This window comes from Pyrgilauda ruficollis, unplaced genomic scaffold (genome assembly GCF_017590135.1).
Source record: "Pyrgilauda ruficollis isolate IOZ18807 unplaced genomic scaffold, ASM1759013v1 scaffold3, whole genome shotgun sequence".
NCBI classification, from domain to species: domain Eukaryota; kingdom Metazoa; phylum Chordata; class Aves; order Passeriformes; family Passeridae; genus Pyrgilauda; species Pyrgilauda ruficollis.
Window position 1 is genome coordinate 16232087 of NW_024524377.1, and position 118509 is coordinate 16350595.

General features: G+C 38.4%; 2 protein-coding genes across 2 annotated transcripts; one reads left to right on the forward strand and one right to left on the reverse strand.

Moving 5' to 3' along the window:
• The first annotated feature begins 3555 nt into the window (after positions 1-3555).
• On the forward strand, positions 3556-93786 carry CSRNP3 (cysteine and serine rich nuclear protein 3). The gene is made up of 6 exons (XM_041473325.1): positions 3556-3676; positions 33505-33676; positions 75154-75324; positions 85655-85914; positions 90970-91266; positions 92743-93786. Exons 2-6 carry the CDS (start codon positions 33529-33531, stop codon positions 93784-93786), a joined length of 1920 nt encoding a protein of 639 aa, XP_041329259.1. The 5' UTR covers positions 3556-3676; positions 33505-33528.
• Positions 93787-105866: 12080 nt separating this feature from the next.
• On the reverse strand, positions 105867-116571 carry GALNT3 (polypeptide N-acetylgalactosaminyltransferase 3). Its single transcript, XM_041473326.1, has 10 exons — positions 116063-116571; positions 114576-114748; positions 113239-113388; positions 112753-112987; positions 111910-112027; positions 111328-111528; positions 110083-110214; positions 109362-109463; positions 106631-106783; positions 105867-106183 (listed from the first exon to the last, which is right to left on the reverse strand). Exons 1-10 carry the CDS (start codon positions 116569-116571, stop codon positions 106061-106063), a joined length of 1896 nt encoding a protein of 631 aa, XP_041329260.1. The 3' UTR covers positions 105867-106060.
• Between the last annotated feature and the right edge of the window lie 1938 nt (positions 116572-118509).

The following is a 118509-nucleotide window of genomic DNA, read 5'->3' on the forward strand; positions in this document are numbered from 1 at the left end:
GCTGACACTGCTGAAGAGATGATAAAATGGCCAACCAGACTGTAGGGACCAGTTAAAAAAAAAAAGGTGCAAACCTATGAATCTCTGTGTTTAACATGAAACACACAGTACAAAAATTGTATCCACTGTTAGCATTTCAACAGTCACATTTGCCATATTTTTACAAAAATCAGTGTTGGTGAACTTATCATTTTTTAATTCACAGGTTGTTTACTATTATATGTGACTATTTTTGTAAATGGGTTTTATGTTGGGGAAGGGGGTATGAGGACCAGGTGTTCTGCTCTCGGATTCTCTATAATGTACAAACAGAAGTGATTTGCATGAAGGCATGCTGCACTTGTAGTTCATGCATGGGAAAACATGATGTCGCACAAAGCAGCAGTCTGACTACTTCCATGTTTCAGGGTGGCTCTGTATGTTGAGGTGCTTAATAACAGTATCCATCTAGTATCTCATCCAGACAAATCTTAATGTGCCTGTAAAGTCCCATAGAGTCTACAATAATAGAACAGATGTTTTATTTTTTCATGAGTCATTTAACAGTAGTTGAACAATCTCTGTATAAAAATTTTACTGAGGGACATAGAGTCTACTTCTAAGTATTCTTCTGCAGAAAACAGTTTACCTGACCTTGGGAAATTGAATTTACCAAAAACCTGCAAAACACAAGGATTATGAAGTTGTTCTGCTTCACCCTGCAGTATCATTTAGCCATCTTCTGCTCTCAGCAAGGTTGACATTGTATGTGTTGATTAAAAAAGTACCCTCTATGTAAATAGTTATTTTATCCCGTGGTGCATGTTTGAGCAAACAAATAATGACATGTGCACAATATTTATTGCATCAAATATGTACCACAGTAAGTGTAATTTGCAATCTCTCAACAGCTAATATGAAGTATTCTGTACCATTATAGACAGTTTGGAAGCTATCACTGATGCATGTTTATCTTGCCTTTGCTGCTGTAATTTTACTCCTTCCACTGTTAAGAGTCTAATATGGGAAGCCATAGCTCAGTGGTTAAGTGAAATAAATTGTTCAATTGGTCATCATTCTTTCACGACATCAAGCAATAGTTTGCAGTTATTTAAGAGCTTCTTGCTTTGCATTCTAAAATTTTAAGTGACTACTGTACGGTGCATAGTCAGACTGTACAGGCTATGTTGCAAACTGCTTAATCTGTTGAAAACTACATGGATAGAATTTTCTAAGAAAATATAAATACTGTAAAAAATACCATTTTATTTTATTTTTCAGCATTTTGTACATAAAATAAGAAATGAGAATTATCTTCAGGTTGATGTTACTGTCACTTTTATTACTTTCTATCCATAGCACTTTTTAATTCAAGAACTTCACAATATAAGAAACAAAGGAAAGAATGGGGTAGCTTTAGGTTTCTGCTTTTTTATTAGTACTGTATTTTTGCACACATTTTAATGTGAAATAAGTTTCAAACTGAGTCCAAAATGCACTTGCTTCCAAATAGATATAACTTGTAATTGAAATGTGGTGGGGAGGATTTGTTTAAGATTCTAGCACTGCCTGCATCAGAAGTTTCAAGGTAGTATTTTTATTCATGAAATCTTTACCAGTGTTTGTTTACATAGACTATTCTTATTCTTGTTGATTCATGCTGCACTAGAACTGTTCTAAATATAATATGGGATCCACAATGTTTTTTTTCCACAGGAATTAAATAGCAAACTTGTATAATTGATCACATCAGGACATTTTGTGTTTCTTACACAAGCAAAAATTCGATGTTGACTCCTCCTTTTACAAAAATATTGACTTGTGTGTCGGTGAACTGCATGCAGGAAAATGCTATTACCATAAAGAACAGTAAACCACATTACAGTTGAGCCAAAAGAATAAAGACTTCATTTTTTATTGTATTTAATGGTTTTGTCTGCATTTTTTATTTTCCCGTTAAAAACTAATGGATATCAAGAGGTGCTATGAAAGTAAAATATGAATATATATAAAATGTTAGAAATCGATTTGTGAAAAGTAAAGAAAAATTGAAGCTGTATGCTTTCTGAAGGACCTTAAACATCATTTGAACTTACACTCTTGAGGTTATTAATCCTATTCAGGATCCCAGGATAACATCTAAGAGCTCATGATGCTTCAATCCCTTTTTCATATCAGTGTTCTGAGACAACTAAAAATCAGATATTAAAGAAAGTCTCCAGCTACCAAGGCTGCAATGTATGTATCATTTCAATTATATTTTATATGTGAAGTGAAGAATTATCTTTGTGTTATAAAGAAAAAGATATTTACATCTTTATTTTCTAAGTATAATTTATTATTTTATGATAAGACATGAGAGCCAAATTTTTAGGTAGCAATCATATTTGAGTGCTATTTCTAAGAAGAACATTTCTCTGTCCTAAATTTAAAGTAATGCCATGAAGGTTACAACAAGTGAACAAATTAAAAGCACAAACACTAATAATCATCATAGATGTGCAGATATGCACTCTACATGAGATCCTCTGAAGAGTATTGGGAAAACCAGATGTACCCAGGAATCTGTGTGATGTGGAACTCTGAGCTTTGGGTGTGCACCCCAGGAGAAACACAAACGGAGCAGTAGGATGGTGCATGCCTTTTCTCCCTTGTCTCCACAATTTTCAACTACTGATGGTCTGTTGAGGTTGTTCACTCTAAAAATGAGTATTGCTACTCTCGTGTAGTGAGCACTTAGGCTGCAGTGTTTCAGTTAACATTTTTCACCTCAGCTGTAAAAAAACAATTGTCAGGGCAGGGTGTAAGATAGGGAGAGATGAGAGAACCCAAAATCCAAAACATCCAAAATCCAAAATGTGTAATTAAAGGACAAATTTCATGTTGGTGGTTGTTTTTGGGGAGGGAATGGTCTTGAAAAAATTGCAGGTACATAAATAATCTATTCGTCTGACTTAGACTGAAAATAATCAGTATGTGTCTGAGAGGGGTTTGTGCTTATCAGAAGACCAGCACAAAGAAATTATTAAATGCCTCAAACAACAAGCAGCTGTGGGTACTTTTTCTTTTTTTTTTATTTTTTTTTTTTTTTTTTTACTTGGGTGCCCCTCTCTTTGTAGTTTGTTTTGTAAACAGATCTGTAGCTGTACTGGAAACACCTGCGACAGACACACGGGACACGGGTGATGCCCACGCGCGTCCCCGCAGCGTCCCTGCGGGCTGTGCGCGGCTCGGAGCTGCCCCGGCCCCGCCCGGCCCGGCCCGGCCCGGCTCGGCAGCGCGGGGGAGCTGCGGGGGGTCAGCCCGCCCGGAGCCGCGGAGCGCCGCTGGCCGCGCTCTCTGCCGGCGATGGAGGGCGGGGGCCCGGCGTGCCTGGCGGGGGCCGCTGCCGGCGCGGGCCCGGCTGGCGAACCGGGGAGGCGCCAGGCAGCGCTGGAATACCGTGGCTCAGGTGAGGAGCCGCAAGCGCAGTGCGTGCCTGCAAGCGCAGAGGCGGCGGGGAGCGCGGCGCGCCCGCTGCCAGCCCAGGAGCTGGGAGAGCTGGGTGAGGAGAACGAACCGCGCTGGCATCTGTGTGCGTGTGGGAGTCACCCAGAGAGAGCGGCTGTCCCCACAGCGGAGACCCTCTGGATCCTCGCCTGTAAGACCGCCTGTCTCTCCTGGCGTTTGGGGCACCTGAGGCGTAAAGGGATGCGAGGTGAGGTGAGGTGGCCTGCGGCACCCCTTTAGGGCTCCTTGGGTTTTGGCCGTCCCTCGGTGCTGCCGCTGGCCCAGCACTTCCATTCCCAGCTGCGCCCGTCGGCTCGGAGCCCCGCGGTGTGTGTGGGCTGCCCCGCTGGGCCTCGCTGCGCCGGGGGCCTGGCCTGGCCTGGCCTGGCTGCGCGGAGCGCTCGGACCGAGCTGCGCCCGCCCCGGCAGAGCGGAACAAATGGGAGACGGCTCCGGGGATTTCTGTGCAGTCTGTGGTTCTGGATAGATCCTGTGGTGCTGCAAGAATGTGCTAGTCCTGTGTGAGGAACTATGTTCTCTATCCGCTCAGCACAGCAAACTCAGGAGCAGTGATATACCTCCAGTTCGTTCTTTGTCTAAAACATCTTCTGGTCTCGGTAGACAAGAAGACAAACAGTTGTGAGAGGCAGTGGCTGACCCAGGCTAGTAGAGCTAAATAATGAACAGATTGCTTCAGGCTGCAAAACATGCTCAGTTTCCCATGTTCTTTCGCACTTAATGGGTAATTATACCGACCATATATTGCAGTGTTCTGGATGAGGGTATGTTTTACTGAGGAAAGATTGCTAACAAAAGTCTGCCACAAAAGATTCCACGTCCACATTAGTCACCCTTACTTTATCAGTGGGCAAATTGGAGAATGGATTTTTGCATAGTGTCTGTAGAAAAAAAACAAAGCTCTAAGGGTTTTGTAAATTTCAGTATATTTACCCTGAAAAGTGGCAACGTAAATAAACACCCAAGGGCAAAGGTGCTGGAGTGACCTTAGGGTGATTCCAGAACAACTTATATGCTTTTTAATCTTGTCAGAGCAAAGCAGGCTAAAGTAATCTGTAAAATACAGGTTTTAAAAATCGAGTACAAGGAAAGGTCTGCCCTTTTTGTGTGCCTGTTCTTATCTGTGGCTGTTGTTTCAAGATGTTATTTTCATGTTTATTGTTTGAACAGTAGTTCAGGTTAGCTCAGCAACATCCCTCACTAGTCACTAAAAATCTCATCATAATTTATTTTAGAAAATGCAGTTAAGTGCAGCAAAATGAGAAAATGTGGATAGTTTGTGGCCAAGCATGCTGTATTTTAAAGTCTTCTTACACATCATAAAGTTTTTTAGGTCTATTTAACTTTTACTATGAAATAAATAGAGCTTTCTGCAATGTGTGATGGAATTTTGGTTGAACCTTGGGAAATCTGTTTGTATTTTGAGTTAAGTAGTATATATGGAATATAAAGTACTTGAATGTAGACTGCTTTCTTCACTCTGTGGGGACCCTTACTTGTGTAATAGTCCAAAAAGTGTTTGCAGCATGCACTGTTACCTTGCTGTGAATTTATCATTGTGATAGGTCTTGTGTCTAGTGTTGAGATTTTTGTTTCTGTGAGGTGGTTCTAATGACAATTTGAAATTATTTCCTGCCTCCGTGATTGCGTCGTAACGACTGTGGAGGGAATAAGCAATAAGCAACTGCAGGAGGTTGTAATGTGTGTTACAACACACATTCACTATTGTAAATTGTTGTATTTTGGAAACAAATGGCCTTGTAGAGATGCTACAGATCAGCAGACAGCCTTGTTTGGCACTTGTCACACTGGTAGCACAGCTTGCTTTAACCACAGACAGATGTTGCTGCACGGATGTACTACATCAGTCTATTTATTCAAAGTGAAGGAGGGTGAATGGGGCTGAGCTGGGGTTTGGTTGACTTTCTATAGGGCAATCTTCTGCAGGTGTTTGCTGGTGACTGATGGTTTTGGTTTAACCCCAGCTGGCAGCTGAATGCTGCACAGCTGTTTGCTCACTCCAGCAGCGGGATGGGGAGACAATCAGAAGGGTAAAAGCGGGGAAACCTGTGGGTTGAGGTAAAGGCAGTTCAGTAGATAAAGGGAAAGCTGTGCACACAAGCAAAGCAAAGCCAAACAAGGCATCCATCCAGCAGTTCCCATGTTCAGCCATCCACAGGACAGCCAGGGCTGTCACACGTAACGGTGACTTGGGAAGACAAACACTGTCACTCCAAACATTTCCCCTTCCCCCTTCTTCCCCCAGGTTTGTATGCTGAGCATGGCACCACATGGGGTGGGATATCCCTGTGGTCAGCTGGGGACAGCTGTCCTGGCTGTGTCCCCTCCCAGCTCCTTGTGCATCCCCATTCTCCTCACTGGTGGGGCCGTGTGAGGTGCTGGAAAGGCTTTGACTGTATGTGAGCACTGCTCAGCAATGACAAAAAACATCCTGGAATCACCACCACTGTGTCCAACATTTTAGGTTTTGTGTCGTAGTATGGTCGTGCTATGAAGAAATCTAACTCTCTCCAAGCCAAACCCAGCACACTAATTTAGAGAAATGTTGAGCCAGAGAATAAGAAGGTTTGAATGCTGTAAAGGCCCCAAGCAACTTGCGTGGTGAGCCATTGGAAAGGGTTTACAGCTGTTCATGTACTCTAAGTTAGACCCACAGGAGAAATACTGACAAGGTATTCTCAAGAGAGAATATGCCACAGTATTCTGAAAGTAAAATTTTATCTTTTAAAAGTTTTCTCACTGAACTGGTTCACTTTGTTGTAGATTGCTTGACTTCTTGAGTCCGGTTTAAATACTTTTTCAGACAGACCTTAATAAAGATTCAGGTATCACTGCTTTCCCTCTCCTGCATCCTGTTTGCTCTATGGCTTTGACAGGTAAAAAAGAAAAGCCTGTTGCTTTTCCCATTTCCCAGGCAACTACCCTCTCCATTGGGAATGCCTTCCATTACTCTCAGTAGCCTCAGTTTCTTGATGATTAGTCCAAGCATTTGGCAAGACCTGTACAGTTCTGTGCCAGAGTGTGCAGGCTAGGTCAAAAAGGAGAGTGGGCATGGCCAAAATGGAGATAGCTGCTCTTACCTGCCCTCCAGGGAGGGGGGTGAAATGAAGGCAATCCAAACTAATTGGTTTCAGTGATAATATGTTCTGTATAATATGCTGTCCGATAAGCAAGTGTTAGAACAGATAAAAAAGAATGTATTTCCTAATTAATAGTTGTGCAAAGCGATCTGGAGCCATGAGTCAGTCTGCAGATAAGACGTGTACCTAGTTCCCTAGGATTCTTTTTAAATTAGTCATAATGTGATACTTAAATAGTTATAATGTTAAAAGGTATTCTAAACATATATGAGACTGCTTTGACATATAAAAGCAGTTTTGCAGGTAACTGTTTTGAAAAACTGTTTTCTTCAGGGCTCTCCCCAGCTTCCTTGTTGTCACAAATCAGCATATGTGACCTAAAGGTCACATAATTTCAGTGCAGTACTTATCATGTGGTGTACTCAAGACATTTTGTATTATACACATATTTGACAGGAAAATAAGTCTAGTGTCTCGATAAGATTATAATGGGGTACTGAAAGGGTTATGTTTGAAAGTAGGAATTCCATGTTATTACATGGATCCTTTGATCAGCCTGTTGGGTATTTTTTATTCACACGTCTGCAAACTGTTTGTGTTCAAGTGGGAACTGCATGACTCTGGGTTTGACACTGCTTTTTCACTTTGCTTTGATGTGCCAACAGCCTTCTCAAAAGACACGATGTTCTATTTTAGTAATCAAGCACTGATTTTTGTTACCTGGTGAGAACAGATACAAAGGGCAAATTGCATGTATACCCTCGAAATATTGTTTTATATAATTGCATTAGAAGTCTTCCTTTCTATAGTTTCTTATGCAGTATTTTTTGTGTGTGTGCTTTAGTCTTTTGTCTGTTCTGGTTTTTTGAGATCTGTTTGTCTCTCTACATCAAGTACAGTAATGTAAATCACTAATGTATACTTTGTACCAAATATATCTGCAAAAGACACATATGGAAGTAGGTATTTTTGTGCTGGATGTAGTAGATATGAAATAGTATTTTACCTTGTTTTGTATAAACAGTGTCTGTATTTTAGTGAAAATTTGCAAGATATTTGTGGAAGAAGGATTTGGAAGAAAGATTTGAGGCAGCATTTTGTTTTCAGCTTAAAAATACTCAAGCATTTTTTATACAAAACCCTGGACTGTTGGTCATTTCACAGTAGATTTGCTTCTGTTATAGGCTTGCTATGTCACAACTGGCTTCTTTGGGAGTTCCCATGGCAACAAGGATTTTTGAACTGCAAAGCAGGATACTGCTTTGAGGGAGTATAAATATTCTTTATTACGGAAGAAATTTTGATCATTGAAAGCTGATCAGGCACTCTGCTGTTCCCCCTCAGGTTCCTCCCCTTAATCATCTGTGCTTTTGCCCATATGTTTACACCTAATGTGAATTCTTATTTGACAAGAATACAGTTACCTGTTCTAATTTTTAACGTGATATGAGAAATTATGAAAAAAAATTGTCAAGCCTCACAGTTCTGATAGCATATAAAAACATGTTGTCTTCCAGAATACAGTCTCAACAAGCAGGAGAGCATTCTATATACCTAGAAATTTGTATTTTTATATCTTTTTGAACATTGTATATGCTTATAAAAAACTAATGAGAATTGAGTTGCTCAGGATTTGCCCTGCTTCTCCTAATGTTTACTTTGTCTTTAACTTGTTTCCAAGATGCATTCATAAAATATTTACTTCTTTAACAGACTTATACTATATTTTTTAAATTAAGGATCTCAAAATACTGCACCCGATTCACAAACTAAAATTCATTAACAGTGGCAGTAATTTTATGTGTTTTTCATCTCAGATGAGCAAAAGTGGCATGGGAAGTTTGGGGTGTATCCTGAACCAAAAAGCTATAGGATAAACCTTGATAGAGTAACTCTGCTTGGGTCATTTTTTCAAAGTTAGATAGGTTTTCTGTGTTGTTTTCCTTCTGAGCACTCATTCCAAAATAAGAAGCCAGTTATTCAGATTTGTCAAGTTCCCGCCATAGCCCCACAGTTTAGTATGGGTTGTTTTGTTTTGTAAACAAAACTGGTAAACAAACTGGTAAAAAAGAAAATGGGGATTATGAAGTTGCTGAAACAATCCGGTCAAGTAAAGCAGATAATTTAATGTTGTAAAAGTCTCTGAATAGTACATCTAAGAAGTTTATCCTCATAACGTGGTAATTTGGAGATGTATTAAAAACATATTTGGAAAGTAAAGGCAGCTGCCAGTGGCCTGCTGGTCTTCATGGTTTGGGCAGGGAGACCTCTGTTTGCCCCTGCCACTGTCACCACACACAAAGGTGGATTATTACGGAATCATGGAAAAACACCACTGTGACTTCTACAGCTGGAGCTGCAAATTGAAAGACAAGCAGTTCTGCTGGAGAAGGATCAGGAAAGAGCAATCTAGTATATAGTAACTACTTCATCCAAATATCTATTTGTTAAAGACTTTTCACTACTGCTATCACCTGTGTAGGCTATAGCTGTAACAACATAACTTGCATATACATGAGAGAAATTGAGCCTAGTACCTAGAGCCAAGTATGAATACCCTGAATACACATGGGTTTTTTTTCAAGTGAAGCTGGAAGTTCTGGAATGACTTAATTATAACTTTTTCTTCCGACTAACTTTCACCACAGTCAGTTCAGAGCCAATATTGGAAAAATGCTTACAGGCTGCAGAGGTATATAATTTATAATGCTGTATGTGATTCTGGAACATTCTGTTTGGAAATACAAGAAACTGAAGCTGTGGAAACTGGAATTTGGAACATGGGTCTGAAAAGGTTTACGGTGATGGGTGGCATCTGGCCGTGTACTGCATTGCCCCTCCTCCCCTGCCTTCCAACACAACCTCAACTCACTTGTAAGAGCTTGAAGGCTTATTTTGGAATTTGTTTTCTGACTTTGCTTGTAATACTAGGCAGTGCAGTTTTTCACTGAATAATTTGTCCAGTGCTATCTAAGGCTTCAAGAGAACAGATAATTGCTACCTTGGGTTTTAGGCTGAAGAAATGCAAAAAGTTTGGGAAAAGGGATCCCTTAAATGCAATTAAAGAAAAAGAGGAGTGGAGTAAGAATGTCAGGAAGTCTCTGTTGTTTCTGGTGAGGATGTGAGGCTGGTGATTCTGCATGAAGCTCGATGAATGGGTTGAACAGCTAGCTTCTGCATCTCTGTTGAGACACATTAGGAGTGACAATGTGATGACATAATCGCTGACCCCAGATTGTTCTCAGCTATAAATCCTCTGGTTGCAGTCTCCACTGTTTCTCTGCATGTGCCGTTCACGTTTAAGGGCTTTTCAGATCATCTCCAGCACCATCTGCTGCATAATGGAAAGAAAACAATTGTGCTGTGTGTGGAGCCAGCTGACTCCCTGAGTGGATTTGGGGGGGTTGCAAAATCCATCTCGTCTCGAGGAACTTGTCTGTCTGGTTGTTCTCACTGCCATACTGAGCACTAGTCACTAGGCTGCCATTATACATGAAAAATAAAATAAATTAGGGACTCATTTGCAGGGACGTACACGTTTTTGAGCTGGTCAGATGCTTTATGTGTCTTTTCCTGCTCTCGTGCAAGGAATACCTCAGGTCCTGGTGTCCCCCTAATTGGAATGAGGGAAGCATTGTATTTGAAGCACCTTGTCAGAATGAGTGTGCTGGTAACACTCGTGGTGCAGGGGCGGTGAGGAGATAAGCCCAGGATTTCTGAACTGCAAGCGTTCACTAGGTGTCAGTGCGTGACTGCAGCGAGCTGATGCTCTCGCTGAGTGCTCTGATTGTGGTACCTCCCTTATGAAGAGGGATTTTGAAGAAAATTCCCACTTTTGTTTCCAGAATGCAATGCGGGTTACATTAAGGAATAACTGATAAATAAAAGTAATACTTCAGGGTTTTTTTTAAGGAACAGGCTAATAAAAATGCTGATATTAAAATAAAATTACTACCATATTTTGTGCCTAATGAAGATAATTTAAAGACTTAGAATAGGTCCTGAACTGATCACTATCAGGCTTTCTTGTCAGCATCTGATATATTACTGATGAAACACTCTACTCATACTGCTGCTGATTCTGGGTATGACTAAAATTCTATTAAGATGTGGAAAAATTGTAGTTTTTATAGTGATATATTATCTGTAAAATGAATACATTCAATTATTATCAAAATTATTGTTTTCCTTAAGAGATGTTAAAGATCAAGTCTGTAAATGTCAGTCAGAGAGGAGGAAAGCCCCATGGATATATCTAAAATTGTATCCCTAGAATGAAATATAGTGTTTATTAGAATATCTTGAATTGCTTGCATCTCACTATTAGATTTTTTTTAAAAGATGGTCTAAAAAAATTTATTTCAAATTCATTTTTAAAACAGATTTAAATTCATATTTAGTTTAGTTTTAGTAATAAATTATTAGGGAACTCGTCTTTTCAATGTCTGTGGAGTGATCAGCATTCATCTAGAAGTTTAAATTGTTCCAAACTGGATATTTTTTTGTTGCTTTTGAAACTGTTTGGTGAGAACTGTACATTAGTAGGTCAAAATAGCAAAAAAAGTCATTCATATGATATATGACTTTTCCTGTTATATTTTAATCCATAACATTGAGTGGATGATACCCTTTACCCTTTTATACTGAATCTATTTACAAGTGAGGGCTTTTGTAAAACTGTTCCAGGTTTTCCTCGCGGAAGTGCCAATGGTCGTGCTAATAGGTAAGAGAAGTTAGCTTGGTTACAAAGACAAGTTTTTGACTTGTGCTGAATTTCTACATATTCAATATGTAGCAGAGATACTGAAGGGATTGTCTGATGGCCAGCCTTCAGTGTTTTCACAGTTTGACATAGCTGTAAAAGGGTGCTGTCTTTGATGCCATCTTTGTTTCATCATACCACCTGCCTGTGAGATAAGAACCATCTGATCATCAAGGGCAGATTTCTTCTGCCCCAGAGTCCCTCCAGTTACATTTAAGCACTGCATCTCTCATCATGGGACACAGCTACCTGACTGGACAGACTTTTCAGACAATTTTTGATTGAGTTTATAAAAGATCCGTAAGGGATACAGTAGGAAGACTGTGGAGACCATTGTCTGCCCCTCTCCCTTGCAGACACACTGAATATAAACACTTGTTCTAAGTAAAGGAGAGCTTGAGTGACTTCTCATTGCACATGACTTTATGATTCTGTGTCTGAGTGCTGAAGGAAGCCTGTTCTCCAGCTTCTGTCGCTCATTAACTTCACCAAAAATTATCTGTTCACAATGATGCAAGATAAAGATGCAGACTCTGTCACTGCTTTGAAAATCCTTCCTAGCCTAAGGCTTAACAGTTTGTGTTAGATGTGAGGCTTTTTGGTTTTGATGACAACTTTGGGATTCTTCCAGAACCACTCTTCAGAAGCTGATCTGTCTGAAAAGAGCTCTCTCTGCCCAGTGACAATGTTTTTTGTCTTTCCTTGTTTGACATGTCTTGAGAAAGCTGTTTAAATTAGTTTCTGGTTGTTGCTTTTGACTTCCCTGTTTTTTTACTGCCAACCCTGATGTTCTGTTGGTATGGATCCTTCAAAGTTTGTGATTCTGCTAAGCATTTTCTTGCTGGCGTGCTGCTGCACTGAAGGTGATTAAAAAGGCATTTTCAAGTCAGGAAATCCATTTGATGTCTCTCTGCAGTACAGCCTTTAAAGTAATGCTTACTGTGTTTTTAACATGGCCAGCAGAACCATCCTGCATTCAGTCATCCTGCATGTCACTGGAGCTTCCACCTTGCTGAAATGGGGATAACCAGCACTGTAGGATATCTGAATTTATGAGCTTTAGAGTACAGTCAGCTCTGTGCAGTGGAAATCCAAAGCACTGATCTCTTTTCTATGGATGAACTCTTAATGTAATTGGATTTTCTCTTCTACCAGTGATAGCCATGTACTTGTTTATTGTAGTTGAGAGCAATTCTTAAGAAAATGAGAGACTTGGATACTGTTTTTTCTTGGCCTGAAAGTGTTGAAATTGACACTTGAATCTTTCAGAGATACAACATCATGAACGAGCTATGAAATAATTTTGGGAGAATAGTGCTGAGCAAGGGCCTGCCATTTCTCTTGGCTGCTATTGGATGAAATGGGGCATAACACTCTAATGCTAGGCCACTCACTTGTGTGTAGGGATCGTTGGGCTTTCTTGTTCATAAGAGTGATTTGGAAATAGGAACTAGACTCTTTTTCCCTGCCAAGTGAGTGTTCTCTTCTAGAATGCTTTTGCAGATCTGTATGTGAAGACACAGGTCAGTCTTTGCAGAACAATGCTTTCTTTGGTGCAGCTGAAGTTCCTGTTACTTGGAGAGTGAGGACATTTTAAATTATCAACAAAATATGTACATTTTGCATTTCACCTAAGCTATGGTGGAGCAAAAAGTTAAATAATGACCTTTCATTTTACAAGGAGACAAATTAGGCACACTCTGAATTTCTGAAAAAGCAACTGATCTTTCATATAATTTCCACCTCCTTTTTTTAACAGCTCTGCCACTTACAGGCTTTACATTTGCTTGCTATTCGTTCAATCACTTAATGCCCTTATCATCTTTTGTGATTTAAGATATCTAATATTTCTGTGATGCATAACTGCTTATGTTTGTTTCCTGGTGATTTTTCTTTATGTTATTAAAAACACACTAGGACAAAGCCATGCATGGAACAGGCATGAGAATGGCCCCAAGGGAGTGGTTGTATTCAAAGGCTGGTAGTACTGGTTAGTCACATGTCCTTATGAACTGGACATTATTTCCTTGCATGCTCTTTCCTTGTCTGTTTTGGTGAGCTGTGCATCAGCAGCACTGGGGGAAAACACTGAGTACTATCAGTAGCAACAGTGCATGGCCTTGCCTAAAAGTATGCATGGGGTAAAGGAGGAGCTCCTTCAGTGACTTCTGGAATTAAATTTTGTGTAACTGTATTTAAAAATGTAGTACTTTTGTTGGTAGAAATGTAAAACTGTTAATTTTTTACACCAGAAAATAAAAAACCCCTAGTTTGTCTGTATAAAGTACTTGAGGTCCTGATTCACCATTTAATACTTCTTTTGATCACTGGCTTGCACAAGGATACATGCAGCATATGGCACAAAATCCAATATCTAACACAGGAGAAGGGTGATTTTAGGTATCAGTGTAGCCTTGTGACCTCTCTGGTCATCTGTGTGAACTGACTGTGGGCAGCCCCACAATCCCCAATAAAAGTAAAAGGCTAAGGGCTACTTTCAGTGACCAGTATGAATGAATATGAATATGACCAGTAGGTGAGGCTGAAGATAGGGTAGTTGTAGACTCATGAATGAAGCTGGGCAGGGGAGAGAGAGCAGAAACTTGCCAGGAAAAACCAAATTAGGAGGATTAGGATGCTGTGCATGTGGTTGAAACCAGGTTGATACTACTCAGGGCAAAATTTATCTAAATCTAGTTGATTTTTGATTTTACTCTTGAAAAAAAAAAAAAGAGAGAGATGTCCACAGCTGGGGTAAGCAGCAAATGTTTTGAGGAAATGTATTTAGATTATAAATTTTTTCAAGTTTGTTTAATTTTGCCTTTCAGTCATGAAGCATAGGTTATGGTTCAAGAGAAGCTTGATGTTTCAGGCTTTTGTATTGTTATTTAGTTATGAGAAGTCAATTCTGGGTTTTGGGGAGCACTTGCCTTAGTTGTTATGCAAATAAGCAAAATTTGAAATAATTTACATGATAGAAAGCTGCTTTATAAGATAATCACAGATGAGTTAGTGGAAATCCAGGTATACTCTGGTGCAAAAGTTCCTTGCTTACCTTTTGTCTATTTTTGTGTCGTTTGTTATATGACTTTTGCTTTGACTGAAGGCAGATGACTATACTTTTGAGCTGATTGAAGGAATATAGACTGAATGTTGGTAAGTGGGTGGGAGTCTGAGAAACTTGAAATTTATGTAACTTGCATTTCTAAGAGGTTAAAATTAGTCTGCCTTGAATATGTTTTTCAGTTTTTCCTGAGATTTGTTCTCACCTGGCACTATTTTCATGGAGGTTTCTGTAGTATAGGTTTTTTTAGGTTATTTTTTGTTTGTTTGGTTTTGTTTTTAATTTTACTTAATTTCACAGAAGCTCTCTACATGTATTTTAGGGAGAAAGGAACATTTGGTTTGATTTTCCTTGGTTTTGTTTATCAAGGAGTAAAGAAAAACTTACTTCTGATGGGTGCTGCAGTACTGTTTGTCTTAAAGCTGTGGCAGGTGGTTTTGGCCTTTAGCAGTGCAATAAGCAGTGTAGCTCTTCCCACTCGCCCCGTTGATGAAACTTCCCAGTGTGCCCATTCCCGCGGCTCTGGCAGTTGCACTCCCAAGGCCACACTTGGGACCAGAGCCCCTTATGGCAGGTGGCCCCAGTGACCCAGCAGGCCCTGCTGGATGCCCAGCGCAGCCTCCTCCCAGCCAGACCGAGTTTCCTCATGGTTCCACCCTGGGTTGCCCACAGCAGAGCTTCACGTGCCCATAAAGCTGTTTATTCCTGGCACAGTAACACAGAAACAGCTGGAGCTGGTGCCTCTGAGCAGGGACTCCCAGCAAAGCTTTGTGCCTTCACAGTCCCAGTGTGGCAAAGTCTCGCTTCTCCTCCAGGAGTCTTCAGCTCTTGCTGCCCTCTCCGTGTCCACCCACCTTGCTGGTGTCACCCAGCTTCATCTCCTTTCTTATTAATAAGTTCCTGCTGTGTTCTGCTGTGGCCATTCACCTGGCCAGCATCACCAATCTTTGTGCCTTTTGTCATCCCAAAGTTGGCAGTTCACAGCCTCTTGTCTTTCTCTGGCCTCCCACCCAGAGCTCAATCTGCATCCTCATCTGCAAGCCCAGCATCTCAGTGTAGTTTTTACAGCTCCTTGATAGTTAATTCCTCCTACTGTAACAGGAGGAATATATTCAAGTGCCAGATCCACTGACCAGTATGATGTGCCTTATGAGAAAGGGCTTGGTTTGTTTCTGTTCTGAGCTGGAACAAACACAGTTCAGCTGCTTCAGACGCAGTAGAGTCTTCTAGGTTCTGTTGAAGAGTAAAAATTTATGAATTATGTCATTAATTAATCCTGTTCTTTCCTGAAGCAGTTTTGATTTTCAGGATATAGGGTGATGTGTTTTTGTTGTGCATTGCCCATAATTATCCACCACCTCTTCCAACCTGAACTGTCTTCAGGCTTCAGTGAATGCAGTCAGTAGGATGTTGAAGCCAATATAGCTTGTTATATGGATTCTGCATTTTTACTTTGTTCTTTGACTGTGGAGTTGTTTGTTTTTTTTTTCCCCAAAGACTTATGGAAACTGTATCACACATATCCTGTTTGATAGGTTCAAACTACTTAAACTTCAGAATACTTTAATTCTGCAGGCATTTCTTAAGACTAGATAATGGCATTTTCTACCATCTGTGAGAAGGAAACATCAATTTTCCATTTGCTTTCAGTCATAAGTCATACATCCTGTCAATGCCAGCAACTTCAAATTAGGGAAACCTTGCCCCGGGTTTCACAATCAAACTTTAGTGTGTTTGAAAAAAAACCCAGTTTTCTTGACTATGCAGGATTTTTCTAGGTAGCTGAGTGCACACCAGTAAGTCATACATAGTTCATTCATCACTTTCTTTTTTTTCCCTCTGTTGGTGTTTATTCTGCTTGGGGACCATGGTGGCACATTTTGTAACAACACCAGATATCCTGAGTTGCCACATGGAATTGGCATTGGCTGTGAAATTCACACAGTCTTGGTGCTACCTTACAAGCCAGGTTCCTCCTGCTTCCACTGTATCTTTGCACAGACATGTAGAATGCTGAGAAACAAGGTCTGTCTGCATTCAGGAGATCTAGTAGATCTAACATGTGGAACATGACATGCCGTCCTGGGATCCTGCTAGCAGAATCGTGAATAAGGGTCTTATTTCTACACCCGTGTGAGAAATTTGTTTCAACATCCAAGGAACAATCATTCAGAAGAGGATTTTGCTGTGGAAGACCTGACCTCTTATGACAATTCAGGTGGTAGCTCTTCTGCTCCTGAGCTGGCCGGTAACCACTGCTTGTCTTGAGCAAATGCCTGAGCCTGCAGTCAGTAGCCTGGTGAGCAGACTGGTGACTGTCTCAAAAGTCTGCTTGGAGCATTCTCTAAACATCAAGCTCCACCCGTGCCTTCATGAAGGATGTTAGAGCTGCTCTCACCCTTGACAGGAGAGATCTACAGTAATTGGTTTTAATTGGAAGATTAAAATTGGAGAGATCTACAGTAATTGGAAGGACTGTGTGATAAGCTATCAGAAAGTTATGTAACCAGAGTGTAGCTGCTGGGATCCAGGGGCTGTGAGTGCCTGTTTCGTGTGTGAAGTGGAGATCAAGAGATATTAGTTACCAGTAATCAGAGTTCTTTGAGATTTGTACATCTATAAGACCATTTTGCCCTCAGCCATGGCTTGCCTTCTCTCCTACTTGGAAAGATTTGCATTTCAGGAAAAACTAAGATGGTGAAGGTGGTGCTATCCAGTACCACAGTCTGAAGGTTTATTTAGGAGGCAGGTGATCCTGTCGGCCTACTTCATGCAGGGATTTTCAAAAGAAACTTCATTCTTTGTAGAGTCAGAGAAAACAGAAGTAAATATTTTGGTAGCAATACACATAATCAGGGAAAGAAAAAGTGAAGGAAGTTGTTGCAGGAATCTGCTTTCTGGTGGAGCTTTCCTTTTTTTCCAATGTAATAGCTCTGGAGAAAAAAAAAGATAAATGTGTTTTGTATGAAGTATCAAGTATAGGTAAGTTTTAAAAAAGGAGAAATAGCCAAACAAATACAAGTACAAAAAGTAATTCCTTGAGTCGCAGCAGGGACTGGGTACAAACCTGGATTGTTTCCATTTCAGCATCTCTGTGTATATGTGGTTAATTAGTCCAATAATGGCACTTTGGAGCTGGAAAGCATTGCTAAGATTTAGCAGGTGCTGGCTCTGGAAAGGGCCAGTCGGTCCAGGTGCTCTGCCGGGGAGCAGCCAGTGCAGCAGGTGGCTTGGAAAGAGCAGGTGAGACAGGAGCCGAGGGCAGCTCGGGCTGGGGCTGGCTGCCTTGGGAGCCTGGTGGCGAGGAGGTCTGGCATCCCCCGAGGCAGGCGGCCGGCTCAGCCTCCGGGTCCGGCTCGGGAGGTGCCTGGCCGGGTCCCAGCAGGGCTGCAGCAGCGGAGCTCAGCTCCAGCAGGGGCCAAGGGCAAGAGACTCAACTTGGAGGAAGGGTCCTGGCAAAGGGTGGGCAGGGGCTGCTGCTGCCTCCTCTATCAGGGCCACCAGCTGTGCTGTCTGTAGGTTGGGATTTTGCCCAGGCAGCCAAACGCCACCACCTGCACAGGAGAATATCCTTAGCAATCTGCAGGAGTGAATTTCATATATTTAAAATGCATTTATTATGTAAACGACTTTACTCAATTCTTGATGTGCAAATTGGGGCAAGTTTCACAAGGACTGTCTGATGTTACACAGAAATCCGAGGCAACTGGCAAGGTTACGTTCTGGAGATTGCACAGACCCCACTGCTGGGGAGGCTTGTGTGTGCAGTCCTTGTGGAGTGTGGGGGAAGCAGCAGCCTACTTAATGCTAATCAGTTTTTGTAGCAATGCTGTTTGTATTCTACTTAGAAACACTGTCTGTCTGTATTGAGTTGCTTCATTCTGTGACTGTTGTAGAGCTATTGGGGTTTTTGTTGGTAATACTTTCCTATTTTCACAATAGATTTTGCGAGGCATTCTGATTGATTTGTTTGTACTGCCCTTTTTTCTGACTTGCTATTCTGATGGTGTTTTGGGGATGGAACCTTGCATCTATATTTAAAAAATATTTATTAAGTCTAGTTGTGGCACTACAGTTCTGTATATCTGTTAATTTCTCTCAGCACTCAGGCTGGTTGAAAGGTGAAGTGTTGGTGCTCAATTCCAAATTTCTTTCTGCAAATCAAAAAGAAAATAAATTTGAAGTCTTCCAGCCAATTGTTTACCAGTGCAAAATGTCTGTTTAGGTGTCCCTCAGTATTCTCTTTTTTCCCACTGAAGAAAATTATATTGATTTTTTTGGATTTGAAACCTAATAGTTTTGTAATGCTTGTAGGAAGGGATTTCCATTTTTCTAGCTATATAAGAAGAGGTTTTGTGTTAAACTGAGGTAATTTGGTTAAAAAGACACCTACTTTACTTTTAAAGACAGAATCTGAATGTTATGCACAGGATCTGCTGGCAGTTCGTTGTGATAAGACTGACAGCTAATTTTTTCAGAAGCTAAATCAGCTATTACTTTGTAGTGAAAGTATGCTAATTGGTGTAGTCTTGCTGTCGTTAAAGATCAATAATTCATTGAAGAGAACAGATGCTCATATTTAAAGGAATTCACAGTTAATTTTATTGGAAAACTATAGCTGAAGATTAAAATTTGTAAACACAAAGGTATTTGTCAGCTTCTGCTGCTTAATGTTTTTCTTTAAAGGGGAAATCCTGGAGTACAAACGCTTTGATATGGCAGTAAATGATGTCTTAGCTAAAAAGATTCATGTTTGGTTTTGATTTTAAATGTAATTAAACTGTCATAAACTAAATATGATGCTGTTGTCTTCAACTGAGCTGATACCTACCTGATTTATATAGAGAGGTCGAAAATAAAAATACTCTGATCTTGGAAAACATTTTTTTCAAACTAGATTTAAGAGGCTGCAAAGAGACTGGAGTATATTTCAGGCACATTAATTGAAAATTGTTCACCTAGTCATTCTCTGCATTTGAATTCTTTTTAGGTAGAAAGTTTTGTGTGAAGTTTATGCAGCACACTGAACGTTGGCTACTCTTTTATAAATACAGTAAAATAAATGCACGCACACCAGTTTTACAGGTAGAATTTTACACAGCTATCATTCAAGAAAAAGGTATCTACTAATTATTCTTTTTGAGGTATTTTATAAATACTGCCTCAAACAGAAAGAAAACATATTTTGTAGGAAATTCCTGGCATCTATCTCTGAATTATTCTAATTTGCATTGAGATTTCAGATCCTTGTTTGTATAAAAGCACCACTGTTTTTTTGATAATCACAAGCTTTCCTAAATACACAGCAGCACTCTTCACAGAAGATCTGGATAGCTGAGTCAGTCTCAAAGAATGTATACAGGCAGTAACTGTGTTCCTACAGCTGTTTGCTTGTTTTTTCCTTACAAAAAGGAGCTGAAAGGGAGAATTCCTATTCAGTAGTGGAGCTGAAGGCTTATTAATAGACTTTTTTTCCCTTGTCTTTAAATTTTTTCATTACCTTTTAGTACTGAGTGTCTTCACTGACTACTAAGTAGCTTATTAAAGCTGGTTTTTAGATGTGCTTTTTTGTTGTTTTCTTCTTGCTGTTTTCCCATTTTGCTAGCATGCAGATGGGGGTGGGGAGTGGGAAATAAGGGAGAGAGCATGTTCCAGAGGATGCCAGGATGACTTCAGTTATTGGATGGCTGCTGTCTGATGGATGGAAAAAGGGGGAGTAAACCTTTCATTCTGCACTGACAGAGCTGAAACACAGAAACCGGATTTACAGGTAAGGGTGCAAAAAATTCCTGTTACGAATAGCTATTCTTGATCCTTGCCACAACATTTCTTGGCTATAAAAATGCATGTGCAAGCATCTTGCTTGTTCATCATAAATGAGTCTGAAGCAGCTTTTCCCGTTATTATTTCTGCTGCCTTGGAGGTTTCAACGGATGTGAGATCCATAAACAGTGAAATCATAGGCACGCCTGATGCTGGCAGCTTTCTCATGTGACAGGATACGCATTGCATCTCATTGATGCCGAAGTTGCTCAGTAAGCTGTGGGAAGAGAGGTCATTTTGTGTGATGGAAATACTCACTGTTGAAAATACAGTGTATGCTACAAACAGGAAGAGAGTGCTGGAAGATCTAAAAATGCTTTCTTTGAGTTTGCATAGGAAAATGAACTGCTTCTGACACTGTCTTATTTGGTGGTGAACAAACAGTAAGAATGACTCCTCAGTATTACTGAAAGGGATTTTGTAGATTTTTTTTCATTATTTTTAGGTTTGGAATGAATGTGGTTGATAACTCAGGTATGAAATTATCTTTGTTATAAAGGAAAAAAAAAGATGCTTATTATTGTATGTATGAGACAGATAAGTCTTGTAGTACCTACAGCATTTACATCTGAGTTTTAATAAATTTTTGAAATAGCTTGCTTCTGCAGAGTTTGTGTTAGCAGCAGCTGTTAGTTCATGCAGTCTGGAGATGGCAAGCAGCAAATAAATTGCTTGGTACAGAAAGTAGATTGGTTTATCAAGTCACATTATATGAGAATATTGGACTAAAGGCAGAAGACCTGGCCCCACTGAAACAATAGGATATTTTGATATTCACCTCACTGGGGCAAGGATTTCAATGAATCAGCTCTCTATTGACTTACCTCTATGTTTTACATGTAGGAAATAATTGTTATGCAGGACCCTGTTTTGCTGGTTTGAAGCAAAAATATTAATTGATGTAAATAAATTGTCATTATAACTGATTTGAGTGTATATATATTTATAAAATACATTTATAAAGCTAAAATAGTGGAATTTATTTTCAATAGATTTCAGAGATTAAAATCAGTAAATGCATGAATCCATTTTTGTTGTATTCACTGAGAGAATTCCCTTACAGCAGACCTACAATTACTAAAAATTTGTACCATAAAGAAAAACCGGAATTAGCCAATAGGACTCTTATGAGTGCTAAAAAGGACTGGAAGAAGCTTTGTCCACTGTCTACTTACTTACGTACCTTACCATCGGGTGTAGTGTCATTTCCTCCTAGCTGATTCTTCAGAAAATGGAGCCTGGTATGTGTGCTAAAGAAAGCAGTAATTTGCAGCTAATGTCAGTGATTAAAAAAATTATTCTGAAAGACTGGTGAGCTGTATCTTTTGTTTGTTTGGGGTTTTTTGTTATACTGGAATGTAAAACTGGTAAATAACACTGACTGAAAAATAGTGGAGTTGTATCCTAACATTTGTTATTTGTAGGTAATGGATATGTATCTGAAAGCATAAGCTCAACTGTTAAATTACAGTCTCAAGACCATGTATTCAAATCACTTTCCCCCCATCAAATGAGAAATCTGACTCAGAAGTGCTCCAGTATCAGAGTAGTTGATGAAAACAGAGATGTAGTTCCACATGTGTTTAAATTATTCTGTCTCCTTGGAAACGCTGCTGCTGCAGATGGATTTGGCTTTTGGTGGCTAAAAATATCTGCCGCTTAATAATGACAGCATGAAAAATACTGAATAAAACTACTGTGCTGTCACTAGTTTTAAAGTTCTCTAATGATTCAGATATTCTACGTGAGCTACAGATTCGCATTTTCTGTCCAGCATTCAGTGTCAGCTGCTGCCAGCATTCACCAGCTCAGTGGAAATGAGATAAGCCCATTAGCCTTGGTTGGAGACCCTGCTGAGAAGGGAGCATGTGAGTGGGAGGTAGACTAGATGAAGAGTTGGAAAACAGGTAGAAAGTTGGTTAAAAAATTCATGGTGGTGATGCAGGTAAGGTGTTGTATAATAGTTGAAGATACAGGCTTATTCCCAGGGAAGTCTATGGTAGAAAAAGTGTGCTTAAGCACTGACTTTGTAAATTAACAACCTTCAAATTAAAGGATTTTTTCTTTTATTTATTATATTAGCCAGTACTTCCTTATCAGTTGTATGTGCAGGTGACTGAAATACCATGCAAACCATTTAAAGTAAAATATTAAATTACCTTAAGCAAAAGCCAAAGCGTATATCACTAAAAAACTTGTTACAAGAAAGAAATAGCATTCAATTACTTAGGATTGCTAAGCAATTTCATCTTTTAAAGAATTAATTATTTTCATTTAAGAATGTTTAACCACTACCTGCAGCAGCTGGACTCAGTGATCCTTGTGGGTCCCTTCCAACCTGGGATATCCTATCATACTACTTTTTTTTAATCCAGCTCTTCATTATTTATTTCTTCCCCATATCATAACTTGTTTTGTTGTTAGCTGGTATCCAATATAAATGAAAAATACCATTTTTTTTTTGTTTCTGCTTCTTTCCCATTGGATGACTTCCTGCTTGTGCCTAGAAAACAGAACACATGACAAACATTTTCATAGTGGGCTAAATATACTCTTCATATTCTTTTATTTTGTTGGTATATATATGATTTCTGGTAGCATATATTAGTCAGTGTGCTGATTCATTTTTCATCATTGAAAAGGGAATTTTTCCTGTCATGAAGTTATCTTAAAGATAGAATTAAAATGTTACAAGGTATTGTGGCACATACAGATAATTAATCCTCTGCAAGTTAATACTAAAATCCATTTTTAACTGACATCACAAGTACCAAAAGTCAATTAAAGTGAAACTGAATACTTGCTTTTGATTACTTGAAATCACAGAATCAATTAGTTGGAAAAGATCTCTGAGATCATTGAATCCAATCTATGACCAAACACCACCACCATGTTAACTAGACCATGGCTAAGTGTCAAGTCCAGTCTTTCCTTAAACGCCTCCCTGGCCAGTCCTTTCCAATATCTGATCACCTTTTTTGTGAAAAAATTCTTCCTTATGTCCAGCTTAAACCTCCCGTGGCACAGGTTGAGACTGAGAGTTCTTGTTCTGTTGCTGTTTGCCTGGGAGAAGAGACCGACCCTCACCTGGCTACACCCTCCTTCCAGCGCCTTGCCGGCAGGAAGGTCCCTCTGAGCCTCCTCCAGGCTAAACACCCCCAGCTCCCTCAGCCACTGTCACCAGCACCCCCCAGCCCTTTCCCACCGGGCCACTTTCCAGCCACTCTGCCCCCAGCCTGTAGCACTGCATGGGGTTGTTTTGGCCAATTTGTAGGACCCTGCACTTGGTCACGTTGAACCTCATGCTCTTGGTCTGGCCCATGGATCCAGCCAGTCCAGGTCCCTCTGCAGGGCCTTTCTGCCCTCCCGCTGATTGACACCCTGACCTCACTTTGAAAATTTGCTAATGGTAGACTCAATCCCCTCATCAAGATCATCAGTAAAGATATTAAACAGGGCTGGGGCCAACACTGATCCCTGAGGGACACCACTCATGACGGGACACCAGCTGGATGCAGCACCATTGGCCATCACTCCCTGGGCCCATCCACCCAGACAGTTCTTAACCCAGCAAAATAAATGAGAGGAAAAGATACGGTAGCTTTCATTCTATACGAGATGTCAACATGTTAAGAAAGCAGATAATTAAATGGATAATTGAAACTTTTCTATGGGTCTTCTTGAGAGTGATTTGTTTTCAACTGAGGCAGACAAACCTGAGTTGCTTTAATTTTAAACCTCCTTTTCCTGTGTATGTAATTTAAATTCTATGGAGATAAGTAATCTAAACCTTATTTGAGGAAGTAAAAGTGTGATACATTGCTGGAAGTACATCTTTGCATTTTATAGTGGTAGCCATGTTGCACCAATTTGAATCCTTTGGGTTTTGGAGATAGAAGTGGAAGTTCTCATCTGGTAAAAATAGTAATGAGAAAGTTTGTTGCATATTGCCTGTGATGTCTAGGTTGTGAAAGATAGTGATGATAACATGGAGGAGGTACTGGGGCTTTTTTTTTTTTTTTTTTTTTTTTTTTTGGTTTGGTTTGGCTTTTTTTATAGCAAGTTGCAAACAGATGAGCTCAGGATTCTGCCAGGCTAGATTTTTCCAGCAATTTTCAGCATTGCTTGTTCATGTGTGAAGAGAATTCTGTGCTGTACAGTTAATACCAGACCACAAGGTGATGGCAATCTTACCACATTTGCCACTGGGCAGAAAACCTCAAAAATATCTACTTGTCTTGTTTCTAAGCTGTAATCTCCTAAAATTAGTCCTTTTTTTAATCTTGTCATGTAGTAGTACTATTATTGTCAAAAATTGTGGCCAGAACAAGGTATGAAATATTTGGTCATTTTTTACCTAAAATTTGCATCTACACTTTCCTGTCACCATTATGCATGCATCCCTCAGTACTTAAACAGTTAAACTGTAAGAGTCTGTTCCTCTATTTTTAGAGGGGAAAAAAAAAAAAAAGAGGAAAACCTAGTTCAGAGCAAGTTTTGCAAATATGCTGCAGTATGGTTTTGCGTTACAAGTTCGTGCTGCTGCCCTTGGAGTTCAGATGTTCTGAATTTGGACACGTTGAGTGTTTTTGTGAGTTTGTGTTGTTTTGGTTGGTTGGATTTTTGAAAAGCTATTAACCATTACATATTTCAGAGTAGAGAATGGCTACCCCCTGTGTCAAGATGCGGAGAACGTGAGGCAGAAGAGGAGAGCTGTTGAATTCATGCTCCCTCTGTAGTGGTTTTGATGGCAGTGGTGAAGGAGCAGCCAGGCGTGCTAATGCAGCACGTAGCAGGGAGCTGAGTGATGTGTACTGGGGCTGGACAGGTGGGAAGGCCCCTTTGGCATGTACCAGTCATGGCCATGCCGTACTTTGGCAGGAGATACACAAGATTCCCTGCCATGTTGTGCAGTTCCTCTGCAGGTGGGGTGCAAGATTGATGTTCATGAAAGAACAGTGTGGAAAATCAGCACTGAAATAGTATGAAAAGGTGATGCAGTGAGCCAATTAGTATTACTACATGGGCTAAACTGGGCAAAATTTGTATTAAAGGCCACTTATTTCCAGCACTCAGGAAGTTGATAGCATTCCAGTCTTCATTACAGAGCTGAACCCTACTGCCATTCTTGCAGCTGGAAGCAGCATGATGCAAGGCTGCTGTGCCAAATACACTGCTGCCAGTCTCAGAACCTCATTCCAATTGCTGGGAATGTGCTAAGCAAGCCAAATGTTGTATGTCCTTTTATAAAGAGGTGCAGTAAAGATGTGTTGGTAGTCCAGATAACAGACAGGCTGGTTCTTCCCAACACCTACATGCTCACTCTGCTCTGAAATTCTGTGTATCTCTAGAAGTCAGTAGGACTGACTACTGTTGTAGCAGTGTTTTTCTGTTTTCACATTTCAGTTTTAGAAAGACTTGTGACTTCTCCTGGCCAGACCTTTGCTGCAAGCATTCCGGCAATACAATCAATTCCAATAGTAGTAAGCCTGTTCTGGGAGCATCTGTACAAACTTGAAAATTTCTTCTGGGATACAGGTAGTAATTTCTTTTTTCTTTAAAAAGGGTAAAAGAAGATCTTCTGCAGAGATTTTAGGTGAAGGGATATTAATTGATGAAATTTCATAATGAAAACTGAAAACCTAGAAGAGAAGTGCCCAATACCAGGTCTTTACTAGTGTTACCTGAAGACTATGGAATGGGCTTCCACAGGTGCTGCTAATAGTGTCCTGGATGACTTATATGGAGGTTAGGCATTATGCACCTTAGTTTGTGACCCAGCTTCAGGATGTCTTTCTCCTGAATCTCGTGTTTTCCTCTGGGAAGGAAGGCTTGCTGTAGCAAGCTTAGAAAATTGTTATAAATTAAATACAAGCTCAAACAGCTTTTGTGGACAAACCTCATATTGACGGGAAGGCCCTCTTGCTGAATTCCTCTGAATCCCTTTCTACCAGGTTGCACCTTCATCGCTGGAGACCTGAATGCTAAGGTCCCAGCTTCCTGGTTGAATTAATACTGCCTTTTACTCATTTTTATTATGCCTTTTACTCATGTTACTTTGTTCTCTGGGGAGCATGCTGAGAGAAAATTTAAGAAAACTAGCATAGAATTTTCTTCTGTTGCCTGAGTTATACAAGCATTTCATTCAACTGCTGACATCAATTGATGTAGATAAGAATTAGAAGGCCATTGTACTGCTGCTGTATGCAGGATTCTTGTGTTGAGTGATGAAGAGGGGGATATTTGCATGCTTGGTTCACGTAGGACCATGTGAGATCTTTTGGAAGACTAAAGGAGCCAGATCTATCAGCATCTGTACTGCTTGTAGATGTGAGAGGTAAGCATATGTCAGCATCGTTTCTGCATCTTAAATTCATTGCCAGTGGAGCTAGGTGGCATGTGTTAGAGTGTACAACAATGTGTAGGCAGTCTAGAAGATTAGTGGATTAGTACTCAAGTGTGAAATCAGGAGTACTGTAAAGTGATGGTATAGAAACCCTGCAACGAGCAGACTTGGCAGGATTTGGCTTGCAATGCCAGAACACATTCCCTAGGTTGAATTGTGCAGTCTTATCCTGCAGGATTTACTTGGTACTGTGGATTTAGCCAGGCTGAAGCAAACGAGGAAAGAAAGACTTTACCTATTATACGTTTATGTAAGTTGATCACTGCTGTAAGCAAAAATATATGAGTAAGATTATATTAATGGTATTCCCTGTACCTATACAGTGTAGTCTCTTAAGTGGAATTAGCTTGCTATGTGTTTGTAAATTTTACAGATTGTAGTACTGAAACTACCAGAGCCTACCTCTGGCAACTGGTGCTTATGATTAGAGCTGCCAAATACAGCAAAACATGTATTGCAAACATTAATTTGAATTCTGAACAGCTGTTTGATTCATGTTCGCGTACCTCTGTTGTTCACTGTTTGCAAGCATTAATGCAAATGGTTTTTTGTCTGCATTAATGCAGTTCCTTACGTGAATAGTCATTTTCACAAGCAAGTAATATTCTTTGTGAGAGTGATGATGTCACTGTAGGTGCTTTTGGGTTTGACTACCCCTCCCCTCCCAAATTTAAAACTGTCAGTTACACAAAGAGCAGAATAATACAGTGCATTGTATGGAGCCAAGCAACCACCTTGATTAGCTCACAACCATCTCTACTGCTGACATTCATTTAGTGGATAAGAAAATTGTCTTTAAAAAAATGAAGCTTTGCAGCCTAAGAAAAAGACTTAAATTCAAAAAGAGTATTAATCACAACAAATAACTCAAACATCCTGACTTGTGAGCATCAATATTCGTGATTTGATTGTGGAATTATTTGCCAAGTCTCCCTAGAATGTTGTAGTATGTGCTGACTGGCCAGTGGGTGGGAGTTGTTTGTGATGAGTACTTTGCAGTAATGTTTTATGTGTAACATCTGTTTTCTGCGTTCTCGAGTTCAGTTTGCAGTCATTTGCATAGAAGTTTTTTATGTTCAAAAGTGAATCTATATTGCTGCTATAGACTTTAAATTTTTCTGTACTTTCACTTGATACATTTAAGGAAAATGCAGTGTGACACATAGGACAGTTATTTATTGAATGCCCAACTTTGATGTTTATTTTTTGTTTTATTTTCATATAAGAGTTTTTATTCAGATAGATTTTATCATGAAATATGATCAGGTCACAAGAGGAAATTGGTACAAAATAAGGTTTCATAAATAAACCAAAGAAATGAGTAGTTGGATTTCTTATACCCTGTCCCCCAGCTCCCTCCACTCCAATGCCAATGTGTTCTTGAGTTCTTTTTCCTCTTGATTTTTCCATAGCTTTAGTCAATAATTGATTTCTATAGTGAGGCTTTTCTCTAAATCATGAGGATATATATTTTGGATAGGGTTCTGTTTTATTATTTCATATCTTTTTTTAATGGTTACTGCATATGGTACATGTTTGATGTTTATTTCTTCACAGGTATGCTCCATATTTGTTTGGTGTCCCAGATGATGTTGTATGAGCTGTATACTATAGCACTGAATTTTGCAAAACATTTATTTGAAAATCTTGGCTACGATGAAAAAATTGTTGGATTTGTCTTTGTGGCTTGTCCTGGTTTTGCCTGGGACAGAGTTCATTTTCTTCTTCGTAGCTGGGTCAGTGGTGTGTTTTTCAGATTCAGTATGAAAATGATACTGAGAACACACTGATGATTTGGTTGTTGCTGGGTGGTGGTTGCTTCAAGTGAAGGACTTTTCGGTGTCTTACCCTCTGCCAGTGAGGAGCTGCACAAGGAGCCTGGGGGGCATGGCCAGGGCAGCTGACCCAGACTGGCCAAAGGGATATTCTATAGCATAGAATGTAATGCCCAGTATATAAACTGTCCATGGGTGTCAGTGAGACACTGAGGATATGGCGACTTATGTTTGGTTTTGTAGAACAAGTTCGGCAGCGTATGTTACCACAGTATCATAAGAAAAATTTTCTCCTGGGAGCACAAGTAATAAATTTACTGTCACACGTCCACTCACTCAGTAATTCTAACATCACTATTTTTAGGCCTTTCACTGGGATTTGGGGATAGCTGCTATCTAAAGAAGATATCTAAAGGTCTTCTGCAATGAGATTGTTAACCAAGATTCTCTGAAATTTCCAGCTTTTTTAGGTACTAGAGAAAGTCATACCAGCCAGGCTTTTTCTATTATTTTACTTTGTAGGTTCCAGATAGTACTGTGACAGTGTGAAATATATCTCCCACATTTGCATGGAATTTTTATCTTCTAGTAATAACATATTGCCTCTGAAATTTTTAAATATCGGGTGCCTGCCAGGTATCTGGCATCGTAGGAAGGCAAAGCCTGTTGCCATGGAGCTTTGAGGACTTGCTTCACCAGTCAGCATACCTGCAGCTAGAGAACTGGCTAAATGATCTCATTGTAGGATTAGTTTCATCAGGGTGGAGGAAAACTAGGAAGTGAAGGAGGAAAAAATGGGTGGGGGGTGTTTAGGAGAGATACATCCTTCTCATAGCCCATAGCCATCACATGCTTCTGCTGTGTCAAGTTGTCACTTTGTTGAAGAGTCCTTAATTGTGTTAGGCAATTGGTGTCTTACCTAGAGCTCATAGCAATGTGTTAGCTTATTTTCCTTGCTTTAGTACTGTTCCCTCTGTTTCAACTTCGTTTTGCCTTGCTGTAGGCTAATGCCGCAGAAGTATGGTGGGAAGGATGGCAGAGGATGATATATCACATCACTGTGCAAGGATTTTTTTGTTGTGAAGGTTGTATCTACGAACAGGAAAGATTCCTGTGTCTGCTTGTTCCTCAGTTGTGTGAATTGGAAGGATGTTGTTCCAAATCAACTGTACCTACTGGACAGCTGTTTAGTAATCATCTAGAAAGGATTGTTTCTAATTGAACCTTTCAAGCCAACTTTTGCCCTTTTTAACCAAATGGGTAAGTATGATATAGCAGATCTCTTTACCTGTAGCTGACAATTATTTTTCAGACTCTGAAGGCTGAACCTCACTGGTGCCTTAGTGGAAATCTAAGAATATTGATTGACCATCCATTTGTTTTTCTTAGTCATGTGCTGTTGTTTGGTTCCTGTAGTCAGACATGGACTTCTGTGTACTTCATTCTATAGCTATATACATTTGCTCACCTTTCATAAAATATGTATTGCTGAAGTACTTCTGTGTATTTAAGAGTATTCCCATACTATATAGTGGTAGTCTCACATACCCTAAGTGACTTGTGTTAACAGAATTGTATCACTCCTAAGTTACATTACCCTTATGATTCTTCCTATCAGTTATGGGATTTATTTATAGTTTTGCTTTCCATTTATGTATTGAAAATTTGACTTGTGTAAATCTTTGGTGCCTTGTACCATTAGACCTACCGCTAGGGTCTTCTGTTCGAATGAGATTGGATTTGGATTTCTTTATGACTGCAGTTGCTTTAGTTGATTCCCCAAAATCTGAATTTACCTATTCAATTGTAGTTATGGTACAGGACATGTTAAAACTCCATTGAATTCTCTGTCCTGGTTCCCTGATTGTGCCCTCAGGGAGCCTTTGGTGAAATCACTAACTTTGTGGCCTGACTGCTGTTACAAGTTTCCTACTGTTGCTTATTCCTGTTCATCTCTGGCATATATCTGCATCTTCCACTGGGATATATCACACACTTTCATAAACAGCATTGAGTTGTGTGTCCCATGCTTATTATGTCCTAGTTCCTGGAGATGAGGATCTTGCTCAGGTGCTGCAGGGTGCCTGTGTAAATAAGGCTATCAGATAGAAAATGCCTTTGCACTACTGTGCAGATGTGCTTTTTTCTGAAGTATATTGGCTTATGGAGCAGCATCTGTTTTTACAGATGTTACTCTAAAGGGATCTCCTGCTGGTACATAGTGTGTACAAACAGCTTTAGACACTCTTTAATCTCTCTCTGTGGTAGCCAAGCTCTTGAGTAATGGAAGTGTCTCCTTTCCCCCATGTAACATATTCCTGGGGAGACTTGATTACAGAGAGATTAGAATCAACAGATCTCAAGAAAATGGCAACACCTAAATTTGATCATAACTACTTTGTCAAACAATCTTCCAGTAATTTTCCTGGAAGAGATTCAGAGCAAAAATCAGGCAACAGTCACACTAAATATATGTAATGGCTAACTATGCCTTCTTTGTGTTGTGGTGATACTCAGGTTCTGCAGTATCCCTGTGCCTCCTGTACCTTATCTTGATCAGCTAGTGATGTAAAGCTAACCTATGTCATTTCCAGGAATCCTAAGACCCATTTCTTATGGTTCATTATACAAATTATCTTAATGAAGTGGCTTTGCTGCTGCTAGATTGTGGCACTTGTTGCAATTGTAGGCTATGCTAAAGCCAGGCAGATTGAAAAACCCTTTGGTGTAAAAAAATATTTGTTTCTCCTGCTTGCTGGGAACAGTTGTGGCTGTTGACACTCTCACAATGTGCAGTGACTTTACTGGTGCACAAGATACCATTTAGTCCTCCAGTTGCTGTGTGCTTTTACTGGTGGGAGACAGTGTCTGACAAAAGGGCTTTTGTCTGGAAGCCATCTCAGGGTATGAAATGAGTTCTTGCTCTCTGTCTGGCTGCGCACTCATGATGGTCACAGATATTAGGTTTGCCTTGCAGTGCAGTTATGGCTTATGTTCTTTGGACCTGGAACTTCATGACTCCTGTAGCCACAATTTCAGTGTGTGCACACATGGATTTGACTTAGGTCTCACTTGTATGATAAACTCTTTGTCAGCTCATTTCTCACTCTCTTCACTGAGATGTTTGAATGTAAGCATTTTCTTTCTCACACTCCAGCTGCTTCTTTACCCTCTTCTGCAGTCAAGCTATAATCCTGTGGATTTGATATTGCAGGCTGTTGCCATGGAAATAATGGTGATTTCACAATTTCAGTGCTGTAAGCACTGCAGGAGACAATGGAAAAGGTGGTTGGCAAGAGATGTAGGGAGGATATGGGGGACAATTCAGAGGAGTTGTTTTTAAACCTGTACTTGGGGGATGATTCTTTGTAATTGTGGGGTTTCAGTGTGTATTTAGTTGTTTTAGCTCTTTTTTCTTTTTTGTAAGTGTGTTTTTATTAGAGGTTGGTTTATAAAAATGCATTCCTACGTTTTTGCAAAGGTTATTACAAAGTGAAGCTAAATTCTCCTTTCCTTGTCCTCAGAATAAAAGTACAGTGCTTTCTTTGAAGTTTATAGTAATTCATTTTTGGACAAAAGGGCAAAGGTTGAGATCTAAGCAACTTCTGTTTGAGTCATACATTTAGCCTGAAGAAATCCCTTTCAGGAAAACTTTTTTTTTTTTCATAAATAGTAAAACAAGCTGAGAACATCATGGTGAGCATATGTATTTAAAGCAGTCTGTGTGACTGACTGTATGAAACCCTAATATATTTGTTATTTAATTTTTAGTGTGCTCTGCATGCAAACAAGTTTGGTGCTGAAGATCATCTTATGCAGCATCTGTTCTTAGCATTATGTCAGGATTCCACATCTATACTGAAATCTTTCCTCTAAATTAGGCACATCCATAAAGGTAGAGTGAAGCTTACCGGAAGAAATAACTATGTTATAAAATGAATTGAATTGGCAGCTTAACAAGCTGAAGGCCAGTGGCATCAGATGAGAATTTTTGATACTAAAAGCTTAAAAGCATCAAACATCAGCCCTTTTTCCCCAGCTATTTACAGCAGCATTTCACTGATTAGCATAGTCAGAGAGTAGATATTATCTGTAACTTTTAAGTTAAGATCTTAGAATTAATTTTCAGTCTGCAGTAGGACTTAATCAGTAATGAGGTGATAGTAACCAATTTTTAAATTAAAGATACTGAAAAAGTGTTTCAACCTATCAGATGTGTTAAAATTATCTAAAAATTGCTTTAAAAATATTTAGATCTTTTCCTGCATGGTGTTCAATAAATGAAGATACAAAGATCAGCTGTTATATATGAAAGGGAAACAATAAGGAATGTTCAACATGACTCTGGCTTTGTTGAGCAATGTGATTAGGAAGTCAGGTTCTTAAGGATGGATCTAGTCCTTTGATGCTTGTGTGAATGGAAATAATCCACTTGTGTGCCAGTATTCATATCTGAATTTCAAAAATTCTAGGCAAGAAACTTCTGAGGAAATGAAAATGACAAAATGAGCCAGAACTGTTTACACAGGGCCTGGCCTGGAAAGATGCAAAGTGTCTCATACAGCTCTCAAATCTAATTGCAGTTGCAGGCATTTGTTAGTACTGAGAATTATATAAATCAGACCTTTAAAATAAATCAAAAGAGAGAATGAAGTTTTTTCTGAACTATACTTATTACAAAGCAATTTTTGTCATGTAATGTTTCTTGATGCCAAGTAAGTTTTTGTTATATAAAGGTCCATTTTTGATTAATTACATTGGAGTATTATGCTTGACCTAAATTTGCTGCATAACTGAATATATGTATTTATGTATGAGATTGGCTATAGAATTGTCTGCATTGGTGTAAATACAGGTAGCATTTACCTTCTGGCTTAAAGTCAGTGAGCTCATAAATATACTGATGACAGTTTGTGGTTTTATTGATTCCTTCTTGGAAGATTTGTTTGAAACTCTTAGTTAAGGAGCCATTTAGCTGCAGGTAGTAGTATCTGACTGATAGGTGAACTCTTTAATGATAAATTCATTGGGAGACATTCACAGTAGGTGCGTGCTTCAGTGCCTCATTGCCTCTGTTCCTGTTACAGGTGCATGGTGACAGCATCGCAGCAATGAGTGGAATTTTAAAGAGGAAGTTTGAAGAAGTTGGTGGAACCTCACCCTGCTCATGTGTGTGGGAATCAGATGATGATGTTTCTAGCAGTGAAAGTGCTGACAGTGGAAGTAATGTCCATCCATCTGCTCCTAATCATTTTACTCGTGAGTACTAAAGGGGTGTGTAAGGCATGATATTGTGTCTTATACAAGCTGAGAAAGGTTCATTTTACTTGTTAGAAATACAGTGAAAGCTTTCTGCATTTTTTGGAGTATTTTATCTGTTTTATTACATTCAAATGCTGGCACTGTGAGGAAGTACTTATTTTTTTAAAAAAAAATAACTATTTCCTCTGGTAATTGTTTCTGTGAATATTTTTAAATCAGAGTGAGTTTCAGAGGAAATTCCATGTTTGTGCTCTGTCATTCACATCTAGTTAGTATGATATGTTTTAAGTATATAGAAGAATGTCTTCCATTGTGGGTGATGATTTGGGAGAAGGGGGAATATTGGCAGTAGCTAATCTGGAGGCCAGTGCCTCTGCTTGGCGTTGTGTGTTCAGAGTTGAGAGTAGTGCACACAGTCTGTGATAGAATCTGATCAGTCATCCTGCCACCTAAGCCAATGCAGCCATACAGCTTTCAGTCATTTTCTTTCACTCATTACAGGGGTAAACAGAGGAACAAAATTGTAGTTCTGCCTGACAGGGTGTTTATAGCGTAGTTACAGTACAGTTTTATATAGGAAGAATGGGTTTATTGGAACGAGTGCTGTAACACATTGCTACTTACTTGAGATTTTTCAGAGGCTCTGGAATTTCTCATGTTCTATTAGAACACAAATCATTGCAACCAGATTCTGATAGTAGTGGTTTTCAGATCCTTGTCCTCTGTTGTGGTTATTTTCTATTAGTCATCAGCTTCTGTAAAACCCAAATGCCAAATTTACTGACAGTCAGAAATCTCTAGATATGAAATGGAAACCAGTAAGAATATTTGCAAATAAAGATTTTTTTTTTTCTGTGAGAAAGTTGTAGGATTGGGTTGTATAATGTTTGATTATGGAGCAAAACAAGAAAATACACCTTGCTATTTCAGACAACTCTCTTCTCACTACTATATGCTATACACAAAACAGCAGGCTTTTAGAATATGTAAGATGTTTGCTCTAGCCTCATCTGAGTTCGGTGTAAAATTCTTACCCCCTAGCCCACCTCATGAAGTAATGTGTTTATTCTGTGCACATACTCCATGAAGTCTGGTCTCGTACTGTGTGCCCAAAGCCATTTTGCTGTTCAAAAAAATATAGAAATAGTCATATAAATTCTTCTCATTCTTATTTATCAATACATATGCAGATTCATTTCTTCTCTAAGGGACTGCTGAGATGCACAACAGCAGTCTAAAAAATCTTCTATGATGTCATGAGGTCCAGTAAACCATGTCAGTACAGAGTAAGTCTTTTATGATAGTAGAATATTGTAACAGTATTTTATAAGCTGCATGTAGATTAAGGCTGTTGTTGCTAATTAATACTCAAATTTATACAATTATACTTTTATTTATTTTCTGGTGGCAGCCTTTCCTATACAAAAATAAATGTTGCATATATCCAAATCAATTAAATGATTATAGCAGCCTTATCTTGATTTTCTTTTCCTCAGTGGCGTCTATGGAAATGAATGTGCCTTTTTCAGAATTAAAGATAGAAGTCTGCATGCATGTGTACATATGTGCATATATTTATAATGGGAGAAAAGCATAACTATATATGTGCATGTGCTTTTTCAAATTACACATGTGTACATGTGCTTGTGTACACATGTATGCAGATGTGCAGTAATTATGCTAGTGACATACAGAAGCCTTGAGTGATATTTTAAATATGAAGTCTGTGACAGAGTGCCATAGAACTGAAGAGTGAGAAGCTACAGGGTTTTATACATATTTTTGTCTAGGGTCCCAACTATGGTAACAGAAGAAATATATCTGTCTCTCTCCCACTGAGGTTTATGAACTTGTGTGAATCAGGTACTCTTCTACTAAGAATCCTGCAGTATAATACAGTAAACAAATAAGTCATGCTGTCCTTTTTAAGGAGATTTGAATTGTGGTTTTTTTTCCTTTGTTCCTTGTAAAAAAAGTTTATTATTTCACTTATGGGTTGTTTACTGGTTGTTTTACCGGAATCAGGACTTTACTTTGGTTTTAATTCCTAAACTCATGGTTAGGGAAATTAACAGGCAAGTTTTGCTGTCTCAATCTTTATTTTAGGTGCAGCTGGAAAGTTTCTGTGTATATGTCAGTTAAACTTCAGTAGGCTGCTGAAGCATGTTGCACACCAAGTATGCTCACCCTACCATTAAATGTAATCCTTAAGTAGGGTGGGAATAGGGGTGTGGTGTGAGCATCTGAAGTTGTTTAGCAGGTCTGGAAATTCCTAGATGCTGTCATGATAAAACAGTTTATTTAAGGCAGTTCTAGGAAAGCATAGGGAAGCCAAGTACCTGTTTGCTCTTTATTCAAAATTTGTGTACCCAGTTATCTTGAAAGAATAAATTAAAGGTTCAGAGGGGGAATATGTCAAAGGAAACCAGCTGAAACAAAAAGAACTCTTAAATTTCTCCATAAAACTTAATTCAGTGCTTCTGAGATGGTTATTTTAAGATCTGAGTACTTCCACATTGCTGCTTTTTGTGTTACTTGTAGTTCAGCTAATCAGTTTGCTCACCTGCAGTGAGGCCAGTCCAGTAATAGTCCTATGTATTATGACTATTTTCTTTTCAGCAGGGTGATCTGTGCTTGAAGGGCAAGTGTTTGCAGTAAGGCAGCCCTGTCAGTTAGTAATTATGAAGTGTCGAGTGGTTCCAGTAAAAGGCAGGAGTCTATGATTTAGCTTTTGGTTATGGAGAGTGGAAGACTCTTGTAGCCTGGCTTAGTCAGGAGTAGAGTTACATTTTACAGGGTTTCATGTCATAGGGAAAAAGCCTGAGATAATGTTTGGAATGGAGCTGAACTATCTTGTGTGGGGCAGAGGTCTGCAGATAGAAGTCTTTTTCTGAGCAGCATTTGTAAGAGACAGGAACTAATGGCAACATAGATTTTTAAAGTGGTTTGTGTCAGCTTAAAAATACCAAAAATGGGATTGCAGGAATGCTGAGAACATTGACCAAAAGCCCCTCCAGGCTATCTAAGATGTGTAATCAGAGAACTTCAGTTGCCTTACAGCATAAGCTTGCACTGAGTGTTTTGAGAAGAGTCTGTTTGCTGTTAATGTAGCCAGTGTGTAGAGCAGGTATGATAAATGCTATTACTTTCTAGACTCTGAACAGATTATTAAAAACAGTGATAATACCTATTGTTATAATATTCTTTGTTAGATTTGGGAAATTTGTTAACTCCCTGGTTAAATTCATAGAAATATCTCCAGCACAAAAACCTGAGCTGCAGACATTTTCCCTTGCTCTGTTGTTATGTCATGACTGACTTCAGTTTTTACAGTTTCTATGACAACTGTGATTTTTTTGATTGGTAAAGAATCAAGCACTAAAGGATTTTTTGGAGCTGTAAAGTATATTTCCATCAAAGGAGTAGAGTGAAAATATCAAGATGCTTTTCACTAATCAGTATTGAAATTGAATTGCTGTCTAAATGTGGATACCTGTTTGTGGCAGGCTCCACATACACTAATTTTTCAAACAGAACAGATGAGAAAATAGCCCTGTTACAGTTGCCAAATAATTATCTGGAAAATTAATGATAATTTATGCTTATAATTTAAGACATTTCTATTTTTCAACTCATGTAGGTATTGACATTCCCAGGTTAACCCTTAAGGAAAGGTACTTATCAAGACGTGGGTCAAAGCAACACAACTGGATTATTTTCTGAGATTCTTAGGCAATTTTTGTGTGTCATCAGCAAAATGGTACTTGGGAACTAATGATAAAATTGCATTAGATGGGAATGAAAAAAAAAGAGATTAACAGAATGCACAGGAGAACATTTTGGGGTTATTGGGGAAATATAGAGAGGAGCTAATAAAGAGCTTATCAGGGTGGGAAGAGGGGTTGTGGACTATGTCATGTGTGAAGGAAAAGAGAAAAGGAGGTTCCCCAAGATGAGGAGCTTGACAAGCAACAGGGTGTTTTTTAGTAAGAGCAGGAAAGCAGTGGTAACAGATTTTACTTGGTAAATATGTCAGCTTGCAGAAAGGACTACAGATTGGCTGGCTCAAAACTGGGAAAAGGAGGGGGGGGCTAATGAACAGAATGAGAACGAGGCAGCTTATCAAGATCAAAGGAATTTAATGCTCCAGGAGTTAGCAAATTCTTAGTCATTGAAAGTGACTCATCCTCTTTCACTACATTGATGTATATGGAACATATTTCAAAAACAAATTAGAAAATTACTGGGAAGTGTTGATTTTGATTCTGCAGCACATCTGTATCTGTGCTGCATTTATTAGAGAAAAGCTCCTTGCACTTAGGACATGTGTATAAGGCCTGGTCATATTCAGGAGTGTGCACTGTCAGCAGCTCTGGAACCATCTTTTGCCAGCAATTCTTAGTTGATGCTAACACAATGTATGGGATTCTATTTACTGATCGAATATTGTCGGTGAGATTGGATAAAAATTAAACATGATGGTTAGATATTGTCTTTGATTTGTTCTACATAATTAAAATTATACCAGATCATATCTTAGCCAGTGGTTTTAGACTTTTCATAGCAGTTGCTCTCTCTAGATCCTATTACAATATGCAAAATAATTTTAATGACTTTACAGTCTCATTTAAAAAGTCAAAGAATATGAAGTTTCTTTTTTCTCTCACCAGTGGTGCATGTAATTTTAGAAATGCAAAATCATGATGACCATGGCATTTTTGACAAAGAGTGATGAACATGCCTAAGCTCACAGTTTTTCAAATTATTTCAGAAGTTTTTCTTTTCAGCTAACTGCTAGCTTGAGCTAGTCTCAGCTAAAATCCTTCTCAGGAGAAATGGTAAGATTGGGAAGTAGGTGAGTTTTATTTTAGTGAAGACTTGCTCCGTGGTCTTTGTCAAATAAGATCAGAATTTTAAAGTGTGTTTCTAAGGGTGAAAAAGCCTGAAGATATCCTGGGTACAAAAAGTAGCTGTCCCTTTCCTCAGGTACTAGGAAGCATTATGACAACATTTGGATACCAGTGAATGCTGTGGGTGGCCTGATACCATTATACCTTCTGTAGGGAAATAATTGGTGAATCAAATCACAAAGAAGGGAAAAATGGATTTTTCTGTTACCAGTTTATAACTATGAATAGATTCATTTTTGTCTGAAAAAAAGTTTCATGCTTGCTTTCTCCTGACTGCTGTATCCTAATGCTCACTTTTATTACTACTGAGAGTCTCAGTGGCCTTCAGCAGCTTTCTTTGAATTGCTTTATGTGCTCTTACAAAGCAAATGAAGCCTCAGAAAGATTATTGTGTCCTCATCTAGTGCCATGATCAGTATATATTCTTCATTTCATACTAGTTTACAATGTTTCCTACCAGTCTGTGTAAAGATGGTTTTAAAGATGTTTTGAAATTTAAAGCCAAGTCAGACTCAGTGCTTTTGACAGAGTATGTTGTCTTATCAACCACGTTGGATGGGGGAGACCCTGAGCAACCTCATCCTCGTGGAAGGCATCCCTGCCTGGGGGTGGGAGGTTGGAACTAGATGGTCTTTAAGGCCCCTTCCAAACCAAACCATTCTGTGATTGTCCATTACAGTGACTTTTATAACTAATTTCAGGCTGTAGCATTCTCAATACAGGTGCCATCGTGCAGTGTTTTCTCCTTACTGAACATTGCTCCTCTGTTGTTTGCTCTGATTAACCAAGCACTAGTAGTTTAGCAATAGGGACGACTGAGGGGAGTTAACTCCAACATAAGGGCACAGATTCTATTGGTAGTGGATCTTCTACAGGAAGTTCCTTCCAGGCCCTTGTCCTTGCTCAAAAGTTTTATGTCTATCAGTTGATACGGCTGTTTTTATGAACGCGCTGAGCTTAAGTCTCTAGCAGTGAGCTGGGAGCAGCCTTCTCTGGGGTTTGGCTTTGTTGGTCTTTTTGTGGGTTTTTTCAATAGACTAGCAGTTCTGCTTGGAAAGCAGAGTTAACAAGCAGATGAACTTAGTATTTTATCTTGGTGCTTCATAATGAAACCATTCTAATACTTACAAGAAAGATGCAACTGTATTTTATCTCTTTTTGCAGCCTTACCAGCCTTCAGTGGTCGAGATTTATATTCTGACTTTTCTTACATCATTTGTATTGTACTAGGACTTCTGGCTCTACTGGGGACCTGGACTTCCTTAAGATGAAAACCTGTATCTGTATACAGAAAATACAGACTGATTTTCTCCAGTATAAGACAGCAACCACATACAGTAAATGCATGTAATTGTTGTCTTATAAACTGCAGGGAGAAATGAATCCTTGGAAATGACTGACCCATGGGCCAGTAAAGATTTCAAGAATTTTGATGAAACATTAGGGGAAAAGGAAAGTATTCTGCTTGCTGGAGACTGTATTGACTTCTTCCTTTCTTCTTCCTCTGTACCCCAGCCCTGTCTTACTGAGACGTCCTGGTGCTCAGGGTAGTCCCCTGAGTGTGATGGTGTATTTAAGGTCCTGATCCTTACAGGAATATAAAGAAATTGAGTATCAATCCTCTCCCTCCTACTGCAGTGATGCAGTTAGGAGACTATAAACGAGCTGTCATTTCTTTAGAATTTGCCAATTCAGTGACTTAAAAACAGTTACATTAATTGTTTGATTCTAAAGCTTTCATGAGCTGTCTCTGTGGGGGTTTGTCTGTCTGACTTCCCAGCAGTCTTGCTGCTGTTTCTTGTGTTCATCTACCTGTTCATCTGCCTGTTGTGAGCTTTCAAGAATTTAAAGCAAGTGAGGGGATGTGATTCTTCATAGATGGTATTCAACAATATTGATCATCATTATTTTGTTCACTAAATATGCAGCATTTTTGGTGTTCTGACTGTGTGACTACTGATGCTACCCTACTACAATGTGTTTATAGTGCAAATAGCATTAAGGCATATGGGCAGCATCTAGCCCTCAAAGTTTATATTTCAGAGTTTATAATACCTTTAGCAAAAAAACCCCTCAAAAAAGAAAAAAAAAGAGAAAAAAGAAAACAAGAACAAAACCAAAAACACCTAACAAGAACAACAACACAAACAATCAAAAAACCCCACCAAAAAATTCCTACCAATCAGAAAGGAAAAACCAAACCAAACAAACAAAAACCAAACAGAAAAACCAAACCAAAAAAGGAGAGAAGATAAGCAGCTCATTTAGTCTGAACTTACGTAATAGTGACACGACTGTTCTGAAGGGGGAAACCAGTTAGTAGTTATCAAGGACATTGGCTTGTCATCCTGTTATTTCCCAGTTCACTATCAAAGCCAATTAAGATTCTTTTTGTAATGTGGAGTCTTTTGTATTTTAATGAATTCATCATCAACTATGTATGCCCCAGAGTAATAGTGGTGAGAAAGGGAGTTTCACCATCAAAGTGATTGAAGACTCAATGACTTCATCCCAAGTGAGGCTTTAACTGTTATTATCCATGGCTCCAGCCTTGCTACATGATTCGTTTTCACTGGGTGCTTGTGTGCAAAATAATAATGTGCCAAGCCATTAACCCCCACTTGGAGTGAAGGTACTGAATATACTGTCACAGGACTTGCTGTGAAGCTTAACTTAATGTTAGTGCTTGTTGAATTTCAACTAACTTGTTGAGTTACTGATGTTTAGTGAATTGCTCTGTATAAATATTTTTTGTATTTGCGACTTCTTGTAAAGTTGTTTCTCTCCATTTTGGAAACTCCAGGCTTTAGATGCAGAAAAAGAAGAGACTTCTTAGTACTGAAAAGTAGGTTTTGTGTGTTGTCAGCTTGTTATCTCAGTATTTTATTTAGATAAGGATATTAGGAGATGCTTTTGAAAATGTTCAAGCAGTTTTGTTTGCAACTAAACTAATATCAATTCCAAACTCTTTTTTATTTTAATTGAGGTATGACTGCTAGCAAAGAAAGCAGCCATAGGCAGTGGTCATCTGTAGAGCAACAGTTCAGCAGTGGTTACTATGGCAACCATAGGTGACCTACATTTTACCAAAAAGTGATCATGTGTCTTTTTTTTTTCTTTTTTTTTTTTTTTTAATGGAGCATAGCCGTTGACTTCTATTACTCTTTCTTATCTTTTACACATTGTTTTACTTAAATAGTATTCTTTGTTTTGAGTGATTAATGTGAAGTGGACATAAAAAGTTGTGGAGCAGAGATACCATTTCATTGTTACACTACTATTCAAAATTAGTAGAAATTTTTACCTCTGCTGTCATGCCCAATGTATGTTCTTAGGAAGAAGGTAACACAATTTAAGTAGTTACAGTTGCATTAAAATAACGTATTATTTGTATCCTACCAGTGTGTGGTTTATAATGTCTTGCAGTGGAAAGACTTGTGAATTTACCTGTTTCACTAACATTACAAGTCAGTAGGCTATGGTATGAGTAAAGCTACCCAAACTTTGGACTTTGAATAAGCATTAAAGATTCTCTTGGCTTTAGTAAATCCATCTTGTCACTGCCTTTAAGGAAGTGAGAATTTTCTCCAAAAATGAGACTATTCTGCAGACAGACAGAAGCGCAGCTAGGAGAGATGACAAAATGTGACATTTCAGATAAAAATTGAGTTGGCATTTTAAATATACATTTCTCAAAATGAGATTAACACAGAAGAGAAGGTGCTGGGTCCGAGCATGTGCCCAAGGAAGTCATTAAATGTTGTGATTTGTCTAGAATTTTGGCTTGCAGATGAACCAGGCCTGGATTTTCATAAAATTGGGTTAAAATGGGTTCTTTAAGAAAGGATTTACTTTTTTATTTTAGTTCAGTTTTTTTCTTATTGGAGTGACTTTGGTTGTCTTCAGATAAATAAAGTGTTCTAGTTTGAATTGTTTATTGTGCTTTGTAGTGTGAAGGAATCTTTAGTTTCATATAAATGAAAAACAGAGAAATCAACAATAGAGGCTTTTGAGACCAGATTTTATTTTTCATAACCTAATGGATTGCCTGCTAAATACTAAAACCCTGTCATAGCCATGAGAGTCTATCATGGCCTTTTGTGGGACTACTAAGGGCTGAGGTGAATCTATTCAGATCCATATTTTGCAGTCCTTCCTCACTGTTCCCATGTACAGCATCATATGTATCCTGCAGCTGATAATGGAACCACCTCCCTATGTCTCCTATATTTTCCATTTTCTCCTCTCTGCCCACACATCTTTTGTAGCCTGTTTATTGCTTTGAAGTTTATACAGCCCACTCAGGTTCATCCATACTGCACAGCATGCTTTGCACCAGCACTTCAGTCATGTGTTATTATATTAGCTATAGACTCATTTGTTTACATACCTCAGAAAAGAAAATGTTTTTTGTTTGTTACCTTCTTTCCTGCTTCACAAAGCTGGAGTTGGATGCTCTGTGTCCATCTGTGTACACTCTGATACGTGCAAACAGCAGCAGTAGTTGGCATTTTAAAGTAGTATTGGCAAGAAATATTAATTGCTCATGTGAAACAGCCAGTACTAAATGCTTTTGGGAGTTGATGTAGTTTGCCTTTATGATGCCGAATTTAATTATCACCTGCACTTCCTGTATCATGATCAAATACTTTTTTCCCTCAAATCATTTTGATCCTAAAAATTCTTACATATCCCTTAAGCAGAATGTCACAATAGCAAGCATTGCAGCCCTGATTCTCAAATCATACACAGTGTGTAAGAGCTGTATACCCAGAGAATTGTTGCCTGTGCTGAAGGAGGATGTGAAAGTCACCAGAGGTCTGACTGGAGTCTGCACCAAAGCTAAGACCAACTAAGTCAGGATTCCTACATTACTTTAAAGCCTGATCACAAGTGTTGGGGGCACAATGGAAAGGGGCACTGTGCTCATTTTGGCTGGGTTAGTTACTTTTTTGCACAGTGGCTGGTAGGGGGCTGTGTTTTGGGTTTGTGCTGAACACGGGGTTGATAATACAGAGATGTTATTGCTGAGCAGGGCTTGCACTGAGCCAGGGCCCTTTCTGCTGCTTTCTTCTTCTCTCCATACTGGAGAGGGGCTGGGGGTGCCTGGGAGACACAGCTGGGACAGGGGATCCCAGCTGACCAAAGGGATATTCCAGACCACATGACATCATGCTCAGCATATAAAGAGGGGGGAAAAAAGGGGAAAGGGGGAGGACATCTGGAGTGCCGGCGTTTGTCTTCCCAAGTAACCTTTCCCTTGATGGGGTCTTGCTGTCTTGGAGATGGCTGAGCCTGCCTATCCGTGGGAAACACTGAATTAATTCCTTGTTTTGCTCTGTTTGCATGTGTGGCCTTTGCTTTCCCTTTCAAACCCATGAGTTTTCCAGCTTTTACCTTTCAATTCTCTTCACAATCCTGTGGTGGGGCGAGTGGCTGCCCAAGGCTTGGCTGCTGGCTGGGGTTAAACCGTGACACAAACCAGCATCTCTAATGGCCAAGCTGCTGTCACTGCCTTGTGCCATCAGCCCCTTCTCTCTATATGATGACCACAATTTTGCAGTATGGATTAAATGTTAGTTTGTTTTTAGTTTTGCTTTTTTAAAAACTATATCCAAAAACGTATTTTAGAAAGATATCCAACCTCACTTTAAGGACTTCAACAGATGGCAAGTCTGTCACCTGCCACGGTAAGTAGGATTAATGTTTAATTGTCCTTGCAATTACTGAATTTTCCCCTGCTCAGTGAAATACAGGAAGGTTTTCAGACTCCCTGTTGTGTCAGAGCAGAAGTACCTCATGTGTACTAGAAATCAAATGTGCATACTGGCTGTATGATCATTTATTTTTTATATATCAATATGCTCTTCTGAATTTTTTCACCCTAATATGGTAACTTGGTTTCATTGCAAACAAATGGAATTTTCTGTTTATTCTGTGAGTTTGCATGTGGCATCACATAATTTTTGATAGAAATTGTAAGACTTTGTTGGTATCATTTTAACAGTAATGAGACATTAATTTCATTTTTTAATGGACAGATTAAGGAAATGTCTACAGACTGAAAACATGATTTCAGAGGTCTAAAATTCTCCTGAGAGAAACTGGTGTTCTTTGAGATCACAAGGTCAGTAGTACAGTAGCAGTTATTCACGTGCATCTATCTCTACAGTTATACAAGTCCAATTTCATTTTGTACCATTTGATGGTACAAAACATGATGCTATATTTTACATCTCTGCAGGGATTTTGAATAGCACTTTTGGAAGAACGTAAGTTTAAAAAAAACCAAAAACAGTTTTCCAGCTGCACCTTTGTGTTTAAGAATGCTTAAAATTCATGCTGAAACCTATTGGATCAGCATACATCAGCAACTTCCAGTGAAATTAGATTTATGCAGGTAAAATGTTCCTAACTTATTGTCTGTATTTGCAAATAAATTATTATTGTATATTTGCATCCTTTGTCACTTGCTTGCAAAAGCATTTGCTGTTTAAAATTTTGGAAAGGGAAACACCAAGTTATCTGAAGAGGTACTTTCAAGGCTTTTATTTTAATTGTCACATCATGATGTGATTTATTTTTTCCAGAGACTGGAAGTAAGGGATATGATTTATTCAGCCACAAAGAGCTGGCCAACACATCTCAAGTAGTAAATGTCTTCAGAGAACTGTGTGTAATCAGTAAAATATTTGAATAATGTCACAAAGTAACTTAAAATGCTTGATAGCAAGAAAATGATAATAGCGTCTTCTCTTGGTTAACTAATTCATAATTTCATGTAAGCTTTACTGCGATATGGGAAAATGGGTATTTATCTTTTATTTGTTTGTTATTAGTATGTTATTTTTAAATGTTGCATATACTGATGAATGAAAAATCAGAGAGCACAGCTGTAGGTAACCCTTTTTCTGAAAGGTTTGTTTGATTTAGGAGTTAGCCATGATACAAAGCAGACATTAAACCTGTCTGGTTTTTGTGGGTCTAAGTGTGACAATTTGTCATATTGTTCTGATTTGAGATGTGGAGGAAGGGTAGGAGTTCCCACCCCCTCCCCACTTCTCCATCTGGTACTCAAAGTTAGGTTTCTGGTCTGTGTAGGAGATTAGTTGAAAAGGGTTTCTTCTTCTGGGCTTTATGTAGTAAAGAACATAAGTAACCTATCTAATACATGAGATAATAGGATAAATAACATTATAAAAGAATAGGCATGGTGGTTTTTTTGTTGTTTGCTCATCTTGCCCTGTGTTTTGTGAAGAGCAATTTTGCTCTATTTGCTCTTTAAATGGCAGGTGAACTGCTGTAGCTAATTCACAGAAATAAGCATATTCCAAAACAAGGTCAAGGTGGGAAAATTAATAATTTAACCTCAAATAGGTGTGATTTTTGAATTTCTCTTTCAGTTACAAGGCAGACAAATGATAGAAATGTAAGATGACGAACACAATTTTGAAGAAACACATTTTACCCATATCACATGTAAGAGGAAGGAATTGCTAGCCGACTGCAATTCTGGTTTGATTTTGTTTGGTTGGTTTTTTGTTGGGCTTTTCTTTTTGTTTGTTTTAAATATCCAAACACAAGGTCCTTGTCCACCATTTATCTTTACACTACAATCTCTGGCTAACAACAAAGGGGGAATAAAGATTACCACCACAACAAGACAAACAATCCCCCAAACAAAAAACCAAACCAGGATCCTTCTACAGGTGTTGAAATGACTCTGCATTCACAAGGTCTGAAGAGTGATGAGGATGAAAAATTTACATGTTCAAATCTCAATCCATTGTTTTAAAATCGGGAGTGGAGAGACAGCATAAATCACTAATCCAATTGTGCTAGAACAGCTGCCCAGATACAGCAACCGTGAAATCTGTGCTAGCAACCTGATTAAGTTGTTTTTTAACCACTGTGTCATCTAGCTTAGCTCTGTGTGCAGTATGAGGGTATCTGGATTCAGTGGCTGCTTTAAGACATTTTAGCTCTTGGGGATAAAGGCTGATGAGAGTTCCTGCACAAATGCAGTGTTTGCAGCCTCTCCAGTGGTGCTGGCTTGGGGCTGGATTGAGCACTTGGCACAGGAGAGACGTGAGACATACAGAGATTTACCAAAGGCTATAAATTTCTGAAGGGGACAATCACCACTACCACAAATGCAACAGTTTTCCCATGTCAGGATCTATAAAACTGCAGGACAGCTGAACAGAGGATGTTTTAGGAACAAATGATGGCATAGCCTTATTTTTAAAAAGGACATAATTTAATTTTATGTGATGGTGCCTGCATTTTAATGCATAGCATAATAAAACCTGAACCCTTTCGCTGAGGTCAGCCTATCTACTAGTGTCTTCTTTTCAGAGTAGTTAAGCATATAAAGAAAAAATTCTTCTCTTCCCATAAATACTTTCCGTGGTTAAATTCAAGAGCTTTTAATTAGAAATCGCAATATATGGGAACTTGGACAATTTCTGTGACTATAAATTCCCTTATAGCACATTTTTCCCTAGATATTAGAAATACAGAATAAAAAGGTAAAAATGATGTGTGCTATGTTGCAATTGCTGTAAATTAAGTATTGTAGTACTTGGGGTTTATGTTATAAGTTGTGGCCTGTGGTTTCCTTTCTGAGAGTTTTGCTTAGGTGCTAGTATTAGCTAAAAATAAATAAATAACTGTTTAGTGAGGATGACAAAATCCACTATCCAGAGAGCAAAATTAATTTGTAGGTTTGTACTTCTTATGATGTAAGCTATAGAAATGCATGACTTGTCCATTTCAGGGCTGGGAGACAGTTTAAAAAACCCAAAGTAATTCCACTGGAGAAGGTATGTATTGTGTAAAGAATAAGCACTTTGATAGTATCTCTACCCTTTTGTCTGGTAAGACACAGATTTTGTTGATAGTATGATATAGTATTTGAAATGTGACACAGGGAATTCAGAGGCTTGCATTCTATCCTCTAGAGTTTCCTTCCTTTGGGAATTTAAAGAATTCATTGAATACATCTGACTAGAGGAGATTAAAGCCCTCTTTCAGCAAGGTGCTTAAGTTGGATTCATGGTTAATCAAAATAATTGTGCTGGGACCATTGGTTTCTAATATTTGTTCTCACTCAAATGGGGCCTTAAAATATCAACCATCTAAAATCACAGCAGAATAAGTAGTTAAGGATGCTGATGAACAATTTCCAAAAAGCATACTATTCACAATATTTTAAGAATCTCTTTCTCTCTCTGTTTCTTCATCACTATCCCTGTTATCCTTTTGATTGTTTGAAAAGCATTATAATTCAGTGGTCTGGTTTAGTACTTAAGTAAGTCCTAGACACATTCTTGTTATTTCTAATCCATCAAGAGTACCCAACAGCTCCTTTATTTTCTTTATACCAGTCTAATGAGGTCAGCAAGGTCAGAAGAAACTAGCAAGAAGGGTCAGAGTGGCTTATGCAAGGGTCCTTTTCTGTAGGCTGATATTCACCATGCTGGGAATGGGTCTGGCTATAGCATTTGCAATCTGCAGTGAAATAATGACATGAGCAATTTGACAAGTAGGCTTCATTATCTTTTCCCACAAAATGTATTTCCACAACTAGAGCAATTAGTAGGGATTATCTTTGAGAGGAGAAATAAATGGCTTTTAACCACTTCATGTGTACTAAAATACTGCTAGATGCTTTAAATTTTTCCCATGTGGAGAATTTATTTTGTCTTTTAAATTCAAGTGTCAGGATATCACCCTGTATCAGAAGAAACAGTCCTTTCCCATCCACTTACTGATCTAACTTAGAATCCTGAAGTTCATATCAGACTTAAATTTCCAGACTTGACACTAAAATTTTCCTTCCCCCCCACCTATTATTGCTGAACGTGCAAAATATTTTCTTCCTCTAATTGTTTTGACTTGTCCAATGAAACAGGTTCTCTCTAACTGGTGGCCTTGAAGCAAACCTTTTACTTGTAACCACTAAAAGCACAGTTGAGGGATGGGTAACAATAAAATGTTAGATTAGGTTTTTTTAAATTTTATTTTTTCAAATGGAGATGCTAGGTATGGAACAGTTAAACTGCTCAAAGTCCCACAGAAGTACTTGTTACAAATGGATGTCAGGATGCAACTGGTCTTGCAAGCTGATTTCACGTCTCTACTGCTAGTCCAACGCTAGCAGTTCAGTACATTCTTGTTTTTGCAATCCAGAGAAAAGGTTTGAAATCCAACCATTAGTTAAAGTATTAATAACACATGTATACTGAAAATAAGAGTAGTGTAGCGTTTAATAAGTGCTTGGCACCGTATTTGTTACCAGTTTTTGTTCCTACTGCTCAGTTGTATGCAGTCTTGCTGTGGCTTGAGAGTCCTTTTTGGTTAAAAATTGTCTAGTAAAAAATTCCTCTACATTTTATTTGACATTTATTATGTGGGCATCTCAACTTCTGGGTTTGTTTTCTGAAGATTTGACTTTGGCTGGTGACTGAGTGTTGGCTAGGGACCATAGAGTTGGATACCACGGGCAGATTTACCTTATTTGTATGCGTGGAACAGAACAATGGATGTGCAGACAGGCAGGAATTTTCATTTCTGATTCAGGTTGTATTTGACTCAGCTGTCAGCTTGTCTAGTGTTTGGGTTTTGGCATTTCCCACACCCATTGATAGCAGTCTGAGGTCACTGGTATATTTTCACCAAATTCTCTGCTTTTTAAGTGAAACCTTTCAAATCTTGCACTTCTTGCTCAGTGCACCTTGTGAATTTTGACGCTGCGTTTGCTGGAGGGTTAGGATGCAAGGGAATTCCTTTTTATTGCTTTTTCCTTTCTAATGGATAGAGTTATGTTCCTAGCATAAATTGGCCATCAGTGCCACAGTACGGTATTTCTGGTATTCTCATTCAATTAATTTTTCTCTGTCATTCATTTACTTTAGGACCCATGTGCCTTATTTTTAGCACATTTGTATTAGGTGAAAATATATTTATTAGATTTCAAAATAAACATTTTGGCCTCATCTTTCACAGTTCGTCTTCTAGAATTTATTGTATTTCATCTTCTGAAATGTTGGCTCGTCTGTGCTTTTTTCCACTCTTGGTTCTTTTATTCTTTTAATTCTTTTAATTCAGTTTATTTTTGAAAAGTCATTTTGTTCCTTCCATATCTCACAACTTTCTATAAAGTTATATTTTTAGTGGACTTTTCATTCCCATCTGTACTTTTTCTGGTTAATCTAAAAAAAAAGAAAAGCTTATGTATAATGTCTGTGCTAACAACATATGTATCCTTCTCAGATTTTTACTGTAAGATTGTTTTTCAGTAGTTTGTCTCTCCTCCAAGACAGTTGACTGAACTCAGCTGTGAAGCAAAAGAAAAATCATATGCAAACTTTTTAGTAATTTCCATCTCAATATCACAAAATCCTGGCCTTAAAAAAAATGCATACTTGCTGTGTTCTCTTGTATATCTCAATATTGCTTTAAAAGTGATGTTACTTTGACCTGCTGATGCATCTATTTGTATCCCCATTAACATGACTTTTTAGTGTCATAAATGTGCCTTCCTTGTCTCTGCCTCTTGAAACAGAGGCAAGTTTTTCCTGTCCACTTACCAGTCAGGGTTCACTAATATTGGTAACTTTAAAAATTTTTTAATCTCATGCAGTTTCAAATGTTTTGGAGCAGTTCCTGCAAATGTATTTAATTGTTTTTTAAAATCTCTTTTAAAACTTGCCTTTGTCATTATGTGTATAAAATTGTCAGTTGTTGTGCAGAAATAACTGTTACAAGATGACAAGTGGTAGCTCTTTGTTTTCTCTGCAGTGCTAGGTCTTTGAATCCATTGCTGCTTCCTGCTTGACATTTAAGATACTTAGCTTCTAAGATTATATATCAGGTTATATATAGCTTTTAAGGCTGTAAATGCTGTCATTATTGTGGTCTACTAATTTAAGGCATCAGGCAAGGTTTGTGGGGAAATTAGCATTTTTTAATTAGATTAGCTTCTACAGCTAGAAAAGTAGGCAGGCTTTTGTGTCTCTGACCCCTTTCTCATGTCCTCAAAGGGTTTGGTTTTCCTACTCATCTCAGTTTGTCTACTTCAAGATACTGCTGTTCTCTACAAACTGCCTGTGTCATTGCTTGACACACTGTCACGACAAGGCTGGCAGTTGCTGATCTGGGTCTGTTCCTGTGTGATTATGATCATAAAGCAATTTTTGAGTTGTTTGCAATTTTGCAACTACAGAAAAGAATAAGGAAATCGGCACAGAGCATGTACCAATTTGCTGTTATAAGTATGTAGCAAGCTAAATGTGACAGCTTTTCAGGAATTCTCACAGTGCTGGAGATAATAAGAAAAACTGCAGGATACACGCTGCACAGTTATGAACTCATTGCCATTGTAAATGACACAGAATATGTTTTCTGAATGTAAATGGGCCATTCCTGTCTCTCAATCAAAGACATCCAGGGCAGTGAGAATATCTTTTGCTCTGAAAAAGTAGAACATTTGGCACCAGCAAATCTTTGTATTTCTTGAAATCTTAAATGACTGAAGTCTGCATTTGCAATCCTGTATCCTAGAGCCTATGTAAGTGGACATAGGGCAGGAGAGCAATTCCAGGCTGGCAGCTAGAACAGTGCTAATGTCACTGATATCTGCCCACCCCAGAAGAGGGAAAGAGAGAGCCGAGGATCTTGACTTCACAAAACTAGTGGGTTCCCCTATGAGCTTGGAGCTGTTGATGTGGTAGAAGTCTGTTAACAGCAAATGACAGCTGGTGCTGTCAGCTTGTACCTTTGCTGTGACCTGGAAGGTCAAAACAGACACACTGACTACACTATTTCTAAATATCTGACAAGCCTAGAATTATCTCAACTTAATATAGCAGAAATAAACATGGTCCTCATGTTCCTAAAAGGGAAAATATTATGATGGAAACAATATTATCCTCAATGCCTTAAGATGTTAGGCCAAAAGAATTAATCCCTTTGAGAAGTCACAATCATTGCAGGGATGCCAAAAACCACACTGAGTTGGTAATTGCTTCTTTTCTGCAACACAGGAAACTGTCAGATGATGCAACTTTGTATCAGGTGATATCGGCTGTCCCTGTGGTTTTGTCTGTGCCATAAATTGGGGATCCTAATGCAAAGTATTTGAATGTAATCCTGGTTAAAAGTCTCATTTATTTTTTTAAGCTGTTCACTGGAAAATATGTTGAATAATGATTTTAAAAGGGGAAAAAAAAAATTCCTCCTCTGCAAGTGCACCAACACAAGAGGCTGCAGTCTTTAGGGACTGTAGTCTGACATCCTCAACCCTTGGGTATTGTACTGCTGTCAGGGTGATAAGTGTGTCTGCTTAATGTTGTGAACAAAAAATCTAACTGAAACGTTAAGTTCTCCAGCTGGTAGGTTTCAAGCAGTTTAATTTTAAAAAAATCATGGATGGTATCTGAAATGCTGAAATCTTGAAAGATATTTGGGCTATAAAAATGCTCTAATTAAAGTCATTATTTAGTTCTGATCCCTTTTAGGTCGAAGTCTTAGATAAAACAGTCACTCGATAACTACTTCTACAAAAGAACTTCCAGACTTGATCATGTTGCAGAAATGTTGATCCTTGCACAATCTCAGGGCATGCAGCTACTACACTTAACCCTTTATGCTCTTGGAAAATTAGACCAAAACCACAGTGTTTTGAACTTTGAACATCAGCTGAAAACAGTGTTATCAAATTAAAAATCAGTCCATTTTGATCTCTGAAGGTATATGAGAGCATCCTGGAACTGTCCACTGATTTGCTAATGTGAATGTGGCTATTTAAAAACTGCTATCCATCTTCTTCCTATATGAAAGAAGTGACAGTCAGTGCTCCTTAGAAAGCATATTTCTGAATTGGACTGGCTTACTTTCATAGTAAGGGTTGGAAGCAACCTTAAAGATAATCTAATTCAAAGCCCTCTGCCATGGACAGGGATGTTACCCACTTAGAACAGATTGCTCAAAGCCCTACCCAACCTGACCTTGAACACTTCTAAGGAGGGGATATCCACAAGTTCTCTGAGCAGCCTGTTCCAGTGCCTCACTACCCTCTGACTAAAGAATTTCTTCCTAATGTCTGATCTAAATCTCCCCTGTTCTAGTTTAAAACGGCTCCCCCTTGCCTTGTCACTATCTGGCCACATAAAAAATGACCCTCTGTCCTTTCATAAGCCCCTTTTAAGTACTGGATGGCCACAGTGAGATCTTCCTGAAGTCATCTCATCTCCAGGCTGAACATCCCCAGCTCCCTCAGCCTGTCCTCACAGGAGGTATCCTCCAGCCCTCGGATGATCTTTGTGGCTCTTCTCAGGACCTACTCTAACAGATCTGTGTCTTTCTTGTGCTGAGGACCCCAGAGCTGGCCTCAGTTCCAGAGATGGACTCTTCTGACAGTAGAGGGGCAGAATCAGCTCCTTTGACCTGCTGGCCACTCCTCTTTTGGTGCACTTGGATTTCTGGGCTCTGAGAGCATACTACTGGCTCTTGTGCTTTCTAAAACCTTAGAATGTTGCAATGGCATAGTAAAAAATTTGCTATAAAAGTACAGCAGTTCAGCTTTTAACTTGATGAAAATTACTTATATATACATATGCTAGGGAAATGATTTTGGATTCTAAAGTATATTAAAAGATTTTTAATTTAATTTCTTTAACACTGATGTTAGGGCAAGTGAAATCATGTTTTTAGGGTAGGAGAAGGGAAATTACCTGCAAAATACTTTTACTTTATTAATGTAGGCTGCTGCCATGGAATATTTGGGGGAGGTGGGGTCTGGGCAGGAATTGTGTTGTGTTGTGCTGGTAGAGAAAACTCAGCACAAGCAATAAAGTTCCCATTTCTGTGCTGATGTTATCAGTGGTGCTGGTAGACAAACTAAGAAGTAAATAAAAATTATTTTCAAGCTCTCCTGGATACACAAGAAAACAATGCTGGCCAAATGGAAATGGACAGAATTATTAAAGAAGAATCAGTCTCTATTCTTTAAAGGTTATTTGAAACAGAGAAACGTACCTTACAACCTAGAATTCAGTGTTTTTTCAAGCTTTAAGTGATTGTGTTGTATGTGGGATGTACAAAGGTGGGAAGAAATGTTGTAGCAGATTCACTTCCTGTGGAATGAGATCCTAAGCTGATGTTCAGTAATTCTAGGCAGGCACCTTTTATTTTAAAATTTAGATATCTTCTTGTCTATTAGATTGAAAGTCCACTATGTAACATTATGTATTTTATTCTAAGTAGTATGTTGAAAATGTCTTGTGCTTTAAGTTGGAGTGCTTCATAAACTAACTGCTGTAAAATGTAACAAACTATTTACATTGCTGCTTAGATATGTCTGTGTTTCTGGTATATTTTCACATCTGTCTCCACTCAAAATACTTGTTTTTATGGTAGATGGGAACAAATTTGAATATTGTAACAATAAAAAATACATTTTTCTGTGGACAGCGAAAACTAAAGAGCTTGTCTGCTTCACTTTGGAAGCTGAGAAAACAAGGAACGAGGGAATGTTGCTGGTTTAGCAACAGTGGTGCTTTAGGAAGGTCAAGTCCAGGAAGGAAAGACAGTCTGCTTCCATCTGGATTTTTTTCCTGTTCCAACTGCATTGACTCAGTAAACTTCTTTTTGGTTCACTACGGTACATAAAAGGGAGCTAGAAGAACCAGACAGTTGGAGAGAGAAAATACTAGCTATCATGCTTGCTTCAAAATCTCCTAATTTATTTAATTTGAAACTTTTTCTGGTCAACAGCCAAGTGAAATTTTTAAGTCGGAAAATGATACTATGAGAAAAGGTGTGCTTAGTGACTGAGCAAGGAAAAGGGATGGAGTAAAAAGTATTTCAGTTAATTATAAGCCAAAAGGCACCTTTTGTTCTTCTCTTTATGTCTTACAATTTCTAACCACACCAAGCATACTCTGAGTAGTTCTGAATTACTCCTCAGCATGGATCATATTGGAATGTCTGAGGTGTCATGGAAACTGGATGGAGAAAAGCTGCCTTATGAAGCCATACAAGACAGCACAGGCAATTTCTTTTCAAGTGTCTGCCTTCTTCTGTCTTTTTTTTTCTCCCTGAGAGAATGACCACTTTCCTCTTTCAAACAGAACTTACTTTGTTTTATTTGAAAGAATCCATGCTCTTCTGGCATTTTGAATGATGGCTGTACCAAGTATTACATTATTAAGTATTTGCCTTGATTATTCACATCATCTAAAGAAACAGCAGTCAAGAAATTATTTTGCTACTTGGCTATACACCTCTCAGTACACTAGTTTGCCTGCCAAAGTGAGTATTTATTTGATTTTTATAGATAAGTATCAGTTTTGAGAAAGATTGTGAAAGGAAAAAGAAAGTCTGTGTGTTTACTGCAGAGGAATATTTTTGTTTGTGTACAGTAACTCTTCTAAAGCATAATATTTTTCAGCGTTGTTTTCTGAAAGGAAATGTGCTCTCTTCTGGGATATCATATATAACCTGGAAGAGGTTAATTTTATCTTGGAAAATGTAGCTTATGTAAGATGTAGCAAGAATATATCGTTAAAAACAAGGTTTTCAAGACTTGTGCTAAAAATCATTGGGAAGGGATATGCTCTGCTATATGCCACTGTATGTGTAAAGAGAATTCATTCTTACTCTCTTCCAGTTTTTTACCCCATTATTTAAAAAGCTGCCTCTGGTCAAGCAGATATTAAGAGTCAGAAAAAACGCAAACTATAGATGATGGCCTTCAAATTGGCATGGCAGAGTAAGGGTGCCAGAAGTAGGAGTGAAGGACAGCAATGGCAGCCTTACACTGACGTGCCAGGAGTCACTCTATGAAGTTCAGTGATGGGATTGCTAGAGTGCCAGAAATCAGAACAGCTGCTCACAGGCCTTTGAGAGAGAGCCTGGAGAAAGCCCCCTGCTTTCTCCATCCATCTGTTGATCTGAGGATATCACCTTTCAAATAGATTTTGTCTATTTCCATTAATTTCCCTAACTAGACTCTTATTTCCAAACATGGTTGTATTTCTTTGTTGAGAATGCCATTTATGAATGAGTAATATTTTCATATTGGTGCAGTTCAGGAACCCAAAGAATGTCATTCCTCCTGTCATGGCAGGCTATGGAAATCTATCAAGCCCTAGTATTTGGAATTGAATAGTTAACATGACACTGCTTGAAGATTGTTTAGCTGTGACTGATCTAGAGAAAGCTAGACATTTGGGGCCAGGGTGAGGAAATTTATTTGATTAAATTATATTTGGTCTAGAAAAAAATATGTATAATTTAAACTTAAGATTTTCCTACCCCAGTGTTACTGACTGTAACTTCAGATTAATTAATATTACTCTATTTTCTCTTAGGTGAGCATTTTTAACTCCGTAGAACTTATGTAACAGCACAATTCCACAGGAAGTTTGCAGCTATGCCTCATCCCGAATTCAATTTAGAGGAGTTTGCATGGGCAGGGTTTATAGATCTTACTGAAGAAGTGACCACAAATCATCTATTTCCAAGCCTGAAAGCCAGTGCTGAGGCATTTAGAGCTGCTGCTGCTGCTGCTGCAGCTCATAAATTGCATACCATGGCATATGAACCATGTTGTTTGTAAGAGCTGGAGTAGAGCATGCATGGTCCACTGAATACATTTTCTAAATCCTGGACATCAAATCTTTTTGTCACTAGAAGACTGTAAAAGTTTCAGCAAAACCCTCTGTTTACATAACTGGTATGGAAGTTATTACATTTCTGGTGTACTTGAAGAAACCAGACCAATTGCATTTTATTGCAAGGTACAGGATTCCAGCCTTTAGAATAACAAGGCATTGAGTGGTGCAAGTTGTCTCTTTTTTGTTTCATGAAATTGAACAGTGCTCTTCCCATAAGTTTGATGCTTACGCGATTCATCCAGCTATGATACAGGATACTGAACAGGAGATTAAGTTTGATACCCAATGAAATAATGTAGTTGTATTAGGTGGAAATGATTTGTAGTTCAAATCATGGGCTTAGTTTGGTCTGTGATATATGGCTGGTTTTGGGTTATTGTGGGTCTTTGGGTTTTTGTTTGGGGTTTTTATTTGTTTCTGAATTCTGTCCAAGATACGTATTTCAATGCATATAACCTTTATAAAAGTACTCAAGTCTAAATGCATATAGAGTAGAATAAACCAGGATTTATAAAATTATTACTTATTAATGATGGCAATTACTCAGAGTACAAATTTCCTTAACCACTTCACTTTTGCTGTAGATTCTGGGAAATAGGAAAGCATAAGAATGTTCCTGTTAATTTTCTTACAAAGTAGATGTGGGATCTGACAGTTTACCCTTATTACCTTTACAGATGGTCAGACGGTTCTTGATTCTGTTTCCATTTGGATTCACAAAGAACCTTTCATTTGAGAAAAGAGAGCCCTTGCTTACCTTGACTCCCATGGGAGACCGTGGGTGGAAGAGACATGTTAAGCATTTGTATTCTCCCACTGTTGTTTCAAGGAGAGGTGAATTTGGATTCTACTGAAGAAATCCTGACTGTTACAGGAGGGCTATCAAGAAGTATTGTCTCATTTGAACCTCTTCCTTCTGTGGAGTGACAAGGGAGGCCTAGGTTTTGGCTCCTGTGAATCTCCTGGGTGATCTATAATCCCATTTGTGGTGGCAGAAATGCTCTTCCTCAATAGTATGTTTGGGCAGAAATTCAGCAATGTGGCTCTGACAAAGACTTCCTTCTATTTAGTAACTCTGTGAGAAGAGAGGACAGGATGGGATGGAATATAATTTAGCTACCTAAAAATGTCAAGTTATATTTAGGAAATTCAAAATTCCACTATGGAGGATTGAAGCTTCCCTCCCTCCCCGCACCAACCTTGAAGAAGTGATTAACTGAGGGTGCCTCTCAGCATGGAGACTGCTCGCTGCTATTGTCTCCTGCAGAAACAACTCTTTGCTGCTAACTGGTTTAACTGTATCATGTCCTTGAACATGTTTTCCTCTAACCACCTTTCAGGATTTGAGGACTGCTCTGTAGTGTATATAACAACACACAGAAGAATGTGACAATAGCACTCTTTTCCTGACCAATTTTTGTTCTTTCCATCTGTCAAACGTTTGGGTTTTCTTTTTTCTCCCAGTGCTACTGCAGCAAAAATGCCTGCCTTTTGTTTATGTCTTCCTACATGAGCATTGTGACATCATCAGTGGTATCGCCAGGGGAAAAAAATATGCATAGCTGTAGCTAAACCAGCTGCTCGTTAGCAGTCTTTCTAGTCTGCTTTCATTTCTTCTCATTAATGTACACACAGGAGTGTTTCCTGCCTAAGAGACATGGAAGGTTGTCAGCCACAAAACATCTGCTCAGTCCTTGTCTTTGGGTAGATGAAAATGGTAGCACTTCAGAATACACTCATTCTTGATAATGGCATTTTTTTAAAACTGAAATGAATGTGAGAGCGTAGAAGATACTCATTACTAGATTTAGTTGTAGGTAATTCTGAATCCTTTGCTAACCGTCTTGTGTAATTCAGTGTAATCACAGAGACTGCATATCAACTGTTACAAAGCCATAATAATACAAACCAAGCAAGATGCCAAGAACAATAAAGAAATGAGTTTTGTCATTGATTTGCATGACGACACGGTAAGGCGAATGAATCTGTTAGTCATGCTTGTCCCTTCTTCCATGCAAATCAGCAGCAAAACTTCCACTGACTTTGATAGGACCAGAATAATGCCAGCCATGAGCTACAAGCTGTCATTTATTCTAATGAGAGAGGTCTTAAATAGAATAAGGAGGTATTTCATTTGTGGAATGTTAATGAGAAAACAGTTTCTTTTGCTATCTCATGTTATCAAAATGCTCTGAATTATTCTAGAGATAATTGACTGTTTTGTAGAATAGCTGCATCTTTGCAATGTTAATATTATGGATAATTGCGTGTTCGGTACGAGTTTTCAGGGCAGAGGAGAGATGTTCATTTATCATCACTAGCTGTTTGTAGAAAGCTAGCTTTAAAGTAGAATATTCAGGGAATTTACTCTGCAGTAGGAATTAAGCTATCTCCAAATATTCTAGCATGGAACCACTGATAATGGATCAGTGAAAAAAATTAATATTTATCTTTTTCTTTTTTTTCTCTTTTTGTTTTTTTGTAATTTGAATCTAGACATTCACTTACTCTAATATGAAATACTCGGATAAATATTAAGTTTTTAAGCATTGTAAAATGTTATTTAAATTCATAATTTTTGTTGAAAATAAACAAGAAAACCCAAGCCAACCAACCAAATGCACGCATGCACACACATGAAAACAAACCGCAGAGCATCACCAACTATTACCAACAAGTACACTGCATTACATAATTTGTCATTTGTATTTGAGAGTAATCCCTGCCCAAATGGCCAATTCTTATTCACCTGAGTAGCCTCAGTGAAGCCAGCAAAACTCATTTTAAGACCAAAGATTACACGATAATGCCCTTGACTGACGACACAAATTTAAATTAAGAGGATTTTTTAGGTATAATTTTTCATTTGGATGCTTGTCCTCCACATAAAGGATAAATACTGGCAGATTAAGTGTTGGCAAAATATTACCTCTTCAGAATATTAATTTCAGTGTGTACTGTGTGCAGAGCGATGCAGACAATGCATGGCTTGTGCCACTCCCCGCAAGAAAAAATTACTTGTAACAAATCTCTTGAATTCTTCTTGGACCAGTGTTGCAGTGGGAATGATAATAATAATTAAAAAAAAAGTTCAGGGGATTTCCATAAGAACTGCTGTCTTAATGAACTTAAAGAAGCCTTAGAATTTGCTATTCCTTCCTCATAGTAGACCTCAGCTGATAAAAATATCCGTAGCCGGTGAAATCAGTGGCATGCCTGGCTTTCTCAGACAAAACTCCCATGTGATCACACAGGCAGCCTCAGTGAGCCCGAAGCTGCTCAGCAAGCAGTAGGTAATGAGTCTTTGTGCAGAGTGAAGCTCTTGTGGCTGAACAATAAAGCATATGGTACCAGCAATAAAACACAGTGCTGGGAAATTTAAGAAGATGCTGCTGGAAGTGGGAAGACAGTGAATATGTCAAACGTTATAAAATGACGATCAATCTGGTTTGGGTCCTAATTAATAAAAACAGTGCATGGATTGGAAAAACAACAATTTGAACAGGTCAGTTGTTTTATAGATTCTTCACACACTTCAGTGTTTTAAATATAAATGGGGTTTTTGCTATTTCTTTATTGTTAATAAAGCCAGGTTTTTTTCATTTTGTAAGGTGGGATTGGAAGGATGCACATCAGTCTGGTACCAAGCTAAATAAATTGTGTAAGTTCTGTGATCAAATTCATTGTAAAAATGTTTTTACCATTATTCCTATGCAATTCAAACTTCAATTGTGCATGAAAAATGGGATAGCAAGTAAAATTAAATTTATGCTAGATGGATCATTTACCAATATCATGAAATATTTAGTAACAACAATCTATTACTCTACAATGTATTCGAGACTAATTCTTTCTCAGTAGGAGATCTGTAGTGTTTGTGTTTGGTTAAACATAATGTAACATTAGAGCATATCTAACAGTGCACTTACATGGGGTTTTTTCCTCCACATTCTTCTTGGAAATTTTTGGAAGTGGTGTTTTGTGTTATTTTTAATGCAATTGTGTACACATGGGAGTGATGCATTATAACCCTCTGCATGCATTTCACTCTAGTATTAATGCAAAATATGTTATTTTTCGAGCAAGTAATTATTTCTCATAGTAGTTCTTAGTTAATTATACATAATTATTTTATTTTTTGAAAACTGATCACAAAGATTTCTGTGGCCTGGGTTTTTCTTAAAGAGGATAGACGTGCAAATTCTTGGTGATTTCGTATAATGTAGAAATTAAACATGCAAAAGTTTTATTCCTTTAATCTCTTTACATTATTGGGTTTGGGGTTTTTTTTCTTTCTTTTCTGAGTGCTGAAGATCGTAAATTAGATATGCTGATATCTGCGGAGTATTTTAGCAGAAAGGAGATGGAGCCCTTGAAAAGCGATTGGGGAAATAAAGGAACAAAACTCGAAATGTAGAGAACAGTATCTCTTTTCATGCGCACTTGTGATTTCAGGGGAGAAATGTGCTTTGTGAACAGCACGTTTATTCTGCGGCTGTGGCCGTGCGGGAGGCGCGGGGCCCGGCGCTGCGGGCACTGCGCAGCCGGGGCTGGAGCGCTGCGCGCCGTCCGCACAGGTTCGCTTTGTGCGGGCACGGCGGAGCCCGCGCCGCCTGCCCTCTGGAATTAAAGAAAGGGAGAAGGGGCAGGAAGCCCGGGCTCCGGCTGCAGAGCCGCGGGCGGGGGAGCGGGTCTCCCAGGAAACCGCCGCGGCGGCGGNNGGCGCGGGCCGGTCCGGCGGTGCCGCGGCCGCTCCGGCCCCTCCGCGGGAGCGCGGCCGGACACGGGACCGGGACCGGGACCGCGACCGGGACCGCCTCGGCTGCGGCTCGGGCTGCGCGGCCCGCGCGCTTTCGCCGTCGGAAATGGGCTTCGGCTTTGAGGGCATCATTTTCCAGTTGCAAATATTGCTGATACCTAAGCGAAGGTGCTTTGCAGTCCCTGCTTTAAAACGGTTCTCCTGTAAAAGGTAATTTTATGTCACAATCGTGATACAGCTTGGCACCTCAGAACGCAGGCCTGTTCACGTTTTAGACAATAGATAGAAAGGACAGGTAGAAGTACTGTTTTACCGTACTTATGTGCAGCTATTGATTTATTTTACAGAGAACCCTGGTAATATCGCAGTAACACCTGCAGTATGTACCACAAGATTGGATGACATAACACTGAACATGTCACTCTGTGCTAATTTAAATGGAGAAAATACAGCAATATACAGTCATACAATTAACGTGTAATTACTATATTCGTCTAAAATGAGTACAGTGGATTTTAAATTTAAATTTATGAGGTGGCTAGGTACTTATATTAAGTGCATACAGAGATAAAATTAACAGTGTGCAGTAAAATAACAATAGGAGTGTCTCTACAGAACAGCATTCCCACTGTTACAATGGAATCACAACTTTGAAATACACATGTCTTGTCTATTTATATAGGAAGGAAACAAAAAAACCAAACATTATTCCTGTGGATCAGGCTCTTCATCTTCTAAAACACTCCCAGGGTCAAGTTTTTAAACAAAGCTTAAAGAAAAAATTCCTGAAGATAAAAGGTGTTCTGTGTTGCTACCAAGTTATGGTAATTTTGAGACACACTTTTCTTTAACCCATCTAAATGCTTTTGAAAGTGTGGCTATGTAAACATTTTATGCTACAATTTGAATGGTGGCTGTTGAGTCTCTTTAAGAATCATAAATAGAACCAAATCTTTATGTATGTATTTTTGGAGACAGAGATGTGATTTTGATCTCTCATGTTACTGGAGTTCTGTGTTAATTGTACTGTCTTAATTTACTTCTGAATCTGAGGAGCCCAAATCTGGTGTGCAGTGTTTTGGCTTGAGGATGCAGTGTTTACTGTATGTCTTAGTTTTTTGGTCTCCATTGTTTATCAGAAAGAGGAATTTATTGTGAAACATCTTGCTTTAGACAGATGCAGTAATTGACTAAATGAAGTTTGAGTTCAGTATAAATTGAAGACACGTAAGTCATGGTTTAGAGTACACAGTGGCAAATGCTTGGAAACTTATTTCCAAAGCTTAAATGTTTTCCCTGAGATAGCAACAGATTATTGTCTCATCTAAAACTTTTGCTTGCTCCTAAAATGTACTTCTAGTAACTGAAGCTTGAAGTTTAGAGTTGTTTTCCCTTTGAACAAGCAGGTGGAAAGTCAGGCTGAAGCAAGGCAGCTATAATATATTACAGCATCGGTAAAGATGTCTTAAAGATAAATTTACATGCAGTCTGTCAGTATCTCTTTTTGCTCTTGCTCTGAGCCAGACATGATGCTGAGAAAAACTGGATTATAGATGTGCCCTTTCCTCAATAAAATATCCCCAAGCACCATCACATCTTTAAAATGCTGATAGCAGTTCAAGGCCTACCAGTGAGTTTTGATCACTGTTGCTTCATTACTCTTTTGTAGGCTTTTTTGACCCTAGAAAAAGGATTGAGCATAGATAAAAGACAGATACAACTCATCTATAAATGTACAGAAGACAAAAATATTTACTAGGTTAAAACAGCTCTGAGATAAATAGCATGTCTTTAATTTCTCTATCTCTCCACAGATATGGATACAGCATTCTAATAAAACTAGTGATAAATGGGAGATGTAATTGATACCAAAAAAATAAAAACCAAACTGGAAAATTGTGGCCTTTTTCTTCACCTTATATTTGCATATAATTCTTTCCTACAGCTCCCCTATCTCTACACCCACCCTACAAAAAGAGGTTTGTATTTTTAGCATTTCTGCTTCAGTTTTCCATTACTTCATATAATTATTTTCACAAAGAAATAGGGGAAATGGGAAAAGGAGTAAAAGCTTGTGTTGCCATGACAGTTTGATGGAAAATTCACTTCATATATGTAACTGGACAACTTAAATACTGTGAAGTTAAGGATAAAAGGAAAAGGAGCTGCTTGAGTTTTTTAAGGTTTTTGTATTCTTAAATGCAAAAATAGAAACAAGGATACTTCTTAAAAACTAGCATCCAAATGCATTGGACAATTTGCATTTATGCTTTCAGATGAAAAGATACATGGCTTCTGTTTAGTGCTTCATAAATAATTTCACGGAATATATATAACTTCACGTCCTGATTGATTTTGGGGCTGGTTTGTATCCTGCTCTTTCATAAGCAGTAAGGATTTGCATATTTATTCCATTGTCTAATGTGAAGTAGGAAATGTGGGCTGCAGAGTATGGAGTCTGACCCTCATCAGTCGTTCTGAGGGACACGGGCAGGAGCTACAACATCATTTACCGATGGTGGCTTCACTGGCTCGCGTGGTTGTTGGATTTTGACGAGGAAATGCAAGCAGTGGTACCATTATGTAGTGGAAGGCTGCAGAGTAAATAAGCCTCTCTGGTATTTGTAGCTCTCATTAGCATGCTGCCCCTTCGTTACGTTTATTTATTCAATTCTGGCAAATCATTTCTGTGCATGCCTGTAAGGAAGTGATGTTTCGGTCCGTGCTGCCGGGGATGAAGGCTGCGGGCCGGGCCGAGCCGCGGGCGCTGTCCCGCTGTGCGGCTCTGCAGGGGCAGCGCGGGCATCCCGGCCCGGGGAGCGAGGCTTCCCTTTCCAACACTCCTCCCCGGCTGCCTGTGAGTGGGGTCGCGGCTGTGCGGTGCCTGTGGCGTGTCCCACCTGAGCAGCGCCTGGCTGCTCCTCCTGGCATGATGAAATAGGCTGACATGCTGCTGGCTTCAGGAGGACGTCGGGATTTTTGAACGGGGATATGAATTTGATGATGAACTGCTTAGTGATTTAAAATCTGTTCTTTGTCACTATTGAACAGAGTCTGCTCTAAATGTATCGTGAATGTGTTAACAAGGAAGCTGGATTGCAGATGTTTTTGGCTGCATTTTCTAAGCGATAGCCATCTCTAGTAAATGCCATTTGTGTGGGGGTGATAGGGTAAACAAAAAATGTTGAAAGCTACAAAATGTATTTGTTAATTGTTTTTAGTGTGGACATCAAATGGTAGCACTGCTTACTTCCAATATGAGCTGTGATAGCTGAGCAGGCTATTCTCAAGCAAACATTTTTGACTTTTAAATATTTTATTTCAGGGGTGGGGAGGGAAATCCCACGACTCAGGGGGGAATTTACTCCCAGAGTTGCCATTGTTTTGTTGTCTTGTACCAGAGTCTTTATGGAAGAATTCACTTTCAGAGTAGCGAGAGGTTTAACCTTGTAGCTTTCAATTAAGTTGCTCAATTGTTTACTATTATGCCCTGCTTACCCACTCTTTCTTCTAAACAGACATCTTTCAGTAATAAAATGGAAAAGTGGAAATTGCACAGTATTAACCTTTTTGGCTCCTTTGAAAAAGAATGATCAGAGATTTAATAAAGCAAAATGTATCAAATCATAAAAAGAACCCACATCAGGGTGGAAGTGTAAGCCACATACCTTCACAGCAGTGCTTCCAGGAGAGTGTAGGGCAGATAATTAATTTTGTCCCAGCAGACTCCCCTGGCTGAAGTGGTGCTGAATGGTCATAAGGTGCTTACAAGTCAGGCAGTGAGATGGCAGTGGGCTCGCTGCTCAGCTCCTATTCATCACTGTCTCGGTGACAAGAGTGCCTTGGGAATTGCATGGGTACATACTTATTAGACCTGCAGCTCTTCTGTCAGCTTTCTAGGGAAGTTTTGGGCTTTGAATTATAAAGTGAAAAGAACTGAAAAGAATTCTTAGACATGTTTATTAGTATACAAGTCACTGCAGGCATAAGCTCCCAATTTTCTTTAGCTTGAAAAAAAGGTGCAGAGAGTCAACATTCAATTTTAACACGACTGAGAATGTAATTTCAGGTCGGTCTTACTGTGGTCTGTCATGTTGTGTTAGCACCACAGGTCCTTCCTTTGGGTGCCTTTGTGTTGATTATACACAGGTACACAAGTACAGGTGAGTCAGGACCTATGGGGAATTTTTGCTGGCCACAAATATGAAATTACTATTGGAATTTTTTTCCTGTAATTGAATATATGCTTTTAAAATAATTTTTGAGGTTTTCAGTTATTGAAAATACAGAGAAGACTACTGACTTATAGAGAAACATTTTACTTTATTGATTACACATACTTTGTCTGTCTTCATAAAAAAAAAAATCTCATTCTATGGTACCGTGGTCACTAAATCTGGGACTTCAAAATCTTAGTGTGGCTCACCTTTTTGACTCATTTCTTAAGGAAATTAGGTTTATGCAGTTACGCCTTCTCTGTGCCTGTCATATTGTTCAATATAACCTGTTAGCTCATATCAGCTGAGCTTGAAGCAGAAGCAGTTAATCTTCTTCAAGTATTGTGCAAATGGGTGGTGAGATGGGAAAGAGAGATTGCTGGTTCACACCAGTAAAAAACAATTTGCACTGTGGCTGAGACCCTGATTATCAAAGTAACCACATAGAGGAAAGCTTAAACACCATGACCCTGGGGAAGAGCATCAGTGAAGCAGCCCTCATACTGTGCCTTGGGTAATCCATCCAGAAGAGACCAATCCATAAAAAAGGTCCATTTGTTTCTCAGATTTTTTTTTTTTTTTTTTGTAAACTTGAAGTTAAATTTGACTAATTTTTAGCTGGTAGCTCAGTATCTTATTTTTGCCTTATGTCCTTCTTAGAAGGTAGAGTGAATTGTCAACTCTTTACATATATGTCAGTGGCAGAAGAAAACTTCACAGTTGTGTTGTATGATTTCACTTTTTCCTACTGAACAAATTCAGTAATTTGTTGTGGACGTTAAGGGGTCTTTTTTTTTTTTTTTTGTGAATTTCCCTCATCAATGTTTAATTGTGAAATAATATTATTTCTAAAAATCTCCCATTTTTTAAAAAATAAATGTATTATTTTTCAGAGTTGAATAGATACACCAGAAATGGTCCAAAGTCAAAAAGCAAATCCTACAAATCAGTAGCAATTTTACGTCTATTTTTGTGTAATTTTTTTTGTGGACTTGAATACCTACTTAGGACTGTCTTGAGTGTGCATGAAAAATGCAGATTGTAGCATTATATTTTGTTTGTGCATTGTCCTTGATCTAGATAGAAAGCTTGAATTATTATAGCCATAAAGCTATTTTTGAAGACAGCAATTTCAAAACATCACAGCCTTCCAGTAGATATTAATAATTTATATTTTCCAGTACGAATAGTTTTATTGACTTGATTCTCTAGGGAGAAAGACGCACTTAAACATATTTTTTCTAATTTTGGCTTTACTTGAGGCCAAGCCTTGAATGAAGTCATGATTTTACTGTCATGCCATGGAGCTACATTCATTTCATTGGTGGCAATTGAATGTTGGTTCCTGCTGACCAAATATTTTTTTGTTTTTAGGGGCCTGTTTTATTCTTCTTCAGATATTTCTGCTGATGAAAATAATACGTTTTCCGGTATTTTCCTAGCTCTTTAGTTTCTGCCGTTTTCTTTCAGCTTTATAGTAAAAAATAGCAACAGAGTTCTGGGCTACCAGAGAAGCAGTCTGTAACTTTACATGACTACTAATAGCTGTGCCAAATATTTACTTGGTGTCTTAAAAATGTGCACAGCGCTGATTTTATTAGAGAATTGGGTTAATTATGTTCTTTCTAATGTCAACATTTATTAAAAAGATAACAAGCTGTTATTGGAGATTCTTATGCTTTTGGTGTTTAAAAAAAAAGAGAAGGAAAAAAGAAAAAAAAAATTTAAAAAACCCATCCATCAAGAATCTTTTTATTGGTTCCTTTTAAGTCATTGGATGCAAAGAACCAAGATCATACAATAAACTTTAAATGTCTTGTTGCCGAAGTCAAAAGAATATAATCTGTTGAAGTATCGGGGCTCCTCACTGTTTTCCATGTGTTCCCTCACTGAACCTGGCAACTCCTGGAGCACCCAGATCTGTCAGTGCTTGCATAGGAATAATAGAAGGTATTTCTGTAGCTGTGCCTTTTTTTGAGTGGATGTGACAAGGCAAAGGCATGAGGTTGGTCAAAATCATCTGCCAAGCTGGAATTTGAGCACTGAACTGAGGAGTTGAAACCGTGTCCATTAGGGAACGTGCTGAGCATGTCTATTGTGTAACGCTGCAGCAGAACTGAAACGCAAATGGCTGCTGGCTGAGCACAGGCAGGTCTTCAGCATCACAGGATTTGGTGCATAATAAGCTAAGACCCTTTTTCATGCCACCTCTGTGGTGAATTCTTGTTGCCAATATTTGTTAAAGCATAGTAAACATGTACGTTAAATGTATATACATAATTAAATTTTACCAGTGTATAAAAAGAACACCAACGTTAGGAGAGCAACAAAATTTGCAGTTAAGTGAAGAATAATTACTAGATAACATAATTTTTCCGTTATATGACCCTCTACTGTGCATTTATTTTGATATCCAAAGCAATGTGTATTTACACTTCCGAGATGCCTGTTGAATCTAAAGATGTATTTCACAGGGGTGCTGCAAGTGGTCTGTGTTAGGGCAGTGTTCTGCTCCACAGATTAGTTCTGCTCAAAAGCTGTGTATATTAGTACAGCTGATCTGCTTTTGCTGATTGTGCTGCTTGTTCAAAGTGAGCTGAGCTAATGCAAAACCTTAGCTGTATGTTCAGATACATAGCACAGATAAACACCACTGAATGGTAGCGTTCCACTTTGAGGTCACCTGTATTTTTGTATACTTTCTCCTTTATAACTGGCCTCCAGTGATCATGACAGAGCATGGCTTTGCTATTTCATTTACATTTCTTTTAAATAGTGAAGGAGATTTGAAACACAGTATTTTTGTCTGAGTCACACTTCTGTAGGAAAGAAATCTTTTCATAACCTTTTGCTTCAATCCCTTCTCATGGTTTTTTCTTTCTTCAGTTTTGCCTCTTTCGTTGTTGTGTTACTCAGTCTGTATTACCATTTTAAAAAACCGACTAATTTAGGCAATTTTTCATGTTTTTAGGCACATCTTTGACATTTCTTAAAATGTCTTTACTAAGAATTTCAAGTCTTTTCAGTAATGTTCTTTGGAGTGAGAATGCTTTTCAACCACTGCAGTTAAAGTTTTTAATTATCATTGGTTTTTAATGCAGATAAAACAGTTTATCTCTTTCTCCTTTTAAAATATTTTTTTTTGCCAAGTTTAGACATGTGGAACATACATATGTAACTTGTAATGAAGATGAGAGAAAATAGGTAAAAAGCGAGAGAGCGAGAGTAAGCTTTTCATGTTCCCTCTCCAGAGGAACCCATTTAGAGGTCAGAATAGCCAGCATAATTGATTCCTGCCAGAGGCAGTATGAATTTATATCTTTACCCTTGCCTTGACTTTTAGCCTATATTTGTTTAGCCATTTAAATTGTTGTAGCCATTTCTTCCAGCCATGCCCTTGGCAGTCTCATTGTTGACATTTTCACTACACTTCCTCTGCATTTGAAGTCATAATGCCTGGAAATATGTTTGAAAGAAGGCATGTAGGCTACAGCTACGTACTGTGTAACTCTAATCCCAAGAGTTAAAGCTTTCTCAATTAAAGCAAGCATTATGTAATAAAAGGTGTATTTCTTCACAGGGAAGTTCTGACTAGATATTGAAATAGTAATTCTGATGTTGCATTAGCTGGGATATGCAAACATAATGCTTTAAAGATGTAATTAAAGCTGTTTAGAGAGAAAAGTTGATTTTAAGGTGTCCAGAAGATAAATTAAAGGGAATTCAGTTACCTTTTATTGAAGGGGGAAGAAGGGGGAAATTTATGTTCAGAAACAGAGTTTTGAGAATTAATAAGCCAAACTGTCATTCCCCCAGAGATCCTATTATTTAATATATCTGCTTTGTGTATCAAACATTTCCTTTTGAAGTGTTTTAGAATTGATCAGAATCCCATTGTATTTGAAGACAAGGCAGAATTACAGAGCCAGCAAAGCTGCTCTTTACTGATACAGAGGCACAGAGTGTAGGGAGGAGTGCATGTTTCCTAGCAGTGTGGAGATGGCTGTAAAATTCCCTGTCCTTCCAGTGGCTCTTTGAGCAGGAATGGTTTTTCTGTTGTACTGAGCTTTGTCTGTGGCCGTTGAGGACTGCAGGTCTTCTGCTTCTCAGTAAGGTTTCAGGATTAGTCTCTAAGTCACGTCTGCTGAATGAAGAAGCCAGGTAGTCGGAGGTTAGATACTTGAGAGAGAAATGTTTTAATCCCCCATGTCCCTGTGGTTACCCTTCAGCATGGAATCATAGCTTGTGCTGTTGGAGCTCCCTGTGTTCCACAGTCACAGTCCAGTACCTCCTGAAGGGTGGGACTCTGACCTTCCCTTTCAAGAGAGTGGAACACGGGTCACTCTTCCTCTCAAAACATCTTTCTTTTAAAGATCTGCTGCTGAGTGGGTCTCTTGTTAATTTACACAGCAGCACAGCTAGGAAACCCACCCAGGTGCTGGAGAGCAGAGCCTGTTGTTCAGTACCTGCTGCCCCTAAGCTGTAGCTTAGTGGAGAGCATCCTAGTCCTTTGTTTAGGTGGAGACCATTTTTCTGTATAGAAAATGCTGCCAAGATTCATACTCCAAGGAGGGTGGGCACAGGTAGCAGCCAAGTGCTGTACCGTATTTACCAACCTGTGGGTACATAAACAATTGCTCATGGGTTTGGGTCTGGCCCAGCCCTTCTGTCCCTTTTCCTTCTCAACATGCTTTACACTCATAATAGATTTTCCTTTTGATCTTGGACACCTTACTTGAAAGAACACAAAGTTTCAGACTCCCAGGGAGACCTCAACAGGAGCTTATTCAGATATCTCAAATCTCTGTAACTTTGGGTATGTGCAGAAATGCCTTTATGCTAGGGGAACTTGAAAGTGGGACCCTGGAAAAGACTCGCATGCCTTTGAAGATGACAGTTTGGTGACAGATGGGCAGAACCTTCTAGGAAAGGGATTTTGGTCTGAGGGATGACCAGTGACAAGGATGTTGAAGTAATTTCAAAGTTTCTGGTTACTCCAGTGAAAGCAGCTGTTGCTCAGTCAGCAGGCAATATAATTAGGCATTTGTGTGTCCCTGTGCCCTTTCAGGGACTGAGCAGGTGTAGCTGTGAGGTGTCAAAGTGTAGCTGTTGAGATGGCACATCACTCCCTCTGTTCTTGTTTTCTGGTCCTAGGAAATATGGTACCAGTTCCAAGAGCAGGCACGTGTTGGCTGTACCGGGGACCAGTGCTCCCTCTACATTATTCTCATGAGCTACACCTTCTGATGGGATTCTGCATCTTGTTATGGGGATTATTAACTCAGAATTTTGAATAATCTGTATAGTAAACAAGTGCTCAAGTGTTTTCAGACCTGCACTATTTCTTGCTCATTTTCTCTTCCTTGTTCTTGCTGATGAGTGCTTTAGTTCCCACGTTAAAAGAGGAGTAGTGCCAGCAAGAGGCTGTGTGGCTTTGGGGAGCTGCCCAGAGGTGGGCAGGCTGTTAAGGGTTTCACAGCTGGGAGGTTGGGAGTGTAGCAGGAACGTGCCAGCCATTGGACAGACACCCCAGCTTTGGGATGCACAACTTAATGTGCAGTTCCATTTGTGTCTCCATCGCTGTTCCCTCCCTGCACACCCCCCAGATATAAAGGTGTTTCCTAATTCTGTACAGGATCAGCAGATGCACTCTACCTCCTGTGAAATGTAATCACTACTGAAAAGGAAATACCACTGTAATAGAGCAACAAGATGTCAGTGACTTCTCCTCAGCTGTCTCCACTTTGTGGGGGTACCCGTGTAGTTCTGTCTAGTACAGCATACTGCTGGACACTGCTGCCTTCCTGCTGCTTACTGTCCAAAATATTGTGGAAACTGCAGTGATTTTGAAGGGGGTGTGGCTATAGTTTCAGAAATGTGTTTTGTTGTGGTTTTTTTCTTCTCACAGAAAACTAATAAGAAACTTGCTGCCTCAGGAGACCAAGTCAAGTGAATTTCTAAGAGGCTGGGCGCTGTTGTATAGCAATATTTAGAGTCTCATGCTTAGGGGAAATTGGCTGTAAGGATGAGGAAGCAGAGCTATGTATCTGCAGTGGTTTTGGCTGGATTTTGCATCCCATTGCTTTCCATTGAAGCATTAAATAGTGACTGCTGCTGGAGACAGGATATTAAACTTGGTACAATCACATGTGTGTTTTGTAGAGCTTTTGATTCTCAAGAAGTGAATGAGCTCCCTTATAAAACTTCTGTTCTAATCCTTGCAATTTAATAATATCATTAAAATGCTGTATGATGTATATGCAATTTCTAGTCTTGACTTGCAAAGGCAAGTTTAAACCTGCTCATAAGTTCTTCCTGCTGTGCTTAGGAGCTGGCAGACAAGGTAAAATGCTTTGTCAGCAAAGCAAAACAAATAATTAGAACTAAACTTTTGTTGCACTAGGAAGAAACCACTGTGTTCTTGCCACCTCAATTCATGAATTTCATATAGACAGGCTTCAGTGTTTGTGGAATTACAATTTGGAATTAGTCTTTCAGACTCTGTAAGATGGTGAGTCCTGCTTTTTCTTTCTTTTTTTTTTTTTTTTTTTTTTTTTTTTTTTTTTTTCCTTATTACTTTTCTCTTTTTTCTTTTTTTTTTTGGTAGTTTTCATTCTCATATACCCATCTTTATCTTGTTATGACTTCATACCATGCTAAAAGGTTGCAGTTCTCTTCACACTGTCACTTTGTTTTTTTTCCAGGAAAGAAGCTGGTGTTGGGGCTTGAAAGGAGCTGTAGAATACATAGGAGACATTGAAACTACCTAGTATGAGGGCAAGTGTGAGCAGAGATAGCAGAGAACCTGCTGAAGTGCATGCTTGCAGGGTCAGAGCACAGCAGCTGCATCCCTGAGACTGCCTCTGTACTAATTGAAAAGATAAGACAGACGCAGGCCAGGGACAGCATTCTCTGGCTTCTGCTGCCAGGTGGCAGGATACAGCTCATGTCCACAATGGCTAAGCTGTCAGGCTTCTGCCAAAACCCAGGTGCCCCATCCAGCCTGCCTGCTGGGAATGGTTCTGGCACTTGCTTCATCCTGCATAATCCAGGAGAGCAAGAAGTGGCCTGAGCCAAAGGCCTGAAATGTGCTAATTGTTAAACATTTTGGCCCGTTCTGGAATATCTGCTTTAACCTTGTCTTATTTAGTAGCTGTTTAGCCCAGTTTATGCAAGCTTCCTCACAGATAAATTTGAGTTTTAAACACAGAGCCATAGAAATGTTGGTTGGGAGTTCTGGAAGGTATCTAGTTCAACTTCCTGGAAGGAACAGAATGTGGCTGGTCCAGAATTAAGGAATCCTGAAGGCAGCTGAAGAGATTTTAATAGTTCTATCTCATGAGCAATGTAAATTAATTTTTTATTTTTCTTGCTTTCAGTGGGGCTGGGCAGAACCCTTTGTCAAGTCCTAAATGCTGGGTTGTGTATCCCTGACAAGTGCAGTGTGTCATCAATCCCAGACAAACTTTTTGCCTGGGTAAGTGTTAGGAGCACTTGTCTTTGCAGTGCTGCAGGCAGGATAGTGGCAGCGCTGCGTCCTCTGGGCTTGATCCAGCTGTTCTTGATCTCTCCTCAGTTAGTTAATTACATGCAATATTTCTGCCTCTGCTGTGTCACGGTTTGGGGGGTACTCCCCAGTTTAGTGCTCCCACAGAAACTCTCCAAAGCATGCTGCCACTCATTCACTCTCCCTCCCTCCTGCAGTGCTCTGGAGAGGAGAATAGGAGACACAAAAGGTGAAGATCGTGGGTTCAGATAAGAACAAATTACTGGAAATAGCAGTGAGATAAGAAGAAGAACAGTAAGGGCAACAATATTCATGACAGAGAGTACAAGAAAATGAATGTTATTGCTCACTGTGGAAACCCACAGTAGACAACACCAGCTCTCTCTGGTTTGGAATTGGAGCCATAAGGAACTTCTACTCCCCAGAAAAGACTTCCTTCCCCCTGCCCCCAGTAAACGTGAGGTGCTACAGAATAACCTTGGTGTCCTGGCCATGCCCCCGCCAGGCTACTAAAAAAAATTAACCCTGTCCTGGCTGGAACCAGGACATGCTGGTAAATTTCTGCTTGAAGACTTAGCTTTATAATATTCTACTTGACCTCAGGAATATATTAGGCATTTCACTTCTTCATTTTGATATCACAGAATAATTTAGGTTGGAAAATACCTCAAAGATCGTTGAGTCCAACCATTAACTTGACCAGTCCACCACTAAACAATGTACCCAAGTGCCACATCTACATGTCTTTTAAATACATCCAGGAATGGTGACTTCTTTGGGCAGCCCATTCCCATGCTTGACCACGCTTGTGTTGAAGAAATCTTTCTCAATACCCAATCTAAACCTCCCTGGCATAGCTTGAGGCCATTTCCTCTTCTCCTGTCACTTGTTACCTGGAAGAAGAGGCCACCCCCAGCTGGCTAAAAAGTCCTTTCAGGGAGTTTTAGAGAGTGATGTGGTCCTCCCCAAGTCTCCTTTTCTCCAGACTGAACAGTCCCAGCTCCTTCAGCTGCTCCTCATATGAGCCACTTTCTAGACCTTCCCCAGCTTCATTGCCCTTCTTTGGATTCATGCCCAACTTTCTGTCATCTGCAAACTGGCTGAGGGGATGGACACTTGATCCTCTTGTCCAGATCACTGATAAAGATATTTAAACAGGACTGGCCTCAGCTGAGCCCTGGGAAACACTACTAGTGACCAGCCACCAACTGGATTTCATTCCATTCCCCAGCACTCTCTGGACCATCCAGCCAGCCAGTTTTACACCCATCCAAGATGTAAGGAGTCAGTTTCTCCAGACTGAACAGTCCCAGCTCGCTCAGCTGCTCCTCATATGAGCCACTTTCTAGACCTTCCCCAGCTTCATTGCCCTTCTTTGGATTCATGCCCAACTTTCTGTCATCTGCAAACTGGCTGAGGGGATGGACACTTGATCCTCTTGTCCAGATCACTGATAAAGATATTTAAACAGGACTGGCCTCAGCTGAGCCCTGGGAAACACTACTAGTGACCAGCCACCAACTGGATTTCATTCCATTCCCCAGCACTCTCTGGACCATCCAGCCAGCCAGTTTTACACCCATCCAAGATGTAAGGAGTCAGTTTCTCCATGAGGATGCTGTGGGAAACATTGTCGAAGGCTTTAGTAAAGTCCAGGTAGACAACATCCACAGCCTTTGCCTCTACCACAAGGCAGGTCACCTTGTAATAGGAGGAGATGAGCTTAGTCAAGGGTGACCTACCTTTCATAAACCTGTGGTAGTTTGGAGAGGAGAATGTTTGGGAGACATTTGGTGTCTTTAACTGCTATGGGTAACTTCAGAAATCCAGGTGTTTATTGAGCACAAATTCATATATGGTCTTTGTGCCTTCACTGTCTTTTATCTGTTGGTAATATTGGAATTATCAGATTAAATTTTTAAAGGGTGCTATGAGCACTGGTTACATCACTTATATTTAGCATTGGGAACTATAGTCTTTAAGATGATTTCTTCTTAATTTCATCCCTGATTGTGAACTTTTCTTCCTCCTGTGGCAGCCAAAGGAGGGACCAGGTCCATCATTGTTTTCTTTGTTTGAAATTTCACGACATAACCTGGAAGATAGGGATGCTGTTGACATAGTGGGAAAAATACTCCCTGAAAGCAATATGTTACAGATTATTCTAATGAAATAATCACCTCCATACGTGTCAAGTTAGTGTAGGACTTCAGATTTTTTTTCTTCTTTATGGCTTCACTCTCCTAATTAGTCAAGTGTAATTTCATATTAAATGATTATTCAGGACTAGAAGTGGCAATTTACTGCTATTTTGAAATAAAAATTTCTTTGGAGTTTATGATTGCATATTCTGCAGCTGGATGTTTCAGTGCCTCATTGCCTCTGTTCCTGCTACAGGTACATGTGACAGCATTGCAGCAATGAGTGGAATTTTAAAGAGGAAGTTTGAAGAAGTTGATGGCTCTTCACCTTGTTCCTCTGTGAGGGAATCTGATGATGACATTTCCAGCAGTGAAAGTGCTGACAGTGGTGATAGTGTCAATCCATCCACTTCTAATCATTTTACCCGTAAGTACTAACTCTCTGTAACCAAAAAATTATTCCTGTTTCTCAAAATAAAATAAATGTTGTGGTTAGATAAGCATGATGATTTTTAATTGAACAGATCATAAAACAGTCTCTCCATGATGTTCAGTTTATGACTTGCTCAAAAATACTTAGTAAAATACTCTTACATTCTTTTGACTTCTTGTCTGTTAGACTGTTGTAAAAGTTTGAAGTCTCTTGGAAGCTCCTATCTACTTGCTATTTGAATTATGTAGCTGTTTCTAGTTAATGTTAGGAGTTGTGTTCCAAATAGTTCAAACAGGTACTGTAGGGAAAGTGCTTTAGCTCAGTTTATTTTCCTTAGCTAAATGTATTGCAGCTGTCAGCTCTCTGTAATACAGTATTGGTGAGAGTTCTTCTCTAAAAACAATATAAGCTTTTTTTTATTTGGAACTGATGGATGTTGTGTAGACATTATTTCAATAGTTTCTATTTTTCAGGTACCAGAGGATATTTCTGTACTTTGCAATGGTTTTGTGTACAAATAAGAATTTGGTCTTAAGTTAGCAAAGCTGCATTTGCAGCATATATTTCTGGGAAGGATAAATTTACAGTTTAGGATACTTGTTTTAGGTGGTTATATTATTTATTAATAGTGAACTGCATCTTCTAAAAAGCAGGGGTTTGCCTCCTTCAACTCTGTTGCATTTAGATCTCCTCTATGGAGTTATTCCTTAAAACTGTGTGCCAAGGAGTAGGTGAGGCTCCTCATTGCTGCCCATACAGTGTGTTCCATGTAACTGAGTGGTGTGGATGTGCCTAGAAATCATGTTTGTAGCATGCGATGTGAATGTTCTTATAACTGACTTTCCTTCCAGATGCTGCTGTTCAGTTTGAACAGGTGTTTGGATGTGAGGGTCTGAATCCTCTTTGCTCTGGTAGGGAATGTTCCTGTGCACAGGAGGGACAGGCACGACTTTTGAAAGGGGTTTACATGGAGCACTCTTGAGGTGCTGTATGATATTTAAGATGCAGTACTAGTTGGGGACCTATTTTATTGAAGTGACACAAAGGAGTAAGTGACCCAGTAAACCTCTTTGGTAGTATTTAGAAATCTAAATCTAGATTAGTATTTAGAAAATTGTCTTGGGGACAATATTATCTGCATGCTGGTACTTTAACATTTACATCTGTTGAAGAAGTTAGTTGATTATTCATCATAGACTGAAAACAGGCTTTATACATCAAACAGTCATTCCCACCCACGCAGAAGACCACAATTTTATTGTGAATATTTGCACAGGTGATACAATGAAAGGGAACGATTCAGGGGACAGACTTGGAAGTTGTAGTATATGCATAGGCTTTAATTGTAGTTGACATAATAAACAGTTTAGTTTAAAGGAACTTCCCTTTCTGTAAGAGAAACTACAGTATTTCAGTGTTATGTTTAATGATTTATCTAGCTGAAATATTTCTGGCCAGAGTAATAAATGTTCATCTGTGTGTGCACTCACACACATACAGAAATTGTACCTATTGCATTTTTTAAAAAATACATTTGGATATATCCACTGGTGATATAGAAATAGAAAGAGTAAGTAGTCTATGTGTGTATTGATAGTATTTTTTTAAAAGTATTGTCTTTAATATAGATGCACTGGCCTAAATTCCAAGAAATCAAATACAGAACCCCTGTATTACTTAAGAGCTATTGCATGATACTCACCTGAAAATTACATGCACATGTAATGTATACTAGCAAAACTGGTAACAGTGTACATTGGAAGGTATTTTGTTCATGCTTTAAACTCATTCATCTTCCACAGTAAAAGACAAGAGGTGAGCTTTTCTAAGTAGAATATTTGAATCTAAATGTAAGGTTGAGTTCTGTGAGACTTTTTTCAGTGAGCAGACTGAAAAGAGCCAGTGCAGAAAAAAGGCTGTCGAGATTCCTTGCCTCTGTTACATGCCTGAATACCTTCTTGGTGGAGGTTATCTTCCTAAGCTATTTCCTGACATGTTATACCATTTTCTGTTGTGTTTAGTGGGACACTGTCAGATCCTGTGTACAGTGTTTTTTCTGGTCTGTTTTCATATAGTCGAATACGAAGTTGACTATAAACTATCTTTTACTGACTGGAAAAGGGGGGGAGAGGGTTGTGTGACCTGTAGCCAACATCAAGATCTGTATATTAATTCTTAAACTGAGAATTTAAAAAAAAATGCTAACACGGTCCTCTAAGTCTTATGTTTTCTTTCTAATTGACCTGACAAAGGGGTAATTCTAAATTGCTTGTAACTACAATCTCTTCAGCACTTAGGAAGCAGGCATTTTGTATATAAATCCATCTAGCACAGCTGATGCATCTCTGTATTTACACAGCCCTTGAAACCATATGTATTGGGTCAGATAAACAGGAGCCTAGCAAGAATTCTGCTCAATTAGTCTTACAGTCAGTTTAACCTACCAGCTAAATGAGGCACGCAGCTGCTGTGGATCATTCAGGTGGGCAGAGCTACCAGAAGATAACTTTGTTCTCAGCAATTAACCCTGTAGTGTGATGGCAAAAAACACATGACTGAGATGGCCCTAAGTGCTATTGCTTGTGACTGTTACACAGGGATAAACACAGAGTTTCTTTAACAATATATCTATTTAAACAAATAAAGACAGCAACAAGAAGAAATTAATAAATCCCTCGCCTAGGTTGCAGGCGACTGAGTCAGTAAATAAAAATTACAGTCCATAAAGAATAGACAAATTTTACCATTAGCATTTTCTTTATAAGGTGTGTGTATTTTTACAGATGTGCACATTTTTAAGTCTCTTAGCAAATGGTGATGGAGTGCCTTCATTACTACTGGCAGATATAGTCCCTGTTGTGTATTTTACTTACCCTTCTCAGTCTATTGAAGCAATTTCAGTTTGATTCAGCAGATCATTAGTCATTGCAGAGTTACTTTAATGGATGCCAAAGTGTATTACTGGATAGTCCACATGCCTGTCCCATTTCACAGACCTGCCTTCATATCAGAAAGAAGGATGTTCATCTTCAAGTAGCAGTGCAAGCATGTATGTACAGCATTAGTCAGGACTTAAGCATACACGGAATACAGGGCTGGAGCGCTCAAAATGCCATTGGAGCTCCTTTCAGTTGCCCTGTTCAGTTCTGGCACCCCACTGCTGTGTATCATCTGCTCCACAGCAAGCTAAAAGACCTGGAATTGCTGTTGAGGATGTCAGTACAACACCCTGACCATTCCTATATTGTGTGCACTGAGGAACATGGAGTTCCGCGTTGCAGCTTAGCTCTGGGGGGATATGTGCCCTTCCAGGGAAGGATAACGAAGCTCGTGAAGGGTCTGGAACATAAATCCTATGAGGAGAAGCAGAGGGAGCTGTGGGTGTTCAGTGGAGAAAGGGAGGCTCAGGGGAGATCTTATTGCTCTCTACAATTCCAGAAAAGGCTGTGGCAAGGTGGGGGGTCTCTACTCACAGACAAGGGGAAATGACCTCAAAGTATGCCAGGAGAGGTTTAGGTTGGATATTAGGAAAAGTTGCTTCGCTGAAGGAGAAGTTAAGCATTGGAATAGGCTCCCCAGTGAAGAGGAGAAATTGCCATCCCTGGAAGGTATTCAGAAAACAAGTAGACATGGCACTTCATGATACAGTTTAAGGGGCATGGTGGTATTCAGTCAAAAATTATTTGATGATCTTGGAGGTCTTTTCCAACATTAATAATTTGATCATTCTGTGATTCTCCCTGCTTTGGTGAGGTACCTGCTTCTAAATGCTTCTTGTTTTGTTTTTTTTTTTTCTGATATAGAGGAATATGCAAATTGAACTTATAGAATGGTGTGCAATTGAAAGACCTATGGGGACTTTGTGAAGTTCTGTCTTTTGCACTTTGTTGCTGGTATTAACTCCCCATAGCACATTAATCACAGATGCATCTCTTAAGAAACACAAGGAGCTGCTGCTTTTCTCTGCCATTTCAACTTCAGTGTCCTGTAGCTGAAACTTCTCTTCCTCGCCTGCAGTCACTTGGGAGGGCCAGCAGCAGCTTATCTGATAAGGTGATTATCACCAGCAGGAGGTGGTGCCATCACGCAGTCTGGTTGATATCCTCCATCACTTATCTCTCTGTTGCCATTAACATTATCGCTGTCATGAGCAAGGTTATCCTGAGGCCATAATCACAGGTCCCCCCATTCCACTAATGAGGGTACTGTCTTTAGAGTGCTTTGGGATGTACTTTGATTCATTAGGAATGGGCAGGTCACTGAGGGCTCTGAGAAAATCCTTTGGTCTCTAAGTGCTCTTGCCATCCTTTGATTTTGCTGTTAAAGATGATGAGGAATTTCAAAACACAAAGACATCCCTGTTGCAGTTCCTTCAATATGCCCTGTAAAGTACTGTTTGAATTTTGTAGAGCTGCGAACTTACTGAGATTGCCTTATCTATGTGGCCATGCATAATGTGAAAGAAGGTGTGAAGTCTTTAGGAAGGTGTAGCTTCTTCTGAATTATCTTCATAGAGGGATAAAATTTTATTTGGTGTAAGGTCAATAGCACAAGGTACAACCTGAGCTTTGAACTTAAGCTGCATGTTTAATTGCTGGTTAATGATAGAAACTTCAACTCTAAATGAGTCAGAAGTGGTGGTGCTGGTTTACTATGGGAAAACACCTGCAACTAAATGCAGGCATTCCTTTTTTCATGGCATCTTGCAGTTATTTATGTTGCCAGCAACCAGGCTTGGAATTTCCTTGTTAATGAGGAGTATGTTTTTATTGCTGTTTGTTGACTCATGTTATGAAATGCTAACAGGTTGAGGGATTCTTGTATTTGATTTTAAAATAAGTCAGCTCATCTGAGCATTAAAAAGCAAGAAATGCAAATAAATTCAGCGAAATGTAGTGCAATGTCTTAGCTCAAACTCACACAGAATGACAGGACAGGGTGTATACCATGACAGCATCTCTTCATCTGGAATAAGGAATACTGTGGTGACAGTTGTTAAAAATTGAAAAGAGGGGTTATAAAGCAGGCTCTCACTAGTTATTAGAATGATTTGCGCAACTAATTATGTTTGTATATTTTTAAATAAGTTGTCTGCTATAAATTAGTGCACTTTGCACACAATACAACCAGAGAGACAGTTTTTGCATTACATGATGTTTTTGTTGGCTTAGAAAACAAAAATCAAACAAAATCGTTTTGTCAGAAGATGTTCATGATAGATACATAAAATATGGTTGTAAATGCAAAGTGTCAGTCAGCTGAACGGGTAGCTGTGTTTGCATGAAATGGCCATTCACAGAAGTCCCACATAGGATGGGACAAAGGATTGCCTGTACTGTCCTAAGAGAGCTCAGCAATGCAATTGTTATGCATGGGTGGGTGTTCCTACCAGGATCCCTGGAAGGACTTTCCCCTCACCTTGGGGCCGAGGTCAGGAATAATCAACTATGGAACAGCAGCTGGTATTTAGAGGAAATGGTGAGGCAGAGAGCACTTAACCATCTCCACTCCTCCCCACAGGCTGATGGTGTTTGCAGAAGGGAGAAACTGGACTAGAATGAGGAACGTCACAGAAAAACACTCTGGAGGTGGAGTGTGCTGAGGAAGTAACTTAAAGCTTTCAACTAAAATTTTAGTGTCAGGTTCCAGCTTCTAGTATGAGCCCTAACAATTAAACATTTCTGCATGATTTCAGACAAATCACTTGACAGTGAGGTAAAATGCTTAAATACAAATTAAATCCTCTGTATTCATGTCAGACTTGTCTGTGAGCTAATAATTTTCAAAAACCTGTTCTAATATGACTTAAATCTGGTATTAGGGAAGCATTCCCATCCAGCTCCTCCTGTGAGGTGAATTTAGCTTTGGCTTTACCCTAAAGGAGGCTACTAGAAGGATAGAGCAGTGAAGTGCTCTAGGTAGGTGGTGGTGTTCCACAGCATTGTCCCTCTTCTCTCAAATTTCCTCTCATTTACAACTGAGTATGCAGTTCCCTTCTAGACTTTGAAATTCACATTTCTTCTAGAAAATACCTCCCTTGTCCTCAAGACTACATGTTTCTTTTGGATGGTGTATTTTATATCACAGGATTTCCTCTTAGTGTAGATTTCCAGCATGTAGGAAAAGTGTTTTATCATTCAGGGTTGGAAATTTGTAGGTTGAGTGTATGGAGACTCTTAGAAAATACCTTTTGTAAGATAATGGGATAGAAGGAGAGGTAAGAGAAAGAGGTAGAAGCAATTTCTGGATACAACCTTTTCCTGGGTTTTGTTTTCTGTGAGGGTTGGGAAGCAAGGTGGCTTTTATAGGCAGCGTTCTGACCTGGATTATCAGGAGGGGTTAGGTTTTGCTGTTTTGTGGTGTTAGACTTGATGAAACACTGCATGGAAAGTCATGGAGCAGTGGAGAATGGTGCTATCCTTCTTGCCATAATGGTTTATATGACACTGAGTATGTAAAAAGCAGACAGATTGGTAGTAGAGTGTCAGAAATGCTGCATTTGCACTGGTCTAAGATAGAGCTTTAATCCAAAAGGCTGCTTCACACATGTTTTTTCCAGCCTTTTGAAATTTTCACATGCCTAAGATATTTCTGCACTGGTGACAATGCATTGCTTTGCCCTCACTGATGCAGGAGTGTGAGTAATCTGCTGGGGAGCCATATGGTTCACATTTATTTTCATGTGTCTTTGACATCAGGAGAATAGCTGAGACAGCAGAAGAAAGTGCTTATGTCTTGGAGTTCAGCCAGAACTGAGATCATTTAAGTTTCGTAATCAAAGAACTACCACTTTTCTGGGTAAAAAATGTTAGAAAAACATGATGAGCTTAAAATGTCTTTCCTATCAGGATTGTATAAAAATAGGAAGCAGATTTTGCATTTGATGGATGAACACAGCTTCAGCGGGTGATTTTCTTAGGGGGAGGTTTGGATTCTTTTTCAGAAGGAGGGGCTGCATCTTCCACAGGTTTCACACTGCTATAGCTCCAGCGCCCAGCTTGGAAAATTAGGATGTTGAAAGGCAAATGGACAGTGCTGCTGCATAGTGCCTTGGACATATGAGAGCAAATCAGGAAAGCTTTGCTTCAGTCTGCCAGCATATTACTGCTCTTGCTTACCTATTGCATCAGTTATAATTTATTCCTATACAAATCAAACTTGGGTGATTCTTTTAAGCATAGGTTGGATTGCTAGTGGAAATACTGATTTTTTCCCTTTAGAAAACTACTATTCATGGGATTTGGGAGTTGGATGGGCCAATGATGACATCTGTTACCAAGATATAAGAAATAAATGATGACTAAGTATGATAAAACCTGAACTTTTCAGATTTTCATTAAATTTTGCTGGGGTATATTCATGCTTTCTAACAGATCAGAACATATGTATTTTGTGTGGTTTTCTGCTCTGTCTTGAGTTAAACAGCGCCTGTAGCAGTGATTCCAGCAGATTTAACATACTGTGTAAGGTACAGTGCATGCAAAATAACAAATGCCCCAGACTCTTGATAAGATGGTAGTTCTGTTTTGGTTGGTTTGAAGCAAAGGGTTCAAATCAGTTGTTTTTCAATTCAAAGTTTAATAGTATTTTGGAGCTCACATCAAGGCAGCATAGTGTAAAAGCTCATTCATGGTATATTGTTTTTATCAGAGATGACTCTTTTTTCCATCTGGGGGTAACTAGATTACAGACTCTTCTGCTTAGCTTCATTTAGCTACTGTTAGTGTGTAGTGTGTGAATGAAACCTAAGGGTCATTATTTATGTTTAGCCATTAGTATTAAAGTAGTATCTCTACCGTAAAGAGATTGAGACTTGAAAAAAGAGAAGTGGTTTTGTTGCAGTATTTGTCATTCCTGCCAGTAAAGCAGCCCTGTCAGGAGTTCCACAGCTAAGATCTAAACCAGATTACTATCAACACAGACCTTGTGTCACAGGTACTCAGGTTTACAGATGAGGATTCAAAGGTTTGTGTGATGCTCTAACTTGTGAGATTTACAGGTGCAGTTACCTTCAATTTCTTCATTAAATATATGTGTATATATTTTTTTTTTCAAGAGCAGGTTTCCTTTTCTTTCCTTGAGTATTTTGCAATAGTTTTATATTTCATTTGTGACTGGTTCATTTATTTGGCAAAAAAGCTGCCTGCCTTTCAGTAGCTGCCAGTATTCTGAAATAGTGGCATCATCCAGTTGAGATCCAAATAGCATTGATACTGATATCAGAAATTGTATACACCCCAGAATGGTTTAGATACCTCATTCAGCAAAAAAAGGGTTTTTTTTAAATATGCACTCTCTTATGTATTAGAGCATATTGGCAGTGCAGGTTCTGATTTAGAGTATTTGCTTTTATGTTACATTGAAAGAGAATGGCTCAGTATGAAAATTACCCATCTTACGAATGCTAAAAAACTGATCTTATTAAAGGTAGTTTTGCTTTGGAACTGTGGTATATATGAAAAAAATCAGCATGTTAAAACCGTATTTAATGTAATTCAAAATTGACACATCCCTATCAACTAGTCTGCTAATGAAATACCCTCTTCGCTCACTAAAGGCTTCCTATAAATATTTTTGACAAGCTTTGTTGATATGAGATTTGTTTCAACTTGGATGTAAATTAAACATGCCTAATGTAACAGAATTTGTCTTTTGATTTCCCTTTGTACATGCTACAGCTTTTTTTGTAACATGCTTTACTAGCAGCATGTGAGTAACAGGACCAGATCATATTTATCTGTTTTATATTTACAATCCAGCATACCTGCAGGAGGTCTAAGTGCCTGTTATTTAAATAGCAAACCATATACTTTACCATACTTCTAGCAGCTTGTTAGTATTTAGGAAAAGTAATCCTGTTTCAGTGAGCCACAAAATTCTGTGATAATGTCTGTAGGACACACTGTCTGTAATTTGGATACAGGGCTTTATTTTCTAATATACTTGGTTTTCCCACAGTTTGGTAGATGATGCTGGGTATTTTGACAGTTTTACTTAATGCAGAAATTTGTGGATTTATTTTTGTGGTGATTAACATTTCACAACATAACAGTAATAGAGACTGAACTATGTTTTACCTGTGACAATAAACCAGGCCTGAAGGCCAAATGTGTCCCATCTCTAGAAATGATGGAATTCTAGATTATCAGTGTACATCTTGTTGCTCTTCCTGCTTTTATAGAATGATTCCAAGCCATTCAAGAGTGGTCAGGCACCCTTTAAATCATTTTACTGCCTGAATTCTGGCAATGAGGTCTCTCATTCATACCCGCACACACCTGCAGTTGTTGCCTATAAACTGCAAAGCAATGACTTACAAGCTGCATTCTCAACAGCCTGTTGCTATTTTGCAACAAATCAAATAAATCGGACTGCTCATCTTAAAAATCAAGGAGTGTCCCTTACCTTTCTCTAAGGTTTGTGTGTCTTTTTTTATTTCCTCTAAAGGCATGCAGCTATTATCAGTGAGAAACAATAGATCAGTATTATGGGAAGGAGTTTCTAAGTGTCTGTAGACCCAAAAGAAGAAGGATATTTAATAGTTAAAATCTGGCATTTTTTTAAACAAGTTTCATATGTTGCTGCGTATGTTCATTAAAAAACCTGAGCACAGGTATGAGTAGAATCAGAAAAGAGTTGGAAAATACTAGATTTAATTTTTTGTCAAAATTAGACTATACACACACACATATTCAGTGGATGGCCGCAGAAAGTCAGATGAAGGTAAAGAAAAACAAAGTGGGTCTGACTGCTAGTCAGAATTATTTCTATATCATTCAGTGGTGATGATGATGGTATGAATTTTGAGACAGTATGAAACACTAAACATACTGCTTTTATGGACTTTCCAACATAAATTTATCACAAATTAGATAGTAGGATATACTAATCTTTTCTGTCAGGGTGACCCAGTGCTGTAGCAATGTGGATTTCTGCTGCCTTGTGCAACTTTGTTCACAGGGTTTGGAAGAGGTGCAAGTCAGTGGATCACCTTCTGGGTGGTGACACTGAAAATGGTTTCTTTTGCTGGGATTTGGTTGCTTTCTTGGTAAAAGGATAAAACATTTTCATGATGTAATGGGAAGGAAAAACTTTCCTGGCCAAGTATTTGTCTTCTGAAGTAGACAATGGTGTTCATCGCTGTAACAGCTTGTAGTGGCTTTTAGGTTTGCATATGAGGTTAATATTTCTAACTCATTATTCTCACCTTGGAATGTGGTGTCTGTGTAGTCAGATATTGTCACTTGTGCAGTTCCCTTTATCTTAACACATGTGCTACCTGACTGCAAGTTACCATTCACACTGAAATCTGCCTCTGTTCCAGCGTCTTCAATCCTGAAGAGAGAGAAGCGGAAGAGAACAAAGAATGTCCACTTTAACTGTGTTACTGTGTATTACTTCACGAGAAGGCAAGGCTTCACCAGTGTTCCCAGCCAAGGAGGAAGCACGCTGGGAATGTCCACTCGCCACAACAGCGTGCGCCAGTATACCCTGGGGGAGTTTGCCATGGAACAGGAGAGGCTCCACCGAGAGATGTTGAGAGAGCATCTAAGGGAGGAAAAACTCAATTCTCTAAAGTTAAAGGTAAAGCTTGTCTAAGACTTTGATCTCTGCCCTAATTTAACTGAACAGTGTCAGAGCTATAGGGGCCCAAGGTGTGTGTGTGAAACAAAACAATCACCTTCTATGAGCTCCATTTTCAGTTGAAATGGATGTTTTCCTGGAGTTTTCTAATTTTACTGAAGATGCATTTTTGCTTGGTTATACCCAAGTGCTCTTGTAGTTGTCATTGTTGTGCTGCTCCAAGTGCTTACAGGGAGGTTGTTCTTTACTCCCTGTTTTCTGCAGAGAGTGGTGGGAGTTAGCCCTGAACAAGGTGTTCAGCAGAAGTCTGGAAGTGCCAGGAAGAGAATGAGTCTTCTGAGCCCAATGGCCTATTAGAGAAAGGAATGGTAGCATTATTGGTACAGAAAGTGAAAGAGCTTAGTTTCTTTGCTGACTTGAGTGAATTCGGGAAAAAATAAGAAACAGTGATACTAAAGGGTTTTTGTTTTCAGTATACCAATTTTTGTGATCGTGTGTCTATACTATTTAACCAAAGAATGTCCATTAAAGAAGAAATGTGTCAGATAAATTAAGCAGCTATATCAGTTTAGCTAGTCAGAACAAATCCTGGCTAGTTTTCACAAGATCACAGATTGGAAGGGACTTCTGGAGATCATCTGCTCAACAGCCCCCACCAAGGCAAGGTTCACCTGGAGCAGGTGACATTGGCATGTGTCAAGGTGGGTTTTGAATGTCTCTAGAATGTCTCTAGAGAGGGAGGCTCCACATCCTCCCTGGGCAGCCTGTTCCAGCGCTCTGCCACCCTCAATGTAAAGAAGTTCTTCCACATGTTGAGGTAGAATTCCTTGTGTTTAGTTTATAGGCATTGCTCCTCATTGCTCTGCTAGGCACCACTGAAAAGGGTCTGACACCAAGCTCTTGGCAGCCCCTTTGAGATATTCATGTGCATTAATGAGACCCCCTTTCAGTCTTCTCCAGACTAAACAGGCCCAGCTCCCGCAGTCTCTCCTAACAAGAGGGATGCTTCAGACCCCAAACCATCTTTGTGGCCTCCACTGGACCCTCTCCAGTAGCTCCTTGTCTTTCTTGAACTGTGGAGACCAGAACTGAACACAATACTCCAGATGTGGCCAAGCAGAGGGGCAGGATCACCTTCCTCAATCTGCTGGCCACACTTCCTTGATGCACCCCAGGATACCTTCCTGGGGCCAGCTTCCCAATAGAGCTGCTTTTGAATACAACATAGGAAAGAAACTCTGTATTTGAGTAAAGGAGAACCGGGAAAGGGAGTGTGTTCCTTCTACTGCTTTAAAACTGGTGGCAGAACATCTGTTTTTTTTGTGTCATGGATTGTGTTGCATATATTTTTGACTCTTTTTCAGATGAATCCTGTAATTAAAAATGAACAATATTTAGAGCTGTAACTGAGCTTCTGTGCTGCATATCCCCTTCTTTTGTGATACTACATCTCTGTTTCTATAGTTGTGCAGAACAAAGTGGCACCCTCTAAGTTTAAGAAATGCCTTTAAGCATTTTTTCCGTAGAGTGAGCTATGAATGCTTTGTCTCAGGGCCTGAGGAAGTGTGCATGATCCTCACTTTTGTAATTAATTTTTTCAGTCTCCTAACTGTTTGGGGTTTTTTCATAGCTAAATAAATTATTAAATAAATTCATAAGGTCATAAACTTTGAACTGTCATAGAACAAACATAAAACCACTCAGGATGGAGGCAAATCAAAGACAGCTATATGGACAGGTTGGAAACCAAAGGCTAGTAGAGTGTTACTGACTTATCCCTTGATAGAGGTTATACCTCTAACATCTCACATCACAGGAGTTCCAGAGCATCAAGTGTGAATTGTGCTGTATAACAGATGACTAGCTGTAGATCCCTTGGCTGACTTCCAGGAATCAGATCAAAGAGAGGAATCCCCAGTGGAGTGAGTGAAGAATAGTTAAGCACACAAATATTTCACTTTTCTTAGCTAGAAAGTAAATCAAGGAAAATCACAGATCTTATTTACCTTGAGAGAGTAGATGAGGCCTTTTAGTCTTTATGCACTGGAGCTTGGCTCTTCATCCTTTCCTAACCCTCCTCTTGCCTGGGATGTATCTCCTTTCTTAATTAACTTGTTTTGCTTCTGCCCTGGCTGTTCTGGGGACACAGACCATACTTTCTGCTCATTTTCCAAATACATATTTTTCCATCTTCCCAGTCATTTGTTTGAGTGGATGATTATTAATATTATTAAGTTTCTGCAAAAAATCTTTGTAAGTATTCAGTGAATAAGGAGAGGTTTTTTGCATTCCTTATTTTCATTTTGCTGGTGTTAAAGCTTTTACTAGAGTGAAATATTTCATCTGGAGCATAAAAACATAAGCAACAAAAATCTTCCTGTTTTAACTAGTCCATTAACCTCTGTTTAGTTTCATCCCTGATTATGTGCTTGGGTTTAAAAGAAAAAAGAAAATTTCAACCATGAAGAGAAAATCCAGGACCTGCTGAATTAGTGGAGTCTCTGTAAAGCACCGAGCATGTTTTGTTTGCTTAAGAAAACTGGGCCTTGCTGATTGTTCATTACAGGGATGGAAGAGCTGCTTGGTCATTCACATCGTTTCTGAATGAATAAAAAAGGAAATGTGGCATTCTAAGGTGACAGTGTCAGCAGTTATGTCAGCAGAACTATTATTCATTTAATAATAGTTCTGCTAACCAGAATTTGCATAAAAAATTACTGTACATCACAGAAAAATGAAGAAAATGAGAAAATAGTGTAGAATGAAGTTTAGTCAGAAGTTTTTCTATTTGAAAACCATTTGTAAATAGCAAGTAACATTTTCAGTGTGGTTTTTAATTTCAGTTTCTCTGGGAATTTTTTTTAATTGCATTAAAATATACAAATCAGTGAGTAGAAAGTATTTGCTCCTGTAGAACCTCTTAAAAAAAGATAAAAATACAGGAATGTATTGAAATTGAGTTTCCATAGTATTAGGTACTGTTTGTTGGTTTTGTTGCTAAAAGCAAAGGGCCAAATAAGAAACGCCTCTAACTAAAAGCAGATAAAGGCTGTGAAATCATCTTCAAGTCACTTTGGCCATTTAGTACCAGCACTTTTATGTGAACAGTGCTGACAGGAGCAAAAACACTTATTAGCAGCAGAGTGTGAAAATCCTGGATGTAAAAGCCATCTTATCAAATGAAAGGTACAAGGTAATCATTTGAGAGAACATGAGTAAGCACAAAAAATTCCCTAAGAGAGTTCTTTTGCTTACTCATAATGTCTCCTGAAATTAACATGATTAGCATGAGACCAGTGGTGTTAAGGCTCCCTGGTCTGTGGGCGCAGTAGGTTCCCTTTGTGGGAAGTTGTAAGGAATAACTTCCAATCACCGCAAGGCAGGGATGTCCATCCTGCATTTTTCCTGTTTTACTGAGTGGGACTGAGTTTCACCCAGAGGCTTCGCATATTCATTGGTCTTTGCTCTGTGGTTATGACATTGACCTTTAGATTTATGAGGAAGTTTACCCATCTACTATCAAGTTGAATTCAGATGAGCAATATTATGACAATCAAGAGAGCTCAATGTTCCCCTGAAGTTCTGGAAAATGTACTTGGTAGTTTTTGATAGTCTTCCTCCCTCTGTAGTTACCCAGTTACTTTTTTGAGAAATTTTAGACTCTTTCCTTTTATCAATTCATTTGTTTTTTGTGTGGCAAAATGGAGGAGGGAAAAAAAAGTTAAGAGGCGACAACAAGGAAATCATCCTGCAAAGGAGTCAGGAGCTGAGGTGCTTTGAAATGGCAAACTGCTGGCTGGTGGCACACGTTTGATGTTCCAGCCTGCGGGATGCACATGGCATTCAGCACATCCCTGGAGACCAGTCCCTAACGCTCTACTGCTGTGGAGCAAAGTAGTTAAGATTTGCAGGAGGAGGAGAAATATGTGACAGGATTGGAATGGTTCTGTAGGTGCCTTTGTGTGCTGACCAGTTACAGCATTTAGAGTAAGAGCCCTAAAAGTTAATTTTTATTAAACAGTAATTGAATAAAATAGGAAATTAATTACAGGATCAGAATTTTTCTCCCACCACAGTTTCAAACTTAGATTTAATAACAGTGATCTGCTTAAGGAGTGGTTTGAGCCTTGTGTATATAAAACTAGAGAAATCAGATTTCTTGGGTAGGTCATTCCCCTATTATATATTAAACAAACAAGCAAAGAAATCAAAGAAATATAAATACACTCTATTTAGTTTTACCTTGCTAACATAAATGAAAAGATATAACCAAGAATGCCATTCTGGATTGAAATATTCAGGCTGAGTTTGTGTATGGTGAGATATTAGCTTCAGGCAGATAATTCAAGATGCATTTAATCCCTGTGTGGATTTACCTCTCCCTCTCTCTCTCTCTGTAATGTACAGGAAAAAGGATGATTTCTAATGTTCCTTTTCCTACCTTACTGAACTAATACGTTGAAATACCTGGTGTAAATTATCTCCCATTGTCCCAGGGCCAGGCAAAACTGTTCAGGGAGCTATTACCCCCTCTTTTACCAGTGTAATGTGACATGTGTAACAGAAAATGGAGCAGTACATGAAATATACCATTTTACAAACCTGCGATGCATCATGATCTGAACCTATGTCAGTAGTATCATTGCTATCTCAAAAGGGATATTTAAGAATTTCAGAGAGCTCAGAGACAGGAATCAATTAAGGTCTCAAAAATTATCTTGTGACACAATACAGAAAAGACTAGATTTCAGAAAGGCATGAAATCTAGTAGCTAATGGCAAACAGTAAATTTAGGTAAATAAAGAACAGTTAATTTCTTACCTTCATTACAAACTTGGTATTAAATATACATTTTTAATTCATATTCTAAATGGGAAAGAAATGCTTGGTCACCCTATCTGTGGTCATTTTCTGGAACTTCCTGGCAGTCATGCAGCTTTTTTACATACAGCTTTGTCAATTGATAATGCATTTCACATACTGACATCCATGACATGACGTACGTGTGAGCATCGTTTAAGGACTTCGTTAATTGTTAATTGTTCTGTGCAACAGATGACAAAGAACGGTACGGTGGAATCTGAGGAAGCCAATACACTGACTCTGGATGACATTTCTGATGATGATATTGATCTAGACAACACTGAAGTAGATGAGTACTTCTTTCTCCAACCCCTGCCTACAAAGAAGCGACGGGCATTGCTGCGAGCTTCTGGAGTGAAGAAGATTGACGTGGAAGAAAAACACGAGCTGCGAGCCATCCGCCTGTCCAGAGAGGATTGTGGCTGTGACTGCCGTGTGTTCTGTGACCCAGAAACTTGCACCTGCAGTCTTGCAGGCATAAAATGTCAGGTAAATGTCTACATTATTGTCATTATTTAATTGTCTGGGGAGGGGGAAGGTTATGTGTCTGTGTACATGTGTGCTTTTTCTGTTCTTGAAGTTATAACTATTGGAAATTAAATATTAGACAATAACACTTGTGGATGTCCAACCTATTTTTTAAGGCCTTAAGGTTTTATAGTGGGCGGTCAATACAATGTCCTAAAATATCTTCAGTATGATTTTAGGCACATACATGTCTTAGGGTATTTTTTTTTGCTCTTACACAAGTATTCTGCTCCTCATACTCCTTTTAGGTCTTTATCTAAATAGGCACATGTGGACAACAGAAGAATAAGTAGCCTGCAGCTTTCAGAAGGGATATTACCTTTTATTTTAGAAACAATTAGCGGACACTCCAAATGTGAATTACAGTCCAAACTCCATGGGAAGCAATAAAATACATTCTGTGATGCTGTCCTTTATGTAACATGCATGATACTTAAAATCTGTGCATGATAAATTTGCATGTATGCAGTAAAAAGGTATCTGCTAATATAGCAGGTTTTTCCTCTGCAGACTGAAGAGGTATTTCATATTGTACATTTGCATAGTGTCAGCTGTACATGTCCCAACATGTTCTCTAAAATACATTTCTGCTAGTTCTGCTGAGTTGCTGTTGTGCAGCTGAATTTTCTTCCTGAATGCATTTTTCATCATCTCATAAATCCAAGCTAAACTTTCTCTGCTATTTTAAATAATGTAGTCTCTTTGCTGTTCCTGTTTTCATCTCCACACGTGGGGAAGATGTACTGGATTGTGCTGTGTGGTTCTCCTGCACATATTTGATGTTTAGGTGTTACAGTGCAGGTGAAAGTCACAGACCTCAGGCTGTCTAATCAAACTTGCCAATGCATGGATTCAGTCACATTTTCAAAAGTTTAAGATATTAGATGTAGAAGTTCTGTGCCTGGTCTTACAGTATTCCATGTAGAATTGACTGGATTACCTTTGAAAATGCACTTGAGTTTTTGTTTGTGTTTTCAGAGATCAGGTGTCCCCATTGGTAACTTTTTAAAGGTTTTTGTATACCATTAATTTTGTTTCAATGGGTCGCTAGTTTCCATTATTTTTACCAGATTTTAAGGTGTTTCTGGTAATGCTTTTGCCTGGATTTGAGCACAAAATGAAGTAAAGCTAAAGCAGATAAAGAAATTGAAAAGCTACCTATTTTTTGTTCCACTGTGTCATACTTTCACCTATGGAACAACAGAATAAATTTTCCCTTCTTTGCAATAGTGGAGCATGTCCAGGCCCCTTACTGTTCTCTCAGTGCTGCTAAACTCCAGGGCTGACTCCCTGAATGTTTGCTAGCTTTGACTTATTCTACCAGCACTTCTCAAGGTGAATCCCACTTCACCTTTGTATTTCTCTAGGCTGTCTAGGCTCTGTCGTGTCACCAGGCTTTTGCTTCCTATTGTTAATCTGTATTCTCTTTTTTAAAAGGTGGATCGTATGTCTTTTCCGTGCGGTTGCACTAAAGAAGGGTGTAGCAATACAGCAGGTAGAATCGAATTTAACCCTATCCGTGTACGGACTCACTTCTTGCACACAATAATGAAACTTGAATTGGAGAAAAATAGAGAGCAGCAAGTTCCAGCACTCAATGGCTGTCACACTGAGATAAGTGCACACAGTAGTTCCATGAGTCCAGGACCCCATCCAGCTGAATATTCGATTGCAGAAAATTTTGAGATTGAAACTGAACCCCCGGCTACAGTTATGCATTCCCAGTCAGCTGAGGACTTGGACTGCCCAGGGGAAGAGGAGGAAGAGGAAGATGGGAGTAGCTTTTGTAGTGGAGTTACAGATTCTAGTACTCAGAGTTTAGCCCCTAGTGAATCAGATGATGATGAAGAGGAAGAGGAAGATGAGGAGGAAGATGAGGAGGAAGAAAAAGCAGATGATTTTGTAGAAAGTATGAGCTCCCATGCTGATATGGTGCCTCTTCCTTCTGTCCTTTGCTACTCTGACGGAACTGCTGTGCATGAAAATCACTCTAAAAATGCCTCATACTATACTAACTCTTCAACTCTGTATTACCAAATAGAGAACCACGTTGCTGGCACTGCTAACCAGATCGGTGAGACTTACTCAGAAAGAGATGCTGTCAAGAACGGTAGTCTTTCTCTGGTGCCTTACAACATGACTTCAGAACAGTTTGCTGACTACACACGGCCATCAGAGGAAACTTTTAGCAGCCCTCATTACCCTTCTGCAAACCCCTCAGTGATTGTTTGCTGCTCATCTTCTGAAGGGGATGGCAGTGCTCCCTGTAACAGTTTATACACTGAGCATAGGCCAAGTCACCCACCAGTGGAATTTCACTCATACTTGAAAGGTCCTTCTCAAGATGGCTTTGTTTCAGCTTTGAATGGTGACGGTCATGTGCAGGAGCACCCTGCTGAGAATTCACTAAACCTCCCAGAGAAGAGCAGACTGCACGAAGAGTGCATCAAATCACCAGTGGTAGAGACGGTGCCTGTTTAAAATTAAATTGTTCTAGGACTGACTTCCTGTGTTAAAATTCACTCCCATTGGATTTTCCTAGAAACTTACTTTTTTAAGAGGTAGAAAATACTTGGACTATAGTCAATGTTCCAGACACATTTTGTTTTCTCAAGCTACACTGGCAGTGGTATTGCACAAAACCAGTTCATGTAAAGATATAAATAAAAATAATCAAGCCTTTTTTTTTGATAAAAATAAAACAGATAAGTAAAAAACACACCCAACATATTTCAAAGTAGCCTACCTATGAACGTATGTGAAACCTGCCAAGCTATCTGAATCAAAACTTCCTGTTTTTGACTGTCGGGCCTGTGCAAGATTGTTAAAAATGATACTTTGAAATAATCATGTTTAGAGTCCTAATTTTCAACATATCTAAAAAGATGGTAAGTTTAATGTAAAAATAACTACTGTACAAAAAAAAAGTTTTAATTGTTCTGTACTGTTTGTATTTTATTTATGGTAGTTTAAGATTCATGTTTTGATAAAAATGAACAGCATGTTCATTTGAGCAAAAGATCCATAGTTACTTACGAAGAGCATGTCCACTTTTCATCTGGAGTACCTTGTATTCTTCCTTATTTTTTCCTAATACTATTTCTGATAAATCATCTTGAAACACATTTTTAGAGTGTACTATTTTTCTCTTTTACTGTTCTTGACAAACAGAAGAGTCAGAAAGGGGGCATTTACATCTTCTAGAATAGAGAAAGGTAGACAATCCTCCATTTAAAACTAAAATCAGTGGTATTCCAGAGCTAGTACCCCCTCCCCAAAGAAAAATGATCTTGTATATAATGGCAAAGCAGTAGCTTAAGCTCACACAGCACCTTCAGCCCAGCCGCCATTCAGATCCTTACGCACTTTAGTGCCACTTTGCAGTACTGTACGAACTGCGGGAACTGTGAACCTCCTCGGAGAAATGCCATAGCTCCAGACCCTGAGGCCATGTAAGAGCTTAAAATCCACTGTAACAAAACCTGTACGTTTCTCCCAAGCCAGTTTATGAATATGTCAGTATGCAATTTATAAAAGCAGAGCCTTACTGATCAAAGTTTAAATAAAGCATGGAAAAAAAAATATGGAACTGTCTAGATTGCCTAAATTTTTCTGATATACAAGACTGGCTTTTGTGGACTTCTGATTGTATCTCAAGTTTAGTACCATTTGGTCTTATTAGGAAACAATCCATTCAGTGAGGAAAAATTTCTTCAGAAATTTTGTATCTACAAAAGTCTGCAAGCAAAAAAAACGTGCATCATATGGATATCCATTACATTGTGATCCACTTGTTTTTAAATGAAATGGGAATGAAACTAATTTGTTAAACAACCTTGCTTTTGTCTAGAAAAGGAGGCATAGGAATCAGCTTTTCTCTGCACTGGTAATTCTGCACTGCCTTATTTTGATTTCAAAATCTATTTCAGCCTTTTTATTCTTCTAATACTGAGATTTCATTTATTATACATCAAATAGTTGAAATGTAGGCCTGTCTTGTCTGTCAAAATACAGATCAGCCTCTTAGTTTTTATCTGTGTCAAATCTAGATGGTTAACAGTGTGCATGTAAACACAGTGTAAATTTTATCTCTGTAACAGTGATTCTTCTGGTTAGAAGCTCTTTAAAACATCATGTACAGTATTCCAGTAGAAAAACTGTCGATGTAAAATACGCTTTTCAAAAAAAAGAGCTAACTTAATTGTTTTTATATGAAATCTGGGCAAAGTGATTTCTCGTATTTATGCTAAATTAGCAAAATATTTTTACTCCATGTAGTAGCTGGAAGGATTTTTTATTTACTTGTTTCCACAAGAAGTCCTACATGTTTTATATGAACTGCATTGAAAAGTCTAGTTCTCTAGGGATTGGATTCCAAACTTGCAACGCATTCCATCTCCTGGGAAAGCGCACTCATGTTGGTTATCTGGCCCAGCAGTTCCACAGCCTCTGTTCCTCGCAGTCACAGACCGCTCTAGTCTCTTCCTCTAAGGCTGAGTAGCCAGGTAAGTGCCTGTGTTCTCCAATGCCATACAGCAAATACCCATGATTTTTTAAGAGAAACGTGCTAGTCCTTAAAGTTCTGCACTTAAGAAGAAATTATTCTGTTCAAAATATTCTAAGGGCAATTATAACAAGTCTCTGTGTATATAGGGGTCTTGCTTTAACAGCGGGCTTAAATTAGGCACTCCCTTAACACCAGCACTGAAAGCACAAATCTTTTCTGCTTGAGCTGGGACAGTAGAGGATCAGTAGTGGCTCTAACTTCAGAGTGTGTTGGAGAACCACACACTTCACTGGGGTATTTCTCTCAGGGGAAAGTTAAATTAAGTCTTTTGCTTTGTTATTCATGCCCTTACTGAGCAATAAGAAATTATTTTCTTGGCTCCTGTGCTTTCACATGAAAAATATCTTTAATAAGATCAGCAAGCACAGTAAGTGATCAACTTTATAAAATACTTCTCAGCTAGCTTTAAATATTGAGGTGATGGTTATTTACTACTTCCATTGGCACAGACTTCTGATCTAGAGTAGCATGTAGAAATCAGGCGAGAGTCATGTTTCCCATCACTTGTTTAAACTTTGATTTATTTTTTAGAACAAAAAAGCATACTCTTCATTTAAGGAAAAGCAGGCTTAAGTCATGGGATGGAAAATATTTTAGTGTTATTTTCTGGGCTAGTATATACATGTATTAACATGCTGTGTCCCATTTCCCAGCTGGTTAATATTCATGTTGATAACCACTCCTTTCATTTTGGGTAGGCTGTTTCTGTGTGATAAAAGTATTATGTTACTAAATGATAACCAGCTTCTGTATCTACATAGTGTATTATTTGTGAAAATAGCTATATTACTCGTAGTCTTTATCAGCTTCAGTTCCAAGATATCTGGCTACTGATAAACACTCCTAAGAAGCCCGGTATATGTTTGTGATTATATTGCATCGTTCACAAAAATGAGTAATAACAAAGGCATTTCCCTTTTTTGAAACAAACTGGAATTTTCACAGAGACCATTACTGGAACACCACCTAAAAGCAGATGCCCTTTTGCCTATAAGGTGAACTTCACCTCTCTTGGAAAAAGGTGCATTGTTAAATATATATAAAGCTTTAATTGATGTTAGACATGAAATTAGAATTTCATTGGCACGATTACATCAATTGCAATTGTTGCTTAAGAGCTATAACTCATGTCCATTGAAACATCCTTAAAATTAAAAGCTGGTCAGTAGGAGCTTCTAATATTCTTTGTTGAGCCGTATGCCACTTAGATCAGAAAATTTTAGATTTGTAAAGCTTTACAATTTTTCATTTACATAAGTTCCTGCTGGTGACTGATAATTGGAGTTGACATTTGTTTATTTTAAGGCCATTGGTTCCACTCCATAGTAACTATCACTTGCTATAGATAAGGTTCAGCTGCTCCCCTGCTCTGTTAACAGTGGGATCCTGCCCTTGGTCCAAGTGCTGCAGGACTCCTGTGTGGTATTAATGGTGCTGTTACTCACTAGATTGCTGACTGATCCCAGGCCAGATCCGATTTCTAACCTGATCTGGCTGTTTTATTTCAGTAAATCTGCTAATAAACTGATCATGCTGCTTTCCCTGCCTCCCAGGCAGTACCTTCACAAACACAGCTGCTTTGTTAAAGATCGTATACATATATTTGTATGCAAAACTGAGCATGTATAAAGGGTTTTATTAGTTCAGGTGTTCCTGACAGAAATGTAATACACTAGATAGTACTGGGCTCAGACAGAGGAGACTTTGCCTTTGTCTTGTGTCATCTTGTTTTCTGTGCTCTGGTTTGCAATGTACTTGGAGATACTGTGATAAAACATAATTCTGTAGAACAGGTAAAATACCATTTTATTCTCATGTTTTGGCATCATAACTAAATTTTTGTACTGCAGACTATGCCATTTTCCAAGTTAAGCCCAGCCCAGCTGAGAAGTGACCAGAAGTTTTTCACTAACATGAAAAACAGCTGAAATGAGCTCTCCTTTCCTTAGACTGGATTAATGAGCAGAAGTCAAAAAGTAAATTTCACAGTGAAAAATTAGACTAAAAGCTGTGTTGAATATACAACATTTACCTGTCTAGTGCTTAACATTTGAGCAGCAAGATTGTAGTTTTCCTGCAACACCATACTTGGCAGCAACAAGCAGTCTTGCTCCTCTGCATGTTGTCTTCTTTTGCCAGCTGAATTCTTTCAGTTGAAACTCCTTGTCTAGGCTGCTCCTGCAGCAACGCAGGTGTTCCTACTCAAACATAAAGCAAGACAGACTCATGATACCCTTTTAAAAGGCATTTGTTAAATAAGGGCACTGTTACAGCTCGTGAGTTTATAAACTGATGTTCATTGTGCCAGTTTTATTTCCTGAAACGGTCAGGAACAGAAGAGGATGATACAGAAAATCCTTAAGCATTTGTGGGTGTTATGCTTTCCCGCTGAGACTAAAGAGTAATTCTATCATCTGCTTTATTACGGTTGCATGACAGTTGATGTAAAATACTTTGAAAATTTAGAAGTAACTCAGAGAATATATTCTATAGAATTTATTTCTAAAATACTAAATGTGATTACTATTTTTTTAAAATGGTAGAAAGCTGTTATTTTCAAAACAGAGTCTAGTTCACTTACTTGTTCCCTGGTATGAGAAATCTCAGCATTTGCCGTTTCAAAGTTTTTTTTAGTGTTCTTAATTTTGCTTTTCTCTGTAATCATTGTCCATGTGCAAATTATTGTCCTTTTTCTCCAAGAAGTGTCAAATCCAAAGTACAAATACTGTGAAGTGATGAAGAAGTGCAATGTAGTTTTAAAGATGTCTGAGTGAACAAAGGCTTTTCTTGACAAGTTTTTCCTTTTCACTGTCTCTTCCTTCCTCTAAATCCAAGGCAGCATTTAATTTCAGGGCTAACAAAAGAGTATATTTTCCACTTAAGGAGGACTTTTCTTTAGACTCTTTGAGGACTTTTCTGGTACCCCAATAGCTGATACCCTAATAGCTGATTTTACTTCGCATGAACATCCACTTTATGAAACACCTGTTTTGCAGCCTTAGTATTTTCTTTTTAGTTCCTTCTTTCCTGTTGGTGTTTGGGAGGTCTGTTGTACAGTAAGACTTCATTAAAATCAAGCACAAGGGCAACTCTACTGTCCTTTGTGCTGAGAATGAGATCTTGAAAAGCCAGGTTGGGTGGGGTTTTGAACTACGTGATCTAGTGGCTGGCAGGGGCAGTGGGGGTTGGAATTAGATGGTCTTCCAGGTCCCTTCCTAACCAGGCCATTCCATGATTCTGGAGTTAAAATATATATTGCCTTACTGCTGTCTTTCAGGTTAGGCAGACACCCACCCCTCAGAAGGTCCCACTGACTGCAGAACCATATTCTTGGTGCTCTGTGTTGCACCTTCTCAGTAGAGATCATAGTCCTTCATCCAAGGATGGGGGTGGAACAAAAAAAAAGCCAAAAGGTAGATTTTGTACTTTATTAACACAATTATCTTAATTTGGAGCTTAGCAATAACACACCTCTTTCATGAATGAATATCCAGTAGACCCAAGTCAAAAAAAGTTTGTCTCTCATGCATGTTCTTCTCTAACTTCACTCTTCCAACAAATCATGAAGATGGGATTATCTTTCCTTGATAGGGAAAATGGTGGAAGATACAAATGTGCATCGTTGTTCTAATACAAGGATCAAGATAATCCTTTGTCTTCGAACACTTGAGTGAGTGCTGGGAGGATAGAAAGAACAATTTAGAGGAAAAGAAAGATGAAAACAAGAGGCACATTGATGAGGATTATTTTTCTTCTAAAGGGAAAAATAAAGCATATTAAAAAAAAAAACCGAAGGAAAAAGGCGAATTAAGATCTCTTCAGAGCAGGGATGGTAAAGTATATGGACATTCACTACAAGCTTGCCCATGTTAGATTGAAATATTGTTTCTGTTATTTAATATACTACAATGAAACATGAACTCAGTGGAAACAGGAAATTACATTTTTTCCAGACCAGAGTTATACAGGTGGCCATTAAATAAAAGACTTATCCAAATCCATTGGCTAAAAAAAAACTAAAAAGCAGGACCCTGGAAGCATTACTACCATGTCACTCTTGGCTGATGGCAGTTTCAAAGACAAGTTAAAAATTGTTCTAGTTAACTCTGCTCCTAGGCATGTATTCTTATATATTCAGTTTCTCAGCTAGCAAGAGATGCTAAAAGCAAAGACAAAATGTCCTTTTATCAGCATTTTATCTTGGCATTTTCAAATGAGGCTTAGTACATTATGGCAGGTAATTATTTTGGGTTTCTTCATCTTAAACTTCTAAAATACATTCTTAAGAATGAAATTTTGGGTTGGATTGTGGATGAAGGTTAACCTTGCTGGGGTAATGGGGGAGTTGCTGCAAAGAACCATTTGTGAGTGTCAGATATAGATTCAGCACCAGTTTTCTGCTTCTTGAGAAGATCATGATGTGCACTGGCAGCTGGCTCTCTTAAAACCAGAAGCAAGCATGCTGGTTTTTTTCAAGCCATTTCACACAAATGCCACAACTTCAGGTCTCAAATGCCCATGTAAACAAGGCTCAATAACTGGGCACTTCTTTTAACTGACTTGATTGTAGGCGCTTCTATGGAAATATGTCTGAAGTGTAGTTTGTGAAATATGTTTAAAATGTGTTTGATGTCAAATAAGCGCTAGACATTTAACAGTGCAAAAATAGTCAAAATCTGTAGATTACAAAACTGTTCCTAAGATCCTCAGCCTGTAATATTGTCTTAGTAAAGTTGATCTTTTAAGTTACATTGCATTCTGGTGTAATAACCTTTTACAAATAAAATTATTAATATAATGTACTCGTTAATACCTGTTAACATAAAATATGGCAGTTGGTTATTTTGATTTGTTTCACTATCCAACTAACAAATTTTGTAAAAAAAAACCAAACAAACAGAAAAAAACACATTACCTTTTATATGTTTAAAGTGTTTTGTTTTAACAGACTATATTAACACTCACACTGTCTAGTCCAACCCTGTCTTTTAGCAGGTTCATCTCTCTCTGTATACATACATATATATATTTCCCCACAAGAATATAAAACTGCTTTTGAAAGTTTTGTTGGCAAGTCGTAAATAGTACACCATGACATTAACTCAGAAGCACTTAAGTTGATGGTCGTTCAGACAGGTAATCCATTCAAATGGGACTAGTAAAAATGCATAATTGCAGTCATTAGTTTAAAATTTGTACATTGCTTCTAACATTACTAATTTCTGAGAAAAATAATTGTTACATACTTAACATTTTCCATTACAGATGGTCTTGCATACTAAAATTATGGAGGTCTCAACAGTTAAGCAAGATATTTATTTGGACTGCTGCTTTTAAACTGTTTGAAGAAGCAAAGGGAAAGAAAGTTCATCTTAAAATCTGTATATGGAAATAATTTTAAGCTTAATGAACTACACATTTCCTTAATTTCCTTTTTTAAAACAAGCTGTAACATCAAAGATGCCAAAGGGTAATATAAGCTACAATAATATTCAACAGAACTTAACCTAGATCTTATGTTGTAATAATTTATTCAAATTAACTGTATTCTTCTGTATTTATATTTTCGGTATTTATTATGAATGATATGAAATTTGATGTATTTATTGTGGCTTATTACTGCAGTGTATATATTACAAAAATGAGCATTTTAAATATTAATATTAGTTTTTTTGTTAATTAGTGGCACTTGTATCAGTTGTATTTTTATTATATATTGTACAATATATATTGTCCATTTGTTTGCAATGAAGTAAACCAGGTTTCTACGTTACATCCTGGCTGCCAGTGCATTGTGCGTCTCATTTCTGCTCTGCAGTCACTAGAGAGCCTCTCAGCCAAGAGAGCTGCCATTAGTACTGCACCTCCTCCCTGACACCTGCAGAGCCTCCAAAGGCACTCTGTGAAATTTCAAGCATTTCTCCCATTCCTGATAGTCTGATAGAATAAGGAGAAGCAGTTTGTGTGGAATTTTTGTGTGTGTGTTCTTTTGTTTCTAAATATTTGTATGCCAATTAAATGAATAAACAGAAATGCCTTCTTAGGTATATCCATTTGCCCTTTAATGATACTACTGACTACAATTTTCTTTGGCCAGGGAAATACTGGTAATAATAATAAGGTAATCAAACAATTGTTCTCAACAGCTGTTGGAATAAAATTTTGCAACAGCTCTCTCTGGTGGACAGTTTGCAGTAATTTTATACATCAGATCATTTCAATGACAACATTCAAGTACTGCTAAATTTCAGGACAACTGCTTATTTTGAAAACTGATGATCAACACAGTTTCATTAAAAAAAATTAACAATCACAGCACAATCTCTGCTATCTTTCTTTTTATTCTGATATTTATTCAAACTGAGATGCACATTTATAAAAAATAAGTTGTTCTTAAGTTTGTTTATATGATAAATTGCGTATAGCTAAATTGTGTGCATTTTAAAAAACTGATAAAGATGAGATGCTGTGCTCTAGATTATAAGAAAATTCTCACAGGAATGAGGGTATGACGTGGTTGTAGTCTGTTGGGAGTCCCGTATTTGCTATTAGACTGCTTTTGGCATTGCCGTGAACTGTGGCTAAAAGGGCTGCTCCAGGGCTTGCCAAGCCATACTGATACAACAAAATGGAAAACTTTCAGCACTGGGTCTAATTCAAGATCCCTGGATGCCCACTCAGCAGTAGGAAGATTTAACTCTTAAGGTTCACTTGTAAGTTGATCTGTTAATAGTACTCACATTATTCTATACTCACCCTAGACTAAAGCAGCAATTACTCCCAAGGGTGATAAAAAAAAAATCCTCAGGTATGGTGGGCTGGCAAATCCCACTGCAGTGAATGGTGTCATAACCAGGTGGAGCCACGAGAAACCAGTAGGGACCTCGTGTTCACAGGCAGTAGCACCCAGAGCCACAGGCCTTGAAGTCCCAAAACGTTCAGGACCTGTTTCTTCCTGCTGGGAGCGCGGCTCAGCTGGCCTGGCCTGAAGTCAAGCTTTCTTCAGCACTTGTGGTTACACCCTGGCTGTGTAAGAGAGCACAGTGAGAGGGAGTTTAACACTGATGCCAGCTCTTCTAGTAACCTTCAGCAGTTTATACAGCCATCTGACTGAGGTACCAATTTTTACGTGCTGTGCATGGAATACTGTTCACCTTTGTTCCATTCACAGGGGCAGAGCAGGGCCTGGCTTAAAAAGATGTCTGGCTTAAAAAAACCCAAAATGACATAAAAGAGCCAGAGAACGCCCCTGCAACAAACTGCTTTTCAGCAAGCCTTTCTAATTATTAGAAACTATTAGCCAGTTTAAAGAGAACATTTTCCACAGCCAGAAGATGATGCTCCTTTTTTGTTAGCTTAAAAAAACCCCAGAATCCAACTTCCTAAACCTCTAGTCATATTTACAGATCTCTTATTGCTCTCCTAGTATTATATGATGCCTATATATGTATGTACACACACATACACACAAAAATATCTGGAAGTGTAATAGTCACTGTGACCTAAAAGTTAATTTCAGCTCTTAGTACAGAACAAAAAAAGTCACTTAAAATTTTCCTCTACTTATAGATCTCCTTCCCTCTTTTCTGGCAGGTTACAGAGAGTCCAAGTGAGACTGAACTGCTGTACTAGGTACTGCAAAATACAGACTAAAATGTCACAGTTTAAGGAACTATGAGAGTTAACATACCATAAAAAATATTATATATAATATGTGTTTTGTACTAGTGACCTATGTTAGACCAGAGAAGAAGTCTCAAAAAATGAAAGGAAAATCTTTAAAAGACCATTTTAAAATCACAGAGTTAATTTCCCTTTCTGTATCTAGAACTAAATACAAACTATAATAACTAGGTGAATTGCTATACCTAATCTCTGCAAAAAACCCTTATGTATATTGCTATATGTGCAAAACACCCAAAAAATACAAAGTGGAGCTTCTCTAGCATTGCTTAGGAAGAAGTTCCTACTTCCAAGTGCAACAGAACACTAATTTCACTTGCAATTTAAATCATACCGTGGTTTGAAATGTTAGCTCTTAAAAAAAAACAAAAAAAAAACTCAAAACAAATAGCAAAAACCCAACTGATAATCAGTAGATAAATGATGTTTCATATGTGCACACCCCAATATGACAAGCTTCTGTGAGAAACAGGTTGCATGAAGAAATGATCCTTTAGTGATATTAAAAATAATGCATTTTCTGTATAACACAAACTGAGAACTAAAAGAACAAGTGCTTTTAAACTGGTATGCTAAATACCTTGTCTTCTAGAACAGGTTCCTTGGACACTGAGTTTCCATTCCAGACCCAAGGTTCAACACAACACAGCTGCTCTCTCCCATCTCTGTGTAATCTCCCATCCTCGATCATATTCAACAATTTTCCCACTGACCTGCATTATATTTTTCCTCAGCTCCCCAGTTTTATCAAGTGCGTGTATTGGCCTTCAAATATTGGTTTGATCTGCGAAAGTAATGATCCTTTGCATTCCATTACCAAATTAAAATATTTAGCAGAGGATGGAGGCAGATTTTGTGCAGTGTTGTTCTACACAACCTTCTAGTCTCAGTGGCATAAATAACCCTTCCTGGTACAGTCTTTTCAGCAATTTCTGTTCACTCTGTCTCAAGTTATATTTTAAGTCGCACAGCTTTTATTTCCTGGGATACTCTCAGCAGGCGTCTCCAAAAGCCTTACAAAATCTGAGGCACAACTCAAAGGCATTATCAAGCCTGAAAAATAAATTAGCATTAAAGCTTCTGGCAAATTATCACTGGTCCTTGCTTATACACTTTTTTGTCTTTTAGATGACTTATAAGTACTGAAAAGAATTTTTCTTGCTTTTATTCAGAAACTGAACTCATTAGTCAGGTACCATTAAATTATGAACAGACTCCTTCCCCACCACAGAAGTAAAAAAAAACCCCACATCATCATCCATTCATCCACCAGACTTAAATTAGCACTTATCTGTTGTGATATTACTTACTTACTAGGACTTATTAGATTTATTATTAGTGTATTTTTGTCCTATTCAGCCTTTAATACCCACTCCTCCAAATTTATTCTCAGCTTAATATTTGATCATGCAGCCAAATACTTTTGTCTTCACTTTATAAATTTTAAAAAGTTGATTATATATTTGATGATGCTATATTATTTTCTATAACATAGAATTTCTATTTGCTATATTATTTTCTATTAGCAGAATAGTTAAGAAGGCCAAGGTCTCACTCAGACTGATAAATCTGAAATCAGTCCTTTGTAAAAGGGGAAACAGAAACAAGAAAAAAAATAATATGCAAGTGTTGGCACAAGAAATTATCTATGGATAACATTAGAAACCTGTGAGGTAAATATTGCATAAATCACTAGAAGGTAGGGGCAGAAGTTTACTAGATAACATGTAATTTAAAAGCAATAATGAACAGAATGCTGAAAAAATGTGTGAATGTTAAGCAGCTCAGAAGCCTACTACAATAAAACTTTATAATAATTTTTTAAGTCCATGAAATATAAAAACCTATACAAGAAGTGTTGGCTAAACAAAAGATTAGTATCAAAATAAGCAGATTTTCTACTAAAATAATCATAAATACATATTTTAGTGAAATTACTTTTTTCTTCTACAAAACAACTGACTTTCTAGAAGCTGAGCACAATGTGGTATCTATTTGGCTTTGACCTGATGGTCTAATTTTTCAAATGAAGAAACTTAAAAAATAGAGAAAGTTCACTGAGTAAATTATTACAAAACAGAGTCAGCCATTTGAGCATAAAAACCATACATATAAAGTGTATTGGGTTTTAGACAGCAGACAATAATTTCTCACAACACTACAGAGAAAATTAGTCGTCTTCAGAAGTACTTACAGTATGTCAAAAACCCCACACATATGGCCCCTAAGATAAGAGAACTAACAGGATCCATAAATCAGTGGTCAACATATAAAGTCTTATCACAGAAATATTGTAAACAAAATATAACCAGGATCCCAATTATCTTTGGTATACCAGAGTCCCAGGGAATCTCATATGACACATTTTATATCCAGCTTAAGAGGGAAAAGAAACTCTTTAAACATTTTGCATTTAAACGATCACATTAAAATCCAATATATGCATATGATCACAGTTCAGAATGGTTTTTTTAATAAAATGCTTCTGGCCTATAATATCAAATCTTAATTGTTCTGGCCAAAAATCCACTTCTGGAAAGGGTCTGATGGATTACAGACTGCCAAACTCGGATGCTCTCCATTTCCTGTAAGGCACATATGTAGTGCTTCATTGTATAGAGTTTGATCCTAAAAAAGGAGGAAAAGAAAAGTGAACAAACAATGAACATGCTAGTTCCCCCCGCAGCTCCTCCCCGAAGCTGGGTGCTAAAGAGTAAGCTCGTACAGGTGGTGCAGAGGGGGCTAGAAAATACACAAGTAGTGTGTAAATGCCAACTTGCTTTGTTAGGAAAATTTTGTAAATTATTTTAAAAATACAAAATATCTGAATTGACTTCCAGGTGGATGTCTAGACAAACACACTAAAGGATATCAACTGGTTTTTTAAGTGACATTCCTACTAGTGACATCAAGTTTTGATCTGTAACTGAAAAGCTGAAATTACCTCCATTTTCCGGCCAAAACTAAACTTCCATTTTCTTAGCTTCAAAGTTTTTGTTTTGTTGGCGTTTTGGTTTTTATTGAAAATCCAAAATTAACTAATAAAAATGTCATTTCACTGCTCAGGATATATACCTTCTGGTGCAGCCACTGCTCTTCCCCAACAGCAAAGGTTTTCTGGCCTTTGTAGGTGCACTCACGAAGCTGCACAGGTCCCTTGGAAGCATGCAGACAAAGCTCCTTCTGAATATTATGGCGAATTTCATGATGTGCAGAATATTCAAAGTACTATTTAAATAAATTTTTAAAAAGTTTGGTAAACAAACACGAAAGTATTAAACTAAATTAAGCCTTTCAAATTTGCATACACAAAATAATACATTTCTTATTCAAAAATTTGAGACTACAGAATAATTCCTCTGATTTTTAGCATAGACACTTCAAAAGTGTTTACAAAACTAAAAGCAGTTTTTAGTAGTAATGCAATACTAATTTATACTTGTATGTATAAATTGGAAATAACATTTGCTGCATGTGTGATGCAAAATTTTACTCCCACACAGACCATATATAATTTAAGGAGACAAACTGAAGAGTAGAGATAGTTTAAGATACCTTAAATTTTGGCATTTCTTAACTAAAAATCTCCATTCAATTCTGTTGCTAGATTTTGGTTTTTCTTAGAGCAACCAAAAAGAAGAGTTGTCACACAAAACAATGCAGCAACAAAACAGCAATTTTTGCTGCTTGATCTAAACAATAAATGTGAACAATAGGATGCAATATAGCCTCTTGTGAGGTAACCATTAGAAAATTATAAGCATGTATTTTGTGAGCTCATTTTACCATGATTTCCTGACAGCAGAGTACTCGTAAGGCTCAGCTATAATTTTGATCCTAACAGGGATTTTCTTCTAAAAGTTACAGACACAGCTCTTCTTTTACTCCTTCAGCCCTAACTTAACATTTGGTCTCTTCCTTTTCTCCCACATTTACCAGCAGAGTCCCTAACATCACATCTCACTTTCTTGCCTCTGGATGTCAGCCACCTTCATCATATCTTTCCTTTGAATATGAAGGCCAGGCTCAGTTATCCCCCTTGGCCTCCTGTTTTCCAGCAGTCAGCAGCAATCACCTCCTCACTACCTTGGGAACCATGGGAACAGCACTGAGGAACAAACAGGCATCCCACTCTTAAGTCTCTAGGACCAACATTAGTCCTCAAAACAGGTAGTGAAGGAGTGACCTACCTAGTCATTTAGCTCTCAGACATAGTAATTTACTCTTCATCTGCCGATCTGACTTAATCTGTCCTTTTATTTTTGGAATTTAACATCTCTGCAAGCCCTGAAAATAATGACTTGAAAGCTATGTTTAGAACTTTATTAATTTTGGATATTGAGATGGGCATGCTCCCAGCCTTCAACATTCTAAAAAGGAAGAATAATACACAACTGATGTACAACTCTGAAAACCAGGTTCTCTTTTCAACTCCCATTTCAAATATATGGACGAAGATGGCAGCATGGGAAATATCAGCCTACACTGCTGAAAGTCTGGTAAAGAATAGAGGACAACTGAAAACAGAGCATTGTAATGAGAAGGGTTAAGGAAGCAGATATGCATCTCTTAAGCATTATCAGCAAAATCAGATTTTTGAAGGCTGGCATTTAAAGGCATTCAGACTGTTATTTTGTAGCAGGAGGGAAAACAAAAAACATAACACTAGAAAGAATAGAATTTTAGTATAGCCCAAGATAACTTAAGAGAACAATAGAAACATACAGCAGATCTCTTAATACAATATCTTTCTACAGGGCTCCCAAATTAATGACTGTGACAATGTGAAAAGGCTAATAGTATTAATTCACAATCAAATAAAACCCCAAATTCAATCCTGTAAGAAGCTAACATAATAGGGTAGTTCTTAATCTAGACAGCATGCCATGTCTCACAAAAAATTATTAGGAAGAAACTGACTAGGATTATGTGTCTCAATTTTCACAGTGCCATCAATGTGCCATGGATATCTTTTAAGATTGAAAAAAAAATTTATTAACACCCTCCCCTCCCATAAGATAACAATTATATTCTAATAAAAACTTTTAGACCTTTGCTGACCTTTAATTATTAAGGATCACTTTTAAAGGCAACAGAGAAATGTGCATTTCTGGGCAGGGAAGGAGATGTTCTTTTTGTTAGTATTACAGTAATGATGGAACAACTCAGTATCTGAAATCTATTGCAAGTCATATTGTAGAAGGAACAGAGCACCATGGCTGCCTCCAAGAGCTATGGACCAAAGAGAGCTCCTCTTGAACAAACGGAATCATATTATTCACTTGCATTAGCCAGTGCAGGATAGGCCACTTTGACCTCACACTGTGAGGCTGCAAGCATGATAGGGAAGGTGGCTCAGGCCTGGACACTTGGTCTCCCATTGGCTGAATTCCAACCAACATCTTCCTTGACAGTGCGAATCCTGGTGACAGAGAAAGAAGCAATAGGAGGAAGCATAAGGAGAGGAAGAATTAAGAAGACAACACTTATAAGACAGGAGTAAGGGTGGCATGAAAAGGTTTTGCATAGAAAAGAGAGGGCAAGTGAAGCAGTGCAAGTGTGTTTGAAATCTGAATTTGTATATTGAAGTTAAAACATTAGAAACAGGACGTGACATGAAGAGTGGTATGGAATTTTTCTTTAAAAATATATATAGGAATTAACTGTTTAAGAAAATAAAGGAAAAAAGAGATAGAGAGAAATTGCATGTTAAAAATTAGTCAATTTCTCTAAAATTAATTAAAAGTTTCTATACAGTAAAGCTACAACAGAAGAAAGAATAAAAACCAGGTATTAAATATTTTACCTGGTTTCCTCCAAGTCCATGACAAGAATACATAATCAAGGGTTTGTCACCATGGTTATTTTCACCAACATCCAGACACATGCGGTTACCTATATTTTTTAACTAAAGAAAGGGTGTTGTCAGGATAAAAAAGCTCAGTAGAATGACTGGAGAAACTCAAACTCTCTCAGTCATACACAAAAGTCACCTTTAGTTAACAACAATTACAGCAATTAGTTCATTTTTACTTTCTGCTAAGCTCAACTCTAAAAATCCTGTTTCCTCAGGTAATCTTTTCTAACTGAAAGCCTAGTAACTACAGTCACACATGGAGTTATTAGCCTGCTCTGTACAATGTTACTGTGATTCAAATCACACTTTGAACACATACATGTAAAATATTTAAAACAGGAGGAAGGGAAAGTTTTATTTGTAGATACACGCTGAAAATTCATGTTCACCTCAAGTTAAGAGCTATTACTTTTTTTGTTTGTTTTAGCAATGCAATGTCTAAAGTTATTTGGCAGGGAAAATGACTTTTGACATAAATGAAGAATGAAAATGACACAGCTATTGACAAAGCTATAAAAGGTATGCAGAAGAGATTCTTCGTCCAGAGTAGTGACAGAAAACCCTGGAGCAGTTAAAGATAAAGTCTAAAAGCTATGGCTAAGGTAGTACAAGAGATAAGCAAACTTCCTGGACTATGAAGAATATAGGAAGTAATTAAAATGAAACTTACATATCCAGAAAACAAAGGATTCAGGTCTGGCACATATGCTTCTGGATAAACATTACTGAGGTACCAGGTAAAATTTTTACACTGCAGGCGCTGCCTTAAATCAAGTCTTTTTGATATGTCTCCAAATGTTTTCTGTTAAAGGAAAGGAGGTAAAGAAGGATGGAAGATAAATATATTGACATTCATTTTGCACATGTAAAGCTATGATATTCTGTATAGAACTAGGCAAGTTTTAAGCTTCCTTGGTTGATTTTTTTTCTTGTTAATGCTGTACTACTACAGTTACTGCTGTCTTTCAGTGTCATAACACCACTGACATCCTACCTGCAGCATTTCAAAGCACTTGCAAGAAAAATACATGGCAAGATGGAAAACATAGAAGTATCTTTAATCCCCAGAAAGTTTTAGCAGAGTGCCATGAAGAGGGAAAGTCCAAGTAAGAACATACTGATTACAGCCATAAAGCCAACTGATCGCACTAAAAGTGTACACTGAAACAACAAACTGGATTAATGAAATAATTAGCATAATATCCAGTACAATGTAGAATCTCCCAAACAAAATTCAGTTGTTTAGCTGCTGAGCATGCCTAGGAAATTTAATGCTTTCAGTGATGCAATAATCACAAAAATTTGTCACATGAAGGGGGAAAAATAGCTCCTAAAAGAAAACTTAGAATTCTAGCTGTGCAGAAAACGTACAAAATAAATAAGCCAACACCCAACCTCAATCCCAATTATTTATTTACTTGAAAATAACTGACTTTTTAAGCAGACAGAGACAGGATGGTTATCCATCATCAAGTAACTTTTGTTCTGCTGCTAAAGAACCACAAAACCTGCTTTTTGAGTAAGAATACTCAGCAGCTTGAAACTAACAAGACATTTTTCTCACTCCAGAAAATAAGTTAGTTTACATTGTCTACATCCATTAGTTTCTCTCATGTTCCTGCATCTGCACAATGCAAACAACCCAGGAGAATCTATTTAAAAAAACACCAACAAAAAAACTCAAAAATCAACCAAAAACCCCAATAAAAAACCTCAAAAACCATACAAAATCAACATTCATCACCCAAACAATTGAGGTTTTTTCATGTTTGTTGGGGCTGCAGCATTAAGCAAACTAAACAGTCTTTTAATTAAAATATCTAGAATCCTTACATACTTTGTCAATAAATAACTTTTGCTCACCAAAACTTTCACCGCAGCAAGTGTGATTTCTAATACCACCACCACCACCTACTTGTTTCACAATTTTTGCTGCCTCTGTGTTTCTTCGGTAAAATATTTCTTTATATTCATCCATCCACACTTCTGCAAGGCGAACTTGATTACGTGTGATCACCTGAGTACCTTTTGGGAAAGTATGGGGACTCTTGCTGCGAAAGACATGGCCAACAACAGAGCAAGGCATGATCTCCAACTGTCCACCACATTGCCATACCTAATAATAACATTTAGTGTGTAAGTACACTGCAATTAGAATTCAGGGAGTGGACAAAAATTCAGAAATACTATTGTTTGCCAGAACACATCAAACCACTAGCAAGAGTACATACATCAGGCATACCATTAGTGAATTTCCTAATCATATAAGCTCTGGAAACACACATTTCAGATAGCAACCCTAAAAGCATTTTAAAAAACATTAAAAGCAGTTTAGTGAGCATGCTTGTATTTTATTTCATAGGTAATTAGTAACTCAAATTTCCTTGTCCTAGTTGGCTGATTGAGCAGAGGAGTCGATATCTAATACTAATTTATTCTCAAATCCCCTGTACACTGTCAGCATAGAGGCAGTCGCTAATTAATGAGCTAAACTTACTCTGAAAGACATTTCTATATTTTCACCTCCCCAAATTTCCATTTCTTCATCATAGCTTCCAATGTGTTCAAAGTAGTCTTTTGATATTGAAAAGAGACCTCCAGCAAAAGTAGGTGTTCTGCAAAAACAAAATTTTACTGAGAAAGACAGAACGTTTTTTTAAATATAGATGTGAAATCATGGTGCAAGTGTTCTAGGAATTTTCCATGCACTTGTTCGTATTTCACTACAGTGATGCATATTCCTGGCATAGATAATACTTCTAGCACTTAAATATGTTCACACAGAGTCTCACTTGACAGCTTATTGACATTTATTAAGAACTTATTCAGACTAACAATTGCTGGCATAAAAGAAAGCATCAGGAAAAAAAACAAATTTTCTCTGTATGGAGGAAATCGAGCAAAAGTACAACTCCTGCAGACCAGTAACTGTCTGTGGACAAAGCAGGTACAATTGTTATCAAATGCACTACTGTATAAGCCTGATATTTGCATGCTCTGACCCTTTTTGTCATTCTTTCAAGTAAAGTGAATGAGAAGACAGAATCATTGTACTGTCTCTGAAAATAACTTTATAATCCTCCTCCGTGCCTCCCCCCTAGGAATATAGGCAATTTCCACTGTACGTAGAAGAAGCAATGCAGAGCAATTACTACCTTAAGGAGGCTATATTTTTATGAATGCTTTAAAATGTGGTTTGTAAAGAAAGTATTACAAAAAACATCTAAGATGTTAAGATGTATCATTATACTCATCCGAAGAACTAATTTATTTACAAACTATTGTTCATAAGATAAACGCTATGAAAACAGGATTTAAATAGTATTCAAATTAAATTTACCTAATTGGATAGGTTTCATCCTTTCTTCTTTTATTCTCATGTTTAGGAAGAGACTCCCATCCAAATGACAAACTCCAATCAAAATTTCCTCTGTTGTGGCTACGCACATAAGGAGATGGTTTACTGAATTCAAAGGTATTGAGATCGATAGAAGCAATGTCAGGGCTTACAACAGCAACAGGATTCTCAGCTATTCTTGCCAATAATGGCTCTAACCAGCCATAAAAGCATTCACCTGTGGAGAAAATGGGAACACTGAATTTTTGCTTGGCTATAAAGTAGTACACAGGGTATGTTTTAACATGTCCAGCAAGCCAATATGGACTATTTTTAAATAGCATTGTTAATTGTACTTTCAATAATATGAAATAGCAATAGGAAAGATAATATATTGCTAACATTTATAACTCATAAAAAATCTGCAACATTAAATTAAAGACAACAGCATTATAAACCAGACCTGACATGTTTACAGGTTACACTTACAATGAGCATCCAGGAAGGTAAGGGTCTCTCCTGTTGCTACTGAAGCTCCCAACAGCCGTGCAGTGATCAGACCTTTTCTTTCCTTCTGACGGACCACTTTAACTATTTGAAACTGCTTCACATATTCATCTAGTTTATCATGCAGGTACTCTAGAAAGAGAAATCAGTGTCAGGATATTCAGTGTATACACAGGCCACTGCCCAAAATGTTACACTATTAAGTGAACAAGATAAACAACTCACACTAACCCCAGAAATTATCTCTACATCAAAGCCATAAAAATTCCTATCTGCTGAAGGTTATTTTTAGGGCCTAAGTGTTTTGGGGGTAGAGGTGTAGGAAGAGATGACCAGCAGACAAAAGGAGATGGAACATTAAAATAATTCTGAACAAGAAAGGTTGCGCTAGTACATCTCTGATGCAGTGTTAACCGTTTGAATACCAATTCCATTTTCATAGTAAATGGATCTCATACTTACATTATCTGCAGAACATACAAATTCTTTCCTTAATGATGGCACATCTACACAGTTTTCAAAGGCTACAGTATTTACAACAGCAACAGAAGCCATATAAAAAACTAAGTGTTCCGATTTTGAGAAAGAAACCCACACCTCTCATGAAACATCCCACAAAATCTTTTTTATTCTGCCCATCCTAAGTATTAAACTGTACTACTGAACATACTTCACATCCAAGTGTTTCCATATACTCAATATAGACTTGCAAAAAAAGTGTAAATACATTAGTAGAAGTCTGTATAAACATGTTCATCTGAAGCTAAGCATACAAAGTTTTTTGAACTTGCATTCGTGTTTACACCAAGTATATATATAATTATTTTTGAGAGTCAGCTTGACTGTTGAAGATTATTTTGCCATTAAATAATTTTGCTTTCTAATAAAGACACTGCCCTTTATATTAATGAAATTTATTTGCCTAAAGACAGCCACTGTGATAAAATGCAAATTTCTAGAACTCTGGCCAATTTACACTTGGATACTTTGTTCTACAAATTGCAATTGGTTTGAAACAAAAATAACAAAGCCACTTATCATGCAAGCAGTTATGCAGATAAATCAGCATCAGAATTGGAAAAAAAAACAGAAATGGAGTTTAAAAACCTTTTAAAGCACAGGAATTTCATATTTAACTACCTTATGGAAAAAATGGTGGGGGAGGGCTATTTTATATTTAAAAAAAAAAAGAAAGAAAAACCACTTCAAATACTGTTATACATGTCAGTAGTGGTAAAGAGACCTTAGCCAATTTATCTGCAATCCTAACCTCTTCAATTAAAAACAAAAACAGAAGCAAAAGCAGGAAGACTTCTTACCATCTACACTGGCATCATCCACCAAAATAATCTCTTTCAGCAGTATGGCAGGAGCTGTGTACATCACACTGTGGACAGTTCTGAGCAGAGTTGACCACGCTTCATTATGGAAAACAATGATAATGCTTGTGGTTGGCAACGGCGGGCAGCGCTTAAACTTTTGCTCAATACATCTACAAATTACAAAGTGTCAGGGGTTATAAAATGGACAACAATTTTTTACTCAAACAAATGCTTCTTTCTAGTACAAAACTTTATAACTATGGACATTAAATTGTCCTGCTTTTCTGCTCTCTATCCTAGCTTTGGAGTGCAAAGGTACGTACTTCAGCTGAAGCAGCGGTTCAGAGTATTTTTTTTAATATCATGATTGAGAATTGAACAACTTAGTTTTGCTTCTGCCTCACACACATTTGAGTGCATTTCATATAATACCAAGGCCTTCTTCAGGAAAAAATATTTTATGGAGAACAGCAGGTACTGACTAAGCTAACTCAAAAGTCACTGCTGAAACCTAAGAACACAAAGAATATTTGTTAGAAAAATTCAGAGTTTGCAAGGAAAATATAACCTATCTAATTCAAATTTCAAAGCTCTGTAGAAATGCTATGTAAGGCTTAGGGCAGCATGTCCCATTCAAGTGATACAATTTTAAACCCACAGTTTTTCAAGACTGACATATCCTAAACATAACTTTAGATCCAATGGCAAGTCAAGATGACAATGCTGTATTCATAAGTTGTACACTTACTGTTTAGGGCCTGGAGGATACCCCAAGGTAATAACCACAGTCATTGCCTCACAAAATACACAAGCACAGCCTCCCCAGTTATGCTCTAGGAGAGGTTATGGTGAGCTGCACTGTATCAGCAGCAGCTCAGTAAATTCAGCCACTCCTGCCACAGATGGCTGACAACATTTTATCTGACGCTGACAGAGACAGCTCATAACTAAAACCCACTCTCCCACTCTACCCAAGTCCTATAGTCTACATTTAAAAAATTCTTCCATGCTGCAAGACTGCTGCTGAGATCTTCCATTCCCTTGTTCCCCCAAGTTTATAAATCCAAATTTAGTAAATTGTGCCGAAATTCCTAATTTATTAAATTAAATTATGTAGTTTTATTAACACTGAATGCTAAAAAAGTGACGGTGGGGTGGTGTTTTAATTGGAAAAATGTTGAAACCACATTTTTATTCTAAGTAAAACTAAGCACGCTTCCTGAAAGTTACTCATAAATTTTAGCCTTAAAGGCAAAATCAGAACACCTTATTTAACTATGGTTACTTTGAATTCAAAACCATGAAAGAAGCGAGCTTTTCTAAGCATTCTTAGCTTTGGCACTGTGGATCACTATGTACAGCCAATCATTATGTATAGCTAGGAGACTTTCCTAAACTATCACCTACTGCTGAATTCAAATCACTTTGCAGGCTGAATTTCTGAGAAGTTTTTCAACTATCAGGAGATACACATTTCAACTTACTCAGGAGGTCGAGTGTCTGGTCCAAGATCTCGGTGTAAAGAAATCCTATCACTTGCAAATGCATTAAAACAGTGTTTCTCTTCTCCAGCCTGTTTTTCTTTCTGTTCTTCTGAATTTAAGTTGATGGTTTTAAATGCTTTGCCAGAAGCTCCAGGAGCATTAGGATCTTGAAGGGGCCGATCTAGAAAGGGTTTCAGTTCCACTGCAGTATAGTGCCCTGGCAAGCAGAGTCTCTCTCCAGGAACCTTAGTTTGCCTAATGGGTGCTTTTATCTGCATTTTTGGCTTTGCACCTTTGATATTGTTCATAGCATTTAACACAAGACCTAATACGTGACTTTTCTTTCCAACAACTGGCTCAATCCCTGCTTCATCCTTAAAATCTTGAACACCCACTTCTCTTTGTAATAAAAATAAAAATACCAGAAAGACAAACACAATAATGCTAAATTTCCAGAGTTTCCAGTGAAAAAATGTCTTAAATAGTTTAGGTGTCCTTTTCAAGGCCATTCTAGTTTTAAAAATTTTCACACAACGAATACAGTTTGTTCCTCTTGTTGAAGAACAGTTGTTCGTCAAATAATGTCACAGCATTTCTTGAAATTATAACACCTGTAAATTAAAACAAATAGTATTAATTTAGAAATCTGGTATATTCAACTATGTAAAGCCATAAGAAATTAATGGGAAGGAATTAATTCACAGCTCCCAAAAGTCAAACGCTATGCATGCTACATCACTTAAAGATACATCAAACCTATCTGTAAGATACCCAAAATGCCCTTCCTCTGCTTTTTGCTTTGGGTTTTATTTGTTAAATACACTTCATATAGAAGAACCAGAAATTAGGCATACCATCAAGAATAAAACATTATTTCTACACAGTGCCACTGCTTCAAGTTTATTTTCTTCCAAGTAGTTTGTTTAAAATTAGAATAAAGTCTTATAGAAGCAGGGAATTTTAGTTCAGTGATGGGACAGAAGAAGAACAGGTGGCATCAATACATTAGTTCAAGCTGCATGTCAGAAAGAGCCATGTGGAAAGTGAACTAAAATATAGGAAAGTCTTTTCAATCAACTTATTCCAACAATTTTCAAGTTTCCGCCATTATTTTTTTCACAGACAAGTAATTATTCACTTGCTTTCAAAGACAAAATTATGAAAGACATTTGAGGACCAAAATCCAAGTGATTTGAATTAAATTCTCCCTGCCAAACTGGCAGTTTACAAGGGGATAACTTCTGCCATCAGCCTAAATAGCTAAAATAGCCATTCAGGGAATAGCTTAATTTTTGTCTAAATTGCTTGTATGTGAATCAAGAAGAGAAATAAACAGCTTCTAGCTCAAAGCCACACTTCCCACTTGCTAACTACTGACCACAAAATTGCAAAAAGCTACTTTTCTATTTATTCCTCTGAAATACAAGTAGATCTCAACTGGAGTAATATATACTCAGAAAGAGATACAAGTCAGAGAAAACAAAAACCCCCACCCCTTACCTGCTTTTCTTCAAGAATCTGCAGGAGAAACTAAGCATCTAGATTTCTTCACATTATACTGTTTTTTCAAAGTTTATATCAGCTTAATAAACCCATACATTCAAACTACAGTGTTTTTACCATAGAGTTATTGTTAAAAGAATGCAGAGGGGAAGCATATTAGATCATACTAAAAGGTACCAAAAACATGCTTCTCAACTCACAAAATTTCAAAAAACCCAAACCAAACAAACCAGTCCACTTCTGTGTCACATATTATTTTCCCATTTTTCCTTACTGCTTAAACATTTGAACTGCAATACTGATACCTTTATATGGAATACTACAAATAAAAACTTTCTTCCCTTTGAAAGAATTGCAACCAAATTACCAAACTGCCAGACTGAAAAATGTCTTGTTTTCACACAATGTCTGGTGGGTTGGTCTTGACTGGCTGCCAGACACCAACCCAGCCACTCTCTTGCTTTCCATCCTCAGCATGACAGTGGGGACAAAATAAGATGGAAAATCACATGGGTTGAGCTAAGGACACCGTGATCACTTACCAGTTACTGCCACAGGGGAAACAGACTTGTAATGATGAATTTGAATTTACTGCCAATTAAAAATAAGTAGGATGGTGAGAAACAAAGGCTCAAACTACCTCCCCTGGCTCAGCTTCACTCCTCCATTCCCAATTCTTCTCTCTCTTCTGACCTAGTGGTCAGAAGGAATGAATAATAAGGGCTGTGGTTAGCTTGTAAGACTTCAGCACTCCTTCCTCCTCACACTTTTCCCCTGCTCCAGCACAGGCTCTCTCCATGCAGTGCAGTACTCCAGCACAAACTGCTCCAGCCTGGGCCATCCACGGGTCACAGCTCCTGCCAGGATCTTGCTCCTGCATGGGCTGTCCAAAGGCTGCAGCTTTCTTCAGGGTAAACCCACCTGCTCCGGCCTGGGGTCCTGCA

Excerpts from the sequence above, each read along its gene's own strand:
- GALNT3 (XM_041473326.1), bottom strand. The coding sequence starts at position 116,571 with ATGGCCTTGAAAAGGACACCTAAACTATTTAAGACATTTTTTCACTGG. Across the intron at positions 110,215-111,327 it reads CAGCAAAAATTGTGAAACAA|AAAACATTTGGAGACATATC; the intron begins GTAGGTGGTGGT and ends TTCCTTTAACAG. Across the intron at positions 106,184-106,630 it reads AGCAGTGGCTGCACCAGAAG|GATCAAACTCTATACAATGA; the intron begins GTATATATCCTG and ends CTCCTTTTTTAG.
- CSRNP3 (XM_041473325.1), top strand. The coding sequence starts at position 33,529 with ATGAGTGGAATTTTAAAGAGGAAGTTTGAAGAAGTTGGTGGAACCTCA. Across the intron at positions 33,677-75,153 it reads TGCTCCTAATCATTTTACTC|GTACATGTGACAGCATTGCA; the intron begins GTGAGTACTAAA and ends TTCCTGCTACAG. Across the intron at positions 91,267-92,742 it reads TTGCAGGCATAAAATGTCAG|GTGGATCGTATGTCTTTTCC; the intron begins GTAAATGTCTAC and ends CTTTTTTAAAAG.